At 31.0% G+C, this 144,179-nt stretch overlaps 9 protein-coding genes, 2 long non-coding RNA genes and 1 pseudogene across 13 annotated transcripts; 7 read left to right on the plus strand and 5 right to left on the minus strand.

The window, feature by feature from the left end:
- The first annotated feature begins 11,972 nt into the window (after positions 1-11,972).
- On the plus strand, positions 11,973-12,455 carry LOC148198679 (uncharacterized). The gene is made up of 2 exons (XR_015786744.1): positions 11,973-12,095; positions 12,246-12,455. It is a non-coding gene; the product is annotated as an uncharacterized LOC148198679 (long non-coding RNA).
- Positions 12,456-25,352: 12,897 nt separating this feature from the next.
- LOC148198680 (uncharacterized) lies at positions 25,353-25,759 on the plus strand. The gene is made up of 2 exons (XR_015786701.1): positions 25,353-25,465; positions 25,549-25,759. It is a non-coding gene; the product is annotated as an uncharacterized LOC148198680 (long non-coding RNA).
- Positions 25,760-37,167: 11,408 nt separating this feature from the next.
- Positions 37,168-38,777, plus strand: LOC124841280 (ammonium transporter 1 member 3-like). Its single transcript, XM_047317525.2, has one exon. The coding sequence runs from the start codon at positions 37,168-37,170 to the stop codon at positions 38,671-38,673; it is 1,506 nt and encodes a 501-aa protein (XP_047173481.2). The 3' UTR covers positions 38,674-38,777.
- Positions 38,778-39,332: 555 nt separating this feature from the next.
- On the minus strand, positions 39,333-41,862 carry LOC124841279 (RING/U-box superfamily protein). Of its 3 annotated transcripts, none has more exons than XM_088116120.1 (6): positions 41,710-41,841; positions 41,381-41,451; positions 41,058-41,208; positions 40,484-40,550; positions 40,089-40,320; positions 39,333-39,638 (listed from the first exon to the last, which is right to left on the minus strand). In XM_088116120.1, exons 3-6 carry the CDS (start codon positions 41,163-41,165, stop codon positions 39,428-39,430), a joined length of 618 nt encoding a protein of 205 aa, XP_087972246.1. In that variant the 5' UTR covers positions 41,166-41,208; positions 41,381-41,451; positions 41,710-41,841; the 3' UTR covers positions 39,333-39,427. The 3 variants fall into 3 exon arrangements, with proteins under 3 accessions (XP_087972246.1, XP_087972248.1, XP_047173480.2); XM_088116122.1 differs by having other exon boundaries at positions 41,356-41,451; XM_047317524.2 differs by lacking the exon at positions 41,381-41,451 and having other exon boundaries at positions 41,710-41,862.
- An 18,212-nt stretch (positions 41,863-60,074) lies between these two features.
- LOC124841273 (ABC transporter G family member 31-like) lies at positions 60,075-69,531 on the plus strand. The gene is made up of 23 exons (XM_047317518.2): positions 60,075-60,598; positions 60,773-60,893; positions 61,309-61,397; positions 61,728-61,812; positions 62,202-62,358; positions 62,444-62,520; positions 62,619-62,763; positions 63,163-63,464; positions 63,554-63,835; positions 64,821-65,137; positions 65,227-65,387; positions 65,469-65,572; positions 65,670-65,826; positions 65,973-66,148; positions 66,256-66,588; positions 66,678-66,968; positions 67,069-67,152; positions 67,363-67,496; positions 67,720-67,947; positions 68,051-68,222; positions 68,310-68,397; positions 68,642-68,808; positions 68,899-69,531. The coding sequence occupies exons 1-23, from the start codon at positions 60,261-60,263 to the stop codon at positions 69,178-69,180; spliced, it is 4,290 nt and encodes a 1,429-aa protein (XP_047173474.2). The 5' UTR covers positions 60,075-60,260; the 3' UTR covers positions 69,181-69,531.
- A 1,037-nt stretch (positions 69,532-70,568) lies between these two features.
- On the minus strand, positions 70,569-72,255 carry LOC124841275 (NAD(P)-binding Rossmann-fold superfamily protein). Its single transcript, XM_047317520.2, has one exon. The coding sequence runs from the start codon at positions 72,022-72,024 to the stop codon at positions 70,897-70,899; it is 1,128 nt and encodes a 375-aa protein (XP_047173476.1). The 5' UTR covers positions 72,025-72,255; the 3' UTR covers positions 70,569-70,896.
- Positions 72,256-75,600: 3,345 nt separating this feature from the next.
- Positions 75,601-78,803, minus strand: LOC124841274 (vacuolar cation/proton exchanger 3-like). Its single transcript, XM_047317519.2, has 11 exons — positions 78,454-78,803; positions 78,234-78,301; positions 78,087-78,115; positions 77,481-77,677; positions 77,151-77,366; positions 76,796-76,912; positions 76,569-76,685; positions 76,410-76,463; positions 76,189-76,305; positions 76,014-76,107; positions 75,601-75,900 (listed from the first exon to the last, which is right to left on the minus strand). Exons 1-11 carry the CDS (start codon positions 78,745-78,747, stop codon positions 75,890-75,892), a joined length of 1,314 nt encoding a protein of 437 aa, XP_047173475.2. The 5' UTR covers positions 78,748-78,803; the 3' UTR covers positions 75,601-75,889.
- A 4,024-nt stretch (positions 78,804-82,827) lies between these two features.
- On the plus strand, positions 82,828-88,090 carry LOC124841277 (HSP20-like chaperones superfamily protein). The gene is made up of 5 exons (XM_047317522.2): positions 82,828-83,008; positions 83,106-83,254; positions 83,359-83,407; positions 84,402-84,544; positions 87,762-88,090. The coding sequence occupies exons 1-5, from the start codon at positions 82,960-82,962 to the stop codon at positions 87,846-87,848; spliced, it is 477 nt and encodes a 158-aa protein (XP_047173478.1). The 5' UTR covers positions 82,828-82,959; the 3' UTR covers positions 87,849-88,090.
- A 3,395-nt stretch (positions 88,091-91,485) lies between these two features.
- Positions 91,486-98,706, plus strand: LOC124841272 (smr (Small MutS Related) domain-containing protein). The gene is given in 13 exon segments (XM_088116708.1): positions 91,486-92,270; positions 92,866-92,891; positions 93,856-93,978; positions 94,645-94,730; positions 95,523-95,752; positions 96,053-96,137; positions 96,139-96,161; positions 97,229-97,305; positions 97,396-97,452; positions 97,672-97,739; positions 97,845-97,951; positions 98,088-98,158; positions 98,331-98,706. Coding segments are annotated over 13 exon segments (1,665 nt in total). The 5' UTR covers positions 91,486-91,690; the 3' UTR covers positions 98,463-98,706.
- A 2,211-nt stretch (positions 98,707-100,917) lies between these two features.
- Positions 100,918-103,679, minus strand: ROC7 (rotamase CYP 7). Its single transcript, XM_047317521.2, has 7 exons — positions 103,524-103,679; positions 103,218-103,296; positions 102,279-102,326; positions 102,165-102,188; positions 101,577-101,759; positions 101,405-101,480; positions 100,918-101,166 (listed from the first exon to the last, which is right to left on the minus strand). The coding sequence occupies exons 1-7, from the start codon at positions 103,587-103,589 to the stop codon at positions 101,028-101,030; spliced, it is 615 nt and encodes a 204-aa protein (XP_047173477.1). The 5' UTR covers positions 103,590-103,679; the 3' UTR covers positions 100,918-101,027.
- Positions 103,680-122,184: 18,505 nt separating this feature from the next.
- Positions 122,185-125,990, plus strand: LOC124841281 (O-glucosyltransferase rumi-like protein (DUF821)). The gene is made up of 6 exons (XM_047317526.2): positions 122,185-122,768; positions 122,898-123,472; positions 124,203-124,392; positions 124,482-124,546; positions 124,805-125,015; positions 125,550-125,990. The coding sequence occupies exons 1-6, from the start codon at positions 122,667-122,669 to the stop codon at positions 125,799-125,801; spliced, it is 1,395 nt and encodes a 464-aa protein (XP_047173482.2). The 5' UTR covers positions 122,185-122,666; the 3' UTR covers positions 125,802-125,990.
- Positions 125,991-128,561: 2,571 nt separating this feature from the next.
- Positions 128,562-131,254, minus strand: LOC124841271 (putative serine/threonine-protein kinase-like protein CCR3 pseudogene; annotated as a pseudogene).
- Positions 131,255-144,179: the final 12,925 nt, after the last annotated feature.

A 144,179-nucleotide genomic window follows, 5' to 3' on the forward strand; every position in this document is an offset into this window, starting at 1 on the left:
TCGCGATACCCTCTTCTCTTCTCAAACTTTTCTCGAACGAAGTTTTACCGCAGTACATGTAATCTTTATTTCATTTGATACAAATGCATGTTAATTAATTATTTGATGTATGATTTTTGTTTGTTTTAACCGATTATTTTCGTGCTCTTGTCCTTCATAGGCGCATTCTGCTTTCTCTCTCACTGTGACGAAACTTTATTCCGACGAACCCACCTTTTGAAGGTTAGTTTTCGTTTTCGTTTTTAAGAACTTATTTGTTGAACTTGTTTGTTTTTTTTGTTGAACTTGTTTGTTGTTGTTGTTTAGTTGAACTTGTTTGTTGTTGTTATTTGATTGAACTTGTTTGTTGTTGGTTATTATTGTTTGTTGTTGATAAGAAAAACAAAAAAAAATTGATTAACGTCGAATATTGACAAAATTCGACGTTAAGTTAACGTCGTATATTAACAAAATTCGACGTAAATTTAATAGCTCCTGACATGATGTCATTCGTGAATTCGCCGTTAAAAACCCAAAATATTCGACGTTGTGTGACTTTCATATTGTTTACATATTAGGAGGAGTAATAATAATAACAATAAATGTTACTTGAAACAGTTTTTGATACATATACTAATTTTATTGGTTATAAGTGAAAACAAATGCACATATATTTACTTATTTATCTTAATAAAAAGAGTGAAATATTATCATATAATTTTTATATTAGAGATAGTCAATTGAGTTCCAAAAAATATTTACAAAACCTAAATGATAAAATATTAAAATGAATTATATTAATAACGAATAAAATTGGTGAATAATTGTTTATATTAAAACAATGGTTATAAAATTAATTTAAAAATATTTACAAAATTTAAAAGATAAAGTAAAATATAAAATATATTTATAAAGAGTAAAATGAATATATTGATATACATAGCCGTTACAAAAATGAATTCTCTACGAAACTTAAAATTTATGGGGAAATTGGAGAGTATAGTGTTTATTGTTGGTTTCAAAATTATGGGTATCGTGAAAAGCAACGATGCTTGAAGCAAAGGACCACCACCACATCTTACTCTCCACTACCCCTCTTGCCGCCTTTTATGAATGGTAAGATATGTTGTATTTTTTTCTTTTATTTATCTATTATTTTTATTATTATTATTTTAACATTTCTAATTTTATTTATTTGGAGATCTTTCATGGATAGCGTTGTCGGTTCCAGATCAGGTGACGTTGGATCTTTTTCCAATCCCTCCCGTTCCTGATAAAAGAGAGATTTATCCTCCCCTACAGTTCTAGGTGAAGGCTCCTTCCGTTGAGCTTTCTTTACGATTGCCTTCTGCCGAAGAATAGTCTCCTCGAGGAGACTACAATTGTCTTTATGTATTTCTATTACTATGGACTATAATCTTTAACGATCACTTGTGATCGACCTTTGAAAATCTTTATTATTATTATTATTATTAGTATTATTATATATTTATTTATAGACTTAAATCTAACGTAAACTAGCTAACCATCATTTTTTTAAACATGGTTTAAAGTTGATTCCTTGATTCACGGTAAAGTAACTTTGCGTCCTTACTGTCAGATCTGTCGATTTGTTTTTATCTAGGAGCATTAATTTGTTTATTTATTTTTTTTAAGTAGTGTAAGATAGATTTTATTTATCACAAGGATAAGACCATCTTCGGTGTAATGGTTAAGACATTTGGTTTTTCAATAACTCTACTCATATTGGTGTTTCTTCCTCAATAATTCTATAGATGTTTAATCTTCCTTCCTCGGTCTATACTAAGGTAAAATTGGACACTTGAAGAGTTGTGTTGATTTTGGATATTTACAAGACTCAAACCAGAAGTGAAATTTTCAAAGGCTTAGGAAGGAAAATCTATTATTGTAAATTTTTACTCTGATGATGAAATTAATTAAATCTTATGTTTTTCCTTGATTCATTCAGTTTAAACATATCCTACTTACCTGTATATATGTGTCTAGTCGGTTTAACGTGCAATGCTAGTTATTAATTAATTCACTTAATTGGTATGTACACTTATAATATTAAGATCTATTCTAATATAATTTAGTACACTATCCAGCAGTATAACTCCTAATCCTATCATGTATCCACACCATAAAAATTATAAATTCAACAAATCAATGACAAGTAATAGATGAGACTGCATCAAACATGTTTATAGAATTGAAGTTCACTCAAAACAACCATGAATCGCTACACTGATACCATAAAACAATGACAAGTAGTATTTGTTCATCATGTGAATTATGAAATCATGATCAGCCCTATACTAGACATAATGTATGTAAATTCCACATAGACTAATAACCAAAGATAATATCATGTGGAAATCAATAGCAAGAAATTGACTTCATTTACCTAATTAATTTATAATTCATTTCAATAAACAGTCAAGCATATACGCATCGTAATGCCAAAGTAATTAATTTCCACTTGCTCATTCGATACACCTACTAGAAACTAGATAAGCTCACTCCCCAAAGCCCTTGCCAAGCTGATAACGGTAATTCTTACCATTATCTGTGGTGCAATTTTCTTACCAAATCGACTCTCTTGAAGCTTGAAACATGCTTAATCCTCTCTTTTATCTAACTTTGTGAATAAGTTTAGCTTAGGCTATACATAGGATTTTTCATCACTAATTCCTCAAGTTGTAGGCAGTTTATGTGCTTTGGAGGAGCCTCTAAACTACCAAGAGTGGAGCCTAGGAAAAGCTACAAAAAGCAAGTGTTTTGAAGGATCATGGAAGATTTCTCACGCCAGGGCGGCCTAGAAGGGGGCTGAGCCCCATTTTCTGCGCAGACCTCGCGCCTGGGCGCCCTAGACAGGGGGTCGGGCGCCATTCTTCACGCAACTCCTGCGCAGACCTCGCGCTCGGGCGCCCAAGAGAAAGGGGGTTGGGCGCGAATTTTGCTGACATGGAACCCTAGACCTATTTAAGGCTTCCGTGCAATGAGGGTGGCATCTTCTTGGCGGCAAAAGCTCGAAACACCATTTTTGGACCTCTGGGAGCTGGCATATTAGAGGTTTCAAGTTTGGGTTGGGTGCGTGTCATTTCTCTGTTCACACAGAGAATTATTGTCATTATGATTCATAATGAGTTCGTGGGATAAATCCACAACTCTTAGGTCTTCATAAGGACGAACCGCTCTGATACCATTAATGTAACATCCCAAAATCTCACACTTGATAATTCATAATTTATGTATTGTAGCATTACATTTAAGGTAACATCCCATAATCTCTCACTTGATAATTCATAGTTGATATATATCTATATGTTTTAAACTTAGATTTCAACTACAAATTCATAAATATAACTTGAATTCTTCTACTTTATTCTTCTATCTCTTTCTTCATTAGCACTGGATCAGACCACATTCCTTCATCTGCTCCCGTATAACGAATTATACGATCATCGCACATACCCGAACACAAACAAGTAGGGTGAGCTAACATGCAACAAATCATTTATAAAACATGCATAATTACTTTGATGCACTCCACAATCATCATATAATAATTATGTCAAACACCCTCATACCAACATACAACGATCGTATCATAAATACTCATCCCACAATACCACAATTACTAATAGATACTCATCCCACAATACTTAATAGACACTCGTTCCACAATACTCAATAGACACTCATTCCACAATACCCAATAGACACTCATTTCCACAATACCCAATAGACACTAATTCCAATGATATGTTGATGAGCGGTCACGAGAGGTTCACTTGTGATGCCTTCTACTTCCTCTTACAAATACACTTCCAAAATACTCCATACCATCCAAAAGGTTAGTCCTCAACACTATGTCCAAAACCGACACATAGACCAGGACCTCCTGCCCCTCTCACCACATAATTCATCCTTCTCTACTTGAGACTGGATGATTATTAGGGTATCAGGATAACCTCAAACTACGGGACCCTCAACATCAACATATACACAAATACCATATCATTACTGAATCTCTCCACGAGACTCATACCATGCTCATATTCCTTAACTCACATTATACCCTTACGAAATCTCCCCATAATACTCATATTATGTTCAGACGCATAAATTCAAATCCAATATAATAAAATACAATCATCACAGAAATCATACAAAATGAATATATCACAAAATAAATTAACAATACTAAAATATCACCATAAATGGTCACAGGAGAAGAATCAAATGTTTGACGAATCAAACTCACCATAAACGCTAGTACATATGACTAGTCACAACTTACTAGATTTGACCAAGGCTGCTCTATGATCAGGGATGTACCAACTCCGGTTTTTAAGATTCCTCTATCCTACCATCACAATTGTAATTCATAATTCCATATCTACCACAATAACATGAATTCATCAGACATTTTCATTCCAACGAGATATATTGCATAATAATTTAAGAGTACATAATCTGTTCAACAAGATTTAAGTTAAAAACTTGTCGAGTAGATTTATCCACTATCAATATTTTTAAATTTTTTTCTAAATTTTTTTTTAAAACAAAAAGGTAGAAAAGAATTTGAACACATGTTCTTGAAATCACTACAATTTTCTACCAATTAAGCTACCAAAATTTCTTATTTAGCTTTCCACATTTTATTTTCTACATAAACTTATTATATTTTCCATTCACAAAAAAATTTATTATTACTAGTAATAAAATTGTTACTATTAAGGTAAATATTTTTCATGGGTCTTACAATTTATATTTATATTTATAATAATAATAATAATAATAATAATAATAATAATAATAATAATAATGATAAGTTCATTACTTTTTTAGTATGAATAAAATGAATACAACGTGCGCGCATGCGTTTTCACTGTTTCAAAAATAGTTTGAATGAGTTATGTTTTTTTCCATAATTTGTAATATGAAAATGTGAGGTTATTTTTTATTCTATTGTATAGTCTTATTTTTAATTTAATTATTATTTAAAAGATAATTAAATTATAATTAAATCTTGATAACAGAGGTTAAAATTAAAGATATATATAAGATAATCATAGAACAAAAATGTAACATATTTTAGGTTTTTAACGGCAAATTCGCGAACGACGTCATTTCAGGAGACTTTAAATTAACATCGAATTTTGTCAATATTCGACGTTAATTGATTTTTTTTGTTTTTTTTAATTAATTCTCATCCTTTTTTACAACTCTATGAAACTGAAAAGCAAAAAAACAACAAATTTCAGTGCTTGATATTTTATAAAGCATGAACTATGAACGTGTAGTATCAACAACAAACAAGTTCAATCAAACAACAACAAACAAGTTTAACCAAACAACAATAACAAACAAGTTCAAAAAAAAGAAAATAACAAACAAGTTCAACACGTAAGTTCTTCAAAACGAAAACGAACCTTCAAAAGGTGGGTTCATCGGAATAAAGTTTCGTCACCAGTGATAGATAAAGCAGAATGCGCCTATGAAGGAAAAAAGCACGAAAATAATCGGTTAAAACAAACAAAAATCATACATAAAGTAGTTAATTAACATGCATTTGTATCAAATGAAAGAAAGATTACATGTGATGCTCGCAAACTTCGTTCGATAAAAGTTTGAGAAGAGAAGAGGGTATCGCGCACTACGGTAAAGTGAATGAATTTTCAATCTCCTGCTCAATTTTTTATTGAATCCACTAACCTTTTGACGTCAAATTTAAAAGGCATTCGACGTTTTATATCTTTTTACGTCGAATTACAATTATAAACGACGTTTAATTATTGCATTTATTTACAAAAATGTCACCGCTCATTTTTAACGTTGGCTATTCAGTGGTTGAACGTTGAACGCGTGACGTTGTACGCTGGTTTTGTACTAGTGTGTGCTTCTATTCCTACATTAAGATAATCATAGAACAAAAATACATTTACTAGATAACTTGGAATAACCTCTTACGTGATAATCAAATTTAAAATCTATTCTTTAACACAACCGTCTTCAGAGAAAACATGCAGTATGCAACATGTCAAGATCTCTATTCTTTCACCAATTCATCATTCGACCAAGATCATCTAGCTCAAAGCCAAGATATGCATTTCAACAAATTTCATGAGCTAAAACAGAATTACAAGCCAGACAAAGTAGTTCACATATATATTACGGCAAAGCATTACAAGGTATTCATAGATTAGCTTCCCTACCTCAATTTCAGTAGTTCCAACTCCTCTGTAGAATCTAAGGGGTCTCCAAATATATCTAGATCTACCCTGATTTTGTCCAACCTCCTTGCTTACTTTTTTCTATCTCAAACCAATCTTCTTCCTTTCATTAGCTTCCAAATGAAATTTCCATAAAAGACCAAAATATCAATAGTAGACACTGCACATAAAAGTTATGAGAAAAGAATATATTCAAAAAAATTAAATAAGTTTAAGAAAATTTTTTTCACCAAAATCCTAAGGGGACAACTGAGATAATGGTGGGTCTATTTTTGTAGCTCTTTTTCACAGTAAAGTTCAATCATTTTAGATCAAAAGAGGGGAAAAGAATAACGGCTTATGCAGCACCTAACTTACTGTTATGGTAAGAAAATGTGCCTTGGATCTCATTGCCACCGTGTGGATCCTCATACACCCTCTTCACACTTGGTTTCCTAATATCCATGCACCAAAGTTGCAAATGAAGAATGCTACGCATACAGACAAATTTTTACAGAATTTCCTTTAACAAAAAACAAATAAACCCTTGACCTTTGTCTACGAATACATTGGATAGCATTTCTATCAAACAAAATCAATATCCAAGAAAATTTTATGGAAACCAGTTAACAATTTTTATTTAAAAGCCACAATTTCTGACACCATTTGTTTGAAAATTCTCAAAACATAATCAACAATTAGCACTTTGATGGGAGAGACTATATATCTATACATACAATTTTGTTACTTGCTTTGGTAAAAAAAGAAAACGAAATTCTCAGAAAAGGAAAAAAATGGAGGCTCCGGGCTAACCCGGCCCTAATTTAATCAGAACCCGTTTTATGGAGGCTTTTCGGGTCAGGGCTTTAGAAAAGCCCTTAAGATATAGGTAAAAAAAAATGGGCTGAATCATAGAAAAGGCAAGGCTTGTCTTGGGGCTAAAAATAAAATTGACAGCTCTAATATTATCTTTATAAATAATCCTGAGAGACACAACTCTGAAACTTGAAAAATTATTCTAAAAATCCCTTTAAAACACAGAGAAACAACAATGACAAAAGCTTCAGTGTTGTTACCATGCTTGATGGTTTTATGTCTCGTAATATTTGCAACAGGTACGTTTCACTCTCTTCTTTTATACATTTATCTATATTTCTTTAACCAATCATTTGACAAAGATGAACAAATTTTATAGGATTTGGCTGTAACAACCCCTGCCAAGATCGAACTCCTTGTTTTAAATTGCCCTGTCCTCCTGATTGCATAAGGCGATGCCGCCACCAGTGCTGCGATTGCTACTGTCCTGGAAAGGAAAAACTTGAAATAAAGATGTAACAATTCCACGCCTTTGTTGTGGAATTTATGAATAATAAGAGAAGTTGAAGTAATAACATGTTCATTCTTCTTTATCAATTGCATTTCATATACCTCTTTCTCACTCAAATTCCATCAATCTAAAACAAATATATTTCCCCTCTAATAATTTCATATTGTTTACATATTAAGAGTATTAATTAATAATAATAATAATAATAATAATAATAATAATAATAAGTGTTACTGAAACATTTTTTGATACATATATTAATTTTATTGGTTATAAGTGAAAACACATGCACATATATTTATTTATTTATCATAATAAAGAGAATAAAATATTATCATATAATTTTTATATTAGAAATAGTCAATTAAGTTTAAAAAAATATTTACAAAATTTAAATGATAAAATAATAAATGAATTATATTAATAACGAATAAAATTGGTGAATAATAGTAAAACAATGGTTATAAACTAATTTAAAAAATATTTAAAAAATTTAAAAGATAAAATAACATATGAAATATATTTATAAAGACTAAAATGAATATATTAGTATGCATCGGCCGTTACAAAAAATTATCTTAGAGATATCATGCATATTAATTTGAGTATTAATTATTTATTAATTTAAAAGCACATTATTAAATGTTGTAACGATAGAATTTAATATTTTTACATAATGAAATTTTTTATTTAGTCATAACTACCTTTAACTTCTTTAACCGGTCTTATACACACAAAAAAGCTCAAGTTTGTGGCTCGTGTTTAAGTCACATCAAGAAGTGAATTTTAAGTCTAACTCAACTTCATAAAAATGGTTTGTAAAGTGAGATTTGTACTCACTTATATACTTTAAATTGACATTATATTTAGTTGATGTAGGACTTCCAACAATGTCCATATGGTGTATTAGATTCCTAAACTCTTTCTTTGAGTTTTAATTGAGTAATAACACTAGACGATGCTACAATGGCGTATGTCGGTGTATTAGATTCCTAAACTCTTTCTTTAAGCTTTAATCTAGTAATTTAATATCAAAGAGTATCATATTAGTTCAATTCAAAAATCTCACCGAAACGCTCTAACCACAATCAAACCAACATTTTCATGCCTCTCACAAGTTCATAACTAATCCAAAATATGATATAATCATTCACTTCAGTCTATAATAAGTTTCATAAACACACTTCTCATTCCAAGTCCTAATATCAATTTTGACATAATCAAGAAAGACTCTATATTCCAAATTCAACCATTCATAATAATCAAACATTCATAAAAATCAAACATGCTAATTTATGACAATAAAAATTCTTATAGGTATAGACAATTAATCAACCAATTCAAACATGAAATATATAAAATTAGTTTCCTATTCACCTGGTTTGACACTCTAGATGCTCTAAGCACCAAAATGCCTTCCTCTATCTACACAAAAAAATATCATAAACAAGATCAACTCCTACAATTATGATCATTGGTTAATGAAAACTTACATTGATGACTTGGATGACATATGCAACAAAAAGATATTACATACAAGAAACATATTTGACCTACGAAAAAGATAGAAAAATGATTTACTCAAACACAGAAACCAATCGATTAAATAAGAAGAGCTTGTCGAAAGGATCATTGTCGAAAGGATCATTCATACTCTGTTAGATTTTGAAACATATGAACACAAAAAAAATTCTAGAAAAATAATTTAAAAAAAATTATGTGTTTCAAAATAATAATTATCCGTTTATTAAAATTATAATTATATTAAAGCATTTTTTTATAAAAATATAATAGTTTTCTTTTTATAACAACCATCACTTTTCTGAAAAGGTTTTCTAAATTCTCAAATACTATTTATATTTATATTTATTATAATAATAATAATTTTATTATTTTTTATTATAAATAAAACGAATACAACGTGCGCGCATGCGTTTTCACTATTTCAAAAATAGTTTGAATGAGTTATGGTTTTTTTCCATAATTTGTAATATGAAAATGTGAGGTTATTTTATATTCTATTGTATAGTCTTATTTTTAATTTAATTATTATTTAAAAGATAATTTAATTATAATTAAATCTTGATAAAAGAGATTAAAATTAAATATATATATATATATATATATATATATATATATATATACACTTTATATGTATAATATTTTTATTTTACAATTTAAATAGTTTGTAATCACTCCCAGAGAGGAGTTTCTAATCATTTCTGAAAAATAGTTTGGGATATGATGTCTTCCTTTATTTAAAAGGAAAATTTCATATTTTATTTTCCATATATAAACAGAAAACATATAAAAGTGAGAAAATATTAGGTAAAATCATAATATATCAAAAAAACTCCATTAAATTCAAAATCTCTATTTTAACATATTTTATAAATATTTAAATTAATTATGTAGTGATTAGTCAGATAAATGAATTTCACAATTATCAATAAAATACTTCAAGAATATATCACATTGAGTAATATTTACTCATCTAAATCTACAAAATCACTCTCCAACTATAATAATTAAATCTTTATTTACCATTGATTTTTCACAATAAATTTTAAAGTATTCTCATCATATTTATTTGTATAACACTCCAAATTAACAAAATAACATTGATAATTAAAAGATTACAAATTAAGTATTAAACGTAAACAATCATACAATATATTTTTTGTATTTGAACTCCTCTACGTAAATTAAAGACAATTGCAAAGATTTAAAATCTTTCAAAGGTTCAGAGTAAATCAGATGGGTCTCCCAATATCCAATATTTTGAGGAAAATTATCACGAGAGATTGAGGGAAGGTGGTTGGTGAGCAAGAAAGAGAAAATGAGAAAACTATTGAGGCAAAAGATGGTGAGTGCTAATTTTTTTTTATGAAATGTACATATTACCATTTATTTATAGTTTTTATAATTAGTTAATGTAACTAATTAGTATTCTTAACACGACTTCTACACAATAAAATTGTCTCAGCATATTACCATTTATTTATAATTATAGTTTTTAAAACTTGTATCATACCATTTTTCTTAAAAGAATCAATAGAAGTGAACTTTAATATTAATATTCCTAACTTAGTTAATGTAATTTTATAGATAGTGTATGTATTGATATAAGATGCTAGTAAATAAGGATTATTCTGATGCTCTCAATAACTTTCAATCTCAAGAAGAGAAGGATAGTTATGGGATGGAGCGTAGCAAGAGATTCTTAGTCTATTGGTTAATTGTTTGACCATAGATGCTTAAAAGGACTAACCTTGATTGTTGGTGAAGTAGTTGTTGTTGTTCTACCTCTGGGATAGGGCCTCTATAGTTCGATATCAATACATGTATATGGATAGCTAATCTAGAGTTAGATGATGAAATGTGTATAAATATTGTTAGTGATTTCTTTGATAATAATAACTTACCCTTTTTTGTGTTTGTTTATTTCTTAGGTATGCAATGATCATTTTTATGATGTGAGCAGATAAGGAACCTTCATTGGATTAGTTACTAGGCGGTAGAGATGGAGCAGAGGAGTAGATTTAGTTTATTTATCGTACTGATATTATATGTGTGTGTGTGTATATATATATATATATATAGTGCTGTCAAAATGGGTTGGAATCCGCGAGCCAACCCGGCCCATCACAGGTTCGGATTGGGTTGAAAAAAGAACTGAAATTTTGATATAGGTCAATTTTGAGCCCAACCCACTAAGAACCCGACTCACTTGGATTAAACTCGTGGTGAGCCGGGTTGACTCACCAATTCACCTAATTTTGCTTTTTGGGTTTGTTTTTGGATTATATTTAGAGTTTAAGATTATTTTGGATTATATTATATTTTTTTATTTTGAATTCTCTTTAGAGCTTAACATCATTTTGGATTTAAATTTATTTAGATTTAAAATTTGTTATTTGTATTCTGGAATTGAAAAACAAAACTTGTAATTAAGTGAGCTGATGAGCCAATCCGTTTAACGCACACCCCCGTGATGAGCCAGACCATGTTCAAATTTTTTTGGCTCGCTAATAGATGAGCTGGGTTGGGTTGACTCATTAAGTGGCTAACCCATAATGGATTAGGCCAACCCGTTTTGACAACACTAGTATATATTTTCTTTTGAAAACATTTGGCTAAACTTTAACTTTCAACTTAAAAAGTTTTTGTTGATGGGGATTTTATTTCTCCTTTCTAGTATATGTTATACTATTATAGTTACACCTGGATAACTTTAACAGATACTATGTTTTTTTTTTACTGTTCTAATTTTATTGATGTGTGATTAATGTATTGATATTATTAAAAATTTGGGATGTTACAATCTTTATTGTTGTTGTTATTAGTACACTTAATTTGAAAAGACAAAAGCTTTTATTCTGAAAAATTAATGCACTTAATTATTATTAATATGTTAAATAATTCCAAGAGACAGACACCTCCACAAGTGAGAAAAATTGAATATAAAAAAAAAAATCACCTTTCCAACAGAGACATACACAAAATGGCAAAAGCTTCACTGTTGTTTCATTGTTTGATGGTTTTGTTTCTCATAGCACTTGAAACAGGTATTTCCTCTTTGGTTTTCTTTGTTTGTATACAATTATGTTATCTGTATTAGGTTGCATACAGTGTAAGTTTTGTGAAATGAGTACGTGCTCTCATAAAACACCATTTTTTATGATGAAAGTTTTGACAAGGATAAAGAAATTTTGCAGGTTGTGTGAATGGTTGTCAATACAAGTGCAAATCCGTGAGTGCAAGTGATTGCAAAAGTTTACAATGCTTTCGGCCTGGTTGCAAAAAGTATTGCCTAAAAGGATGTTGCCTTTGCGGTTGTAATGGAAATGAAATGTTAGATCATGAATTAATGATAACGAAATAAAGTTGAGGTTTCATGGTTCAAATAAAGATTCTTCTGGAATTTATATCAGAGAACAAATAAGATCGTGCATCTTTCTTCATCAATAACATTCCAAAATCTTGAAATAAATTTTTGAACAATCAAAATATCTATATCATTATATAAAAAAGATTTTTCAATGTAAAAAAAAAACTAGTTTTCTAAATTAAATAATTGTTATTAATTGTATCTTTTAATTATTAATTTTATCTTTTAAATGATATTTTTAAATTTAATTGATTCTTTATAACTTCTTTTTTTTACTACTTAAAAATTCCCTTATTTATCTTCATTTTCAGATTTTGTTTTTCTTTTATTATGTCTTATGTTATTCTGAAATTCCGGCATGGAATAATTTCCTCATGCAATTTTTTCTTCTTAAAATATTATGTAAAGTAAAAGAAACATATATAATATAATATTTTAATAATTTAATAATTTTTATGTGAATTGAAAATAACAATAGATTAAAGACTTAGAAAATTATATTTTAAAATTGAAAGGAGGTTAAAAATAATAAGATTTTATTATTTTAATATGAAAAATATTTAGTATAAAAGAGTTTTATTGTTTTAAAATATTAATTTTTTAGAAATCACTTTTCTAAAATTGTTTGAATATTTGAGACTGCTAAAATGATCATCGCAGCAAGCTCTTCAATTTGGACCAATTAGTTTCTTTCGTATTAGTTAGAGGAGTTTTGGTATTCTTAGAGTTGTATGGGCTATCTTTTAAAGATGAGGGAAGCTAAATCTTTAATTTGATGATATGCTTGATTTGTGATTATTGTTGATTTAAGTTGAGAATAGTGAAATCTTGAGTTAGAATTTCTGCTTGGTGGGGTTTGTACTGAGTTTTACTTTTTGTTGCTTTGTGATATTGTGATAAATCATGTATGATAGAATTGAGAGTTGTGAAATCCTAAGTTAGATTTTTTGCTTGGTTGGGCTTGTACTTAGTTTTAGTTTCTCTCTGATTTTGTTATATTGTGATAAGTCATGTATGATATAATTGAACTGTGAAATTCTTGTTTTTTGTGTATTAAATTGTGATATGAAGGAAAGTTGTGAATTGATTTTGTTGGAAATTTCCTTTGTGAGATTTGATTTGGGTAATTTGATATTGGTTAAGCTAAGAACCACAAATTTAATTACCTTTGAAGTCTTTGATTATGAGAATTAGCTCAAACAATGTCAAATTACACAAATCAAACTCAAAGGAGATTTTCTAGGAACTAAGATGGCATTGAGTGCCACTAAGACAATGGCTTCTTGGTAGTGGTTTGTCACTGGGCGAGGGTTATTCTCGTTGGGACACCAAAGTCAAAGAGCTCACCGACTTAGTGCACTAGTGCCAATCAATACTGGCGGATGCCAACAAATCAAATTAAATCATGGGAGCTCTAGGGGTTTTCTCGTTGGGTGACAACTAGGCTAACTAGGCACCTAGACTGGCATTGGACGCCACTTAGTTGGTGTTCACTTAGTTGGTGTTGAGCATTACTCTTCTATGTACTTCTTTATTTGAGTTGTGTTAGGTGACAACGAGTGGTGCAGGGAAGTAGTTGGATGCCTTTCAATATGTTTTATAAACTTCATAATGGTTTAGTTTGAGGTATACATGTGTATAGATGTTTGTGTATTGATGTTATGAATGTGTGAAATATGTCAAAGTTGTGAATTGAAAGAATGAATGCATTTTTAAGGGGGAAAGTTTTTGTGAACGGTGTGTTTTTGTATATGAATATTGTTATAGGGTTAAATATGTTTTTAGTCCCTAAACTATTGGCCGTTTCTGGTTTTTGTCTCTGTTTCAAAGTAAGGTACAATTTGGTCCTCATTCTTTTCGAAACGTTCGTTTTAGTCATCGAAATCTAAACACTGTTTAAAAATTTGGTCCTCATTTAGCAACAAATGAGGACTAAAACCAAAATTCCGAGGACTAAAACGAACATTTCGAAAAGAATGAGGACCAAATTGTACCTTACTTTTAAAGAGGGACGAAAACCAGAAACGGCCAATAGTTTAGGGACTAAAAACATATTTAACCCTATTGTTATATGTCAAAATTATTTCTTAATGAGTATTTCTTTAATTAGATATAATTATTTGTTGTAGAACGTGTATTTTAATCCATGTTCAAGTTGCATAATTATTTTAAGAAACAAGTTACTTCATCGAAACTGATAATCATATAGATTTATATGTAAATAATTATATATGAATTTTTTTCGTAAATAATTATATTCAGATTTATTCGTAATAATTATATACAAATTTTTTCATGAATAATTTTGTAAGTAATTTTACACTAAATTTAACTTAAAATGTAAAATATAAATAATTTTATAGATAAATAAATATTAATAATATAAATTTCAAATGTGTATTAAGAAAATTTTCTTGACATGTTGTTTAATTGAATATCGATATTCATTCATAACAATCTTAAATACTATAAACATGATTTTTTCAAAACATAATAACTTCACTTAAAATATATTATTTATATAAACAAGTATTTTTGACTTTTTGAAATAAAAATCATGCTATAAAACATTTAAGGAAGTAAATTTAAATGTTTTTATTTTATTATATAAAATATTAATTTGATATTCATATATTATAAGTAGAATATATTATTTAATATACTAAATTTAAAAAATGTATCAGTTAATAGAAATTAAAAAAATATTATTAAAGAATAATTATTAATGTTATTATCATTTATTATTATTTAGTACAAATTTTTTGTTATTATTTATTATATTTATGTATATTATTTATTAATATTTATATTTATAATGATTTATTGTTATTTACATTTTTATATTTGTTGTCATTTATTATTCTTTATATTTCATATAAAGAATAATTGTTCCATTGGTTTAATTGTTCCATTGGTTTCAACCTGTAGATCAGGTTGATACAATATATTTCATTTTTAATCATGATAGAAGTTCAATGATAATAACATTGAAATACATATATTTATATACTCAGTGATAATCATTAATTACTACCACCTTCATTTGTAGTAATTACAGTAATATGGACTATAAGTGTCTCTTCCATTTCAATTAACTATCTAAAGTTGAATGGTCAAGATTATACATCAAATATATATTTTTCAAAAATAAGCTTTTAATTTTTTTTTGTATTAAATTAAACTATTTTTTTCTTTATGCCAAAACATCTATTTCATAATTATAGTTCTTGATGATTGAAAAACATTTTTCTACATCATTACTTTCTTTACAAATAAGAACATGTAATAAAAATGAAACACAACCAGAGTTATCCTTGCTTTTGCATGACAAAAGTTAAAGTAAGATCATATAATATTGTGTAGTAAATATATATATATTTGAAATAATTATAAATAAATATATATATATATATATATATATATATATATATAAGTAAATAATTTTATAAGAATTATTTTTTATTATTAAATATTAAATTTAAAAAATATCCATACACGGGTCCAAAGACTAGTTTAAACGAAGAAGAAATACTGTATAATACATAAATTATGTATATTTATGTAGTTATTTATCTTAATACCAATTATAAAATATTTTAATTAGTAGAGTAATTATAATAATGCCGAATGTTAAAGCAAAGGGTGTAAACAATTAAAACTTTATAAATAATCTTGAAAGCTCCAACCTCGACTTTAACGTCGTCTACTAGAAATTCAAAACACTTAATTTTTTCCATATTGTAACTATTGTTATGATTATTATTTTATTATTAATTTCATTATAAATAATCCTGAGAGACAGAACTCTGAAACTTGAAAAATCATTCTAAAAATCCCTTTAAACAGAGAGAAACAGCAATGGCAAAAGCTTCAGTGTTGTTTCCATGCATGATGGTTTTATGTCTCGTAATATTTGCAACAGGTATGTTCCACTCTCTTCTTTGATATATTTATCTATATTTCTTTAACTTATGATTTGACGAAGATGAACAAATAATTTTGTAGGTATTGTGGATGGTTGTAACTACCCTTGTCATGGGCCAAATGGTTGTGGTAATCTGCACTGTGATCTTAAAGGTTGCGTAAAGAAATGCGTTAGTTCTTGCTGCCTTTGTGATTGCAGTGGAAATGAAAAACCTCAAATAAACATGTAATAGTCTTTGTTGTGGAATTTATCAGTAATAAGAGAAGTTGAAGTAATAATATGTTCATTCTTCTTCATCAATTGCATTCCTTATACTCATTCTCAGATTGCATCAAACTCAAACAAATATATCTCCTAATAATTTCATATTGTTTACCTATTAACAGTGATTAACAATAATAATGATACATAGTAAAATAATAACGATAAATATGTTACTTACATTTATTTTTTATACATATATTACTTTTATTGGTTATTAGTGGAAACACATGAGCTTTTGTGTAAGTATATTCGCTTTGTTTATCATGATAAAAATAAGTAAAAGGTTATCATATGATTTTTACATTAAAAATAATTAATTGAGTCTAAAAAAATATATTAATAAAACGCTTATAAAAGTAAATTAAGAAAATATTTACAATTTTAAAGCAAAATAATAAAACAAAATATATTAATAAAAGGTAAAATGGACATAAGAAATCAGTGGTTATAAAACTGAATATCTTTATAGATAAATATAATTATTGAGGTGTTTTTTTAAAATAAATTATTAAAAATGTTATTGAATATTATAAAAGCATATATTTTACGAGATGGGACTTTGTAATTTAATCCTTTTGAAATGCTAACGACATCTCTCTATATTAACATGATATAAATTTAAAATTTTGATTATACATAAAAATAATTGTATTTTAACATGTACTATCAAATAAAATAAAATAGTAGAATAAAAACTATAACCTGATTTTAAAAATAATTTAACATATAAATCTGACATATTATATGTCAGATTATTTTTAGGATCAGTTATAATATTTATTTATTATTTTATTTAACTGTTGACGTTGTGAAAATACAATTTTTTATTTTGTTTTTATGTATGTAATTAAAATTGGTCAGTCAAACATAGCACGCAACTTTCATTAAATTTAGAGATATTATGCATATTAAATTAAATTTAGAGATATCGATCGTGCATATTAAATTAAATTTAGAGATATCATGCATATTAAATTTAGAGTATTGACTGTTGAATAATTTAAAAACAGTATTAAATGTTGAAACTTTAGAATTTAATCTTTTAATTATACATAACTTCTTTAACTGTGTTTTTTTAAGTATACTTAATATATACAAATAGTTTGAATGAATTATGTTTTTCCGTTATTTATAATATGAAAATGTAACGTTCTTTTCATTTAGTAATATAGTCTGATTTTTAATTTAATTATTATTTAAAAAATAACTAAATTATAATTAAACGATGATAAAAGAGAACAAAAAGATTTCAAATTACCGATGGAAATATATTCGTCAATAAATTTGAATTATTGATAAATTTTATCAACGGATTTAGAAATTTTTTACCCATAAAATCATTACTGAAGGAAAAATCTATTGAAAAATCTGTTGATAATGTATATTTCATTTATCGACAGATATTTTTGTCGATAAAATTCGTTAATAATGCACTTGTCGGTAAAAAAATGAGGATTTTTCCGCAATTTTTTTACTAGTCGACAAATTTTTCTGTCGATAACGCATATTTCACTTACTGATGGATTTTTTCGCTGGTAAGAGCGAAAATTTTCCCGCCAACTTTTTTACTTATCGATGAAAAAATTTGTCGATAAAATCCGTTGGTAAATGAAATATAAATTACCGACAAAAAATCCATCGGTAAATACGCCGGTAAAACATTTTTCTTCTCTTTGTGCAAGACAAGGTTATTTATTCTCTTTCTTTGCACATCTTCTTCATTTTGTGCAACGCAACAACTTCCTTCTTCTCTTACAAATCAGCAACCAACAAAAATCAACAATACACTTCATCCCGAAACACGACGCACCATCGCGAGCACCGTCGCCATTGTTTGGCCAGCCGTTGTGACGCTTCGCACTCAAGCTTGCCAGATTTGAACGTGCTTCCACGTCGCAGGTTTCTTCAAAAGAGAAAATTTTGCGATCCCCACCGTTATGAGGACGCCCTCGAATAGAGATCTTCATACTGTTGAGGTATCACTCCGAAGCCAACCTCTCCTCCTTGCAAACCACCCAAAACAGAGGGAAGAAGGAGTGACACCTCCCTTTCTCGCATAGAAAGCCAAAGAAATAGAAGAGAAAGGGAGAGGATGAGGGTTTCGTACTAAATCGAACCTTCAACTTAAAAGAGAAAGAATGCCCTTTGCACGAGTAGGACCCCAAATGTTGGGGTTTATGGTTCGAGAAAAAGAAACAAGGATCTGGACCTTGGATAACAATAAAAGAAAAAAGAAGAGAAAGAGCGAAAAAGAAGATGAACCAGATAACGTTTTTACCAACGACATTTTCGATGAATTCTTTTGTCAATAACTATTGACAAATTTTTTTGTTTATAATTACCATCGCATTCTTCCATTAATAACAAATTACATATTTCTCTATTGATAGTTACCAACGGATCAAAAAAATCCATCGGTAAAATTTATAGACAACGCTTTTATCAATCGATATTCGATTGTTAGTAAGTCATCGATAATTTTAATTTACCGACGAATTTATAATATTAAATTTTTTTAGTCATATATATATATATATATATATATTATAATTTAGATCTTTGAAATACTTACATAAAATTTTATTTATTACTATTATTCTGTTTACAAATATTCTTTCTGATTTATATTGTAGGGTGGAAACTATTAATTAAAGGATTGATAGGTATGTTAGGAGTATATAGGAAGTTATCATTTGGTCATTTTCAATGAAAAGGTAGAAAAAATCGTCATTGAATATGTCACATTAAGTATTAATTATATTTGATTCCAATTGCTTCTAGTAGGTACTGTTGTAATCATTTCCAAAAAAAAAAATATTTGGGATATTTAACGCATCTATTTAATTAAAGTAAAATTTTCAATTTTTTCATATATAAAAAAATAGAAAAGTAAAAAACAAATATGACATAAAATCATAATATATCAAAATAAATAAGATACAATCTTTTTTTAATATCCACACACTTTATTTTAGTAGATTTTATAAAAAATTAAATTAATTTTGTAGCGGTTAGTCAAGGTTAATAAAAATAAATGAGTTTCATCTATAGTTAACAAAGTATCCCAATAACATATTATATTAAGAAATATTTACTCATTTAAATTCATAATGTCAAATCTTCAACTATGATAATCAAATCTTTATATTCCATAATAATGATGATTAAATATTTTGTGTCTCTATAATTGTTATTTAATAATTTTCTTCTAATGATAATATGATTTTTAATTTAATTATTATTTAAATAATAATTAAATCTTAATAAAAGAGATATAATTATATATATATATATATATATATATATATATATATATATATATATATATATATATATACACACTTTAAGAGGTCTTTGTGAATTTTTTTTTTCAAGTTTGGAGCATGATCTAAAAAGTGGTTTAGTTGTTTTCCAAACTCTTTTAGGAGATGTTGGTTCTCAATATGTGTTCCTTGTTTCAAGAGTTGAGTTATTAGTTGTGCATTGAGTATGATTTAAGCTAAAAGCTAAGGGCAAATGTTATGTGAACCAGAGGTGTCTTACAAATGCAAGTGAAGAAGAGAAGACAATATCTTTATTGAAGAAGATTCAAATTGTTGGTTTAAAAAGGATATAGTAAGAGTTAGTGGAAAAGTATGAAGATTGGGGTCTGAAGTGAAGTTGTAAGGAGGTTTCATTAGTATAATATTCAACTATAACTAGTGAGTTTCTCAAAGTAGTAGAGAAGAGACAGATCAGCCAATCCTAAATTTAGATGTATCATAAAGTTGTTAGGTTTGATTCAGCTAGTAATGTCAAGTTAAGAAGGATGCAGTTCTAAAGATGGTTACAAACGAATGGGTCAAGAAGTGTAGATGAAGTATCAATTTTGGTTTTGTCGTTGCAACAAGTTAAGGATCCTACTTTGAAAATGGGATAACATTATTGTGGACTTTATTACTCACTTGCCAAGATCAATAAAGGAAGCATGAAGTAATTAGACTAGTTTTGAATAAAAGTAATCAAAGGGGTTAACGTTTTGTAGTAGATGAAAAATGTATGTGATCAAGTCATTTGTGTGGTGCTACAAAGAGGGAATAGGATGATATGAAATGTTATCTATTATGTATTAGTTTGAAATCAAGGCTAGCTTAAGATTTGGAAGGAACTTACAAGAAGTAGTGTAAGACATATGGAAGGTGAGTTCAGCATAGCAGATAGAATTTTGGTGGGTCAAATGTAAAGGATCTTTCAAGCTTTAAGTTTGAGGTTAAGAAGTTGCTTAGGGAAATGATGGTTAGACAAATCTACACTATTGAACATAAGAGAATTTAACATAGAGGTAAAGTTTTTAGTTAGTTAAGGTGTTAAAGATTATAACTCGATCAAGTTTAGGTTTTTGTGATAAGAGAGAATGAAGAAAACATCATTTTCTTTCTACCTTATGAGTGAATTTTCGATGAGGAAAATTTTTCTTGTTGGGGAGAATGTAAAACCCCAGAAAATGGAATTTTAAAAGTGGTATTAGTTTAAAAATAGTGAGACTTAATTATTTTAATATTAAAAGGTTTTAATATAAATAGTTTCATTATGAACGAGTTTCATTATTTTAAAATACAACATCTCCCTAAAAATCATTTTTCTAGAGTTCTCTAACTTATTCATAGGGGTTCTCATCCTCTATTCGTCTTGTTGAAGAACTGAGACCGTAGGGCTGATCATGATGACGAGCTCTTCAATTTAGATTGATCAGTTTATCATATAAAGTAAGTTAGTTTTTTGCTTATCTTTTTGGTCTGCTTTGTCTTCCTTTGCATGCGAGTCTACTGTAGATCTCATGTGACGTTTGAGTCTTTTATAAGATTCTTTGCTGACCAATGGTCCTAACGGTGTACCCCTGATCGTGTTTCTGTTGTTCGTAGGAGTAGATAACACTTCTTGTGCTTGTGGAGTTGTGTTAGGCTTTAGAACGATTTGGTTTTCTGTCAGATAAGGGAAGTTAATTACCTGATTTTAGTTTTATAGAATGTTTGAGAATGTTAAATTTCATGTCTAATTAGTCTGTAATTTGTGGTTGAAGTATTGTGAAATCTGACGGGTTAAAATGGTTATGCTTTGCTTGAATTTGTTTGGTTGTTGTTGAGTTGAGAAACTAAGGAATCTTTCCATTTGATATGTTATTGTATTGGTTTTCTGTATTGTATTTTTGATTTGGTCAGAATTGGTCATTTTGGTATGTTGAGTTGTTGTGTTTGTTGTATGAATTATGCTTGTTTTGGTTGAAAGTGATGTTGAATCGGAGAATTAAGAATTTGGTCATTTGATCAAATTAGTATTCAATCAGACGCTTAAACTTGTTTTAGAACCCTTCACTAAGTCATGAATACCAAATTGGTCATTTGAATAGATTCATGGTTCACTAATTCATAATGTGCAGTTTTTGTTTTTCTGGTATGGCATTGAACGACCCTGATGTGGCACTAAGCGCAAGCGTTGCAGTGAAGATGTGAAAGCATTTCAGTTACCGACAACTGAGTGCCACCCTCTCACCGTTGAGCACTCCTTGCTTTGAAATTTATGTGCTTATTTTTCATGGTTTCATGATTATGGTATGGTTTGGATTTGGTTTGTATATAGTCCTTATATATCTATTTGGAATTGTTGATGCTTTATGGATTTTAAACATAATTGTAAGTATGGTTAAAGAGATGTTATGAAAGGAATTTCCAATGGGAAGTTCTTGTTGTTGTTCAGTAGTGTGATGTATTGATATAAGGGCTTCGTATTAATCTTAACACTCTTAATAACCATCTAGTCTCAGGTAGAGAAAGGTGAGGTATGTCATGAAGGGTAGTAGGAAGTCCTTCGTCTAATGGTTGTTTCTTGGCCATAGATGTTTAACAGATCAACCTTGGTGTGTGGTAGCTTGATGTGAGCAGTTTATTACACCACACTTAGGTGCAGAACCTGCCAGAGTCTAATATCAATACATTTATCCGGATAGTTGTAAGACCTATGAAAAATATTTACCTTAATAGTAACAATTTTATTACTAGTAGTAATAAATTTTTCTTTATGAATGGAAAATATAGTTAATAAGTTTATGTAAAAATAAAATGTGGAAAGCTAAATAAGAAATTTTGGTAGCTTAAATGGTAGAAAATTGTAGTGATTTCAAGAACATGGGTTCAAACTCTTTTCTACATTTTTGTTAAAAAAAAGAAAAGAAAAAGAAAACAAATGGACAAAGAAACTTTCGATGATTGAAATAACAAAACACCAAAACATCTTTCGGCGATTGAAATGATAAATAAATAAATATATATATATATATATATATATATATATAATAATTAAAAAAAACACCAAATAGAAGAATTTAGAGTAAGAAGGATTTTAGGGTGGAGATTCTAGAAGTTTTCTGGGAACAATCTCTGGTCAAGAAACTAAGTCTGAAATAGAGGTAAGGGAGCTAACCTTTCTAAGCTTTTATATTATAATTTAGTATTGTTTTATTACTATTCATGTCTTGAAATTCTGTGTGAATACTGTTAATGAAAAACATATGTGCTTGTTATATATCTATCTATATTGAATTTCTGTGTTAATATTATATGTTGTTGTTTTGAATCTGTAAATAAGAAATTTGTTAGAAACTAGTCGAGGAACACTTTGGCTAAGGAAAGACTTGGTACTTAAGTTGTCCATTGTGACGCACTTCTCTTTCCTGAAAGTCTACTCGACAAGTTTTTAACTTAAATCTTATTGAACAGATTATGTATTGTTAAATTATTGTGCAATATATCTTGTTGGAATGAAAATTTCTGATGAATTCATGTTATTGTGGTGGATATGGAATTATGAATTTGAGCATGGTATGAGTTGATGAATATGAACATGATATGAGTCTCGTGGAGAGATTCTGTAATGATATGGTATTAGTGTATATGTTGATGTTGAGGGTCCTGTTGTTGGAGGTTATTCCGATACTCAAATAATCATCCAGTCTCAAGTAGAGAAGGATGAATTATGTAGTGAGAGGGGCAGGAGGTCTTGGTCTATGTGCCGGTTTTGGACATAGTGTTGAGGACTAACCTTGTGGATGGTATAAATTATTTTGGAAGTGTATTTGTAAGAAGAAGTAGAAGTCATCATAAGTGCATAACCTCCCGTGACCGCTCATCAACGTATCATCCGAATGAGTGTCTATTGGGTATTGTGGAATGAGTGTCTATTGCGTATTGTGGAATGAGTGTCTATTGGATATTGTGGAATGAGTGTCTATTGGGTATTGTGGAATGAGTGTCTATTGGGTATTGTGGGATGAATGTCTATTAGGGATTGTGGTATGATGGGATGAGTGTCTATGGTGCGATTGTTGTATGATGGTATGAGGGTTCTCACATAATTATTATATAATGTTTGTTGAGTGTATCAAAGTAATTATGCATGTTTTATAAATGATTTGTTGCATGTTAGCTCACCCTACTTGTTTGTGTTTGTGTATGTGCGATGATCGTATAATTCGTTATACGGGAGCAGATGATAGAATGTCGTCTGATTCAGTGCCAATGAAGAAAGAGATAGAAGAATAAATTAGAAGAATTCGAGTTATATTTATGAGTTTGTAGTTGAAATCTGAGTTTAAAACATATATATATATATATATATATATATATATATATATATATATATATATATATATATATATATATATATATCAACTATGAATGATCAAGTGTGAGATTATGTGATTTTACCTTATATGCTGCTATGCTTAGGATAATTAGCTTGCCCTTCTATTTATGTTTGTTGGTTAGTTTCTTTTTTTTTTTGCAATGATCACCTTAATTGTTTTTTTTTTTTTTACAATGATCACCTTAATGTGTAAGTAGAAAAGGATGTTTCCGTTGAATAGATGCTCGAGGTGGATGATACTAATGTATAGGCTATATGAGTAATTTATATGTATAGTTGACATTTTGTAAAACTCTAGTTAAACCTTTAGTTTATGTATAGAAACTCTTAAAATTAAAATGTCATTATATATAAAGTTTTTGCTGTTATGGATATAATCGTATAACTGTATATTTTATATGTTTCCTGTTAAGTTAATTGTTTCCTAAATATTAATCATGTGAGGATTTCTATTAATAGTCTTTATTATTAATTTGGATGTTACACTTTGAAATTAATATTCTTTTGGATTGACCATTTCCACCACAAAAAATATTGTGATATTTTTGTCAAATTCAAACACACTCTATGTGTTCAATTTTGACTGACCGTTTTCTAAAACCTTAGTAACAATTTATGACTAATATTTATTATTTCAGTATTTTGTCTCCCTTTTCAGTAAATAAATTGTTGAATTTAGTATATCATGATATTGGAGTAAATTGATAAATTCCATGTTTTTTTAAACTGAATTGATTTTTCAGTTAAATTTGTAATAAGGTGTGCCTTCACCATACACAAGTGTCAATTTTTATCTTAAAATTCTTTCAATCCAACTTGCTACTTTTGGATCAGTTCTTCAAAAATTGAATTTTCACATGAAATTACTTATATAAATAAAACGCTGAATGTGGTACCTAGTAATAAAAACAAAGACTTCAAATCTCAACTTCAACTTTAAATATATCTTTGTCTCTTATAATTTAATGCACTTCATGAATATTATTCTTACCATTATTGTAACTATTGTTATCGTTATTATTTTATTATTATTATGATTATAAATAATACCTAAGAGACAGAACTCTGAAACTTGAAAAATTATTCTAAAAATCCCTTTAAACAGAGAGAAACAGCAATGGCAAAAACTGCAGTATTGTTTCCATGCTTGATGGTTTTATGTCTCGTAATATTTGCAACAGGTACGTTTCACTCTCTTCTTTTATACATTTTTCTATATTTCTTTAACTTATTATCATTTGACGAAGATGAAGAAATTTTATAGGGTTTGTGAATGGTTGTAACTACCCCTGCCATGACCCAAGTGCTTGTGTTAAAATGCCCTGTGAAGTTCCTAATTGCATAAAGCGATGCCACAGCCAGTGCTGCGTTTGCCAGTGTCTTGGAAATGAGAAACCTGAAATAAATATGTAACAATTCCACGCCTTTGTTGTGGAATTTATGAGTAATAATAATAACATGTTCATTCTTCTTCATCAATTGCATTTCATATATCTCTTTCTCAAATTCCATCAAACTAAAACTAATATATCTCTCAACAATTTCATATTTCTTTACCTATTAATAGTAATAATAATGATAAATATGTTACTTAAAACTTTTTTTTTCTACATATATTAATTTTATTGGTTATTAGCGGAAATACATGAGCTTTTGTGTAAGTATATTCACTTTGTTTATCATGATAAAAATAAATAAAAAAATTATCATATGATTTTTACATTATAAATAATTAATTGAATCTAAAAAATATATTAATAGAACACTTATAAAAGTAAATTAAAAAAAAATCTTTACAAATTTAAAACATAAAATAATAAAATAAAATTTATTAATAAAAGGTAAAATGTAACATCCCAATATCTCACATTGGATAATTCATAATTTATATATTGTAACATTACATTTACGGTAACATCCCGTAATTTCACACTTAAAAATTCACAGTTGATATATTTTAAACTCAGATTTCAACTATAAACTCCTAAATATAACTTGAATTCTTCTAACTTATTCTTCGATCTCTTTCTTCCTTGGTATTGTTTCAGACGACATTCCTTCATCTGCTCCCGTATAACGAATTATACGATCATCGCACATACCCAAACAAAACAAACACAAACAAGTAGGGTGAGCTAACATGCAACAAATCATTTATAAAACATATATAATTACCTTGATATAAACATCATATAATAATTATGTTCGACACTCTCATACCACAATTCCTATTAGACACTCGTCTCACAATACCCAATAGACACCACAATACCCAATAGACACTCATCCGGATGATAAGTTGATGAGCGGTCACGGGAGGTTATGCACTTGTAATGACTTCTACTTCTTCTTTTTTTTTTCTTTCTCTCTTTTTTTTTTATATACAAATACACTTTCAAAATACTTCATACCATTCACAAGGTTAATCCCCTCACTATGTCCAAAACCGGCACATAGACCAGGACCTCCTGCTCCTCTCACCACATAATTCATCCCTCTCTACTTGAGAATAGATGATTATTAGAGTATCAGGATAACCTCCAACTACGGGACCCTCAACATCAACATATACACAAATACCATAACATTTACTTAATCTCTCCACAAGACTCATACCATACTAATATTCCTCAACTCACATTATACCCCTACAAAATCTCCCCATACTACTCATAACATGTTCAGATGCATAAATTCAAATGCAGTATAATAAAATACAATTATCGCATAAATCACAATTATAATTCATAATTTCATATCTACCACAATAACATGAATTAATCAAACATTTTCATTCCAACAACATATATTGCATAATAATTTAACAGTACAAAATCTGTTCAATAGGATTTAAGTTAAAAACTTGTCGAGTAGACTTCCAGGAAAGAGAGGTGCGTCACAATGGACAACTTAAGTACCAAATCTTTCCTTAGCCAAAGCGTTCCTCAACTAGTTTTTAACAAATTTCTTATTTACAGATTTAAAACAACAGCATATAATATTAACACCGAAATTTAATATAGATATCAAAAAATAGAAATTAAGCAATATTAAGATCCCTGAGAAGATACGAAATTAATATCTCTAAATCTGTAACTCCGATTTCAAATCTGATTGGTCACAATAATTCACTATTTGTTATAAACTACATATTAAAATTTCAGGTTGATCCAACGGTTAACTAGATAGATATTGAGGTTTTACCGAGGTAACTCAAGTGCAGAATTTTAAGTGGTTTTCGGTTATACTCAAAATGCGAAACTAATTTCCCTAATCACAGACATTTAATTACAAATCTGAACGGTCAAAATGACTTAATATGTCTTATGAATTACATACTAAAGTTTGGGCTCAATCTAACGGTAGATGAAATATATATGAAATTTGTACCATGATAGCTTAAGAACAACAATACAGTGTTCATCCGATTGTTTCACACTTTCGAAATTTCTTTCTCTAAACATAGACCTTCAATTACAAATCCGATCGGTCAAATTGTATTAATATGTCCTAAGAATCATATATCAAATTTTGAGGTTGATCTAACGGTTAAATAGGTCAAAATCTATATTTTTACCGAGACAACTTAGTAACAGAACTACAGGGTGACTAATTTACTCAAACTTGCAGTATTTATTTCTCCAAGTACAGACTTCTATTTTCAAATCCGAACGGTCAAAGTTTAGTAATAGGTCTTAGGATTCACATACTAAAATTTTAGCTAAATCCAACGGTGAAAACAATTAATAGAAAATTTTCACAACAGTAACTCGAAAATAAGAAATTATAATAATGAAAACTAAATTTATATAAGTGAATAGATAACTACCATTACCAAAATTTTAACATACTCATAACTCATATTCATTATCATAACATGGATAAAAAAAAAAATCATAAACAAGAAGGATTAGCTCCCCTACCTCTATTCTAGACTTAATCTCCTGCTCCGAATTTGTTTCCCCGAAACCCTTCAGAACCTCTACTCTTCTTGCAACTAAAAATTTCTTCCTAACTCTTTCTTCTCTATTTCTCAAGCTCTCACTTGATTCCTCTTTTCTTGGTGCAAAATACCCTTCCCTCCCATGGCTATTTATAGTAAAAAAAATTTACTATTCATTAATATTTTAATATTATTTATTATTTTAATATTATTTAAAAATAATATTTCAATCATTTTCTCACCAAATCTGATCCTAATTTCTACCTACTACTTTCTTCCATGCTAAGGAATCTTAAATGCTGAAAATTTATTTTTACTATTTACTTTTTACTATTTACTATTTACTTTTTACTATTCCATTTAAAAAATTTTACTAAATAAGTTACCAAAAATTTGAACCTCTCCTTCTAAAATTACTATAATTTTATATCCAAAATTTACAATTTTCTATCCATTAAAATTATTATTACTAATAAAATACTAAAATTTACTACTATAAATATATATATATATATATATATATAATTTTTTTTTTATGGGTCTTACATTCTCCCCAACACAAAAAAATTTTCGTCCTCGAAAATTCAAAAATTGGACATAAAAATAAAGTTATGATTATTCCACCTTATCTCCTAGTTTCCTTGTAAATTCATTTACTCTACTTATTTTGTGCATCAAATTTCTAGCACGTCAAATTTGAAATATATTCATGAAAAATTAAAATCATAAACCTTCAAAACACCTTTACTTGACACTTTTAGCCCTATGAAAACCACCATTAAACATACCTCAATTATAATGTGTTTCCCGAGATCAAAACCATATCCCAAGGATATTTAGTGTTAACCAAATCTCAAATTTTTATCTTATGCGAACTAAAAGTAAGTATAAACAAGTTCACTCACACACATCACTGGATAGAGATCAAGGTGCGACATATAAATCTTTACCTATCCTTTACATCGCCATTGAGGTTTGAATACTACCATATAACTATACCTGATGAAATTGCTCCAATCACAATCTACAACTTCTTAATTATTCCGAATTCCCTAATCACATTAGTATTGCAACCCTCCTTTTTATCCATTTCCAAACTCTTCTTCTTCCTTATCTTGCCATGTTCATAATAATGTCAATTCAACCTACACTACCTCCACTAACTATAATAAATTTTACAACCATAAATCATGACATTTTAATCCTATTAAAATACCAAATATTTGTATAAGTCGAAAGCCAAAATTTTCGTACCTGGATTTTCTCCACTACTCCTCATACCAAAATCATATATTCTCAAATCTTATCTCTAATACATTTACTAAAAAAAAAATCTAACCATCTCCTTTTAATAATCTATTTAGCTTAGAATCCTTCCAATACTTCATTCTTCTCTAAAGACCTCGTGTTCTCTTAACTTATAGATTTCTCCTCCTATTAAACTTTCTCATCTACTCTTCTTTGTCTAATATTTGATTTATTCTTAATCTACTTCAGTATTCCTATCCCTTTTTATTTTAAACTTTATCTTTAATTCTTCCACCATTTTCTTTCTTCAGATTCCAATCATCACTAATACATCAATCCATGTTACCAATCTCACACAATGCCACTCTGTTTCTCATCAATACTTCCTTCTCTTCTGACTTCTAACGTTACTGATATACTAAACCAAACTGATTTCTCAAATCTTGCCACATTCATGCTTATCCAAAGCTTTTCTTAATCTAGCCTTTGAACTCAACTCCTTTTTGTGAAACGTAAGATATCTCATCTATTAATTTTGTTCTAGAAACTTCTAAAAATTTACTTCTAAACACCAACATCTTCACTCATCCTTTGAAACTTAAACTCTAGTATTATATCTCCCTATCAAGGCTTTAACTAATTCTAATATATTTCCTCAAACCCTCAGAATTAAGAAAGGAAAATCATCTATGGTAAAAGTCATGGTAGTTAGACACAATACTCTACTATCTAGTTTAGAGGAAATGGTAAATTATACCATTTAGACTCAATTCTTCACAGAGAAGACACGGAAGACCCACAACACAGAGGTCATCCTAAGGACGAACTGCTCTGATACCATTAATATGTAACATCCCAATATCTCACATTGGATAATTCATAATTTATATATTGTAACATTACATTTACGGTAACATCCCGTAATTTCACACTTAAAAATTCACAGTTGATATATTTTAAACTCAGATTTCAACTATAAACTCCTAAATATAACTTGAATTCTTCTAACTTATTCTTCGATCTCTTTCTTCCTTGGTATTGTTTCAGACGACATTCCTTCATCTGCTCCCGTATAACGAATTATACGATCATCGCACATACCCAAACAAAACAAACACAAACAAGTAGGGTGAGCTAACATGCAACAAATCATTTATAAAACATATATAATTACCTTGATATAAACATCATATAATAATTATGTTCGACACTCTCATACCACAATTCCTATTAGACACTCGTCTCACAATACCCAATAGACACCACAATACCCAATAGACACTCATCCGGATGATAAGTTGATGAGCGGTCACGGGAGGTTATGCACTTGTAATGACTTCTACTTCTTCTTTTTTTTTTCTTTCTCTCTTTTTTTTTTATATACAAATACACTTTCAAAATACTTCATACCATTCACAAGGTTAATCCCCTCACTATGTCCAAAACCGGCACATAGACCAGGACCTCCTGCTCCTCTCACCACATAATTCATCCCTCTCTACTTGAGAATAGATGATTATTAGAGTATCAGGATAACCTCCAACTACGGGACCCTCAACATCAACATATACACAAATACCATAACATTTACTTAATCTCTCCACAAGACTCATACCATACTAATATTCCTCAACTCACATTATACCCCTACAAAATCTCCCCATACTACTCATAACATGTTCAGATGCATAAATTCAAATGCAGTATAATAAAATACAATTATCGCATAAATCACAATTATAATTCATAATTTCATATCTACCACAATAACATGAATTAATCAAACATTTTCATTCCAACAACATATATTGCATAATAATTTAACAGTACAAAATCTGTTCAATAGGATTTAAGTTAAAAACTTGTCGAGTAGACTTCCAGGAAAGAGAGGTGCGTCACAATGGACAACTTAAGTACCAAATCTTTCCTTAGCCAAAGCGTTCCTCAACTAGTTTTTAACAAATTTCTTATTTACAGATTTAAAACAACAGCATATAATATTAACACCGAAATTTAATATAGATATCAAAAAATAGAAATTAAGCAATATTAAGATCCCTGAGAAGATACGAAATTAATATCTCTAAATCTGTAACTCCGATTTCAAATCTGATTGGTCACAATAATTCACTATTTGTTATAAACTACATATTAAAATTTCAGGTTGATCCAACGGTTAACTAGATAGATATTGAGGTTTTACCGAGGTAACTCAAGTGCAGAATTTTAAGTGGTTTTCGGTTATACTCAAAATGCGAAACTAATTTCCCTAATCACAGACATTTAATTACAAATCTGAACGGTCAAAATGACTTAATATGTCTTATGAATTACATACTAAAGTTTGGGCTCAATCTAACGGTAGATGAAATATATATGAAATTTGTACCATGATAGCTTAAGAACAACAATACAGTGTTCATCCGATTGTTTCACACTTTCGAAATTTCTTTCTCTAAACATAGACCTTCAATTACAAATCCGATCGGTCAAATTGTATTAATATGTCCTAAGAATCATATATCAAATTTTGAGGTTGATCTAACGGTTAAATAGGTCAAAATCTATATTTTTACCGAGACAACTTAGTAACAGAACTACAGGGTGACTAATTTACTCAAACTTGCAGTATTTATTTCTCCAAGTACAGACTTCTATTTTCAAATCCGAACGGTCAAAGTTTAGTAATAGGTCTTAGGATTCACATACTAAAATTTTAGCTAAATCCAACGGTGAAAACAATTAATAGAAAATTTTCACAACAGTAACTCGAAAATAAGAAATTATAATAATGAAAACTAAATTTATATAAGTGAATAGATAACTACCATTACCAAAATTTTAACATACTCATAACTCATATTCATTATCATAACATGGATAAAAAAAAAAATCATAAACAAGAAGGATTAGCTCCCCTACCTCTATTCTAGACTTAATCTCCTGCTCCGAATTTGTTTCCCCGAAACCCTTCAGAACCTCTACTCTTCTTGCAACTAAAAATTTCTTCCTAACTCTTTCTTCTCTATTTCTCAAGCTCTCACTTGATTCCTCTTTTCTTGGTGCAAAATACCCTTCCCTCCCATGGCTATTTATAGTAAAAAAAATTTACTATTCATTAATATTTTAATATTATTTATTATTTTAATATTATTTAAAAATAATATTTCAATCATTTTCTCACCAAATCTGATCCTAATTTCTACCTACTACTTTCTTCCATGCTAAGGAATCTTAAATGCTGAAAATTTATTTTTACTATTTACTTTTTACTATTTACTATTTACTTTTTACTATTCCATTTAAAAAATTTTACTAAATAAGTTACCAAAAATTTGAACCTCTCCTTCTAAAATTACTATAATTTTATATCCAAAATTTACAATTTTCTATCCATTAAAATTATTATTACTAATAAAATACTAAAATTTACTACTATAAATATATATATATATATATATATAATTTTTTTTTTATGGGTCTTACATAAAATGGACGTAGAACTGTGTATCCCAAACCAGCAAATCAGTGGTTATGACACTGAATATCTTTATAGATAATTATACATAAATATAAGGATTCTTTTTAAATAAATTATTAAAAGTGTTATTTAATAATATAAAAGCATATCATTTACATGTTGGAACTTCGTAATTCAATCCTTTTGAAATGCGCTGAACACATCTCTCTATATTAACATGATATAATTATATGTTAACAACGTTAACAATTAAATAAAATAATAAAATAAAAATATGTTAAAAATAATCTCACATATTAAATTCATAAAATATTTAGATGAGATTATTTTTAAGATATGTTATAACTTTTTTCTTTCTATTTTATTCAATTATTAACGTCGTCAAAGTACACATTTTCTTTTTTATTTTTATACATAAAATAAAAATGGATCAGGAAAACATAGCGTACAACCTTCATTATATTTAGAGATATGATGCATATTCAATTTAAAGTATTAATTGTTGAATAATTTGGAAACAGTATTAAATATTGAAACTGTAGAATTTAATCTTTTAGTTATACATAACTTCTTTAACAGTGTTTTTTAAGGATATTTAATATATTCAAACAGTTAGAATGAGTTATCTTTTTTCCGTTATTTATAACATGAAAATGTGACGCTATTTCCATTCAGTAGTCTGATTTTTAATTTAATTAGTTTAAAAAACAACTAAATTATAATTAAATAATGATAAAAGAGATATAAACTCACACACACACACAACTTTTTATTTTATATTTTAGATCTTTATAATACTTACATAAAATGAAGAATTTTATTTTTTAACGTTCTTCTTTTTACTAATATTATTCCTCCTTATTTTTATTTTAGTGCATATAGAAAGTTATCACGTTTTCAATGTAAGGGTAGAAAAAGGTTGTCCCTTAATATTGCACATAATTATTAATCATATTATTTATTCCAATTCATCTTGTACAGACTTTTGTAATTATTCTAAAAAAAATTATTTGGGATATTTGAGGCATATATTTAATTAAAGTAAAATTTTTAATTTTATCTTTCAAATACAAACAAAAAAAAAGATTGAAAAAAATATCACACAAAATCATAACATATCAAAATAAAATTAAAAAAACTTTTTAAAATTCATAAACTCTATTTTAATATATTTTATAAAAATTTGAATTCATTGTATATAAATTAGTAAAGATAAATGAGTTTCAAGAAGTGGACTTTAAGACTAACTCAAACCCACAAAACTGGTTTGTAGGGTAATATTTGCACTCACTTGTATATTATAAATTGGTCTTATCTCTGGTCGATCTGGGACTTTCAACACACCCTCCCCCCCCCACACCGAGCTATAAACATCATCTTCAGCGTGAGACTAGACATTAATGAGTGGTCTGATAACGGGTGGAACAACATGTCCACCAAACAACAAATATCGTCTCGGCTAGGCGACCACCATGTCATCAACGACGCCTTCATCGGAGCTCCTACGTGCTCTCAACACCTTTGAAGTTATGGATTTGCTCCATTTTTCATTGTGCATGGTGGCATATCTAGTAGTAATTCAGAGCGTCGAGGTCGTTCGTTTTTCATTTTCAGGTTCATCGTGTGTTGTTTCACGTCCCGTCAGGTAGCTATTCAGAACATTGAGGTTGCTCTTTTCCTTTTTCAGGTGTCTTGATTGAAGAATTTTGAATTTTTTATGCTTGGCTTCTTCTGCGGGTGTCTCTTTTGACCTCATTTTTTTGTCACCATTGCGTTTGACTCATCCATATATGTTTTTTTTCATGGAAAAGAGGGTTATTGTTAGTTTATTTATAGTCGTGGTGGCTCTCCAACAATTGCATCTTTATCCACTAGTGGCATTTCTCAATGACGATTTGAGGGAAGAGATTTACATGGAGCAACCTCCCAAATTTGTTGCTCAGGGAGAGTCTGTTGGCTTGGTAGTTCGTCTTCTATGTCGTCTTTCAAATCATTAGCAATTTGGTGTCACTCGAGTGCAGCTCACTAAGTCTTTATGGATTATATCAGTAACAAGCTTATACATAAAATTTGCATGCACCAGCTTAAGGGGAGTGTTAGATATATTATCTTTATTTTATATTTATCTTTTATCTTTATCTTTTATTTTATATTTATCTTTTATCTTTAGTTAGTTTTTTATTATTTGTATTTTAAACTTAACCCATTTTTTTATTATAAATAGAGGACCCTATATATATATATATATTTAGCACAAGGGAGATTAATCATATGCATACTTTTTCAATATATTCAACATAATTAATAAAATACCTCAAGAAGTAAACATTGAATACCCTAATGAGGGGTGGAAGTTGAAACCTGACCTGTTAAATGCCTTACCAAAGTTCAATGGGTTATCAAGGGAGAATCCACACAAGCACTTGAGACAATTTCACATGTTGTGTGAAAATTTTAGATCTCCCAGGATCACAATAGAGAGCCTTAAAATGAGAGTTTTTCCATTTACTCTTTAAGGAGTAGCTCAAGATTGGTGGTATTATCTCTCTACACGTATTACAAATTGGGAAACTATTGAAAGACTCTTTCTTAAGAAGTATTTTCCTGCATCTAGATTATCAGCTATCTGCAGAGAAATTCAAGATATAAGATAGAGAGATAAAGAGAATCTTAGTGAGTATTGGAAAAGATTCAAGAAACTATGTTCTTCATGCCCTCAACTCCAAATGGAAGATTTTATTCTAAACTTTTATAAAGGCTTAAGTCCTACTGATAGATCATGGACAGATGCTACAAGCGAAGGATTTTTCTTAGACAGGTCACCAGAAGATGATATAGATCTAATAGAACGGAAGGCAGTAGACAATCAACAGTATGACAAAGAGAAAATTCAATGACTTTGTTGAAGGGAGTGCATGAATTGATAATGGTGCAGTTGATGAAAAGAGGATAGATGAAAGATTGAATAAGTTAGAAAGCAAACTCAACAAGATTTCAAGTTTGTTTGAAACCTCAACTCCACAAATTGCTAAGAAGTGAGAAATTTACATTTCAACTAATTTATGACATTTATTTATTCCATATAAAAAAGAGAAGTAAATATCCATCAGTGACTTTAAATATTGTTTCTCCTGTAGTGTTATATGTTTAACGATTAATCCTTGATTTTGATTTGTTTTGTCCCATTATAAAAATCAATGAACTTACACGCTTAATCGGTATTTCTTTTTAATTGTAGTTGCCCTGTAATAATACTACACAAATATAAGTATCTCATATAAGTTCACTTCAACATTAATATTCCTAACTTGGGTAGTTAATGTAATTTTATAAACCTTACCATTAATCCGTGCTCAAATGCTTAAATATTTTTTTTTCCATTAAAAATTTTCTTTTACAACAATTTTTAAAGTACGTACTAGGTACATATATAAATAATGGTGTTTCTATAAACAAACCTACATTTGCTCGGACAAAATATGTTAAGCAATATATATTTATTATTTAACTTGAAATACAACTTTCATAAATTCTGAAAAACATACACTTTACCCTTATTATTATTATTATTATTAGTGCACTTAATTTGAAACGACAAAAGCTTTTATTGTGAAAAATTAATTCACTTAATTATTATTAATATTATAAATAATTCCAAGAGACACACACCTCCACAACTGAGAAAAAAATTATTAATGATTGCAAAAAGTGTGTGTGTGTGTGTGTATATATATATATATATATATATATATATATATATATATATATATATATATGATATTTAATTTATGGTGTTCACATCTATTTTTGAAATTTATTTTTTAAATAAAAGTTTTTTTTAAAATTAAAATAATTATTTTATCAATTTTACATTTTCTTTAAATTTAACCCTTTTTAATTTGACATTTTAAATTTTAAATTTGACATTTTATAATTATAATAACAACAATAATAATACTTTTATTATTATCATAGAAAAATAAATACTGCGCATGAATGTATTTTTTTTATTATATATAAATATGTACCTTTTTTTTAGTTTCATATTTTAAATTAAGTAAACTGTTTATTTAAATTAAAATGACCTTGTTTAGGGTAGATATTTTTAACCGTTAATGGTTGAAAAGAAAACGTAAACGAAGTTAGGTGTATAACTAAATTTTTAATTGGCATTTGGAGGTATATCTTGTCCCTTAGAAGGGTTGAGCAGAATGCAGAACACTTACCAACTAGAAGAGTTAGGTAGCTATATAACTACCATTCAAAGTTTACACATATCTCTATTAATATACCAATTCCACCATTTCTTAATGATTCACTTCACAGTCACTAGAATGGGGGTTTCATGGGAAGAAAGTGTGACTTATTCCATCAACGCAATCTACCTTCTGTTCTCAGCGTACCTTGTCTTCGTGATGCAAATTGGGTTTGCCATGATATGTGCAGGTTCAGTGCGTGCAAAAAATGCAATGAACATAATGCTCACAAACGTCGTTGATGCAGTCGTCGGTAGCATCTCCTTCTACCTCTTCGGCTTTGCATTTGCATATGGCACTTCTAACCCTTTCATTGGCACTCATCTGTTTGCTCTATCCCACATTCCAAACGCAACTTACGACTATGCTTTCTTCCTTTACCAATGGGCTTTTGCTATAGCTGTAACAGGCATCACGAGTGGATCCATAGCTGAGAGAACTCAATTCAGTGCCTATCTTGTTTTCTCATTTTTCCTCAGTGGCTTTGTGTACCCAGTTGTTGCTCATTGGCTCTGGTCATCCAGTGGTTGGCTCAGTCCAAATTCAACTCACTTGTTCTTGGGTTCAGGAGCCATTGACTTTGCTGGGAGTGGAGTGGTGCATTTGGTTGGCGCAGTTGCTGGTCTTTGGGGGTCCATCATAGAAGGTCCACGGACCGGAAGATTTGATTCTTTAGGCAGGCCCATGCCTCTAAGAGGCCACAGCGCAACACTTGTTGTGCTTGGGACCTTTTTGTTATGGTTTGGATGGTTTGGATTTAATCCAGGATCCTTTGACAAGATCCTTGTGGCTTATCCCGGCACGTCGGACCAAGGTAATTGGACCTCGGTGGGTCGGACTGCCGTGACAACCATATTAGCTGGTTCGACGGCCGGAATAGTTACTTTGTTTGGCCGAAGATTGTTAGTCGGCCACTGGGATGCAATGGATGCGTGCAATGGCTTGCTTGGTGGGTTTGTTGCCATCACGTCCGGATGCTCTGTTGTTGAGCCATGGGCCGCCATTATTTGTGGGTTTGTGTCGGCTTGGGTTTTAATTGGGCTGAACATTGTGGCTCTAAAGTTGAACTATGATGATCCACTGGAGGCAGCCCAATTGCATGGAGGGTGTGGCACTTGGGGTTTGTTGTTTACTGGGTTGTTTGCCAAAGAGGAGTTTGTTATTCAAGTGTATAATTGTGGTGAGATTGGGGTTTCAAGACCCTATGGTGTACTGCTTGGAGGTGGTTGGGGATTGTTTGGAGCCCAAGTGATTGAGATTTTGACAATCTTTGGATGGGTGAGTGTAACAATGGGCCCTATATTCTATGCCTTGCAGAAGCTTGAGATATTGAGAATTCCTGTGAATGAGGAAGTTACTGGGCTTGACATTTCTTGCCATGGAGGGTATGCTTATGCTCAAGAAAACTATCATCTCAGACTTTATGGAGATTACGTGCCTATTCAACATGCCCTATCTTAGTTTCATTTTTGTGTGACATGTCTGTTACTTTTTCTTGGGTTATGTTGTGGATTAGCATTGTTTAAGGATTGGAATAATTTTAGATTATTGAATAATATTCATTAAACTCTGTCAAGATAAATTTTCTTTTTCAGTAAGTTTTTAGTAAGCTAAATATAATTTTGTCCCATGCCAAAATTTATGATTTTTTTTAAAGATAATCCTATTCGAACTATGGTAAACTGGATTAACCCACAAATTTTAACACGTTGTAATTGCCTTGGTTCAGTCGTTTTGGATGAGAGTTTTCATCAGGGAACACAAACAAAAGGGCATTAGCTGAGAGGGACAAGTTGAGTAGGGTCCGTGTTATGCTTCAAAATATCATGAATGAAAGGAATCTTGTCAAGTGAGTGGATCCCACTTATTGGATAGACATTATTCTGTCACTTTCACGTCCTTTTCAATAGTCATTTGCTGCATCCTTATAGTAATGACTATCATTGAATTTGGATAAAAAATATTTGTATCATTGACTAATTGGCCTAACCGTGTTAAGGACAGTTTATGGTTCAATCAAATTTTGGTTTACCTAAAACCTGGAACATTATTATACTATAACGAGCGAATCACCAAATCATTAAGATAAGGGACAACAGAATACTGGAACTTGAAGCAGGTTGGAAGAAAGCCAATTAAATATATACAACTAAATTATGGTCTAAAATGGATGTACAAGTAAAGTGAACAAACTGTTTTCCAAAATCTCAGAAACTCATCTCAGAAATGGATCATAGAACACGTATCTGGGATCTGGAACAATTAAAGGCAACTTCTCTATGTAAAGAAACAGCCTCTTGCAATTCTCTTTGGAAATTGTCCCAATATCAACAACATCATTCATGTCTGTGTAAATCCAAAGGTCCCCGGAATCGATTCTCTTCAGGCTATTCCGGCAAAAGGGGCAAGACTGAGATCTCTCACACCTGAATCAACGACCACAATAAGTAAACTAATTTTGGTTGGTGGGGTGAGGTGGGTAAAAAGGAGGATGACATTGATGAAATCAAGGATTTTCCTTTTTTATGAAGTAAAAGCAATGTCAGAACAATTTATGAACTTATGAGAAATTCTCAACCTTTTAGTCAACAATTATTCTGTCTTCAAAAAAGTCGGTGAAGAATTAATGCTCCTCACCTAAACTGAACTTATCGTACCCTATTTTTACACACAAGATGTTCTCATTGATACAGAAACATCTGCACCACATGATTCACATCAAATAGTAGACAGACATCCTCTCCTTTTAATGTGACATGTTTCACTCATATGTTGAAAAGACTTGATTTTACTTCAAGAATATGATCAGCAGCAAAACATAAAATATAACTATAAAGAATATATTATGTAATGGAATCAGAATCAAAGAAATTTACCAATCTCTGTAGCACTGCAAACACATGTGGTGGCAGCAATCTGGCAACACAACTTTAGCTGTCACTTCCAAGCAGACTCCACATTCCTCTTCTCTTTCAATGTCAATATCAGATAGTTTTCCCTCCGTTAAGCCACTCTTTCCTTTGTACCTAAGAGCCACTTCTTTCTGTTTCCTTTCCTCCAAATCCGTGATGCCTTTCTCAAGTTGCAACAGAGCAGGAAATATAACAGCTGTTTATAGTCAAAAGAGAGAAACAGAAGAAAAAAAAAAACATGTTACTTTTATGCTAATCATCAAGAACATAAACACGTAGCTAGCTGCTCCTAGAGAGAGCAACAAGCACAAAGCTATACAAGTAGCCAAACATACATTTTCTTCACAGCATAGACTTACTGTAAAATTGTCTGATGCTTGCTTTCCTTTCATATATTGACATGGTATTATTCCCATTTCCATAAGTCTGCACACATGTTAAAGGAAAATTAAGTCTGCAAACAGATTATGACAATTTTAGAACAAGGAATGGAAAACTAGGAAGGAAGCATGAACATCAGGTTAGTGTTAAAACAGGGAAAGTGTTTTAAATTTATCATAGGATATTGTAAATTGCTTCTAATGATCAGAGTATCTCAGGTTATACTTTGGGATTAGTTTTCTATCTTACAATATCTTATAGGATTAGCTCTCATATTTCTGAGTAGCTACCATGATTAGTTTTCTTACTTAAGATGAAATTGGAGTCTAATAATTAATATGAATAAGGGTTAGCGACTCAGTCTTTTGCACAAGATCATTGCAAATCATCATATTCTAAAACAGCAAACAAGTCGTTGTGGATGGAAAAAGAGACTTCAGTGAAAGTAATTAGTCAAGTTTTTCAACAAACATTAGATATCGACAAAGCCGCCACCAACAACATGGTAACTGAAAAAAATGAAAGCATTTAGAACATTTAGAACATACATACCACATAAACTAGAACTCTCAGCAAACCCAGAGCACCAGCCAAACGGTAATCAGCCCACTGAACAAGAAATAGAAAAATAGGAGCTGCTGGACTGTAAGATATTCTCATCTGAAAGCATCCTCCATCTCTTTCCCTTGGATGGTCCAATGCCCTAACAAAGAGGGGAAAAAGAAAAAGCACATTAAGCACAGACTCACATCAGAAAAGGGCCATACTCTGCTAAGAGAATCTCTGTGACTGATCCAAGTACAAGCATGTCAATGCTATCAAGTTCCAACAAGGAAATTGAGTTTCATACAAATTTAGAGGTGCAGATCATGAACCTTTTCTTTAAAAAATTTCCCAGCTTCAAGGTCCCACTTTACCATCTCAAGAAAAACTCAGTAGCATTCAGCTTCAAATGACAAAAGGCACAATATTTACATGGATTACAGAAAAGGTATAAAAGTGGTAGACAAAACAATCAATTCTTAAAGATTAAAGAAAAAAGTGCTGAACTTCAGTGATTAGCATGACAGACCCTCAATTAGAAAAAAAGATCAAATTTTGATCTGGGAATAGGAAGGAGTATGCATAAGAGCTTTTGAAGATTAACTTCTCAATCAATCAATTGCCCCAAAAGAGAAAGATAATATAGAAAAAGAGAACATACAGAGTATTAGCATACTGAATATCAGCTTCCAGAGCCTTCAGAGAGTCCTTGAAGGAACACTTTCCCATAGATGTTTTCCAGAGAAATATTCTGCATGCAACCAAGGATTATCCCACAAAGACGATGGTATTAACTATACCAAGATATGTGATATGATATGACCTGCTTATGACACTATCAAAATGACACTGTTACCCTTTCTAACTGATAAAGGTCAATTCAGTTGGTAAAATATACAAGTTCATATTTTTAAGAATGTAAAGTTTACTTCTTTAACATATTAGAATTGATTTAATTGATAAAACATCACAAATTCATATTTTTTAAATATATGGTCGGCTTTTTCGGATTTGACAAATTTACTGGTAACTACTTCTTTACGTGTTTTTTTATTTGGTTTTAAGGTCTGTTTTAATTTTAGGTAAAATTTCAAAACCTAACTCTCTTTTTTAAATGTCCTTTTTTGTGTTAATTACTTATGTTTTAGTTTATGATACTTTTTTCATTCCAAAGAAGTTTAAGAACTTTGTTAATGAATACATTATTCTGGAATCTTAAACTGACCAATTCACTTAAAAAAGCAATTTTTTTACACTTTAACTACCTTTTTGGTTAATAAAAGTTACCCAGATGAGAGAATTTTGTTACCAAGAATGCCATCTTATTTAATGTTAACAGCTCAACTAGATAAACCTTTTTTAACAAAAAAAATAAAACACTAAATTTCTTTTTGAACTACTATTGTTTTAGCTAACTGCATTTATTTTTAAAAGACGTAACAAGTTAAACCTTAATTACTTCTTCTAACGACCCAACTTGCATAAATAGTTTTCCAGAAAATAATAATAATACCTTCAATTCTATGTACTGTTTATGGCCAGTGGTATTGAAAAGTGGGTTACCATGTTGGAGATAGCACATTGCATATTTCAATGAAGAAGAAGACGATTTTGCCCCTTTATATTTTTTTTAAGAAAAAGAGAAGTCCTTTTGATGAGCTTTGGTATAAAGATTTGATATTTAAAAGTGGGATTGTCTGAAGAGGACCCACATTGAATGAATCTTCTTAGGATAAGATTGTACAAAAGTTATAAGTACAAATGAAAGATATCAAAACAGATATTTCTTTTATGTGAGTTTTTTTGTTTCAGGATTAAAACGGAGGGAAAACCTAGCATTTATGGGAAAGGATAAGGTTTGGTGGTTTTTTTAATATAAAGTAACTAGAAACTTCTCTCTCTAGATAATATATATTAATAGCCATCATCTATATTATTCCAGAGAATAAACTCAAGATACACTGCATTAATATTTTTAATAAGGAAGATTTTCTCAAAAAAATATTTTTTTATCAGTTATTTGTTTCTGAGTCAAATTATTCTAAGAGGTTTTCTTAACTTTTAAATTTTGTTATCTTTATTTATATTAAAATAAATTTATATTTAAATTAAGTTTTCATATTAAAACAAAGTTATAATATTTTTTGGAATATATCAATAATAAAATAATATTACACAATCTTATATACACATTTTTAAAATAGAAATATAAACAATTTACAGAAATAATAGTTATCGGTTGGTATCTATATATATATATATATATATATATATATATATATATATATATATATATCAGAATCCCATATTTTAGGTAACATAATCAATTTAAGGTAATTTGAATATAAGAAACTTATAAATATATTAAATCATAGTATATAGAAGATGTATTTCTCTTTATTCATTTATATATTTATTATAATGTTTAAAAAAAATATTTTAAACTTTTACTTAAACATTAAAATATTTTTTACATGTGAAGTCCTTTTAGTTTAACTACTCTAAAATATCAACTTGGCTTTTGATAACTCATTCTTTTGACTTCAAAGTGACAATGTTTTACAAGGTAAGAACAACTCATTGAAATTCTATTTTTAACAACTTTATTTTATTATTGATATTAATTTTTAATAAAATTAACTTTTTAGAAAGTAATCAATAATAGAATTAAATCATGTTAATTAATTTCTGTAAAAAAATAATTATATATATATATATATATATATATATATATATATATATATATATATATATATATATATATATATATACTACATAACTAAGAAAACAAATTACCAGAAAATTTATTCATGGAAGCATGTTACTGGATTTTTTTTCTTTTCCTTGATCAATCCTTGTGTATTATGTTTTTGTTTGTTTTTTTTTTCATCTTTAACACCAACACTATGTATGGATTCGATTTAATGGACAATACGTGAAAGTTAAAAGTTGGTTTTTGATAAATCTATGTTATAACAAAGTTCAAGGGTTATTTCGTATTATATGTTTTTATAAGATCATCACCAACTAAGCAAATATCTTTGATGACCCGATTCCAAAGGTTTATAGATAAAGACATGGAATGATACAAATAAGATGATTTTATGATTTTTAGTTATAACATTTGAATTATGGTTAAACACTAATTGAGCTAGGGTTTGTGCATTTGTGATTGTCTATGATAAAATTTTGTATTTGATAATGCAATATTATCGTTTTTTTGGTGAAAATTTATCAAATTTTTTAGGGGCTGTTATGGTTTTCAAGTTGTTTTATATTTAGTCATTACCATGTTATTATATTTCCTTTTATTTAGTACATTCTTATATTTGTGATGAATTGATTTTTATTTTGAATTGGATTTGAACATTCTAACATTTTAAGCTCGGACTTTGATTGAGCGAGGACAATACTATGCGTATGTTCAATTGAATGAATGAAGAGGTAACTATTGAAGTGACTTTTTCAGGCTTACTTCCTACATAGGTAAATATTTTAAAATTCTTATTTGTTCTTGAAATGTGATCATTGTCTCATTTAGCATGTGTATTGCTTACATAAATCTCCATTTATGTATATATTTTATTTTATGTATTTTGGTTCTTAGTTTTTATTATATCGTTGGATTATGATTGATCTAGATATTTGCTTTCATGGTATAAAATGTATATATTTTACTTTGTAACTTCGATTAAGTAATAATTGAGGTAGATATTGTGCTGGTAAGATGTTTTTATTTAACTATATAATATTTTTCATGTTAAGTCTATGATAAGATTTAGTCATTACCATTATTTCATTGGATTTGAACACACGAGTGCAGAGAGGGTTTTAGACGTTTGTTATTTTTATTTTGGGCTTTTAACGTCTGATAGTTGTCCGACGTGTATATGGGTGACGTTAATGAGACGTCGAACCCTATAGGTCGTACATCTATATAGACGTTCAATCCATACAAGTCAGACGTCTAAAACGTTGTCGTATTTGATTGAATCTTTTTCCGCTTGAAGCCTCTCGGGTTGCTCCTGGCTCATGGTGATTCGAGTTTACAACTTTATATTTTAATTGAACAGAATGTATTGTACATTTTTTTTGTATTGGATGGTTCTAAAAATGTAGTGGAGGGAATTGGAGGAGTGCAAAACGTAAGAAATCGCCGCCCAAGAATGTCGCCCAAGGACATGAGCAAAACTATACCAAAACCCAACGAAAACACCTTTTAATCGGTTCAAATGAAAGATAATGCATCAAAGAGTGATGTAATCGGAGTAAAATTAATTTTAAACGGTGCAAAAGTGAGAAAACGAACCTAAAAAACGTAGCCCGTGGAGAGAAAATGCGAGGAAGATGATGAAAAGTGAGTGTGCATAACTGCTGCCTCGTGTTAGCGGTGTTTTAGTGCAGCCATATAGAAGTCGGTTCCCCTCACATTAGACGTCTAAAGGTCTTTAGAAGTCGGATTGGCAGGATCAAACGTCTAAATGGAGTTAAAAAGTGACTTTTTAGATTTCAAAAATGAGTATATAGAAGTCGGTTCCCCTCAGACGTCTAAAGGTCTTTAGAAGTCGGATTGGCGGGATCGGACGTCTAAATGGAGTTAAAAAGTGACTTTTTAGATTTCAAAAATGATTATATAAAAGTCAGTTCCCCCACATCAGACGCCTAAAGGTCTTTAGAAGTCGGATTGGCGGGATCGGACGTCTAAATGGAGTTAAAAAGTGACTTTTTAGATTTCAAAAATGAGTATATAGAAGTTGGTTCCCCCCACATCAGACGTCTAAAGGTCTTTAGAAGTCGGATTGACGTGATCGGACGTATAAATGGAATTAAAAAGTGACTTTTTAGATTTCAAAAATGAGTATATGGAAGTCGGTTCCCTCACATCAGACGTCTAAAGGTCTTTAGAAGCCGGATTGGCGGGATCAGACGTCTAAATGGAGTTAAAAAGTGACTTTTTAGATTTCAAAAATAAGTATATAGAAGTCGGTTCCCCCCACATCAGACGTCTAAAGGTGTTTAGAAGTCGGATTGGCGGGATAGGACGTCTAAATGGAGTTAAAAAGTGACTTTTTAAATTTCAAAAATGAGTATATAGAAGTCGTTTCCCCCCACATCAGACGTCTAAAGGTGTTTAGAAGTCGGATATGCGGGATCGGACGTCTAAATGGAGTTAAAAAGTGACTTTTAAGATTTCAAAAATGAGTATATAGAAGTCGGTTCCTCCCACATCAGACGTCTAAAGGTCTTTAGAAGTCGAATTGACGGGATCGGACGTCTAAATGGAGTTAAAAAGTGACTTTTTAGATTTCAAAAATAAGTATATAGAAGTCGGTTCCCCCCACATCAGACGTCTAAAGGTCTTTAGAAGTCGGATTGGCAGGATCGAACGTCTAAATGGAGTTAAAAATTAACTTTTTAGATTTAAAAAATGTGTATATAGAAGTCTATTTCCCCACATCAGACGTCTATATGTCTTTAGAAGTTTGTTCCCTCCAGAACAGACGTTTATATGGTTGTTTTATTTACGAAAAATGTCACCGGTCATTTTTTGAGTTGGATATTCGAGAGTCGGACGTTTAAAGGGTGACGTTAAATGTCTTTTCTACACTAGTTACATTCTAACATTTTAAGTTTGGATTTTGATTGAACAAAAACGAGGGCAATATTATATGCATGTTCAACCGAATGAATGAAGATATAACTATTGAAGTAATTTTTTCTTGCTCTACTTCCTACCTAAATATTAGGTAGATGTATATACTTTTAAGTTCTTATTTATTCTTGGAATGTGATCATTGTCTCATTTAGTCATTGTACTACTTACGTAAATTTCTATGAATGTAAATATTTTATTTTTTGTATTTTGGTTCTTAGTTTTTATTACATCGTTGGATTTTGATTGAACTGAATATTTGCTTCCATGGTATAAAATTATATATTTATTTTATTTAGTGATTACAATTAAGATAGATATTGTGTTTTTGTGATTGTCTTTTATAAGATGTTTTTATTTGACTATATAATATTATTGTTTTTAGGTGATAAACTTCGAAATGTTTTTTTTTGTTATTTAGGTTCTTAAACTATTTTAGTTGTTATTATTTCCCTTTTCCCTTATATATTATTATATTTTTACTAATCTAATGATATTTTTGAACTAGAGACTATAACATTTTAGGTTTAAACTTTGATAGAGAAATAATAATGACAATATTAGGTGTGTGATCAATTGAACGAAGAGGTAACTATTGAAATGTCTTTTATATGCTCTAATATATATATATATATATATATATATATATATATATATATATATATATATATATATTTTAAGTTTTTATTTATTTTTGGATTGTGGTTATATTGAGTAATAGTTGGTGTGCTGCCTACATAAATTTTCATTTATGTATGCATTTTATTATCTATATTTTTTTTATTATTATATTAGTGGATTGTGGTTGATATGGATATTTGCCTCCATGGCTTGAAGGTTTGGACTTTGGTGGAATAAAAACAAGGACAATATTATTAAGTGTGTCTTCAACTTAATGAAGAGATAAATATTGAAATATCTTTTATGTAGTCTACTTCTTACGTAAATATTAGGTATGTATATATCCTTTCAAATTCTTATTTACTCGTGTATTGTGGTTATTGCTCATTTAGTTGGTGTAGCTTCTACAAAAATGTAAATATATGTACGTTTTTTTTTTCAGTATTGTGGTTCTTGATTTTTATTATATCATTAGATTGTGATTGAGCTTGATATTTTCTTCTATGGTTTAAAATTATATACATATTTTATTTTCTGGCTTTGGTTGAGCATTAATCGGAGTAAAGTTTGCGTGTTTGTGTGCAAAATGTTTGTATTTAACAATGCAATATTATGGCTTATGGGAAACACTCTAAAATGTTTTTTAGTATTATTTGGGTTCTTAAATTGTTTTAGTGTAGTCATTACTCTTTTGTATATTCTTATGTGTTCCAATCTTTTTGTAATTATGAAATTTGGTTATAGTGCTTATTGTAGCGTGCTATAATAAGAGGCGTATTTCCAAAATATTCAAATGAATCAAAAGGTAAGACTTTTGGATTTATGACAATATTGATCTATAAATGATTTTCACAAAATAATTATATTCATTTGTTTTGTTTAGTTATATTATTTGGTAATAACTTGGTTTGATATTTGTTTCAGAAAATAGTTATATGGTGAGACTGAGTCAAAATCCAAGAAATTAATTATGTTATCTCAGTGCAATGAACATGAAAGGTTTATGTTTAAAGTTGTTGCCAAAAATATTTATGAGATTATAACCATATAAAAGAGGCCTGTTTGTTGTAACTATCATTTTATATATCAAATTTGAAATTATGCATATTATTTTAACAATGTACTATAATTGATTATAGAAAGTTCGTTGTGTAACAGTTAGGATTTTAATTCAATTTAATTAAAGGAAGGGTTGTAAATACTTGGTTTGCAACTACTGTAAATGATATTAGTATTTTTCAAGTGCAACAAATGTGATAAATATAATGAGAAAGCTACTATGAAGTTATTATATTGTATATCTTATATTTTTAATTTTTAAGATACATTACAATTTTAGATTTTAATAGTGCTACTCTACAAGTTTAACATCCCAATTTAATAATATAAAACTATTAAAATGAGCATTGCATGGATAATGATATAACAAGCACTACAGATTTATTATGAATAAAATTTTTCACATGAAGAATTAAAGTACAACCTAAACTGCAAGTTTCACTCCCAACCTCCCGCTGAGTCAACTGAAAGATTGTATTCCTAAGCTCACACCATTAAGGTGATCATCGCAATAGAGAAACATCAAACAAAGACACATCAAAAAAAGGCAAGGGTAAGCTAGATACAAAACAATACATCATATAAGTTTAAAGCATTTCACATAAGAATCATATCTAATTTAACCCAATCCAAACATCTTAATATGCAGAGACCTAAATCGACTGTCCGGACTTAGAATAATTGTCGAGTTATGGCGGGTTGTGCACTTGTGGTGGCCTCTACTACTTTGCAAAGTCATAGCCAACGGGTTTCACCCTACCACACTCACAAGGTTAGTATGTTCTGGGCCTTGAGGCATACTAGAAACCCCCAAGACTAAGACCTTCTGCTACTCCTCACGACATGGCTCAATCCTCTCTACTTGATAATGAAAGACCATTGGAGTTTAAGGATAATCCCCAAGACTGAGCTCTTGCATTCATTCTAAACAAACTTGAATCTCACCAAGAGATTCCACATTGAAACTTACCCATCACTTTGAGATCATACTTTATTCCCATTTGAATCATAACTCAAATCTTTAATACTTATATAATTCAATATACATTCATACATAATCCAAGATAAATCACCACATCATTCAAATCAAACAAGAACACATAAGAAAAGTGTAAACAAAAATCTGGACCAGTCGCTAAGCGCATACCCTCGAATAAAACAGTGGATTAGACCCTCAAATCACTCGCTTAGCGCATAACATTCACTAAGCGAATAAAACTGATAGTGCTCCCAGACCTCAATAATTCGCTCAACGCATACCATTCGTTAAGCGAATAAAAATGACAGTGCTCCCAAACCTCAACAATTCGCTCAGCGCATACCATTCGCTTAGCGAAAGTCCTTAGACAGACAACCCAGCTCTCTCACTACTCGTTGAGCGAATCCACTCGCTCAACAAGTTTGCATAATTTTGCAGCACCAAATCTGCAGAATTACGCAACCTACACCAAGTTTACCAATTCTAACTATTTTCCCAACTTCTAACTCTCCTAGATTGTGTTATACACTCAATTAGACTTGAACACGTGTTTCTAAACCTCACTACCAACATTATAAAGTGATTACTAACCAATTCCCCCTTCAAAACACCAAATTTCTCAACCTAGGGACCCAAATCTCATTCTACTGCTTTTGTTACATTTTTAAGCAATTTAGTGACTCAAACAAGTCACATTTGACTTACTCAAGCTGTCCCAACAGACCAATTGAGCATCTAACCTCAAATTCTCATTTTCACTACCTCACTTCCTCTCATTGAGTTCTAAACCAAATAGAACTTTACCTTATCCCTACAATACACTCACAACTCAGATTTCTACTATTTTAGATGCTAGAACATGATACAACTCAACTCATACTCCATCTCAACTATACAGACACAATTCACCAACCATTCTTACCATTTCCTTCCTTAAAAACTCAGTTCTAGACCAAAATACTCTATAATTAAGTTACCCTTTTCTTTCAACAATTTCAATCAACACAAAATCACTTCAACAATGCAAATCCAACATCTCATACACACATACAACCAAAGTCATTATTCATCTCAACTACTCATCATCATAAAATTCATCAATTCCACCACAATACTTAAATTATCACAAAACAGTAATTAACATTCACATTTAACCAGTTCAGTATTCAAATACCATCAATTTATACAACATACACTCAATTAACAGCAATTAACTAGCTTCCCTTATCTCTAGAATTTCGCACAACTCAAGAAATACCCATATCGAGACTTGCACCACAAGGAATTTCTAGAAAACCTACAATTCACCGATTAGTGGTGAGAAATTAACTTTAGAACCTAAATTGAGCTAAGAATCAAGAAAGAAGAACTCTATTCACATGCAAAAACAGATTATTTTGCATGCTCACAAATTTAGGGAGAAATTTAAGGAAAGGGAACAAAATTTACTTGCTCTGATCAACAATCTGATCGGGCAGATAGGTAGACCTTGACGCCGTGATCGTCTAGGCACCTCTTGGTCGTCAAATAGATGACTTGAGATCAAGAACTCTTAAATAGAAGGTAGAGAACTCTAGAAAAGTGATTTCTAGAGAGATGATACGTTTTCAAATAATGAAACTCGTTCATAACAAAACTATTTATAATAAAATTGTTTAATATTAAAATAATAGAGTCTCACTATTTTTAGACTACAATCACTTCTAAAATGTCATTTTTAGGGGTTTTACAACAAGTTGGAAGTTTACATTTTTAATCACAACAATTTTAGTAGCTTTATTTTGTAAGATCGTGATAAAAGAAAAGAACATTTTACAAAATAAAAAAATGTACAATGAGCTCTAATTTGTGAATCAATAATATCATCACCAACTTAAACAGCATAAGGCGTACTATAAAATTAATACCTTGCTCCATAAAGAGATGGTACATATAGATTTCACGAAAAATTATTCAATTGCACAATATCATTTTATCTTACAAGCCAAATATATTTATCGAATGTTGATATATAAAACAAATGTATTAATCCAAAAATATTAGTCTTTTTTGTTTTTAATTTTATCCTCGTTTCTATAATGTATGTTCAAATCTTTTAAAAAGTGTGTATATTTTTTTAAGAAGAAAAATAAATAATATATTAATTGAAGGATATTTAGTATACATATATCTTAATCTTCATACTCATATTTAAAATCTATCATTTGTTCCTCACTATCATCTATAAGATCTTTTATTTATCTAATGTTTTGTCCACATATATAATTTGAACATATATACAATCATTGCAAATGGACACCAAATATCACAAAAAAAAAATGAAGGGTAAGCTTATTTATATCATAAATTTGTATAAAAATTTAAATGATTTGTGTACTAGTTATTCAAGATAATTGAGTTTCATCAGTCAATATATCATATTGTTTCAATCATACAGTCATAAACATGATAAAGACTCAATTTCAGGAATACTCATGCATTTTGTTGAATACTCATGCATTTGTCATGAATTTTCTCTACATTAAATTTAACATCAACAAAAACATTCCCCTCACCATTCTTATCTTGCACCACCTAAATCTTATTATCTACATGAGTATGATAGTTTAGTAGAATCGTGATGATTTCTCTCTCTGAATTCAAACTCAATGTAGTCATACCTTAATGAATATCACACTTCTCCTCAAGAGTGATCATATTAATAAAATTCTCATAATCATAATATATTCGTATCACATGATCTCATAGGCTTTTGGTATTTAAGCCTAAATTCTATTTATTCGCACACACATCCTCACTCTAAGAATTATCATACCATTCATTAAGTCATAAAAAGTCATCATAGAAAAATTCATATTATTATAATAAAATATTAATCATTCAACTCATTATTTAACATTAGACCCATATAAACCTATAAGACCCTAATTTTAGAGACATATGCATATAATGTTGATGTTCTTATCTCAAAACCACCATCCTTATAACTAAAAACCATCATGACAGGGTTAGTTCCCTTCCATACTTTTAGTCATATGTACTATTTCATACCAATCCTTAAGACTATGAACCTTCTTCCACCTCACCACTTAAACCTCATTCTTTTTCTTTTTATGAGTGTATGAGAATTTATTAGAGTTAGGATGACTTCACGCCAGAACATCATATACCAATATATACATTACACTTCATAATATGGTAATTTTTCTCCATAGAAATAAAAAAATCATATTCATACAATTCATCCAATATATATTAATACAATAATTTCATGTATTTCTCAGTCACACAACACGTTTTAATTTTAAAGCAGTTACCCCTTTTACCTAACAAATTTTGGATTTCTAAAATATGCATTCTTAAAGCTAAAACTATTTTTTCGTTTTGATTTAAAATTATTATCATCATGTACGCCGTGTTGTTGTGTCTTATCCCTCTGAAGGACGACTACAGGAAATAGACTTAAAACCATCACATTGATTTTGAAGGTTTCATATTTTTCGAGTGAATACTGCTTTTATAGATGAACACCATTTATTTTGTGTTAAGGTACTTCATACATAAAAATGAGATGAAATGATGTTATTAATACCTTACTGAACAAAATTAATTCCAATAATAAAGATGAATAAATAACAATGAAGTTAAGAACCCATCACCTATAAAAATAAGCATAAATATAAATAAATGAAAATGAGATTATGAACATCTCACTGAATAAATAAAATAATAACAATAAATAAATGAAAATAAATAAAATAATAATAATAAATAAATGAAAATGTTGTTATAAAAATTCTACTAATAAAATAATAACAATAAATAAATAAAAATAATATTATAAACATCTCACTAATAAAATAAAAAATAATAACAATAAATAAATAAAAATAAAATTATAAACACCAAGTAACAATAAATAAATAAATTAAATGAGGCTATAAACACCTTACTAATAAAATAAAATAATCACTAAATAAATAAAAATGAAGTCATCAACCCTTCCTAATAAAATAATAAAATAAATAAAAATGAGATTATAGCACTCAGTAATAAAAATAATAATAACAATAAATAAATAAAAAATAAATAAAAATAGGTTATCAACCACTAACTAATAAAATAATAATAATAAATAAACACAATTATAAACCGTAATAAAATAAAAATAATAATAAAATAATAAATAAAATATTAAAATAAATTTAGAACTTATAAAAATAAATAGACTTTCCTTATCTAAAAGTAAAGCTCTATTTTTGAATAGATTGAATCATTTCTTTAAATTACTTTAAAATCTTAATCAATAAAAAAAATAAAAATAGAAAAATATAAAAAAGAAAGACCGGTGGATCTAACTACCAAAACTCTTTTATTTCACTTGTTCTCTTAACATTATATAGAAAATTTATATTATTATTTTAATATTATTTTTCTTATATATTTATAAAATTTAATAATAAAACCATAATTAATTATTTAAATATTATAATAATATTTCACATTTGATAATTTATGGTAATGAGTAGATGAATTGGATTGACCTTTTAGAAAAATTGTTTCTTACCTCAACTACCAAAATAATATTTATTATTATAAACTTCTAAATAAAAAATGAAAAATATTATTTTAAAAAGATGCTGTAAAATTTTGAGCTTAATCCAATAATTAATCCAAAATTATACAATCCATAACTATTGAAATGTTACTTTTTTTTGTTCCAAAGTATTATTAAACATATTTTAAAATAAAAAACTTATAAAGTTCACATATCCTTTAACAATCCGTGCGTACGCCAAGGCTCTGAAACTGGTTTATGTTAAAATGCTGGTTTCTATCATACTGCGGTATTAGAGAGCGGCGCCCCCAAATTTCGCGAGTTGGGTCCAAAATGGTATAATGTGAAAAGACAATACTATCCAAACAGCTACTTCATTTGTGCCGGCAAATTCACCAAACAAATCATTAGTTTATTATTTAATAATTTAAATTAAAATTTTAAATTTAAGCCGCTGTAATATTAAAGAATATATATATATATATATATATATATATATATATATATATATATATATATATATAGATATTATAAAATATATTGTTTTGATTTTTTTTTTCAGTGATCGTCACCATTTGTTGCTGGTCTTTCACTCTAAATTTCACAATCCACAATTTAATTTTCTTGTAATTTCTAAGAGCTTTTTATGCATTTAAAATATCTTGTTGATTAATCGGTATAAAATTGGTGACATGTGGTTTAATTCTTGCCGTTATAGATAAAGATTTCTTGTGAAAGGTTTTACTAAAGAGATAAATCATCAAATTAATCAATGTCATATTGAAAACTTATATCAATTTACTTTCCGTTAGTTCTTTACTTTAATACATAATTGTCTTCTTTCACTTATTATTATTTCCTTATCATTTAACTCTTTCATTGGAAAACATGAAATATATAGTAAATAAAACTCTTGATAAATATAAATTTTGTTTAGCTGAAAACAATTTGTATAACAGAAAAACATGATTTTATGATAGTTGAGATCCAACTGTTATAAAAAAAACAGGGAATAATTTTGTAATTAATAATAAAACATATTATGATAAGTTTTAATCCATATAATAAAAAGTAGTACCCTAATACTTTTGTAATTAATTACAAAATATATTGTAACGATTCTAAATCCAACCATAATAAAAAATAATGACATTTTTATAATTAATTATAAAATATACTATAATGATTCTAAATTTAATTACTTGTTTGTAATTAATTATTACAAAATGAAAATTTTAAATTTAATTGTTATAGAAAGTGATGCAATTATATTGTTTTATTCTAAATATTTTTCATTCAGCAGACTTATATTTCTTTCGTTCTGTTTTCTTCATTGACTATGGGTTAGAGAGCTGGAGCAATGACGTCTTACTTAGTAGAGGTGGAGCTCATCATCATCTTGCACTACCCATACTTCGTCTTTCTAGACAGGTTAATTAATCTTCCTTACTCTTAAGAAAAAATCATAACCTAAGCCTATCGCTGTCATTTCTCCATTCTTCAATGTGTAAAAAATGTTAAAACACCTTGGAGAATGAGAGTTATTACAGTCTGAGATGGGGTGATCTTTGTCTACTTTTGAGGTTTGTTATTCTTGTTTATAAACGTGTGTTACCGGATATTTTTTCGTGCTTTTACATTTTAGATTCCTTTTTCTAGTACTCTTATATATTCCACATTCCATTTATATAATGTTTTACCCATTTCTTCTATTGAATGCATTTATTCAAAAATCTCTTTGGATGACAATTGTGTTTATTTTAGAGGAGCTTTGTTAGGAAAAAAATTTATAATTGTTTCTAAAATACACTTTCTATGATGAGTCTTTTGAACCGTCACACAAAATCTAGATTTTTTATGTCATTTACAATATGTCACTTGTTTAATCTTCATAAAAAAAGTTTATTTTAATCATTATGAAATATTTTTTGCAATAATAGCATGAAGTTAGCTTCTTAAACATATCTTTTGTATAAAAAAAATATGTTTAGGGTGTAGAGTCGATGATTTCCACAAAACACTCCTTTTCTCCATGCTAGCTTAGATTATCTTGAATATTCTTAGTTAAAATTTTTCTTTATCCAAGTTTCAAATTGTCTGGATGTACCTGTCAAGAGACCTCGACGTTCAAGTCAATGACGCTTGCAAAATCACATACCTTCTTACCTTTGACTTGTATTTATAGGTTTCGAGATAAACAACATTTACCAGTGAGTCCTTTCAATGATCATGGACCTTCTCCACACTCATACGCTCACATGGTCATATAGTACAAAACACATTTTTGAAATAGCGAAAAAGATCACAACTTTTGTTTTTAGCTCTTGAAACATATGGTCCTTTCTTAATGATGCATTTCTTTCAAGAGATACATGCTCTATCAATTAAGGGGAAATATTGATTTTAAGTTGAATAAATCTTAATGGATTTGACTAGCATGTATTTGTATGTTATTTTGCCATCGTTTCATATGTTGTGTTCCTTTATATATAAGATGATTTTAAAAAATTAATGTTAATAAATCTCTGATGACTTTATTTGGATTAACAAAAAGAAAGTAAAAATGAGTTAAAAAAATTTAGTCACTATACTAAATTTTATTTTGTATATTAATATTTTAAAAAGTAATTTTTAAAATAGGGTTAAATATGTTTATAGTCTCTTAACTATAAAACGTTTTTGGGTTTAGTTTATCTTTCAAAGTTTGCTCCATTTTCATCATTCTCCTTAATGAAACAATAATTTTTAGTCTTTCATGACTAACGACGTTAACTTTTTTCTAATGTGGCTAACGGTGTACCACGTGGAAGGCCGATTCTAATTTTATTTATGACTATAATTAAAATAAAAAGAAAAAACATTAAATTGGAGGGTCAAAATTGGAATTCATTTTCTTCTTTGTTCAAGGGTTTTTCTTCTGCAGACATTCTTTTCTTCTCCTTCTTCAACCAGCCATGATGTCAAATGTGCAACGTTTAACCTCTTTGGCAAACAAAGAAGAATTGAAGGAAACTACTTTGTGCGAGCGAATAAGTGAAAAGAGGAAATTAAAAGAGAGAGAGAGAGATGAATTGTATGCAGAGAAGATGAACCTGAATTTGAACCTGAAAAATTATGTGCAATCACTCTCCCTTTTTATTGCTACAACAGTAGGATAAATTTTCCAAGAACTGGCACTTTCAGTCGTAGATTCATGAAGATTGCCAATGCTTGATATAGGCTCCTCAAGGGAAAGGCGGGATCTGAAGAAACTAAAGACAGATAAGTTCGTAGTCCTTCACCTCCTTGTGACTACTGTCATGGAGGGTGCATGATTTTGCAGCAAATGCATCAGTTTTTGTTAAAACCTGGTGACCATACCCAACAAAAAATATTTAGTTTCTAAGTAGCTACACCTATTCTTATTTACAGTTAAAGGAACTTGAAAAAATCATAGTCTGCCAAACAATTCATCTTCTTCAGCTTCATCTTCTCTACACACAATTAATCTCTTTCTTTCTCTTTTAATTTCCTCTTTTCACTAATTCGTTCGCACAACGTAGTTTTCTTAATTCTTCTTTGTTTTCCAAACAGGTGACGCCATGACTGGTTGAAGGCGGAGAAGAAAAGAGTGCTCATAGAAGATAAACCCTTGAAGGAAGAAGAAAAGGGATTCCAATTTTGACCCTCCAATTTAATGTTTTTTCTTTTGATTTTAATTATAGTAAAAAAAAACTAAAATAGGCCTTACACGTGGCATACTGTTAGCCATTTCAGAAAAAAATTAACGCCTTTGGTGATGGAGGACTAAAATAGGAGAAGAATGAAAATGAAGCAAACTTTGGAAGAGAGACTAAACCAAACACGGTTGATAGTTGAGGAACTAAAAACATATGTAACCCTTTAAAATAATTTGTTAAAAATAATGCAGAAATCAGTTTTCCAAAATATAAATTGAAGTTAAAATAAATTTTAAATTAAAATAAAATCATTATTATAAAATACTAAGTGTGAGGATTTTGAGGTTTAGTATGAGTTTTTTAAGACTCATGTGAGAACTCTTGTAACTTTTAACGAGTGATTTTAAATCTAAGTTATGCATTTAATTTGAACTATTTGTGTAGTGGAGTTTTATACTTAAAATTTGAAAAAAAAATTGCCTTGTGCTTATATGACTCTTCAATCTATTCTTAAAATAGATCCATTGGTAGTACATATTAAAATAGGATCGATCGGTAGGACACATTAAAACCATCAATCCAGATCTAATATGTTTAACTAGGTAAAGCATGTTTATGGATTCTAGAACAATAATTAGATTAATTCTAATTAAAATTTCACTTATATAAATATAAAAGTAAAGTAAAAAAAAATTGTATTTATTACGAAATTAAATCTTTACTTTAACAACTCATCAAATTTTTTAATTGACTTGTAAACGTGTTTGACAAATACACCTCCATTTGGCTTGAGAACTAAAAGGAAGAAAATTGATAATAATTGTAACAAAAATGGAAAACCATGTCTAAGAGATTAGAAGAAAAAAAATATGAAGGAGAAGTTATTGGTCCCACTGTACGAAACACTTTCTCATTATTCTTTTTCAACGTTTCATTCATAAGTAGTATGTAGCAATTGGATTAAACTCATTCGTAAGTATCCCAAATTTTTCAATATTTTCGTAACTTTTTGACAAATAACGACTCCTTTAATAAGACTTCTCTTCTTCTACTTCTTTCACATCTATCGCTTTTAGAAAACTCACCAACTCTGGAGCAGTCATGATTGATAAGCCTTCAATTTCTTCTTAGCCACAATAGTATACAAACTGTTCAATCAAAAGAATAAGAATTTTATCAACAATTTCGTATAGGAAAAATGTTTCTTTAACAACTCTTTCATAACAATTTTTTTATAACGGTGACAGATTGTGATTCATTCGTTTTAAATACTTTTCTAAAAATAAATTCAAATATATTAATAAAATAATGACACGTGGCCATTGTCAACAAATTATTAAAAATAATTATTAAAATATCATGATCCTTTTATATATTCATTAGACTTTATTGGGTTTATCAGTTTACACTTTATTCGATTTATCAATTCAGACAATATTATACTATTAATTCAAGCTTTCTTTTATTTTCAAAATCTATCGTAGAATATTATTCGCAAAATTTTATTTTTGTAGTATAAAATAGTCACAATTTTCTCCAAATAAAAAAAAAAATAGACCTTTCTAAATATTGTGATATTGGATGTTGTTTGTGCAAATTATTTTTCAACTCTCTTTTTTATGGCAATGGATACAAACCCAATACAAAAAAAAAAAAAGCTTAATTCATTCATCTAAAGCATAATTCAACATTTACCTGATCCAGTCGTCCACGGTGTGGGTTCTTAAAGTCCACAAACATCATGGCCATCCATGTCATCATATAATCTTAGAGAAAAAAAAAGGCAAAACGTATTAAAGAAAAGCAATCATATCCTCCTTAATTCAAATATTATTAGTATATATTTTTTGAAAACTGAATTTCATATTAACTTAGCGTAGATTTTCTGTAAACTTGTTTTAGATGTAAAAGTTACGTGTTTGTAACTGATTTTGTTATATTTTTTTTTCTCTTTTACAGAATCATTTATATATTCTGTTTATAATACATTTAATTAATATGATAAGATGAAATTTATTACACATATTTTATTAATAAAAAAACATTCTTATATATCACTTTTAAATGTTAACATCTGTAATTTTTTTGAAAAGAAAAAAGTTGCACACACTTTCTCCACTTTTATATGTTTCAACCACATATAATAACTTAAAAATGACAAAAAGGAAATATGTCATTTATATTATATAAAGTGAGTTTAATTAATCCTTCTATGAAGACTATAGTATGTATTTATTTTAGGACATTTAAAAACTGCATATTGTTATCCTCCTCAAATCCTAGGCAATAAGTGCGAGGAAAGGTTTTTTACAAAATTTCATTACAATTGTACAAGCATTATTTGTATCCACGAAAGGACAATGATACGCTAAATTTGTCGTGGAAACAAAAACCGTTGCATGCATGAGACTCGGTCCCTCCTCTTCTCATGCATATCTTGCATATAAATACCTAATCTCGAAACTTTTGTCTTTGCATTCGTTTTCTCCATCAAAACTCTTCCTTAGTTTTTTAACTTTTCTCTTTTTTCCTCTCTTTTGATATGTATTTTCTTTAGTAGATAAAGAAATCAATAGGAAACGGTTATCTTCCTCCTCTTTTCGGAGGTTCTTTCTTTAAAGAGAAAGAAATCTGGAAAAAAAAGAGGAGGAAACGTTCTTACGAAAAAAGAGAAAAGCAAAATATGGCCATAGCAGGTTTTAGTTTCGAGATGTCCTCGGAAGCGGGGAAGGAGTCGTTTGCTAAGGCTTCAAATGCAGAATGGGTGGAGGAGGACGAGGAGGAGCTTCAAATGGCGGCGCTGCTGAGGTTGCCGACGCAGAAGCGTGTCAACACGGCGTTGATAAGGAAAGCATCTTCGAAAATTAACGATGAAGGGGAGAAAAGAGGCAAGGTTTTGGAGCAGATTGATGTGAGGACGCTGGATCGGTTCAACCGTGAACGCGTCGTCAAGGATGCTTTGGCTACCAATGAACAAGACAATTACAAGCTTCTTTCTGCCATCAAGGAACGCTTCAACAAGTAAAACACTTTGTCATCTTCTATGTTAGATCAAATAGTTATAAGATTAACAAGTACACTTTTTCTTCTGAAATAAATGAGACCTGTATATTGATGATAATCATAATGCATGTATCTGACACTCTCAAAAACTTATTTTTTAACATTATTATACACATTCTTGAAATGCAAAAGGGTTGGATTGGATGTGCCAAGCATCGAGGTGAGATACAGAAACTTGACTATCGGAGCTGATGTTCAGATAGGTTCAAGAGCTCTGCCAACTTTGATCAATCACACACGAGATGTCTTTGAGGTTAATACCTTTTACTCACTCTCATAACAAATTATTACTTTTTTAAGAAAATACTGATTATGTTCTATGCTTAATAACATTAGTTCAATCATATAACTCTTTAGAATCAGTCTAGTAATACAAGAATTTAAACAGAATGCATAAGATCATAACTTCGAACAGCAGTGTTTCTTTATAAGTACTTGTGCATAAAGAATGTTATGAAGAAAAATGAAATAAGCTTATATTCTGAAAACTGTGAAACTCTATTATCATATTACGTATATTCAAAAGTTATTTTAATGTATAGATAACTTGCTTTAAGTTTATAATAAGATGAATTTTTTTTTTCTTCTTGTTCTATCCATGATTGTTAGTCATTAGTGAAAAAACTTACAGTCCAAACTGATTCGTATTGGTGATGATGGCAATCCAGGGTATGCTAGCCGGCATAGGGATAGGTCGACCTCAGAGACATTCCTTGACCATCTTGAATAACATCAGTGGTCTTATCAAGCCTGGAAGGTAATGTCACACTATACTTACGTATTTTCTTCATGGAAATATATATATATATATATATATATATATATATATATATATATATATATATATATATATACACACTAATCTAGCTTTAGCTCATTGTGTAGAAATGAAAAAACAAAGTACTTAAATTTAGCCAAAAAATTTGCAGTGGGCTGGTGAATTGAATCGATTAGTATAATAATGTATGAAGCATATACGGTTTTTATGAGAAGTGTTTTATAATATATTTTTAGATGGAGAAATTCCAGTTTCATATATGTTTGCATTGTGATGAAAATGAAGCTTAATGTTATGTGCTGTTTGTAGGATGACGTTGCTGTTAGGACCTCCTGGATCGGGCAAAACTACCTTACTTTTGGCTCTTGCTGGAAAGCTTGATAGCAATCTCAAGGTAGTGCAAATTCTGCACACACACACACACAGACATATATATATATGTAGAGCAACCTAACTTGTTCAAAAGTGTGGATCTTTGAAATAAAAATAGTACTAAACTACTATGTAGAGCAACCTAACTTGCTCAACTTTTTTTTATATATAGGAATTCTGCAAAAACTAGTGTCTATAGTAACCATTTTGTCTGTGTACTCCAATTATTGTACAGCAAAATGAAAGTATGAAACCAATTTGTTATAATCATTATACCATTGGTTCGGTTTGTATAGCCTTTATCTAACTGGAATGAGCCAGATTCTGAATTTTGACACGTTAAATCATTTTCAAAATATCATTCACATCTTAGAAATATATTACAACTTTGATTTTGTAATACCTTTGCAGAAAAGTGGTAGTATCACATACAATGGCCATGAGCAAAGCGAGTTTTGCATTCAAAGGGCTTCTGCATACACTGGCCAAACTGATAATCACATTGCAGAACTGACGGTGAGAGAAACTTTTGATTTTGCTAACAGATGTCAAGGTTCAAGTGATGCAGGTACGTGTGTGATATACTAATTTATTATTTTTATTTTCCCTTTCAGAGTTCTAATACTAATTTCCTTGTCTAATATCACAAACAGAAATTGTGAAAAATCTGGAACGCTTGGAGAAGGAAAAGAACATTATGCCAAGTCCAGAAATTGATGCTTTCATGAAGGTCATCTCATCTTAAATAATATGTGAAAAATCATGCTTATACTCAAGTTCGTGGATGTTCTCTAATTTGTGTCTTTTGAAACTGATTTTACTCAACAGGCATCACTTGTTGGTGGGAAAAGGCACAATGTAATGACAGATTATGTTTTGAAAGTGCTTGGTCTTGATGTATGTTCAGATACTGTTGTGGGAAATGAAATGTTAAGGGGTGTCTCTGGAGGCCAAAAAAGGAGAGTTACAACAGGTGATCTCTTGGAACTTATTGCAATTTTCTTTGAATTTGACTCTTTTGGTTATATATCCTTATGTTAAATCTAACTGGATTAGCTTTTTGATGTTACATACAAAAAGGATCCAATTTCAGTCCCTATATTTTTTGGATGAAGTTTTCTTTCCACTTGTATTGTGAAATATAGCTTTGACTGAAGGAGTTTTCAATTGTAATTTTTCTTTTTATTCATAAGATAGGACACTGCAATATAATAGAATAGAGAAACTAACACAATTCAGGAATTTAAATCCATGTTAGTTTTGACTGTAGTATATACATACCAGAAGATTAAGACATTACCAAAGGCAGTAATTGAAGCTGAAATTTGTAGCTAGCAATGACAAACTTTTGCATTTCAAATTTTTCCTTCAGGAGAAATGATTGTTGGACCTCGAAAGGCTCTATTTATGGACGAAATATCAACTGGACTTGATAGCTCTACAACATTCCAGATTGTTAAATGCATAAGAAATTTTGTTCATCAAATGGAAGCTACTGTACTCATGGCTCTACTTCAGCCTGCACCAGAAACATTTGAGCTCTTTGATGATCTTTTGCTTCTGTCAGATGGGTATGTGGTATATCAAGGTCCTAGAGAAGATGTGCTGGAGTTTTTTGAATCATTGGGTTTTAAACTTCCACCCCGCAAGGGAGTTGCAGATTTTCTTCAGGAGGTATTTGTAAATTTTTTGGTTTTTAACTTTCAAACTCAAATGCTTTAAGAAGTTATTATTGCTTAAAACTTGGTATTTTCCTATTCCAGGTGACCTCCAAAAAAGATCAAGCTCAATACTGGGCTGATCCTTCAAAGCCCTATAAATTTATCTCAGTGCCAGAGATTGCAGAAGCCTTTAACAACTCTAGATTTGGAAAGGCTGTGGAATCCATGGTTACCGCACCCTTTGATAAATCAAAGAGTCATCCTTCAGCTTTACCCGCAACTAGATTTGCTGTGCCAAAATGGGAGCTCTTTAAGGCCTGTTTATCCCGAGAATTGACCTTGCTCAACGGCCACAAGTTTCTTTATATTTTCAGGACCTGTCAGGTATATACAATCTCAATTAAATTGTGATGCACTCCTTCTATTAATAATTTTTTCAATTCTTAATTTTGTATAAGTCAGAAAGTTTCCAACTTCCAACCATTAATTTCTTACAAATTATAAGTATAGTTCTTCTTTAAATGCCTATTATAGATTATCTCCTACACATTTAATGTTAGAAAGTGAACTTTAAGTTTAACTCAACCTTATAAAATCGATTCGTAAAATGAAGTTTATATTCACTTATATACTGAAAATTGGTCTTATCTCTAGTCAATATGAGACTTTCAACACACTCTTTCACACCGAGGTATATACATCTATGGGACTAGGCATTAATGAGTGCTCCGATAGTGAATGGAATAATAGATCCAACTAGCATCAAATTTTGCTAGAATAAGCTTTAACTCATGACATTGATACCATGTTAAAAAGCAGACTTTAAATCTAACTGAACATGAAGAAGAAAAGGAGATGATAAAGACCATAAGACTCACATCCGATGACAATTTTCTATCTCAAACTCTGGTCCTGTAAACAAACAAAATCTTTGGTAAAAAAAATAACACAATCAAGAATACAAGTTAGACGACTAATGAATAATGAGTTAAAAGGAGACCCAGAGACATAAAGAATATTATCAATGGATAAAACAAAGAAAAAGATTAACATTATCTCCAACGCATTTCCGGTTAAAAAAATGAACTTTAAGTCTAACTCAATCCTACAAAATTAGTTTGGAAGATAAGATTTGCACCCACTTATATATTGTAAATTGATTTTATCATTAGTTGATGTGAGACTTCCAACATTTTCAATCAAGCAATTCAACATGGAAAACATATAAACAAGTTGATCATGAGTTCAGAGTTCAAAGCACACTATACACACAGAACCATCAATAGAACACTCAATTTCTACAATTTCTTAATCATTGTTTGAAGGGGACTTATAATTCTAAATTTGACAAATTCTCTTGCTGTAAAAGGTCACATTTGTTGGACTTGTCACATGCACAATGTTCATACAAACAAGGTTTCATGAAAAGGATGAGACTTATGGCAATCTCTATCAGTCCGCGCTATTTTTTGGACTGGTGCACATGATGTTTAATGGATATTCTGAGTTGTCACTCATGATAGCTCGGCTACCAGTCTTCTACAAACAAAGAGGCAATTTATTTTATCCTGGATGGGCATGGTCTTTGGCAACTTGGATTCTTGGGGTACCATATTCCCTTGTTGAAGCTGTTGTTTGGACTTGTGTTGTGTACTACTCTGTTGGATTTGCCCCCGCTCCTGGAAGGTAATTATCTTTACATCCTTGGTTGGGAATTTTTTTCATTTAGAAAATATTCAAGACTAATACTCATTGCATTCTGATTACTATTTCAGGTTTTTCCGCTACATGCTTCTCCTACTTATGCTTCACCAAATGGCACTAGGTCTCTTCCGGTTCATGGCTGCTCTTGCACGCGACATGGTCATTGCTAATACATTTGGATCAGCTGCATTGATGATCATCTTCTTGCTGGGAGGATTTATTATCCCAAAAGGTAAGCTGCAGCCAGAACCATTGAATAAAAGGCAGATATAAGGCAGTTTTGTTGTTAATGATTTCATTGTTACTCTTTCAGCTATGATTAAGCCATGGTGGATTTGGGGTTACTGGTTGTCACCTCTTACCTATGGACAAAGAGCAATTTCAGTCAATGAATTTACTGCCACTAGATGGATGCAGGTATTTCATACATGCTGATTAAGTTTATTCTTGCTTTGCCATCTTTATTGCTAGTGGTTTATAGAAGATTTATGTAACTATGAAAACTGTGTTCTAGCATTCTGCTTTTGGGGGAGATACAGTTGGTCACAATATTCTCAACGGATACAGCTTACCATCTGATGATTACTGGTATTGGATTGGTTTTGGAGTCTTAACACTCTACACAGTTATTTTCAACTGCTTGATCACGTGGGGCTTGAGCTATCTCAATCGTAAGTTTAGAACAATTTTTCTCATCTTTCTATTCTCATTTTCATCAATGGAGTTTCTTTTGGTATGCAACGGTTGATCTCCAAAGACTATCATTTTCTCCAGTCAAAGACCAGTTTGGTAATCTTGTTGCTTTTCCTTGCCACAGCAATCCAAAAAGCACGATCTATTCTTCTAACTGATGAAGAGGACTCACAAAAGAGTTCTGATAAAAATGGATCCAAATCTAGTGGTGATGAAGGAAAAGCCTCGGGAATGATTCTTCCTTTTGAACCTATGACAATGACATTCCATGGTGTCAATTATTACGTTGATATGCCACAGGTGGGGGCATTGTAGTTTCCGTTTCCTGAATGCAGTTTTTTCAAAGACAAAAACAAGTAGAAGTTGTTTCATGATTAACTTTTTCTGAATAAACTTGCGTTCACCAGGAGATTGCAAAACAAGGCGTTGGAGAAACTAGGCTGAAGCTCCTGTCAAACGTGAGCGGCGTTTTTGCACCTGGCGTCCTTACAGCTTTGATGGGATCAAGTGGAGCTGGAAAGACCACTTTGATGGATGTTCTTGCTGGAAGGAAAACAGGAGGATATATTGAGGGTGAAATTAAAATATCTGGCTATCCCAAAGTGCAACAAACGTTTGCCAGAATTTCAGGATATGTTGAACAAAATGACATACATTCTCCTCAGCTTACAGTTGAGGAGTCCCTGTGGTTTTCTGCCTCATTAAGGCTTCCAAAGGAAGTGAGCTTGGAGAAAAAGCTTGTAAGTTCCTTACTGAACCAGTGACAATAATGAATAACTTAGCATACCTAATTATGATCAGATCATTGACATGGTGATCTCTTCTGCAGGAATTTGTTGAACAAGTAATGAAACTGGTGGAGCTTGACAGTTTAAGGAATGCTTTGGTTGGAATGCCTGGCAGTTCTGGCTTATCAACAGAGCAGAGAAAGAGGCTGACAATTGCAGTGGAGCTTGTAGCAAACCCTTCCATAATTTTCATGGATGAACCTACATCTGGACTTGATGCACGTGCAGCAGCCATTGTTATGAGAACTGTTCGCAATACAGTTGATACTGGTAGAACAGTGGTGTGCACCATCCATCAGCCAAGTATTGATATATTTGAAGCATTTGATGAGGTTAGTTGTTCAATTACTATCTCCATTCAATTTACCATTGTTATAACTAATGATTAGGTAGCTTATCTCAGAGGTCTAAACTGTGATTCTTCATTCTCAGTTACTTCTAATGAAACGTGGAGGACGAGTCATCTATGGAGGAAAGATTGGAAAGCAATCAGATGTCATGATAAAATATTTCCAGGTAACACTCTCTTCAATCATTTCTTATATATTTTCACATTCCACTCCTTAGTAGTGTGAGAATCAGAATGCTTGAAGTAGAAATTTAGTTCATGGAATTTAAGCAAGCATCTTTTAGTTCACGGTTTTAAGCCACACAAGTAAGAACATGCTTCTGAAGAACATAGAAGAGCTGTGAGCAGATTAAACTCCATTCCTATTTGTTCTGCAGTCTCTTGAAGGAATCACACCAATCCCCAGTGGCTACAATCCAGCTACATGGATGCTTGAGGTTACCACACCAGCTGTTGAACAGAAACTTGGTGTAGACTTTGCGGAAGTTTACGAAAATTCCGAACAATTCAGGTTCTGATTTATTTTCTTGTGTGCTACTGGCATGGTCTCCCTTAGATTTTTTCTATTTGAGGAACAGATAAGGTCTATGAATATGATCAACAATAGCAATAATAACACTTTTAATAACAAAAGCTCATCAGTTTTGAGAAATATAGAAATCATTAGGTAATCTTTCGCATAGAAAGATTGTTTTCCATGTGGGATTAATGATTCTGTCACGTCTTTACCTCAGGGGGGTGTTATCTTCTATTAAGGAACATGGTCAACCTCCTGCTGGCTCAAAACCTTTGAAGTTTGACACAGTATACTCACAAAACACAATGGCACAATTTCTCAAGTGTTTATGGAAGCAGAATATAGTATACTGGAGGAGTCCACCCTATAATGCAATGAGAATATTCTTTACAATAATATGCGCCCTGATATTTGGTACCGTATTTTGGAACATCGGCACAAAGAGGTATGCATTCTTCATAATCTCATCTGCCATCAGAAAAAGTATCTTATCAATGAAAACAAAAGCAAAGGTATTTATGATAACCATGTCACTGAATGTTCTGCAGGGGAACAACACATGAAGTGTATGTAATTATGGGTGCACTCTTTTCTGCATGCCTTTTCCTTGGAGTAAACAATGCATCTTCTGTACAACCTGTTGTTTCAATAGAAAGGACAGTGTTTTACAGGGAGAAAGCAGCTGGAATGTACTCTCCAATCTCATATGCAATGGCTCAGGTAGGTGCCATTTTACCAGGAACGATTTTCAAGGCTATGTTTCGTTTTCAGATTGCATATTTCACGGTTACTTTATCTTATTAACAGGGACTGGTGGAGATCCCATACGTTGCTGTTCAGACAATAGTATTTGGTGTGATCACATACTACATGGTCAATTTTGAAAGGGATGCTGGTAAGATCTCATCCACCTTTACATCATAGAAAGAAGGACTTCTCACTCTAGCTCCATTAGTCATAACTCATTTAGTTTTACAAGATAGTAGTTGAAGATGTTCAACATGAATAAAATCTGTGGTCCCAGCTGCCAAATCTGAGAAATTTTCTACCTACATATTTATATTTTCTCATGTTGGATTCCTAAATTTGTCCTCAGACAAACCCTAACACAAGACTACGGTTTTTGTTCTCGAATGCAGGAAAGTTTTTGCTCTATCTTGTGTTCTTGTTCCTTACTTTCATGTACTTCACCTTCTACGGTATGATGGCTGTTGGAATTACACCTACCCAACACTTTGCAGCAGTTATTTCTTCTGCATTTTACTCTCTATGGAATCTTGTATCCGGGTTTCTTATTCCAAAATCTGTGAGTAAAACAGCTTATGTTTGTACATTAGATGTGTCTTAACATTTTTTTTATCTTGGCCTAATATGAACGAGTCTTGCAATGTTCCAGCATATTCCTGTATGGTGGATTTGGTTCCATTATCTCTGCCCAGTTTCATGGACACTTCGTGGCATTATCACATCTCAGCTTGGCGATGTGGAAGAAATGATTCAGGGTCCTGGATTCCAAGGCACTGTCAAAGAGTATATTTCCGTTACTCTTGGATATGACCAAAGCATTAATGGAATGTCATCAGTGTTGCTGTCAGTCATTGTGCTTATCTGCTTCAACATCCTCTTCTTTGGTTCCTTTGCCGTGTCAGTTAAAGTCTTGAACTTCCAAAAGAGGTGATTCAAGAATTTAGAGTTCAAGATCAGAGAAGACAATGCTAAACATCCATGATTGATGACTTCTACATTATTGGACAATCTTCAAATAAAGTCATCAGGAACTAAAACATATGGAATTATGGACGGAGGGAGCATCACATGAAGTTCAGTCTATTATGGTGATCAAATCTTGCCATCTACCCTTTTCTTGTTTAGCTTGGCTCCTTTCTAAAATCAACTCTTGTAGAAGCTCCAATTTCTGTTCTTATTCTACCAATTTTTTATCCTTGTAAGCCAGCAATTAGGAAGAGTTTTCTTTACAAACGAATGCCAAATCTTTTCTGAAGGTATTCTTACCTGATTATCAGTTAAATTTCAGCTATGTACATGAAGTTATTGGTTATAAATATACATCATGTTGAGCTGAGTTTTTTTTCTTTTACTGTCAATTTAATACTGCATAATATAGTCAGAAGAAGACTAATATATGATATAAAAGTGTTCACCTAAATTATATAAATATTCATAATACAAAATCAGAATACGTGCAATGTTTAATTGATTTATCCAAGAGATATCAAGGACTCTTAATAGAACACATGGTTGTTGGCCTTCTAGCACTGTCAGAAGGAAAAAGGAAAGAATGAAAATTTTGGGGAAGAATCAGTCTTCGCCATTATTTTAATAGCTAAAATGAACAGTGCATTTAATTGAAAAAATAAAGAGGACATTTCGATCACTTCCATTGCAATATTAGCTACTACTGAAACATTAATTATTATAACTTTGCACTTCTCTTCAAAAATTAAAATTACATTTCTAGATTCGAAGAATATAACTGTTCTTTAATATCCACGACTCCTGACCTATTGAGATACATCATAGGAGCATTTGGTTTTTGATGAAATTTATATGTCTATGTTTGGTGTTAATGGCCACTGGCCTCTTTGACTTGGAAGCTAATCTTCTCATAGTATTCTCTTATAGATATCTTCCTTCTCACTACATGTAAAAGATTTGAATGCTTTTTAAACTTGTGATGTTTAGAGAAATATTTATAGGAAAAACTAAAAAGGAAAAATGAGTTAGATTCTTTTGATGATGTAAAATCAAATGTTATAGAAAAAAAAAACCTTTTTCATTTAACTACTCTTAAAACTAAGACACTAAATTAATCTCACATTGTGAAACAGTTTCACACCTTTTTATCTTTTTTTTCCTTAAAATGTTAATTAAATGTTTTTTTCTAAAACAAAGCATAAATACACGATTTTACAGTTAATACTTATAAAACATTACGAGGATTAACAGACAAATAATCAAGTACTCAAGTTAACATGGTCTCAAATATAAGCAGAAGAAAGAATTCAAAAAAAGAACTACCTGAACATTTGATAAACTGATCTGAGAGCTTATATTAAAATTTTCTGCGGAAAGTGATTACAGAGACTAAAACGAAAGATAGGGTCAGTTATTGCCAATGGATGAAGACAAAGCAACCCCTCCACCTGTATCCATACATAAATGACACAGAGGGACATTGATGTAGAAAATAAGTTATATACATTATTAAATTGGATGCTTCCATCTGTATATAAACTAGTAAACTATGCAGCAATAAAGGGTCTGGTCAACCAGCACATGCAAAGCACAACCTGCCACTAAACTCCATATTCTGGTGTTCCATAAACTTCTGCTACCAAAAACTTCAAAGTTGAAGTCAAAGCCACCAAGAAGCCTAGGGAATCAGCTTCTCATCTCTCATGCAATCAATCCAATACATTATTGAATTCAATGTCTTGTACCGTTCACCAAAACCAAGTCCATCAACTTTATCTCGGCTCCCCAAGAGTTTGAAAGGTAAACGAAACAAGGCATCTAAAAACTCCCAGTTGGCCATATTTTCCACAGTTGTATGAACCAACCCGTTTTCTTCCACAATCTCTTCCCAAACTTTCTGCTTCCCAGCCATGGCTTTTGAAAACCAAAAGTTTTCCACAAGCATGTCTTGCGGAACCTGCACCCCCAATTTCTTTCCAACAATTGGCCAAACCTCTTTCCAAGTGAAAGTTGGGCCATTGATTGAGTTGAAGGCTTGTCCATTGGTGGAAATTATGTCACTGTTTGTTGCTGCCCAAATGTGCTGATCAGCTACAAGCCTAGCATCTGATCCATCGATATAAGCCTCCTCCCAGCATTTTCTTGTCCCCCCAAACACAAAAGGTAGCCTTAAATGTTTACAAATAGCCCCATAAACACACAAGCTCCCCATGAAGTTATAAGTTGATCTGACAGAACTACCCAACAATAAACCAGGCCTATGCACAGACCAATTACCACTGAGTTTCTCAATGAGCAAATCTTCGAGGGCATAGTAGAAATTAAGGGATCTGCTCATTCTGGGGAACTCTTCATGGTAGCAGTAACGATGGAGCTTCTCTTCATCATAGGGGGGATGCAGTGACACATAGTGCTTAGTTCCTGTCTGAAGGGAAACATGCTTCAGACTCTTGGCTATTGAGAGCATAGAGTTCAAAGCATTGGACATCATGGCCTTGTTCTGGTCCCAACTTTCCTGAGTCTCTAATTGGAACTGGCTAGCCCATGTGACCCAGAACACATGAGTCACATCTTGTAAAGCAGACAGCTTCTTCTGGGTCTCCAAAGGGTTCAGCAAATTGCAAGAGATGAAATGGTAACAAGGGCTTATAAGGGTTGGTGGTGTTTCAGGCTTTCTAGCTATACCATAAACCTTCCAAGAAGGTTCCAAGAGTAGCAACCTCCTAGCCAACTCTCTCCCAACAAGTCCAGTGACCCCAAAGATGATAGCAACATGGTTTGTCTCCTCTGTGGTCGCCATTGCCATACGGGGGACTCTAGATGCTGACCCTTCTTCCCAAATTGAAACCGTTTTATACTAATGAATGTGATGCCTCATTTTGTGTATTTGGAACTTGGGTTGCAATAATGTGGACTTTCTAACCGCCCTAACACCCATCAACTTGTTTATAATGCTCTTCTTTTGAGGAGTGTTTCTGGGCTGGCATAGTTGTGACTTGTAAGGTAGAGAGGTTTGAGTTTAAAATTCCAAGTAAGATAGATGCTGGTTGTTGCCAACATAAGAGACATCAATGTCTTATTTTATAGAGCTCTTCAAATATGGCTACAAATACGTACTTTATCATCAACAACCACATTATTATATTATACTATAGTTAATGCCATTGCTTCAAACTACTTGTAGCTTCTGATAATGTTTGGTATAAAATTTGTTAGACAAAAAAATAATATCAAGTATGTACTTCATGATTGAATAAAATTTGACCAAAGCCACTTGCTAATTGAAAATAGGTGGAGAAATCAAGAGTGCTGAGTTCCGAACCCAACCGGCAGGTTATGCCAATGGCCGTTGCAACGTTGCTTTGCGGTCCCAAGCAAGTTATATAAACTCATTGACGTTATTATTTATATTCATCTCAACTAAACTCATTACATCAATAATTTATTAATATCCAAAATTAGAATTTGTCTTAATCTTAATATATTTTAGTCTATAAATTTTAAAAATAAATTAATATATTCATTTTAATTTAATTATATTTTTTTAATAATTAAACGTGTATTTCAAATTAACATTTAAATTATTTACATTATTTAATATATTTTCAAACTTTAAAAATAAATTAATATAATCATATAAAATTTGTAACAATGCAAAAACTAACATAAAACATGTTTAATATAATTAAATTAAAATAAATATATTTATTCAATTTCAAAGTTAGTATAAAATCTAAAAATTAAAAATATATTTAACCATTTCTTAATTGGTTACGTATTAAAATAGTGAGATTGTGCTATCAAAATCAAACAAAATTATCGGTAATGTAAAACTGCACGTGACTTCTATTCATGTTTGATAACAATCAAGGTACTTTTGCCGCGGTTACTTGTAATGTAGGTGACACTTGTTATTTAACATGCTTTTAATAAAAATAAATTGTCAATATCCTTTTATATTATCTACATACATCTCACGTATTAAAGAGACAATAAACAAAATAACAATATAACAATAAAGTCACTTAATTAAAAAAATTAAATAACATATATTCAATGGAACAATATAAAAATAATAACAATTGAAATTTAATTAAAAATACTAAAATTTAATGAGAAACTTAAAACTTAATTAATTCTAACAATATATATATATATATAGACACACACACACTTTTTTAAAAGTTCTAAACTGAAAATTCCTTAAAAGAAATAAACTAGTTTGGTTTATAAGTACATAAAAGAATATAGACGAGAGGATTTAAAAAACAAAATATGCAAATTGGTTTTAATATGAAACCTTTAATTAGTATATTTTTTAGTTATTTTTATACATATTTATTTAAAAATTATTTATCTTTAGTTAGCCCTACCACTATGTAGTGCACCTTAAAGAAATATGTTTGAATATACAGGGTTTATGATTCCAAGGGTGAATCATTATTATTTTTTTCTTTTTTTTAATTTGGAGGAAACCGTGTTCCCTCATTCTGTCGGAATAATAGTAATAATATGTAATAGTGGTGGGTCTTGAGTTCCACGTTTCAAAATTATATACACAAGTTAAAATTATTAATACCATATACCCTTTTTACTAAATAAAATAAAATAACTATGACAAATTAATAATCAGTAAACAAAATACTAATGAGTAATAAGTGATATCTTCACTTATGAATCCATTATTTTTAAAGTATTTTTATTATTAATTTTCTTTTTTGTAACTTATAAAAATTGATAGTGATTTCACTCATTTTGTATCTTTAAATTAGGTACTGTATTTGAAATTATTTACTTGAAATAAATAATCATATTATGAAAAAGTTATTGATTGATTTAAAAATTGTAAGAAAATAATATTTTAATTATTAGAAAGGCAATACTTAATCAGCTTGTTGCCCACACCAAAAACTTATTACATAAAATTGAAAACACCAAACCCAATTTTTTGAACAATTTAAAAATAAGAATTTTTACTATAACATTACTGTAAAGTATATGTTATTTTTGCTGATGTTTATGAAATAAAATTCTACCATCATTTAAAATCAACGGCATATTAATAATTAATATTTTAAATAAAAGAGTACATTATTGTTTTATAGATGGTTTAACTTAATAGGAGTGCTTATTTTAGCAAGGAAAAAACAATAGGTTAGTAGAACCATTATAATATAGTTGAGTTAGTTGAGGATTAGTTAAATCCGCTATTATAGTTAGATGCACATGTGATTAATTATTTTCTTAGTCTTTTCTTTTCTTTTCTTTTGTAATTAATTTTTCTAAGTCTATTAAGTTAAAACGTTAATTGTATTAATTTTATTTGGGATAATGTGATTAATAGGAAAAAAAAGTTAATGCTAATAATTACTGGATGCTTGCATAATAATGTTACTTTTTTAGTCCATTAAACACTTATATTCATTAAATTAAATTCATGATTTTCGGAGGAAACTTTTTTCCTTGAACTTTTTTGTGTTCTATATTCGAAAATTGAGAATTTTTTATTTCCAACAGCCTAAGAGTGGAATCTCGTCTCTTTGAAAAAAAACACATTAAAAAAGGTTAAAAAATTAAATATAAATATGAGTTATGATTTATAAAAAACATTTTAAAAAAATTGCGCATAATGTTCTATAATAAGTTTAATTTTACGTGATACTTATATATTTTTTCTACATTATATATCAATAATAAACCACATAAGTGTGACTTTTATATCATAAGTTGCTTGAGTGATGGTTCCACTATGTATATTTGCCCTTTATTAGTTAAAAGTTTACTAAATATTTTATTATTTAACTTTCATTTTACAAATTTTATCAATCAATATTTTTACTATCATATTTTAATTTTTGCTTAATAATATTAATGTATTAAATTTATAATAGTTTTATTTTTCGCCTATCACAATTTTAATTTCCGCTTATTATATTAAATGTATAATAATGTTATCACTCAGTTTTACTATCATATTTAACTCATATTTTATTACGATACAAAAAAATTCTAAGATTTTTTGGAAAAAAAAGAAGTCATTACGATATCATTTTATTATTGTTTTTTAATATTGTTCATGACACGTTAACATGTCGTTAGGTATTTATGTATTAATTGATAAAACTGGAATTGATTTATAGATCCATAAATGGTGATAATTATTTTAAAAATGAAATAAATTATATTGGGGAGAATAAATGTTAAAAAAAATTATAATTTAATTATATATGTATATATATGTGTGTGACAAAATGTACACACACAAAACTAAATAATAAATGTGTGATTAAATTTAAATAAAAATAATCATGATTGTTTCTGTTAATAAAAAAAATAGTAATGAGAAAGCTTGAAAAGAGAGTTTCTCTATAAAGGCAAGAAATAAGGAAAAACATGATACTTTATTCCGTGAGTATCTATTTTCTACATTGAGTGAAGAAAGATGTGATTATGGAGTAAGCGGGAAACATGGAAAAGGTGAAGAAAAGAGAAAAGGGGTTTCAAATTATCACCCTAAATGTCACACTGTTATGTGTATATACCTTATTATAGGGAAACATCAAAGCTATGTTCTATGGTTCTCTGACATTCTGGTGGACCTCCAAGCTTTAGTTTCAAAGACACAACCATCCACCTAAAATTTATGGTCTACCTTAGAATTTCACCCTACTCTATGCTTCATCTGTAACACAGATAATTAACACAGTCAAATCCACCATCATTTCATGTCAAAACTAATAAAGATGAACATAGTAATGTAGCTTCATGCATTGGAATAGACAGATTTATACTTACTGATTAGTGGAGTTTTGAGAACAAAAAAGCATGCAGCAATGATCATGTAACACAGGAAAAGAACCACTCCTTTCATGTAGTGTGAAGTTCCATCCTATATCAGATGCAATAAGATCATGTTACAAAAAAGAAAGAAAATACGTATGCAGAATGTGTTATGTTATGCATAGTTTACCTGCAAAGTGAATGCTGTAACTATGATTGTAAAAGCAAGGCAGCCAGTTTCAAGGAGATTGAAATCCAAGTCCATTTCTATACCCATTATCCATGCAACAACCACACTTAATGGAATCTGTCATTCATGATTAGTTTATCAAAATTTGGTGTCATTACATTATATATTTTCCACATTCACACCTTGCATTATACACAATATTAACAATAGTTTAGCCTCACCACAAACATAGAAATTTGAGTTGCAGATCCCATAGCAACACCTAATGATATGTCCTGCATTATAAATATATTTTTTAAGTTAAACACATTTGACAAGCTTAACCTTATATGCAAAATTGAGAATTATGCTTGGTAAAATAATTGATGTGGAAGCCATACCAACTTGTTCTTGAAAGCGAAAATGATTGAGCCTGCATGCTCTGCAGCGTTTCCCACAATTGGTAACAAAATTATGCTAATGAAACTAACAGAAATGCCCCAAGAATCTGAAGCAGCCTAGTTGAGCATGAAAGGATGATAACTCATTAATCTAAGTTCAAGCCTTTGAAATTTCTGAACATATGCACTTCAAGAATAATATAGGGAAAACACGTATTCATATGTACCTCAATGGTTGCAACAACATATTCAGAAAGCAGAGATATGACAAGTGTCATGCCAACCAACCAAGTAAATGCACTCCAAAATCCTATCACAGCCTTCTCTTCTTCGTTTTCATCTTCCTGTGATCGAGTCACATGTTTAATTATCACTGTATCCAAAACTTACTATTATGTCAAAACACAAGAGTTTTTAACTAGGCCAACTTATTCTATAAAATATAAAGTGTCAAAGCTTGTTTTACATCCTCAATAAATCAAAGTTAGTGTCATATATTGAAGAGGAAATGTTATTTCTTTAGCAAAATTGTTGGAGTAAAGCTTATGAAATGTGCTGAAACAAGGGCAAAACATCAATCACCTCTTGTGCATCAAAAAATTGTCGATGTGTTTTTAATTGGAAGAAGATGTATCCGGCATATGCTAGAAGCATAACAATGCTGCTTGCTCTGGATAATTGTAGATTGCTAGTGGCTATTGAATGATAGTCTCCTGCTAAGGCATATCTGAACATTAATGGCAGCAAATGGCACAGCAACCCCAGCAACAAAACCAGTGAGTTTACATCTGCTTGTTTCTGCTCATTTGATCACCAAATAACAAAACAAATTAAGGGTCAGAAGCAAGAACATTAAACAGTGAGAAAATTTTCAAACTGAAACAGCATGGTAAGAAGCATTGTGTATTGTACTCTGTCATATATTTGCTCCTTCCTTAGGTTGGCTAAGCCTCCAAAAAGGAGGGAACTTCCAAGAACTAATAGCAGGTTTGAAAGAATGGAACCCAGCAGAGAGAGCTTCACAACATTTACTTTGTTTTGGTGAAGTGCTAGCAAAGATATGATCATCTCAGTTGCATTACCACAGGTTGCATTTAGAAGCCCTCCAACTGAAAAATATTCAATCACTTTTCACAATGTTGTTTAGAAAAATTTACTGCTGCCTTTTTTCTTCAATTTGAAAAAATTAAGGATTTTTATTGAACCAATCCAATCCAAACATGTTAGATTGAAATCCTTTTAATTTGAAACTCAAAACTCGATGTAATCTCACATAATTTCTCACATGTTAGGTGATTGGCTTTTGTAAGAAAAATTCTTTGTAAATATAGAGAACTTGAGTTAAAAATAAAGATTATTCTAATCTTCATTTCATCTTAATTAACCTTTAGAGAATCAAAGTTAAAAAAAGCACATTAACCTTTTAGTTATTATTATCCTGTACTTATTACCTAACTCACTGTTTAATTTTCAATTGCATGTAGATGACGAGAGATAACATGGTTTATAAACTTTTACCTGTGGGGCCAGTGTAATACGCAATTTGCCTTCAATTTTGAACGAAAAATCAAACAGATTCAGAGAATTAGAAACATGAACATCAAGATAATTTATTTGCAGTGACTACTACATAATCTTCAGATAGGAAGTCACATGCAAACTCACTCAGTAAGGAAGCTGACACGTTCAGCTAGAGGGGTGAGTCCAAGCAGGCTCAGAGCAAAAATCCAAGGCTACAGATGGTAGAAAATTAATCAAACACTTCATGCCACAACATTTTCATGTTAAAGAACCATTCTTATGTAGACTAATTAACATTATGGTATATATGGAAGAAGTAATAACTTGAAAATGATGAAACATTTTGTTTCATATATACACTTACCCTTCCAAGGCCATAAAAATCTGCAACAACAGCTAAAGGGACAGCAGGAAAAAGCACTGCAAGCTTAGTGCCGAAAACAACCTCTTTCAAATTTGCTGTGAAACTCCTAAGCCTTTGGCAGTGAAGTTTGGTGACCAGAAATGGACACTTCTTTGTCAAAGTTGAAGATGTGAGGTTGTTCTGTTCCTGTGGTGGTGGTGCTGCTGTCTTTGCACATGTTGCATTGCTGTTGTTACAAGGCTCGGTGTTCATCTCCAAGATGTTGAAGTCCTCCTCCATGGTGTGGTGTGCCATTTTGGTGGAACCAAACCAAGACTTTTGTCAATTCTCTGTAGTGATACGTGAATTGAATCAAGTAAAATATGTATATATCCTCTACTATTGGTTATAGTGAGAAATCTAGTGTGCAGACCCCTATTATTTACACGTACAATGTAGCTTCCATTCTCTTGCAATGAGAAGCCGTATGTAACCATGTACAATGAAGCTCTTTTGAAGAACTTTGAAGTTTCGAGGAATTTTCAGCTCTTGCTAGCTAGCTTGAATGTTTCACTATTGGATGTTAGTAGTGAATAATATGAAGTGCTTAACTTTTGTAGTATGAATGATTATTACTAATGGTACCATTACTGTTACCATTACGGTTAATATTGATAATAACAGTGACAATAATTATAATATTTGAAAGGAACAATGCATTTTGATTCCATTTTTAACTAGCACTGATATATGTTTTTCCAGTGACGTAAATTAAGCACCAAAATCCGTAAGTAAAATTGTGGTAATTATTCAGAGAAACAACGAATAGGAACGTTGGTCTATGTAGCAGTTAGCTTCTTCTTAAAGACTGGCTAAAAGGACGAAGTTTCCTTCTATATAGTACTCTATATACTTATAGGCTACGTACCTTGATAAAAAAAATTATTGACAATAATTTGGATTGTTTAGATTTAAATTTAACATGGTAAATCATGTAATTGAAATTCAATCACGTTTCTGTTACAAAAATAATATTTGCTGCAAAAAGAAATTAGAAAACAAAAACAGTTTCTAATTTGAATATACGGTACAATAAAAAAATATTTAAAGATTGTCCAAGTAGGAAACTTACAGTTAAGATAGATTTAAACTAATTAATAATTAAAATGCCTAATTTGAAGTAATTATGAGATGGGTGAACTGTGGCAACATTTCTTCAAAAATAATTCTATGAAAGAAATTTGTTAGTTTAGCATTTATTTTCATAACTTATTTGTTTGAGAGATTCTTTATTATTTCTCAGATATATAATGTAAAGTTTTGGGCCGACGGCTGCTATTTTTATTTTTTTCTTTTTATGTCTTTTTTTTATTTATATTTTTCTCTTGCTTGCCTCTTCTTTCTTTTTTTCTCTCTTTAACTATCATTTTGTTTTTCATCTGTTTCAATGTAAAGTACGAGATAACTAATTACAGGACATTTTTTCAATCAGAATTAAATTTAAAATAAGTTTAATATTACTTTTAAAAAATCACTTTTAATTGTTTAGTTTTATTTGTAAGTGTCTTGATGTTTTATTGTTCTGTGAATTGAGAGATAATATTCTCTCAACTATTTCATTTTTATATTTGAGTTGTAGTTGTTTTTTTATGATTGTTATCAGATCTCTAGCTATTTTGGTGCAGTTTCTACTCCCTTTTATCTAACACTTGAAACAAAAACAATTATCGAGTAATGGGAAAATTGAATTAGAAGTGATTTGTTGATTCTAAGTGATTGAGTGTATTACCGCTGAAATTGTATTTTATATTTTTTGTATGGAATTGGTTAATATGGTGCTTCAAGTGGTTTTGAAGTTACTTTTAAATGAGTTAGAAAGTCAAAATAAAATATTATAGTTATGATAAAAAAGGTTGCTATTGCGGAAGTTCTCATAACATTTTTTTTTCACTAACCAAATTTTTCATTACTCGTATTTATCTTCTAAGCCTGATTCGTCCTCTATCAAATAGTGATGCTTACAAAAGATTATTGTATGTTCAAGAGATTCTAATTAAATTTGAATTAATACAAAAGAGAAGTGAAAATATGCTTAAAATAATATTTATAAACATGTTTTGCTGATCATAAATTCTCATATGAACGAACTATAGTTATAGGTCTTTTGGCTTAAACGTCCAATAATCAAACTACTTGTGGGAAACTGCACATATTTTTGGCTAATTATCCAACATGAGAATGTCTTCGACAAACATAAGGAGGTACCGATAGACGGTATCGTGACTCAAAAGAACGTGGTTATCAAAGGGTGGATGCGGACTTTGATGTGGGAAACATGGTAACCAGTATTCGGTACCCATTAATGATCGTTGAACTTACCCCTCAGTAGAACAATCCTTGGTATCTGGTTAAATAATATCCGATAAATAATATCTTGTTATTGTCGTAAGTAACTCATTCAAAGGCTATTGTTGATAGAGCTAAGAGATCTTCCACCACATTAAGTGCAAAATTGTTATTAGATGAGTTAGAATTACATTTCAAACTCGTTACATCAGTTAGAATATGAAAAACTAGAATTTAAAACATGTTTAAAAAATTTAGTCAAATTATTATTTTGTATAACTCGTTCAAATGTTAAGGTCTATCAAATTGTTTTCAGATAATTATTATTAATATTTGAACATCTCAATATATGATTAAGCAAGTTAAGACTTAAAATATGAGTATGAGAAATGTCATAACAATTTTTTCTCTATTAGAATTTTTATTACTCAAGCAGAATTGAACATTACTGAATAGGGTAAGGTTTGGAAAATATTATTATAAATAACATATGGTGTATCTTTAAAGTAATATCGTCATCGCTTAAGTAGTATTTATAATAAATTAAACTCGACTCCCTTGTAATTCAAATGAGGACAAAAGTAAAGCAATTTTCTCTCCTCCAACAATATATCACTTAAGGGTCATTATAATGTTAAAGTAACGTGACATTTGTTAGGTAGAAACAAAATCACACATCACATAAAATAAGAGATGGACATGTGTTTATATACACATAAGATACCTTCATTAATAAGAAGTCTTTTAGAGTGATACCAAAAACAAATTCGTGAGAGGCTTAGTCCAATTTGAATAATTATAAGTTTACCAGATATTAAATAATATCATGTTAAAAATCATACATCATTTTTTTTATATATACTTTTACTTTTTAGGTTTAATACATCATTTGGTCCTTACTTTTATCGTGACATCTCATAAGCACGTGGCACACGTTAATAAGTGCACTTAAATGATTTTTTAATTTAAAATAAAAAGTCTCTGCCACGTCATCATCACCATATCCAGACAAATCCTGATTTCTCTCCAAGAAACCCTAGCCGCCGCACCATCCAGCGTCGTCACCGCCATCCTCGCCGGCAGCCGTCCTCTCCAACGCATCACACGCCACCACCAAAGCTACGCGACGAGAACGCGAGAAACCCTAGGTCTCCACGGTTTGCTTGCTGGTTTGATTGTGGTTGCAGGTGGAGGCAAGCAGCGGCACGATTAGTGGTGGAGAAGAATGGCGATTCGCGATCTGTAGCAGCTGGCGATTTGGCCGGTGGTTAGTGGTGGACGATTATGTGGTGGAGATTAGACGGCAATGCTGCTGGCGCGACGATGATTTGGCTGGTGCGAGGATGAAAATGGTGAAGATTGGTGGTCGCGACATAGCAAGGGATCGCGTTGGGTGGTGGCGCGAGAATGAAGGTGAGATGCGAAGGTGATGGAGGTGCAACATAAGGGAGAAGACGCTTTGGTGGTGGCGCGTGATGTGTTGGAGAGAACGGCTGCCGGCGAGGATGGCAGTGATGGTGTTGGATGGTGCAACGGCTAAGATTTCTTGGAGAGAAATTAGGGTTTGTCTGGAGATGGTGATAATGACGTGACATTTGCACCGTTATGGAGTCTTGGTAGGATTACTTTAAACCAAACTCTTAAAAGTAAGAATCAAATGATGTATTAAATCTACTTTTTAAGTGAATCTAACATGACTACGATATTACCAGGCATATTAAAATTATGGAAACTTGTAAAATACAAATACCAAAATTATAATTGTGTAAATGCTAATTTAATTCAGAATAATAACTAATGGAAACATGTAAATAAAAAAACAAAGTTTAAGAAATTGGTAAATGAACTATTTTCTCTCAGCTTTTCTTTAAACATAATACACTCAAATACATTAATAAAGATGTTGTCATAATTTTAAGATAAAATTATAGATAAATATAGCAGTTATAAAAATATATTTATTATTTTTGTGTTGATAAAATATTTGATTTTAGATTTTAAGAATTTAAGAAAATACATAAATAATGTATCTCTTTGATCAGAGATTATAAACTGCAGATTTTACAGTTCCCAAAAATAATAGCAAAGGAAACAGGGCGAACAAAGGAGAAAGCAGAATAACTGAATAAGAATCAGAAGAAAGAAGAAAAAGAAAGAGTGTAGAAAACCCTAGAACGTCAAATGGCGGAAAAATTAGCCCCCGAAAAACGTCACAGCTTTATCCACAACGGTACTTTTTAATTTCTCCATGTTTGTTCTATTCTGTTGTGATTTTTCGTCAATTGAATCCGAATTAAACAAGTCTGTGTGTGCGCCTGTGATTCCAGGTGAAAAGGTGTTCGAGTGGGATCAAACCCTCGACGAGGTCAATATTTACATAAATCTTCCTCCCAACGTCCATTCCAAGCAATTCTACTGTAAGATTCAGTCCAAGCACCTCGAACTTGGCATCAAAGGCAATCCCCCCTATCTCAACGTAAGTATAATTCTCCTCCTCTTCATATCCTTTCTCAATTTTGTTGTTACTTTTTTATTTTATTTTATTTTTTCCCCCTTATTTATCTGTGTGTTATTTCTCAGCATGATCTCCCTTGCCCGGTGAAGACAGATTCTTCTTTTTGGACCCTAGGTAAAGGTTTAATCAATCCCTAATTTTTTCCCCTTCGCCCCAAATTGATTTGTATATATATATATTTTTGTTTAATCATACATGCACTTACGGTGTAAAAGTCAGTGTTGTTTATTGTGATCTAATCAGAAATACGATGAAGCCCAGATACTTAGTATGACATGGGTACAATACCACACGGAATACGACATGATATGTTAAAAAATTATAAAATATTTTATATAGATGTAGAATAATGATAGTTAAAGAGACATTGATCCTTTTTTATTAATTCAGAACTATGATGATCACAATTTACTAAAATACATCTGTCATAGTAACGAAAAAGTATAGCTTTTTCTATACCATAGCTAAGTGGATGAACAAAAACATCTATTGTAGAACTAAAGGTAAATATCGACTCTACACAATAGCTTACAATTCAGAAGCATTGCTAAATTTAAATTTCTATCTAATGTTAATTGTATGATTCATCTCTCCTCTGTTTATATCATCGAGAAAAGGCATAACTTTTAGGCCAATTTCTCTTATAACATGACGAAGGATACGATTGTTCAAGAAGCTTTAGACAAACTTTTTCCAATACTATTGGGAATTATCCAAATCATAATCTTAAAAGAATCAAATGAAAAGGAATTGGATACTTTTTGGATAATACACCTAAAAGTATCCCAGAAGTGTCTTAGAAAAGAATTATAAAATTAAATAAAAAAGTTGGATACTTTTTGTATACTTATTTGGAAGCATCTGAGGAGTATAAGTCTTTGACATGTGCTACACGATACACTCCCGTCTCTGAAGTATCGAGTCTCCATAGAAGAAATAGATATCTCTTATAAATTTATTGATTTTCATAATAATCTTTTAAGTTCTTGAAATAAGTGTTTGGCTTTGGAATGCAACTAGGAAGATTTTTTCTTTCAAAATCAGTGATGAAATAAGTGTAATTTGGTTAAGTTTGTTGGTGATGCTGATTTTGGAGTTCGACTTGCAGAGGATGATATAATGCATATAACACTGCAGAAGAGAGATAAAGGCCAGACATGGGCTTCTCCAATATTAGGTCAGGGTCAGTTGGACCCTTACTCTACTGATCTTGAACAGAAGCGTCTCATGCTTCAGAGATTTCAAGAGGAGGTAAGTTTTGCTTTCATCACAATCCTTTTCCAGGTGTTTCAATTTGGAATTCATTTGCATCAATCCCATGACGTGTAGCATGTGCTTCTCAGTGTCCTTTGTTGTGAATGAATGTTTTCACTCTAATAAACAGGAAGAAGCTCAACAGACACTTTGAAATAAGGTATGATAAACCGCCGTTCCCCAAATATATTTATCTATATATTCCATATCATCTACAAGCTAAAAAATCTAAAATCTATACAAGCATATGAGTTGGAAAAATTCTCAAAAGAAACGCAACTTTTCAAAATGTTTTTATTGTTTCATCCTCACTGTTAACAAAAAGTCGTGTTTCTTTTGAGGATCTTTTTTTTGTAAATTTGAGGAACATAATAAAGATGATGATGATATTGAAATTGAAAATTTTGCTAGATTGTACATATTACTTGGATTAGCCAAGTTTTATTTTTCTACTCATATGCTTATATAGGTTTTAAATTTTTTAAGCTTGTAGATAGTTTAAAAGATATGGATAATTGGGGTATGACGATTTATCATACCTTATTTCAAAGTATATGTCGAGCTTCTTTTGGTTTATTAAAGCAAAAAAATTCATTATTAAAGCGAAAAAATTCATCTTGTGGCACCTTCGGTTAAATTGACATTAACCTTATTTGGAAGGTGTCACATCATCATGTCAATTTCATTTAAAAAAATAGGAGACCGTATTGAATCTTTTTTAAAAAGTAAGGATTGAGTGAAAAAATATAGGGAATAAAACGAAACAAAGACCTAATTACAGGGATCTAGTTACTAAATAAGCCTATTGATTATTATTGGCATATAAGCCTTATTCCTGAGTATTTAACCCTTTCCATTCCAACCTTTATCCATACCATTTTAAGATAAAAAAAAAACTACTTAATACTATTTTTAATATAGTTGTGTTGCCCTCAAGTTTTGGTACTGTTCACGTATCAAAGCACCAAAACTTCAATCATTGTCAAAGTTTATTGTTTCTCTGTATTGGATACATAGAGTATTACTTTTATACAATAGCTAATTGCCTAACTACTAATATTAAGAAGCAATCATCAACATGGATTCTAGGATATTAATTCTAATTATTTGATGTCACTTGTATACTTAAAAATCTTGTGTATTCTACTACTCTTTAAAAAAATAATGAATTTTATTATGTTTGTTTCTTTTCCTACTAGTTAATGGGCTATTATTATTGCCTTCATATTCATCTATTGGGTTTACCCATCTAGCTGTTAGGTTGGGTTCCACTATTTCCAAAGTGTGTTCTTTGGTTGATACTTTTTTTGGCCTAAGTAGTGTATAACATTGAGAAGAGGATCTGATAATTAGCAGGTATTATTCATTTCTGCGTACTAATTTGTGGGTATCTAATGTGGATAAAATTGATGTTAAGATGAAAATTGTAGTTTTTAAGATTGCTGACTACCAACACTTGATACTTTATTTCTAGATGATAAGCTCCCATTTTAGTGTTTGTTTATCCTCTCCAACAAATGTCAATGAGTTCACCTATAAATAAACATACATTAGACTTTTTCAACGATATTCTTGAACTTGGAAGATAATTTCATTTTTTGGTGCATCTGCTTAGATCTCGTGCGTACATGATATTTAAGATATTTTGAAGTTTCTTGCTAGAGTGTATCCAGAACTTTGAATCAAGATTTTACCTTTTTTTTGGCCAACATGGATTATTCTGGTCTGAATTGATTGTGTTGAATTTTGACACTCCCCCTAAACAAAAATGGAAATAAGTATAATGAATTAAAGTTCAATCAACTTGTGCACTTCAAGTTTTATAGAAGTTCTCTCATCTAATGTTGCATAAAATTGTTGCACATAAGCTGATTTTAATTTTTTGAAGAAGTTTGATTTATTTTACATTTCTATTTTCTAAGTGCTTCCCAAAGTCATGGCTTCTAGCTAGTGCTAGTAGCTTCATTACTCTATCCTTCCAACCCCATCCCTCCTCCTTTAATAGATGTTATTGCCATAACTTATGTAGAATACTACCCTGTCATCAGATGCATATTATCCTATCATAACGGAATACATCTTTTCCCTCTGTACGAATGTTCAAAAATCTGAATCAAACTGAATTGTTTGAAAACTGAACCAAACTGGAAAACCAGTTTAATTAAACTGAAATATTAAATAGTTTGCGCAAATGAAATTCAATGTTTTAACTGTTTTCTCAAATTTGAACTGTTTTTATGGTTCGGTTATGTTCAGTGTAATTATAAATTCAGTTAATTTCAGTTTCTTTATTAAAAAACAGTTCAGTTTTTAAATTTTAGTTGGGTTTGGTTCTTATTAGAAGGTGTGTTTAAGCCTAACTCAACCCCACAAAACCGGCTTGTAAGGTGAGGTTTGCACCTCACTTATATATTATATTTTGGCCTTATCTCTAGTCGATGTGGGACTTGCAACACATCCCCTTCACGCCGAGGTATAGACATCTCGTACGTGATAGTAGAAATTGAATGGTCCAATAACAGCCCGATAGCGGGTGGAATAGAAGAATAGAATGCCCACTTAGAACTCGTTAGGATAGGCTCTAACCATGGCTCTGATACCATATTAGAAGGTGGGTTTAAGCCTAACTCAACTCCACAAAACCGGCTTGTAAGGTGAGGTTTGCACCTCACTTATATATTATATTTTGGCCTTATCTCTAGTCGATGTGGGACTTTCAACAGTTCTTAACAGTCTGTTTTTTTTTTTCTGAAACCGCTTCCTGGCTTAGTAGAACTCAGACATTTTCTATATAAATACAATAGAATTCGCAGAATTCATCGACATAGTCAATAAGATAAGGTTTTTCCACTTATTCTGAAATATCTCGTAGTGCCTGTGGCAGTTAGTCCATTGCTGATTCCTGAATTTCTGCATCTTGGACAGACATAAAGTGATTTAAAAATTAACTTGATGATTATTAAATTGCCATTTGGTAAGGTTCAAGAACTGTCTGTTGCACCAGTTAAAGGATTGTGTTACACTATTGTAGCCTTAGCCATTAATAACATTATTTGATTTAGTTTATAGTGGAACAATCTTTCTGCTCAAAGCACCGTTCCTTATGGTTTAATGTTGTTGTTTGTGTGGAACCCAGATTTTAATAGTTCAGATTATGATGATCTTATTGCCTTATTCAAACCACTACTCATGATTCTGTTGTGCCCTCCTGCAGAATCCAGGTTTTGATTTTTCACAAGCTCAATTTTCTGGAAACTGCCCTGATCCAAGGACCTTCATGGGTGGAATCCGATCAGATTGATGATCTTAGATGCTGTTATGTGTATTTGTCTGCTCTAATATGATGATCAGATGGTAATAATATGTGATATTTGTCTCCTCATTTGATGTCTTGCAATTGAGGCAGTCTTGATTGACTTCCTCTAATGAATGATGACTAAACTGTATTGAGTCGTGGTGACTCTTGGGCATATAAGCATGTATATAAAACATGGAGCAATTCTATAACTGAAGGTATTTTAAAGTCTTCTGTGGATCACCAAACCATTGAGGAAGAGTTGGTAGCCATATAAAGTATCAACTTTTAGATTCGATAATACACAAAATTGATTCTACCTTACAAAAATCATATAGATTCTACGAAATAATTATTTGTTGGTTTCACTTTTACTGTTAAATGAGGTGAAAAATAACTGAGAACAAATTCATTTTGTTTGAACAATGAATGAGATTTTTTTGCTGTTTTAGGAGTTTGAACAATAAGGTGTCTATCATTTTTACGCTTCCGTCTTTGTTGCCCCAACCCTTTAAACCATTATCATGAAAAACATTGCAGTTTGAAGCATGTTTATGGAGTAATAGACTATTTGAGATGTTTTAACCTTTTTAAATGTATCTCTATATTTGCAAGTTTGGTCTCTTACCAAAACTTTGAATATTAACCTTTTTCATCTCTTACAACTAAAACATTTTCCTTTACATAAGAAGTTTTATAAGATAATCCTTTTACAAAATCAACATTCAAAACATCCTAACTCAAGATTAATATAACATTTATTCATTAGAAATCTTTACACTATTCTCATTCATACAATTAACTATAACATTTTATTTAAAATTCATCCATTATTCATAAAACAACAACGTATATACATAAAATAAAACATGAAAACATATAAATCCAGCACAGAGAGAAGATGGACGTCCAATAGAAATAGCAAAGTGACATTTAACACTCGGGATCACTTGAACTCATTCCGTACAATGGTAGTTGTGTCTAATGTCTTGCACAACTAGAACTTAATGACTTGGGTCTTGTGAGTGATGTTCAACGATTATATGGTACTGTCTAGCACTGTATAAGAGTCTTAGCTTTTAGTTTGACTGCAATAGGCTATAAATTTTGGCTATTTATGTAATTCTTGCTCTCTTTTTTAGTTTATAATACCTTGTTTTAGTTCAAAATAATTCTAGATAAAACAAATTGGAAAGTTTTAATCAAATTAAATCAGTTCTAGAAACTAATACTAATTCATTTCCAAAAACAACTGTCCAAGCAATAAAATTACAATTCAGTTCTATTACTATTCTCAATTTAACTACAAACCAAAATTCTCAAATAGCTCTAACTATAGAGAAAAAAGAGTTTTCATTAATTATTTGAATACACCTTCATGATCACAAAAATAAAGAATGAGCTAGAACTATCTTAATCCACATAAAAACCTCTTAAAGGTCACATGTAATAGAATTTAGAATTGACTCTAGAAAAAAAAAAGCAAAAATATAACTTATTTTATAAGCAAATCTTATCGGAGATATTTGTTACTTTTGACCTTAGACGTCTTAAGATAGACTCAAATCAAAATATTTTCAAAACATAGATGCTTTTATTAAATGAATCATGCTTAAATGAATTTTATTTATAATTTTAACTTTTTAATAATAAAATATGAGTATCATTTATAAAAATCTTTTCTATTAGGTTTTATAAGACTTCACATCAATCCTTAAACAAACACTTTATTAAAAATACAAGAAACACATCTACTATTTTATTAAAAATAATAAAAAAAGGTGAATCTCCTTTAAAATTTAGAAAAGTATAAATATTATTTGACTAATTTTAGAGAAAGTATATAATAGATTCCTCCTTTTTATATACCTATATATAAACGGATTCCTTTTTAGGTGTCCCACATCTATTTTTCAATTTTACCTCTTAAATAAAAGTTCTTTTAAATTAAAATGACTGTTTTATCAATTTTACTCCTTTAGTAACCGGTTCTTTACATTTGATCGATTTTTTTAATTATATTTTTTTAAACTTAATTAGTTTTTTAATTATAAAACCACCAACAATATAATATATATATATATATATATATATATATATATATATATATATATATATATATATATATATATATATATATATATAAACTATTTACGGTAAAGTTATAAAAAAATTATATTTAATATTATAATTATAACAATATATAATAATAATAATAATAATTTTATTACTTATTATTACTTTTTATTATCATAAAAAGAAAGAGAATATGCGTTTTTACTAATTTTCTCTAATATATTTTTAAAAATATATAATTTATTAAAAGAGCGAATGAGATTATATATAATATTTTTTCAATAGAAATCAAAACTTTTTCGGCTGATTGTTTAATATGTTAAAATTTGATAAATGAACTTCATTTGAAAAGGAAAAGGACAAAATAAAACTGTTACTTATTTCTGTCCTTCTTATTTTTTTCCCTTTTACTTGGTTTATCAGTTTTCTAATACGTTGAATGAAAAATATTGTTTTAATCAAAATTTAGATATACTAAACATTAAATCCATTAATCTTATTTAGTATTTTATTACTTGTGCTAAACCAAACATTTGTTACCAAATTAGGGATAACTCTAGTTTTTTTTTCTTTTTTTATTTATAATTTTACACTCATTCATTTTAAAAATATTATTTCATAATTTTCTAACAGTATATATACATACACTCTATTAACTTTTGAAACACTACACTTACACCTGTAATAAATAAAGAGCACCATCGTGTGTTTAAAAATAAATAAATAAATGTAAATATCATTTAAGGAAATATCAATTTAATTTACCCTAAAAAATTACTATAATTGTGTGCTATTGTAATACAAAATAGAATAATATAATATTTTTTACCAATATTATAAAAGTTATCAAACAGTAACAAAAACTAATATTTACTGATATTGAATTGAGTCAGTCCTCTATCGTAAATATTACAATTAACCGTACCAAATTAGTTAACCGTACGATTATTATGATTGTAAATTATTAATATAATATTAATTAGATGACAAAAATAACGTCTTTGTCGGCATCTAGCATTTAGGCAGGTAATGGTGGATTTTAATATTCACTATATTGATGTTAATATCATCATATTTATCTATATATATATAGGTATTTATCGTGTTAAAAAATTAAAATTAAAATTTAATTTATATTTTATTAAATTAAATTAAATTAATTTTATTTTTTATTTTATATATTTTTTCAAAATTATTTAAAAAATTTATAAAATATATTTTTTAAATATTTATCGATATCTATTAATATTCACAATTTTAAACTATCCATATTATAATTTATATTATCATAAAAAAATAACCAAGTCATATATCAATCGGGTGAGAATATTCTACCTGTATAAACTGTCGATTCTTATCAAAATCATATCATTAAGAAGAAAAAGATTGTTATCAAATAAAAAATGACATTGATTTGACTGATGTTGTTAAAAACTTTACACAATTTGACCTAAAAGAAGGAAACTAAACCCATTCTATCTTTTATTTATCTGCAGTAGAAGAAAGTTAATTTATATCTTATCATCCATTTAATAATATATAAATACTATTACTTATTATTTTTCTTGCCATAAAAAGAATATTGTTTTTCTCATGCCATTGGTTTTCTTCCCAAACTGTGAGATTCTGCCATGCCGTTCCGCCTTCTACACCCATCAACCATTCCCTCTTCAAAATCTCTCTTTTCACCCTCCCAAGCAATCTTCGACCCCGTTTTCGTCTGAAATTCCGTTTCTTCGTTAGGACCTAGATCCGTTTCTACCTGTTCGGATATGAAGAGCCCAAGGAAGAAGAAGAGACCGAAGCCCCCGAAGAAGGCTGAGGAGAAAAAAGGAGCAGAAGGGGTTGTGGAGGGAGAAGAAGAGGAGAGAAAGAAAAGGGTTTTGGAGGCATTGGTGGACGCTTTCTCGTTGTCTTCAATAAGGGAAGCTTCCATAGCGTATGACATTGCAGGGTCTGATCTCCACAGGGCTTCAGAGATCCTGAGGAAGGGGTTGTCGGAGGATTCGTTTTCATGTTGCTCTTCTTCATGCAGTGGTGGAAGCAGTGGCGGTGGAACTTCTTCTTCTTCGGGGATGGAATTGGGGTCGAAGGAGGAGGCGGAACAGAATTGTGGGGAGGGGTTTGTTGTGGGCGGTTTCAAAGGGGGGAAGCAGAAGAAAAAGGTGGTTGCTTCAACTGGAACTGTTTCAACGGTTTTGGGGAAGGAATATGTGAGGAGGAACAAGGGAAGTAACAAAGGGTTTAGTGCTAATGATGAAGCTTTTGACATGGAGAAAGCAGAGCAGTTCCTCTGCTCTATGCTTGGGGAGGATTGTGATCTTAACTTGGCTGTTGTTAGAGACGTTCTTTGTAAGTAAATTGCCCTTTTTGATGTTTTTTGCTTTTCAATTTTAGATTTTGTATATTGAAACTTGATGAGGAATTCAGCATGGATGCGGGATTTGTTGGCTGTGAAAATAAATGACTAAATGTCACTTTTTTTTTTGAAGTTTTGGTTTCAATTCTGTAATAGATCTAAGTGTCTATACCTGCATACATTATTTAGTATATAAGTGCTAAAGCTAGTTTAGAAAAGTATGCATAGCAATTAAAGTAAATAATTTATTGTGTAGAGACTAAATAAAAAGTAAAGATTGTATTAAACCTAAATCTTATTAAAGATTCAACCATTTGATGTGATTCTAAAAGGAAGCTTAGATGTTCTTCTGAGTTTAAAAAGAAGTAAATTATTCCTCTTCCATAAAGTGATTTGATGTTGCTTTTAGACCTTTTGTCTTTTCTTGTGCGTTATAGCAAGCAAGAATTTGTCTTTGCATAGTTATTTAAAGTTAGCAAGCAATCTTATTGAAGACATTGTATACTTGTTTCTATGAGGCGGTTTTGATATTTTGTTTAGTAGACTAGTTTCTTATTTATGGCCTGACTTTGGAATTTGTGTTTGCAGGTCAGTGCGGATATGATATTGAAAGGGTATGATTGCATTTTGAGATTGTAAAATTTTGTCCTTAGCACTTGATGTTCTATTTTTATTTTTTATGGCACTTATTACTTTTAGTCAGTTAATGGTTATATCTGTACTAAAAAAAGTTGTTTTTTGTTTGTTTATTCTCTTTTTGTTGGTTTTGTGGTGGATATATTTAAAGCAGATGGTGATATCCTCAGACTCAGCTAGTCAGCTGTGTTTCTGGGGATCTCTTATGGGTGCAGGTTGATTGGAAAGTTTTTTTTGTCTTAAGTCTTTTTGCTTTTGAGTTTACTTGATATGTACATATCTGAACTGAACCAAATTTGGGAAATAGGAAACAGAGTAAAAACAAAGTTACATTTTTGTAGACATAATCTGTTGTTTTTGTTATTTGGTATAAGTACACACTTTCAAAATGCTAGCAATGGCGTGTCATAACTGTGTGGTGTATGTATCCATGTTGGACATTGCATCATAGATATTTTAAATACTTTTAGTTGCACCTTTATAATTTTTTTACTTTTATTTTTTAAATTTTATTCCAATACACGTTAATACCAAAATAATCAGATAGATTTTAGCAATTCAATTATGTATATATAAAGACTTATGCTTTCTCTTGTGGTTTAATTTTTTAATATCAATTTTATGTATTATCATAGCGGTATTAATTTATGATTTTTATACTGAGGTATTCCCATGCCTTATTGTGTTATGTGTGCATACAATGTTGTATCCATGTCTCTTTGGTTTATTTGGCACCATTTTTTTGTTTTCGAGTTTGTTGGCCACTATTTGGGGCTATTATAGTTGTATTTCCTTTTAATTCTGTGGACATTTTTCTGTGAATGGATAGTATTGGTGTTGCAGTATCTACTTTCATATCTCTACAAGAGTTTTAGGGAGCCACACAGATCAAATAAAGTTATGCTAGTTATATGATATGATTAGCTTTGAATGATTTTCCAGGCCTCAAATGTATTGCTTGATTTAGCTGGATCTACAGTTGAGAAATCCAGTACTGGTAGACACCCTAACTACAGAGTAGACAACGTAGATGATGGGAGAGTCTTTGTTGACCCCAATGACAGTGTAAGTGGTAGAATTGAATTGTGTTTTATACTGATTCAAATTTGCGCTTGTTTTATTTTTGAATTGGTTTGTGTTCTCAAAAACTCAGTAATGTGCCTATTTCTTAAGCTATTGCAATTGCACTACGTGATATAGTTTTTATATTATTTTTCTATTCAACTCTACAGAGTTGTAAGACTGAAGACTGTTGATTTTGGAAGTATTTTTAACTTCAGTATCCGCACCCTTGTACATGTATGATGCATGTATAAGATACGTGTATTAGATACGACACATATCTAATATACCAATACGTTTATTTTGAAAATGATAGGATACAATATATTATATATGTATATTGAAAAATTTTCAAAAATTCTTGAAAACATGATAATATATGGTTGCTATTATGTGAATCAAAATGAAAAGAAAATGTATTAAACGTTGTCAAAATAAAAAGTTGTAAATTGTTGTCAAAATAAAAAATTGTAAATTATTGTCATCATAAAAAATATTACTGCTTTGTAGATTAGATACTTCATTGATAAGTATCAATAAAGTATCAGATACGGATAAGTAACACAAATTGAAGTATGGTATCATAGCTGTACATAGTATTAATTTGTAGTTTTCTGTAACAGTTGATAGATAGTTGTACATAGTGTTAATTGCAGTTTTTTGTAACAGTTGATAGAGAGGAGATCAGAGTCCACATCTATTTCTTCAGATGGTGATATGTCAGATAATATATGGTCTGTTGGATCCTTTGGAAGGTAAATTATATCAATGTATTATGCTGCTACTTCATGGTATAGACTCAATAAATTATAGCTTTCTCTTTCTGTTTCTATCCCATGATGCCCCTCCTTCCAAAAAACAAATGAAACTCAAGAAACATCTTTTTACCTGTTTCATCAAATCATTATATTTAGCTATAGAAGTAATCTGGTAAGTAAAATCATTGTCGGTAGTTGGCAATTGAATTTCCGATAGATATCTCTTGATGCATAGTATTGCAATTGTATCTTTACATATACATTTTTGCTCTTTTAAGTATTGAAGTTTATAGAATTACTCAAGGTACATTCATTTTGATGAAATTCTGCTACATCCACTAGGATTGTAATTATGCTAAGCAGGCCAAATATTATCATTCTCAACTCATTGCATTAAACTGAAGTAAATTCAATCTTGAATCTGAGCTATAATGTTGGCTGAATTCCTCAGAGTCAGGCATTTAGATAAAAATATACATTTACACGTGCCACTTTTGTACTGATTGAATTAGTGATATAATATTGGGCTGGAGAAGAAGACAGCTGCTGTAGTTTGCATGTAGTCACAGGTTCAACACTCTCAAGACAAGTATAGTACCAAATTACATAAGAACGCTGTGGAACTTATTATTTTTAATTTTGATTTGCCTGTTACTTTAATCTCGTATTCTAGCATTTATGATTAGCCCTTGCACCTTCTTGCATTCAAATCTCAACATCCTCTTAAACAATGATCTTGGTATTCGGAACCTACCTAACTCCACTAGCTTAGTTTTTTCTTCGTTTTAGGAAATATGCGGAGGTCCTCTCTAATTCTATGGTTGATTCTGGTATTAGCTCAGAATGTACGAAGTCTGACATTCCTCAGAAAGTGTTGGAATCTTTGTTTAACTTTCCTAAAAGCGCTGAACATGACAAAGATAGCATGAATTGGAGAAATGTAGTAAAGAAAATTCAGTCTTTGGGACCTGGGTTCAATGTTTCCCCACTTGTTGCAGAATCTCAGCAACGTACATATGGTACATAATGGCAATTTTGAAATACTTGCAACTGCTGGCTTATCTTGAACAGTATTTGTCGATTACTGCTTTTGTGGTTCCATTTTACTATTCTAAAGTAGTTGGCTGATCTTCAGTAATTGCAAATACTTTTATGATCTGTTGCCTGCTCATTTCTCCTTGTCTTTTACTTTTTATTATGATTTTTGAAATGGGTCTTTGTTGGTTGTTTTATTGAGTATGTTGGATTGAAATTCACTCAGTTCAAGGATTAATGAAATTAATATGGTTGAGTTACCTATCTCTATGTGGTGTGGCCAGGTGGCTTGGGTGCCTGCCATCCTAGGCAACCTGAGTCAGAGCAAGGAGGATACATCATGCATTTTTGGCAAGATTACCTCTGCTACATTGGTACAATTTGTTAGAAAAGGTTGGATCTTGTTGAATATTGTCAGAAAATGTGAATTGGGGTTCTTCTCAAACACATTCCTTGGTCTTGATCTCGTTCAATTGGTAGAAGCAGCACAAGCATTCAAGCAATGCTTGTGGTATGTTGTCTTCAATGATTTTCTTCAGAAAAAATTAGGAATTAATATAGGGTAAAACAGAAAATAAATTTATTCTTAAAAGATATAAAATGTTAAAAGAATTGGAGGAAAGTTGGGTGATATATTATTGGTAAATGGAAATGAAATCACAATGATAAATTAGGAAACAAATATAGTTAGGCTTGCACTTTTGGTTTCTTAGGTTTTATAATTATACAATTTTGTCCACCTTTAGTTTTAATTGTGCAAATTGAGTCCTACGGACAAGTATCTCAATTGTGCGATTTTGGTCCCTCAATTGACACTGTTAAGTATTTAGCTTTGTTGATGTGTCACTGGATGATGGCATGGCAACTGATGTGTTGCCTGACATATACGCTGACATGACATATATTTAACCAAAGGTGTAATCTAGCCATGATAACATATGTATGAGGCAACATGTTAGCTGTCACCTTATAATCCAATGTCACATAAACAAAATTTGTTAAATATTTAACTGAAGACTCACAGGGGACCAAAGTTGCGCAATTGTAATACATACCAAAAGGACCTAATCATGCCATTGGAATCTGATATACCAAAATCACACAATTGCCATCTAAGGAACAAAATGTGCAATTAAACCAAATAGTCATATATAAGAAAGTAATATATGTTTTGTTAAAATTAATTAACCGAATAATTTTTAAAATTGTTCTAACAATCTCTACTTGTCTAAAATGCCAGCCTTTGGTAGCCTATCCAATAAGAACACTTTCTTATTGTAAAAATAAAAGGAGGAAAAGAGAACCGAAAAGCTATCCAACTATAAAAGTTCAAAATCTTATTGTGTATTTAGTCATTTTGATTGTCTTAATTTTGTATGCTTCACTTTGATGGTTTTCTTGATGGTGTTGAATTTGAAACATGGTAGTTCATTTGATTCTTTTGCTTTTGTCATTTGTAGCTAAGGGAGATGAATATCATGTGTTTAGGGAAGATTCAAACCAGCAGTGGGATTCAGTGAAATCTTATTATAAGAAAGTAGGGATTATTTCATCGTGATCTTTAAGCCAGTTTGCTATTGAGCTCAAATGTCAGTTGGTAACATACAAGGGTGATATTATTTTGCAGGCTGCAACAGCGTACAGCAAAGGGGATCGAGCTTATGCTGCTTATCTTTCTGATCAGGTCTATTCTTCTTTGAAAAGAACAGCAGAATTTGTGTGGAAAACATATGACTCTTATCTTTCTTCGAGACGTATATTTATAATAATCTGTGATATTTTATCTTTGCACCATTTGAATCTCAATTCATTAACCTTTACATTAACTGTATTTTGTCCGAACCTTTCCTTTACTATGGGTTGCTTTGTTGTATGATGTTTAACTATTTCTGTGTCTGGCTAGGGTAAAGAACAAAGTAAACTAGCTCAGAAAGCAGACACTAGGGCCAGCCATGACATATTTATAGCTAGGTTCGTGGATTTCTTTAAAATCTAAAGCCAGAGAACTTCCTTTTCAACAATCGCCTCATGTAATTACTATTGCTACTATTAAGCTACTGTTTGTGACATATGCAGAAACAAGGGAATAGAAAACGTGATAACTATTGATTTACATGGGCAACACGTGAAACAAGCAATGAAAATGCTGAAACTCCACCTTCTGTTTGGATCATATGTTCCCTGTAAGCATTTCTGAGGACCTAGGTTCTCACATGTTCTCAAGACTTTTTGACTAAACCAACATTGCGTTATTGAATTGCATTTGTATTTACATCTGTCTATTTATCTGATTGCCTTTATTTCATATCTCTGCTTCAGCTGTGCAGAGACTAAGGGTTATCACAGGATGTGGATCACATGGTTTTGGAAAGTCTAAGCTGAAACAATCAGTATGGTCTAATTCACCCTCTTCCATCCTATCTTATGTCCTCTTACATCTAGTGTGAAACAGTTTTCAATGTATTTACATGTTGGTCAACATTTTGGAACTTGGTTATTAAAAGGGTAATTGAATTGTTTGTAAATGGTGGTTTATTTTTCTTGTGATTTTTGTCATCACAGGTGATAGACCTTTTGGAGAGAGAAGCAATTGTATGGAGGGAAGAGAACCAAGGAACTGTGTTGATTAAGCTCAGCGGATGGAGAGAGTATAGCTTTCTGGACACCAACAGTGACAGTGATAACACTGATTGATTAAACATGATGTATAAGTTATGTGCATCAGATTGTTGTACCATATTAGATCATTATCCTGGCCAAAATAAATAAATTAGAGATGTTACATTCACATGTACATTATATGTTAGCCAAGCTAGATCTTGGGACGTTTTGGTGTATCATTGTATGAGTCAGAATTGCATTTCCAGAGTAGGCTAATTATTCAGCGGTGTGAATATGTAATCATATTTAATTTAATTTTCAGGGATTTTACATTCAACTTTGCCCTTTTGAGCTGGTAAACTCAAGAGTTAACAATTCCAAGTGTATAAGCTCAATTGCTATTTGCGCTGATTTACATCGTTTTTTGATGAAGTCTGGTAAATTTGAGTGGTAGTGCTCAAAATAGTGAGTTTATAATCGAATTGGCAAGTCAACTTTAACATCCAATGTAGAACTAAATGACATTGATTTGTGTCGGTCTCTTGCAAGATATCATAAGAAAATCATATACAAAACTGGATAATAACTTTTTATCTCTTTTTGTAATTAAATTAAATTGGTCTAAAATTTAAATTTTGAGATTGTATCAAATCCTGTAATAGAGGTTGTTAGACTTGTTGAATTTAATGCATTATGGACCGAAAATTTAGAAATGTTCAAAATTTTAGATTAACTAGTAATATGATGAAAATGATGTATATAAGGGAATAATGTGGAGGTTGGACTAAATTGAATCTAAATCCATATTTTTAAGAAGTTTTTGCATGTTTCCTAAAGTAATAGTGCTATTTTTATATGTTTATATAATCATTATATTATGTATCTATAAGATGTCATTCATTCGAAGATCGTAATGTCTTAATGTGTGACTCAATGTACAACTACTCGTTATATTATTATTATTATTATTATTATTATTATTATTATTGAAAACACATACACACATATATTTACTTTTTTTATAAGAAAAAAATAATGAAATTATAATTTAAAAATAAAAATAAATAATTTTTATAATTTAGTTATAGATAATTTTATTTATTTTGTAAATGATTTTTTTTAATTTAGTAGATAATTTTTTATTTATTTAATTTTTAAAAATAGTTAAAATTTAAAAATTAATTAAACTTAAAAAGTCAGTTAAATTTAAATAAAACGATAATTTAAAAGATAAAAGTAAAAAATAAAGTGAACACCAAAAAGAGAAATCTCTTTATATATAAATATAAATTATAGTAATTTTCTGTATGTAATAATGTTAAATTATAGTTTTATTGAGAGTATTGTGTCTATAGGTGTTCTAGTATATTTTTGTATATTAGTAAAATTTACTAATTATGAGTTGATATTAATAATCAAGTAATGATTTTAACAATTATTCATATATACATTTATATACTTTTATGGTACCCTTGTATTGATTCTTATTTCACATCAGGAATGGTATATATACTATTTGCTGGCTTACAGAGAAATCATGTTTACTGAAAGTCTTGTGGAAATGAACAGCGAGTCTTGAGGACATCGATATTCATAAACTTATAAAAAAGAAGATTTAGAAGAAGATAATCTGTTCCTTTAATGGTTTTGGTAAGAAACAAGAGTGGTTGATTGAGATTTTACATGAACGATAATTTAGAAAAAATATAACATGCATTTCAATTAAAACAATTTCACAAATATACTTTAACCATGTTTAGTTTTCAAAAGAAGTTAAAACTTTGCCTTGAGTAGAAAATTAGGAGCAATTAAAAAAAGGAAACTACTTTTCTCACCAAATACAGAACAAGCTCTGGCTCCACCAATTTTTAGGATCAAAACAACTTACTAGCACTCCATCTCATTTGTAAAAAACAATCTTAATTACAGTTATACTTATTCAATTTTTTTTCTTAACTCCAAATTTATCTGTCTACCATAATTGTATATTTAAAATTAAATATTAAATTATTTTTAGTAAATTTAAATATAAACAAACTTCAAATCTAATGCTCATATTTTAAAAGTTAATCTTATACATCTCCACTAAATATGATTCAAGATAATTTAAAACTTTTACTTTATTTCAAGAACATTAAACGAATTTAACACTGTAAAATTAAGTATTTATAAACAAAACTACCTAATTTACATTCATTAAATATATTAGTTCGATTCATTTAATATTTCTGAGTTCATACCATCGATTTCATCCCATGTAGAGATATGTTTTAAATTATGGAGTACCCTTAATTATATTTATCGAAGATGATGTTTAAGTTTAAACATAATTTTTAAATAATAACATTGATTAGGATTGAGTTAGATGGAATGAATTGTTAATGACCAGATCAAGAGTAGGAAAAGTTAAGATTCTCCGAATTATGAAATGCTATTTATCTTGGACAGTCATGTTCACATACTTTTCTCCATAAATTTCACTTCAAAAATTCTATTTCCCGTTTTATAGTTTAGGAGAAAACTTCATGTACTAAGTTCCACACAGAAATAACCATAAACCTATTAGCAGATGCTTATGAAAAGTTAAGTGGTCCGTACAGAGAATAAAAAACTGGAAACAGCTTCAACAAGTCCTGGTTGAGAATTGACGTGTACATTTTATAGAGGAAGTTCACCGCTGTCAGCAACCACAACCTTGCTCTTGGGAGTGCCACTTTGCCTACCTTCAGCTTCAACCTTGTAAACAACATCCATTCCAGAAAGAACTTTACCAAAAACAACATGCCTTCCGTCCAACCTGTCAAATACATAATACATTAATAGTTAGTAAAAACCAAAAAAGAGTTGGTTTATATATCTTAAGTAACACTACACAATCTGCACAAATGGTTACACCAAATACAGCCTTCTTCACAGATTGATGGATAAAATCACAGCAGAATCAAATCATTATGCACAATACAAATATGAAATATGCAACATAAGATTTTGATATTTGTGTTCTTCTAGGAACTTTTTGATCTGGATTAAATTACCAGCTTGTTGTCACAGTTGTGATGAAAAATTGTGAACCGTTGGTATCAGGACCTGCGTTTGCCATTGACAGAATACCTGTTCATACATCAAATAACAAAAAGGCTTTAATCCCATCATAGGTTCGTTTGAATTTATGTTTAAGAAACAACTATAACAATACAAGAATATTACCTGGTCCAGTATGCTTTAACTTGAAGTTCTCATCAGCAAACTTCTCTCCGTAAATTGATTCTCCGCCCATTCCATTGCCATGTGTAAAATCACCTCCTTGGATCATAAAGCTAGGAATAATTCTGTGGAATGTGCTACCTTTGTAATGGAGAGGCTTTCCATTTTTACCAATTCCCTTTTCCCCTAATAATTTGGAAAAAATGTAAATTTAATATAGAATGTATTTTAATTTGTAAGACTAACATGTGCACATTATAAATCCAAGCAGTGATATCATCATGTAATATTATTAAGGGAAGAGGAAATGATATTAAACTCATATATCAGTGAAAAGAACCACGAGAATAAAGAACAATCCACCTTCACTCTAAGAACTTAACTATGTCTTCCTATTAAAGCTGTCCTCAATTTGTTCTAATGAGTAGAGCAGTCTAATTACAGCTGGATTTTTACTCATCGTTTCTTACATTGAATGAATCTATTTATTCTAACACGACTGAATTTGAAACTCAATAAAAGGATGGAAACAAGTTCTCTAACTATTATATGATAAACATCAATACATATAAGCAGCAGACACAAGCTCACCTGTGCAAAGAGCTCGGAAGTTTTCTGCAGAAACGGAAATAAAAACAAGGCTTCAGTTAACATTAAAAATGATAATTGATAAGAATAAAAATGCAGAGAATTTAGAAACCCAACCTGCAGTTTTTGGAACTGCCTTCCCGTAAAGACCGATTACAATACGACCTGGAAAGTCAATCATCATAGCATAATACAAACGGTCAAAATTTCATACTCAAAATTATGGGAAAAAGGAATGATATAACATCAACTCAGCGTTATCAATGATAGATAGTGGAAGGACAAAATCGCACCATATAAAATAATATTATTTTGCTGACATAGCGTGCCTCCCTTTACATACTATGGCAGTTGGCAAAAAATCTGCCATGACAGCCATGGTGTATCTAACAACAGTGGAATCACTTATCTATATCAACTATAGTACAAGTGGATTGTGACCCCGGGTGAATTCTACTTGTAAAATGAGTTGCCATTCCGGGGAGGATATTACTTAAACCGGCTAATTTTACAGCTTTAGCTATGAGTATACCTGATCAAGGACAAAAAAAATATAACACTAAAAACAACCAAGTTCTCCCTAGACTCTAGCTTTGTGCTAAAACACTCACGGATTTGCTTTTGCATTTGCTTTTGGTATTACTTCAAAAGGCTTCTTACTAAGGGATGTATTCATATCCGACGTGAAACTTTGTTTGTAGCTAACAGTATAAGGATTCATTATCAAGCAAAAATTCGACACACCCTCCCAGTTTCACTTACATTACCAAAACATCCAAAATCACTTCCACAACCCAAATATTAATCGAACTTATTTAACCAATATTTTACCTATCATGAATCACTATTCCTTCATTATAGCTAGATCGTTGGTAAAATAAGTTTGTTTAATATTTGCTCATGGGAAATGATCTGTGTTAAAGTGTGTGTGACATTACTCAATTATAATTTTAGAAGGTATCTTTAGTCATCTATCATCTCATTTCACTTCGAATCAAATCACAGACACAACAAACAGAGTTAATAAAAGGCATAAAAAGAAGGAAGCTTAGAGACCTGCAGCTTTTCCATCGATCTCAACATCAAAGAAAACCTTGTTCGTCACTTCCTTCAATTCCTCCTTTGATTTCTTCGCCTGTGACCCACACATTGACCAATAAATTCAAAATAAAAAATAAAGTATGCAGAATTGAAGTTGGCGTCAAACTCAATTGCAGTTCAAACATTTCTATGGCCCGGGATTTCATTTTAGATTGAGATGATATACAGATTGACTTCCCCCTAATAAAATAGAGTCTCGATCTCAAGCTCCACAGTTAAATAAGAAAATTGAATAAGAAAATTGAATAAGAAAATTGAGACCTGGGTGAGAGCCAGGGTTCCGAAGAGGAGCAGCGTACAGAGCAACAACAACGTCGTTTTCGCCATTTCTGATCTCAGTTTCGCCGCTACTACTACGACAGTGAAAGAGTAACCATGATGTTGGGGATTGTAGCTTTATATGGGAATTCCATTAGTTATTTGTCATCTCAGTCAATCGGAATTTGACACGTAAGCTTTTATTCGAAGTTGTTTGATCCAATCAGCTATATATCTGGGTCTTCGTTACTTTGGGCCATCATTTGTACTCCGCACCTCATTACAGGCTATTGCTTCCTGCACTTCACATTACTATTTGTACTCCATCGGACACTTTTCATTATTGCAACACACAATTGTCGTTACTTCTATCATCAACGCTGCTGTAGAGGAAGAAGGAAAGAAGTAGAACAATCCAAGGAAGAAGAGAGAAAATGAGAAAAAAACTTGTTTTGGAACGCATTTCATATGTTTTGAAAAATTCTTCCCATAACACATTTTATGTAGGGATGTACCGAAAAATTAATTTCACACATTATATACATTTCACAAATCGTATTTCAAAAAACCTGTTTCAAAGCACATCTCCTTTTGGAAATTTTGTTCTAAAATTTCATTTTAAAATCCTATTCTAAAAATTCCGAAAAACATGTTCCTAACCATAATCCCCAAATCATTTTTATGAAAAATAAAATATCATTTTTAAAATTTGGAAGTGTGTTAAGAAATGGTAGAGGTGCAGGAAGTAAAAGCTCTCATCACCCCAAACTCAGTTTTGATTAACTATTTTTTTCCTAACTACTATTTTAGTTTTTATTTAAAAGTTTTCCTATCTTACAAGTAACACATAACCAAACTTTAAATTATTTTTGTATAACAAATAAAATGTTGCATCATCCTCCGATGTCTAGACATGTCTAAATTTATATTTTCATTTTTTATGTTAATGAAATTTATCAGATTTATGTTCTCTTTCTATCACATAACGAAGGGTAGCACCTTAAACAAAAATAATACTTTGACACGAGAATTCATTCTTACATTTAAATGACATAGTTTGATCTCATATTTTTAATATTTACTAAGGATAATTTTAGAAGGAAAAATGAATTTTTTTTTAAAAACATTGAGTTTTTTTTCCGCCTATGATCCTTAAAATTTTACCCGATATCCTTTCTCTCTCGTGGTGACATTGTATGCGCGAAATCCCTCTCTGATATCCCTTTGTCTCCTCCATTGAGCCAAAAATCATCGTGTTCTTATGAAAATAGAGTATTATGCAACAAAGTTTTGTTTATATGCTTATGATTTAGTATTGTGACTTGTTTTGAACCCCTTTTTTTATCTCACAATATATTTTTTATTTTTGTTTATGGGTTTTGCAAATTATGGTTCTTGGATTGTGGGTGTTGTGTTCTTGCAACATTGTTGTGTTGTGTTTAGGTTAGGGTTTTTACAACAATGAAAAAGAGTGTTGAAGATTATGGTTGTTGGTTGGATTGGGGATGTTGGATTTTCATTATTTGATTGAGTGTGTTGGTCATTTTTTTTTATTGTGAGTTTTGTAATTTTTGTTAGATTGTGCCTGTTTTTATGGTTCTTTTGTGTTGGTTTTGGGAGAGAATTTTGTACTTCCATTTTCTAATTGTTATGTCACTGTGATTCTTGTTTTCGTGATGTTGTGACGTGATATGTGTGTGAATGTGCTCGTCTACTTGATCATGTTTGCTTTATTTAAAAAACATTAACTCTAAGTATATGAATATTTTATTTCTCAAAATTGTTATATTTGACATTTAAGAAACCAAAAAGTACTGATATTGAATATTTATAATATCATGTTTTTTATGGCATATATTTTTTTTTATAAAAGTTAATTAATTAATATTAAATAATAATAAAATAGTATAAATATGATATATTCAATAAAAATAGTAATAAAGAAATTAATTTTTTATTTTAAAATAAAAAAAATTAAACTCGTGTAATCATCTCTATTTTTAAAATTTCAAATTCTCTCATGCAAGGCAGATAATATAAGGAAGAGAGGCTCACTCCTTAATTTTTTTAGAAAATTTCAAATTGTAATATATATATATATATATATATATATATATATATATATATATGAAAAATAAATTATATAATTTTTTAAAGCATAACATTTAATATTAGTAAATAATGAAACATAAAATTAAATATAATAAAAAATAAATTTATTTTATTGAAATAATATTTATTTTCTTTTTATTGTCTTATTTTCATTATTTTTTATAAATATAGAAAAAAGAAATAAAGTATTTTATATTTTTTATAACTGATTTTTAATTGTAGCTTGATTATCATATTTTTTTAGTATTTATGTCTCTAAAATTTGGATTAATTTATGATAAATTATTTTTTCGTATTATTATTTTTTTTAAAATAGGTATTACGAAATAAAATGAAAAATAATTTTTTTTATTGATAATATGATTATTTTCATTGAAAAAAAGTGAAATTTTAATTTAAAAGTCTAAAAAAACTAAAAATAATCCTTCATACATGTGATATATTATTTTTATTATATTAATAACAATAATTAAATATATAAATTTTGAATATATTGAATTCCTCACTCTTGTCAGGGCCTGGAAAATTATAAGGCCATATGGGGCAGACAGACCCATCAGACTAAGGCCAACCTAACCTTAGAAAGGGCTTCTCAGAATTTTCATTTCTCCTGAGCTCTTTTCTCTCTCTCTAAGACTCTTTGCCCTAAACTCTTCTCTACCTTCTCTCTAAATTTCCAGCTCTCTGAACCGTTCAATCTTGGGTTGGGAGGTGCTTAGGCGTTTACCACACCAAAGGCTTCCTTTTGAACCGATCGTATTTTCAATTGGACCGGTAAGTCATTTTTCCCTTCTCTTTCACTATCTTTGAACCTAGGGCATGCAACGTTACTGGTTGCATGTTACTAATGGGGTTTCATTTTCATATTTTTTGCCAAATCAAGCTCTAAGAGCTGTTGTTGTCCCCACTTTGGTGGTTTGTAGGGTGTGGTTGAGTTCTCGTTTTGTGAGATACTGTAAAGGGACGTTATTGTGAGCGTGGTAGTTCAACTCTGAGGTAAGGGGAGCTAGTTATTTATCTTTGAATGGAATGCTTGAATCTGTTTGATAAATGTAGGTATGTTGTACTCTGGAATGTTGTACTGCTTTTAACTGTGTGTTTAATTTTTAAGTTGATTGGATGGCATGAACTGAAATGTGCAATTGGTGAGATTGAAATGTGGAATTTATGAATGTGACTGGTGGGAATTAGTTGCTGTATATTTAACGTATGGGAAGTGGTTGGGGGTGAGGCTCTATTGTAGTATTAATAAGATAAATGGTTTAACAATTTGGTAGCCTTTAAGGGTCAATTTAAGGGAAGTGACATAGTGATTTTGAGTAACAGAGGTCTAGGATGAGTTTACAGTGTTGGAACAGTTTTGAGGGATCAATTGTGACTTGTTGAGAGCAATTTGTTGGTAGGATAGAAGAATCTTAAAAACCTGAGTTGGCACATCCTTGATCATAGAGCAGCCCTGGCCTGGTCCAATCAATTGTGACTAGTCATATGTGCTGGTGTCGAAGATGAGACTGATGCGTTCAGACATCTGATTCTTCTCCGATGACCAATTGGGTTAGGGAGATGTGGTTGAGGTGGAAATCCTGTGTTAGTTATGTTAGATGAGTAAAAGGTTAAGAAAGTATTGTTTTTAGTCCTTTGAGAGGAACTGAGGTAGGGAATTTGAGCATAGGTGGTCTTGAGTGCAACTGGACAATGTGGCTAGCTTGTATGAGTCAATTAGAACAAGTTAGGATCATAAAACTGAGTAAAGTCATGTTCAACATGGTAGAATTGAAATTGGGTTCTTGGATTAATAAAAAATGGGAGTTTAAGTTAAAACTTGGGTATTGATCACTTTAAAATCATGTTAGTAATGCTTGATAATAATCTAAACAAGTTTAATTAGGTACAAAATATGAATTAGAAGTCTTAAAAGTTGGAAGAAAGGCCTAGAAGTGGTAAGGAGTGGGTGAGTGGGTAATTCTGCAAAATTTGCGAGTTATGCAGATTATGCAGACTCGCTAAGCGAAGGTTTTCGCATAGCGAGTCCTCACAGAGAAGTGTTCTCTGTTTGAGCATTCGCACAGCGAGTCGGTGCGCTGTGCGAAAGACTAGAGAGGGTTGCTATCTGTTTGGTAAGTCGCGTAGCGAATGTAGTCGCTTTGCGACTATTGCTAGCATGGAAAATTAGCCAAATTAATTCGAATAGCGAATTTGGGGCTCTATGCGAATTTTAGTTGTTCCCCTGTTAGGAAAATTCGCTCAGCGCATCAAGGGTGGTGCACTATGCGAATTTTAGCTGAAAAACACTCCCCTCGTCAGGAAAATTCGCTCAGCGCACCAAGGGTGGTGCGCTGTGCGAATTTTTGCTGTCTTGTCTTGCATCTTGGTGCGTTGTGAGACCTGGTTCAGTGAGTTTCATACTTTTCCACATCTGTTTGAGCTGTTTGAGGTTGTTTGACTGCCAGGATGTATGTATGGTGTTGTTGAGTGGTTGCAAAGCATATGAATGTGAACTACAATGATGTAATTGAGTATGAAGTGGACATCTCAGGGTGAGATGATTGAAAGTGATGTGTGGGGTGTTATTGTTGTTCTGTATAACTGTATGGAGCTTTGAACTGGTATGTCTATCCCTACACTCAAAGCACTGTTCATGCTCAAATAGAGAAGAACAATGTGAGTGGTGAGAGTAGAGGGAGGTCCTCGTCTATAGTCTTAGAGTTTAGACATAGACAGATGGGGGATTTACCTTGCATAGTGTTGGGGAGTGCCAACTGAACTACGCAAGTGCATAGACGACCAATAGTTCGACAATTATACCAATCCGGATGAGTCGTGTGAGTGTTTGAGTCATGGTTTAAAGTGGTATGCCTTGATTGTTCTTTATATGTAGCTAAGCACGATGATAATTATTGATTGAACTATATGATTATTGCTTGTTTATCTAGTTCACCCTTGCTTCTTTGTTGTGTGTTGCTTTTGTATGTTTTCTTTTGCGATGATCATCCATGAGAGCAGAAATTGTTGAGGAGATACCTTTGGAGCAAGAATTAGAGAACACTGATGCTGCAGTGCAGTCTACTTAGGAATTTCCTACTTGAACGCTTAAAGTGTTGAATACTCTAAACTGTTTAAGTTTAAAATTCTGTCTTCTTATTTGGATGACTGTAATTCCGTACTTAATTGCAAGTCATACTCTAATTATTCTCTTTATTTGGATGTTGACGCCTATATTATATGATTGTTGTTATTATATATTTGGATGTCACAGCTCTCGTATTGTACTAAAAGAACTACCAGAGGTCGGAGCACAACCATTACATTCTCCATTTCAAAATTTCATTACCTTTGGATGAATTTGATTTTGTAAAGAAGGCATACTCATCGTACAAAAGCAAACTTCCAATTAAACGATGTACTTTTAACAACACAAAATGTCCAATGTTCTCTCATGAAAAAATTGTTTCACACATTCATGTTGCACAATGAGTATGTAAGTTTTATTTTTAATAGGTACAAAAGTAAATAAACTTTGGTCAAACATTATTTTCAGCAATTAAAAAATCACTAATTAAAATTAACACTATTTTATGGCGTGAATAAAGCGGATTCCATTTCATTTAATTGGACCCGGTTATATTCAAATGCTGCAATGAAATAGGTGCAAAAGTAAAAGATCATGAGCGATTATCAAAAAAAGGAAAAAGTAAAAGATGAGATGCAATTACTTTTGTTTCCTTTTTCTTTTCAAACGGAGTCTAATTCATTCATTAAGGGACAGATTTCTTTGAACAAAATTTTATTAATAAAATTTGCTTGAGGAAATCAATCATATATCTTCAAAATGTTATGTGAAAGAGTTAAATCTAGTATTTCTATCACTTTTTATTCTAACTTTTACTAATAAACCAGTTTTATAGGTTTAGAAATGCTTTAATACTTATTTTTGTTAATTTTATTTAAAATAATTCTCAATTTTTTAACATTTAAAATAATTCTAATTTTTATAATTTTTGTTTAATTTAATTTTTTTTATAACGTATAAATTGAAGTGCTTACATAAAAATGTTTATTTTATATTAAACATTAAAAAAATTAAATTGAATAAAATTTACAAAAATTAGAATTATATTAAACATTTGAAAAAGTCGAATTTCACATAAAAAAATAGATAAAAAAAAAAGCTTGTATTATAAAGAGGAAACCAACCATGAGAGCTTCGTTCAGATGATGATATCAAAGGTCTTATCAAACACAAGTTCATCAATGGCTGCTTATATTCTCAGCTTCTTCATTCTTCTCTCTCCATTATCTACATGGACTCTATTCTCTACTTCTCATAAGTTTCCACTTTACTTATCAGTTGACATTAATGAAAATGTTAAGAAAAAAAATCCCAAATATTAACATATTAAAATAGTCTTTGATTAATCACAACATAAATAATTATGTTCCACATCAATTAAAAACAATATTGGTTATCCTTAGTGATGGAGAGTTTTACAAATATATCAGCTAAAAAAAATCTTGACAAACTTTGATAAAAAAAATAACATATCAATCAAGATAGACTATAAAAAATAAATAATTTTGATATTTTGATTTTTCAAAATTTAAATAGTTTTTTATATTTAGTAGTAATTGAAATATTTTATTCAAACAAAATAATTAAAATTAATTAAATTTCAATGTTTTAACATAAACAAAATATTTGAAAAAATAACATAATTTAAAATAATATCAATTCAAATTTAAGTATTTGATCGTATTTGTGAAATTCTGTATCTAAACACAAGATAAAAAAATGTGAGCATTCCATTTTCTTCCCAATAGTAAAGAAAGAAAAGTTTAAAAGTAGTTTTCTTCCCTTTTTCTACTACAACTTATTTTCATTGTATACTCTTTTATAGTCATAAAATAAGTTACAAGTTTTTTTTATCGTCAAATTTTAATTATTAATATTTTGTTAATAAAAAAAATTGAATCTATAATCTTTTTTATTCTCTCATTTAAATCTTTTAAATCAATCTTAAAAATTGAATCATTCAGTTTCATGTTTTACTACTAAATCAATATTGTAACTTGAGACAAATTGCAAGTATGCTATTACTTTTATGATTGATGATAATAAAAGTTTCAACCTCAGCATTATGATAACATTCATTACTTTTACGTTTTGCTTTGCTTTCACTTTATAAAGCATGATAGCGTTGATTAGGAGTTATTATGGTCGTCACTTTTGATTCTTAAATGTTATATTCTTGAGTCTGCCCAATAGACTCAAATTCAGTGACTTCAATCTTTATTTTCAAAATTTATGTAAATACATTAAAATATATTATGTAAATCTTTCATTTTGGAGATTCTGACGTTGTCTGTACAGTTTCAGAATCATTTTGTTCTCCATCACAGCATTTTCTTAGTTTGGATGTTGAAATTGAAATGATATTCACATTTTTTTTTTCGGTTGGAAGTCTCGTGTCGACGGTAAATAAGGTCAATTTATAATATATAAGTGAGGTGCAAACTTTACCTTACAAACCGGTTATAGGTCAGCTTAAAAACTCATTTTCATTTTTTAATATAGTATCGGTAATATATAAATGAAGTATAAATCTCATCTTATAAGCCGATTTTGTGGCATTAAATTAGGTTTAAAAACCCATTTTTTAACATGTTCAGAAGATATTGCGAGATTGCATTCTAAGTTACGCCTGCACAATGAGATTCCGTTCTTGTTATAATTTCAAAAGGTTGAATGTAATCTCAACACGCAACATGTCCATTTTCTTTGCTTCCACATCTTACACACTAATCTTTTTCTAATTAGAATAATTACTATATTCATAACACCTAATTTTTTAATTAAGATTATTAGTAGGTTGTATCTTGCAACATCAGGCAAAGATGGACTAATCCGATTATCTAAAGTGTTTTCTGAATATGAGAATAACATGAAATGGGTTTTTCATAACTTACAATATTCATTTTGAGAACGTCTTTTTTATATTATGATTTCTGAGACTAATGTGGAATCATAAAATTAAACACAAATAAAGAGTATTATTGGAATGTAAAAATCTTTTGAAAAAATTAAATACAAATAAAGTTCCACTTCTTTTATGAGTTTTTCTTTTCATACATAAACTTAATTTTTGTAAAATGACACTAATAACTGTCCCAAAGTTTATTTACATAGACTTGCTTAATGTTCACGTATCGTTTGATTTCTGCAAAGCCAAATTCAAATTTGTAAACAGTGGTTTTCGCTGATAAAGATAAAATACTTTTTTATATGTCACAATCCAACTTTCACCTGTAAATAAGTTTGGAATGATTTATTTGTGTAGCTTTAAAAGAAAATTCCATGTACTTGGAATAAAAAAAGTATTTTGTGATTGACACATAGTCTATTACTATGAGTTTTTGCCTAAATTTAATAACTTTTTGTACTGAAACTTATTTTAAAATATAAAGTCAAATACTTGAGTAATTTCAGTCAGAAAAAAATAATGAAAATGAAGTGAATAACATAATGATTACAATGTTGTATGCAAAGAAGCACTATAATAGATTTAAAATCTTACTTTGTAAATTTTATCAAATTAAATTAGATTAAAATTCACTTTTTAATTTAATATTAACATCTTAAGTTACTTATAAATATTTAATTTTATGGAGATGTATTAGAGATTCTATTTATTAGAGATGATTTTGTAAAATTAAATTTAGATATTAAAGTCCATTATTTTATAATAATTGAAGAAGTTTTTCTTTTCATCATCTTTTGAGAAAAAGAAAACAGAAAGAAAATAAATATAATGAAGATAGTTATTTTGTTATATACAAGGAAAAGAAGGAAGAAAAAGAAGGGGCAAACAGAATATAAAGAAATGAGTATGATTCTTAAACTTATTCTAATGAAGAAAGGAAAACATGTGCAAATAATACACCATTGAGAAGGGTAATCATTATTTAATATTTGTTATTATTAATTAAATAAAAGAATAAGTTTCATCTAAGTTTCAACTCTTACAACATCTGTCTACACAACTAGCAGTCACATGAAAAGAGAAAAAAATAAAAAAACTGAGACTTGTGGTTGTTGACACCACTAGTACAATAAAGAGTAAAGCACCGATTGTAAATGTTTATAGGCCTTGATTCTACAATCGAAACATACATGGGCAAGGTAAAAAGGTTAAGATTTATGCTTCGATTATGAACCGAGATAAAACGAAACAGAAATATGTCTGAGTTCTTAGATAACCGAGGCAATAGCGTGTGTTTTTTTTTCGGTTCATTCATGCCAACTAAACTCAAAATTTCCCAATTTCAGCTCAAGAATCTAACACAACCAAGAAAACCGTAACAGGAATCAAACAAAACACAGTATTACAACAATCAATAATCAATGTCAAAAATCTGTCTACAGAAGCAGCAAACATCATGAACTCACCAATGTCCAAATTACAACCCACAAATTACAACAACTAATGAGAAGAAACTCAGATACAGAAACTCAGAAGCAGAGATGAAGATGGACTTAAGCTGAAGCGTTTTAGATCAAATTTCTTCCCCTTCGCACATGGGTTTCTCTGTTCTTCCCCCAACAAAAGCATCTCCAACCACCACCATCTCCCCCACGAAGGTTGCAGCATCCACCATCATTGACTTCCTCTGCTCCCCCTCCGCCGTCCCCACCCTCCTCGCCACCGTCACTGACTTCCTCTACTCCCCCTCCGTCGTCCCCACGAAGCTTGCCAGCATATCCTCCACCGTCCCGACCCTCCTCGCCACCGTCACTGACTTCCTCTGCTCCCCCTCCTTCCACGAATCCTCCGTCCTCGGGTGGTTCTCCGCTCGTCACAGATCTGCCCTCCGCCCCTCCATGCGCGCAAATCTGCTCTCCGCCCCTCCATGTGCCCAGATCTGCCCTCCGCCCTTCCATGCGCCTAGATCTGCCCTCCGTCACCTCCCTCCGTCACCGCTGCGTCCTCGTCGTCGTGTCCTCGCTGCCGCTGCGTCCTCGCCGCCGCTGCGTCCTCGTCGCTGTTGCGTCCTCGTCGCTGTGTCCTCGCCGTTGCGTCCTCGCTGCCGTCGCGTCCATTGTCGTCGCACATCACACATCGTAGGAGGAGAATATTGCGAGGCAGAGAAGAGGAGAGGTGCTTTGGGGAAATGATCAGGGTTCTCTCGATTGAAAGCCCAATATGCCTCAGGTCCATGCCAACCGAGGCCGGTTTAGAGCCCAATATGCCTCGGGTCTATGCCAACCGAGGCCGTATCTTTGCTACGTGAGGGTTATGCCTCGGTTCACTCCGATAACCGAACCAGTATTATTTTTAGACACCGGTTGTTTAACAACCAAGGCATATAATGCTTTTAAAATTACGAGACTATCACCGTGTTTTGATATGCTTCGGTTTAGTAAAAATCGAGTCATAATATACGAGTTACTAGTGCACACATATATAAAACCTAAGCTTATGAACCTTAGAGAATACATTTTGCAAGTACAATGAATTCATTAGAATCGCTTCATAATGTTGAGAGAGACGTTTTCTATAAGCAATTATCATTCCATGCTTTCATGTTTCCCAAAAGAAGAGATGTTCAGATAACGATATATTTCATTATTATTATTCTTCGGTTTATCATCTAACTTTTGAATCATTCATGAGCTGATTCTCATGCTTTCTGCACCTTCTTCTTCTTGTTATTCCATCTTCCTCCATTTCTCCACCAAAGCAGAGACCATGAAGGAGCAAACAATGGCATCCAACAAAACCAGCTACAAGTTTATTGCATCAGTGTTTCATTCATCACTTTGGCTGCTTGGTTAGTTCATGATCAACTTCTTCTGCAGAACCTCCACAATGGATTATGACCTTGTTTTAAGTTTTCAGTTAATTCAAACACTGGGAATGGTCATGTCTTCCATTTTTTTCCTCCTTCTTTAGTTTAAAGAGAAGTAATTTTTCCAAGTTTATTTTCAAAGAAAAATTTGCCTTATATTTCTACGTTATGTACTCCTTTTATTGTGTTGTTGTTCTATATTTAATCTTATATTTCTATGTTCCTAATGCTCCATCTCATGCGCTGCAGGAATACTGAACAAAGATTCCCAGTAAGATGTCTTTTACAGTTTTAGGTCTCTATTATAGCATCTTTGTTCCTCGTAATTGTCAAAGGTGCCTTCTACTTTCTTTCTTTCTGTATATCTCACACAACTTAAAGTTCATTGTAGTTCTAATCTAGAGAGAAAGTCTAACTATAATAACTTTGTACAGGTAACAACTTTCCTATTTTAAATAATCGTTCAATAAGAATATATATTATTATTGTATTTCAAAATTTTATTTATATTTACTTTTATTATCTGAATATAACATTTTATTATTTAAAGAAGTTGTCAACTGATTTAAAAAAAAATAATGTCAAACAATAATTTTTCAATAATTCTATATACTTTTCTAAATAATTAACTACTAAAAGTTTTCCTTATTGTTTAAGATCTTATATTGTTTAACAAGCATTATTTCTAAATATAATATTTTATCTTTAATAGAAAAGTTGTGAAGCAGTTGTTTGAAAAAAAGTTATTTGTAAATAATCATTTTACAGTACTTTTATTTTATATATTAGGAAAGTTTGTCTTAAGGTTTTACAACTTCTAGTTCTAGAATACTTCTTTTCACTTCTAGTTATGGAATATTTTAATATCTTTCTTTGAAAATCTGACTAGCCTATTTCTCCACAACTAATTTAGGGTTGGTTCCTTTAAATTTGATTAAATATATATTACTAACTAATCTTATAAAACATGAAAAAAATATAAGACTTATTGAATGAAAAAAATGACTCATTATTAATGTAACATTGTATTGAAATAATTTAAAAAAAAATTAAAGTATAAACTAAAAAATACGATTATCAATAGACAAAATTCCTCAAATAAACAAAATATTTTGATAATACTAACATTTTATCAATAGATCAAAATTATCGCTTGAAAAATAATTACTAAAAATTCATCCGTAAAATATTTATTGGTAAATTTTATTAACAGTTAAAAAAATTAATTGTAATTATTGAGCATTAAAATTCGTTAGTAATTATCTACGACAATATTATGTTGATAATTATCTATCGATAAATATTCATTTGTAATTATCACTTAATAATTATTTATTAGCAAATATTGTAATTTGGTTATTGTTTTTCTCCTCTCCTCTTCTTCTTTTCCCTCTTCTTTATCTTTTTTTTTCTTTTTATTTTTCTTCTTCCTTATTTTCTCCTTCTTTCTTTTCACCTCTTTTTTCTCTTCTCCTTCTCTTACTTATCTTGCTCCACCACTATCTCCTTTGTTGCTTTCAACTCTACCGCTATCGTCACCGCCTCCTCTATTGTTGTCATCTCGATCACTACTAATAATTAAGAATTAATCTTGTTGACTTTAGAGGACAAGGTGTTAATATGTAAGTGGATTAAGAAAATCTCAAGAAAATTCACACTAGACATTAAGATAACAATGATACCTACATATGAAAATTCACTTCATAAAGACTCCAAAGAAAGAAGAGATGATGGATTCAAATTAACAAAAGAAAGGACACAACAAGTAAAGATAACAAGCTAGAAAATGAAGTAAGAGATGAAAAGAGAAGGGGATGGAAGAATAGGGCGAGGAAGCAGCCACTTTGGGGATGAACTAACCCAAAAATGAGTGATGGTGTCACCACTTGAACCTTGATTCAAGATGAGACTGAAGTTCAAGAACACTCAAAGAAATACTCTCAAAACTCTCACAAATGGTTGAAATATTTTTCTAGTTCAATGTTCAACTATTTACAAGAGGAGATGAGGTCCTCTTACATGCAAAGATGGGACTACCTAGCAAAATCACAATATCTTCTAGAAATCCTAATGATGATGTAAAGGGGAAATATATTCTTCATTTATTGCAAAATTATCAAAAAGTGCATTCTCTCTCCTCCAAAAGTATATTTCTCCCAACATGTGATCTCCTCTCTAAAGATACTATCCTTTTCCACTTCCAAAGGATCTCCTTAGCAAAACTAGAGGCGTGGTGAGTATGCTCCTTTGGATTAAGCTTCTCCCAAGTCCTTCATTTTCTAGAAAGATGACAAACTCAAAAGGGGAGGAGCTAAAGTTGACAAACCTACAAAATAACAAACACACAAGATTAAATGCTAAACACAAAGAAAAATGATAAACAAATTCAAAGAAGGTAGGAAGATGTCTCCCTTTTAGTCATGCTTCTAATTATCCTCCTAAGAAGAGCCTCTCTAGCTTCATGAGAAGTCATGGACTCATCAACTGTTGTCATTGGCTCCACTTTTTCCTTCTTCTTCTCTTTTTTCTTCTTTTCTTCTTTCCATCCATCTCTAATTAATTTATAAGACATATGACGTCGTATTTGGTAGAAACTTTGGCCTCATTTTATTAACAAATTAAAAAAAATCAATTACTAATGATTTTTTAAAAAATTAAAAAAATCAATTATTAATATATTTTACTATGAAATTGTCAAAGTCTAAAACTAGAATTTGACACCCATTTTACTAATAGATATTTTCATCTCTAATAAAAATTCTAAATTATTAAATTGTGTGACAAAAATATTCATCAATTTTAAAAATTATAATTTACCAACAAGTCGACAAAAATATTCATACATAATAAAAATTCTAAAATTTGTTAATAAAATCTATTTTATCAAACTTTTTTTTCAATATTTACCTAATTTTTGTGTAGTAATATAAATTAATGAAATGTCAAAATATAACAAGCGATCCTTAATTTATAAACTACTTTTATATTTTATATAATTATGTTTTGGAATTCATCTTTGAATTATTACAAACTTTACGTCCAAAGAAGGAGTCACAAAATTATTCAACTTTCTTAATTTTGTAATCACCAACAATCTAAAGATTGACTTTTGTTGAGATTACTTTTTACATTTGATTTCCAAATGTTTGGTGAAGAAAAATTTAATGTAAATTTATCATATGCACGATTAATGGTGTTAAGGAAAGTGAACTTAATACCTTAAAACATATAATATAATATAGTATATATGTGTTCAAATGAGCCATATTCATCATAAAAAAAACTAAAAATGTTCATTATAAAATAATTAAAAATATATATTATAAAATCGAAAATACTTTTGATAAAGTACATATGTTTATGATACTATATATTATATCATAAATCTATATATTTTGTTAAATAATTATCAATACAATCTTTCAAGTGTTAGTGAATATAAACTCTAATAAAGCAAATATATCATATCATTTGAAACATGTAAGAATTAATTATCTTCACATTTGTTTGTAATTTACTTTGAAGCTTTAATGGAATTGATTCTTTTCTCCCATGCATAGGCATTTTTCAGTATTCTTTGCTTGTGGACGCCACACATTCACTTATATTTATTTTACATTTGACGTCAAAATATTGTCAACAAATAATAACGATTAAATAACAATTTGAATGGTCCTTTTAGTTATCCACGATTAAATAATCTGAATGGTATAATTATATTTTATTTATTGTTTCATTTAATATTGGAGTGACCGAATTCTTTCTTATTTAAGCATTATGCTATTTTTTGAAGATATTGTTTGAACGATTGTGGATCGAACGAAGACGACATTAAATCAAATAAAACAAAGGATTTACAAGTGAAGAGAAAGGAGGAAGTTGTAAATTGAACCACTTTGAAGTTATTAGTACTCAACCGGTCTTGTAAAAACATTTTTGCATCCACAGTGGGATTGATAGAGCACTTATAAACTCACACGTTAACCACAAGGAATATGACGAACAACGTTGTGTTAGAAGAAGCTTCGAATAACCAATTAGACCTGAGGAACCTTTAGAAACGGATGGATGAAATGCAAATCAGATATGAGGAAGAGTTAAAAGCCTTACATGCAGAGAACACAACCATGTGACATAGTTAGAGTGTTAAGAATTTCATGTCTTCCACCTCGGAACTACTTGGATCGATCAAACAACTACATGATGAACTTGACGATACGATTTAGGAGAAGAATAGAGCCAACAAGGATAGTAATCCATCTATTGTGATAATAAATACAATCGGGATGCTCCTATTCATTGTAGGATGCCAATTTTTGAATGGTATGATGGCTTCACCGACCTAGACTTCACATCCTATGTCAGCTGACAACACGCGACACAAGGTGTCAACTCTTTGACCAATGATAACTTTTTGAAAATACATCCGATTAGAGGTCAATATCAAGTGATACTACCAAATTACTTCCATAGAGCATTCATCACATCACAACCAATCATCGGTCCCTCAAGCTTTGAGGGCCTGTGTATAATATGAGCCCAATCGGTTGGTCAGATTAATCTTGACATAGGATTATCAAACCGATCCAACAAAATAATTGGTAAGACAAATAAAATCGCACCATTTTCTTAAAGAATCTGATCGGTCATTTGAGTTATTTATCGGATGTACGCTTGGCGTGATTAAGAACATTTATAGAGATTAACACAAATCAGCCTAGTAATTGTTATTAAGAAGTGATTGAGCCATAATTACAAACAACGTATAATGTCACGCATTCAATGTCCAACCACTTAATAACCAACGTTAAAAATGACTGATGACATTTTTGTAAATAAATGCAATTATTAGACGTCGTTTAGAATTGTAATTCGACGTCGAATATTGAGAAGTCCAACATCCTATTGGATAAATTTTGCGAAAATGCTTGGCGCGAAGATGAAATGTATTTACGTTTGACTTCAAATGCCCTAGAATTACCGGTCAAAATGATATAAAACGTCGAATGTCCTAGCATTAGACGTTAAAAGGTTAGTGAATTCAATAAAAGTAAGAGCGGGATATTGAAAATTCATTCATTTTATCTTAGCGCGTGAGACCATCTTCTATTCTTAAACTTTTCCGAAACGAAGTTTGATGACCATCACACGTAATCTTTCTTTCATTTGATACAAATGCATGTTAATTAACTACTTTAGGTATGATTTTAGTTTGTTTTGACCAATTATTTTCGTGTTCTTGTCCTTCATAGGCGAATTTTGCTTTCTTTCTCACTGGTGGGAAAACTTTATTCCGACGAATCCACCTTTCGAAGGTTATTTTTCGTTTTCATTTTCAAGAACTTATTTGTTGTTTTTTTTAACTTATTGTTTGGTTGAACTTGTTTGTTGTTCTTGTTTGATTGAACTTGTTTGTTGTTTATTATTGTTGTTTGTTGTTGATATACTACACTACAAGTTTATAGTTCATGCTTTATAAAATATCAAAATCTGAAATTTGTTATTTTTATGATTTTTAAGGTATCATAGAGTTGTAAAAAAAGATCACAATTAGTTAACAAAACAAAAAAAAGTTGATTAACGTCGTACGTATATTGACAAAATTCAACGTTAATTTGCTTTACGTCGAATTTTTAAAATTCGACATCAATTTAACGTCGACCTCAAATTCGACGTGAAAGAGCGAAAAACACCGACGTCATACAATCTTTTTGTACCAGTGTTAGGCCGATGATAAGTAAAACACCCTTTTAATTTGTATTAATAATTAAGGAGTACATGTGAAGTCCTGAGTAGGCCATAATACTCAACCAATTCAACATAAACACAAATTAGATATTTAAGAAACGTGCTTTTCAATAATAATTACGATAATCAAATTCGTAGCTATAATTCAAAATCTATAATTAGATAGATATTTACAATAATTATTCATGTTATATTTTATTTGATTGTAGTTTTGTTGTTTATATTTAGTAACGAGTATTTCTGTTTCTATCTTAGACTTTTCTCCACCTGAACAAAGTACATCATAATCATTTTTTATTTTTATAATATAATCAAAACTTCAATATTATCATTATATTTCTTTCCATAATGCTAAAATTACGTGTACATATGTTAAGTTGAACAAATCTTTGTAGCTAATAAATTTTATCTTTCAAAAAATCTATGAATTTTATTTTGTCATTGATATATCTGAGTTTCCATTAACATACATTAAATAGTAATCTATTATGTAAAATAAAATATATTTTATTTACTAGTAAAATAAAATGTACGGTATAATTAAATAGTAATCTACTAGTAAAATAAAATATATTGTATGTGTTAGTAAAATAAAATGTACGGTATAATCGTCTTGACAGTCATAAATCGAATAACCAACTGTCAAGAAGATATACAAGTAAATCATCTCCATGATCGGACAATCAAGAGAGTCTGACCGTCCGGTCATGGTCGAGGTAATTAATTCTAATACTAAACAACTTAAAGATAAGGTATGATTACTAATAATTTGGTCATAATTAGGTCATCGCTAATCACAAGCCCACGCGAGAATCAGAAATATAGTTTGAGGTAGGAAGGTTCTCATAATCTATAAATATAGGTTTGAAGTAGAAAGGTAAATGATTGGATTTACTGCGACATTAATATATGAATGGTCAAACATTGAGTTGACTTTGATATTAATTAGTGTCTTGCACAACTACCCCTTAACAATTTGGACAAACTACTACAAAAAGACTTGAAACAATAGATAATTTTTGGATCCCTCAAATGCTCTTCTAGACGTTGAATGTTAACCTTGATCCTATATTCCGAAACAAATTTTTTTTTTAATTTATGATAGAAAGGGTATTAAGATTAATCTTGAGTTTAACACTTACAATTGCCTTTTATGGAATTATTGAAGAAGATTGCACATGTCCCAAATGGCAAAGGAAATTCAAGAAAGTTAAATAAATTCCACGGTTTAATTAGACGTGTGGAAACCGTATCATACAAAATCACATTAATACAAATAAGAACTTTAGTTTAATTTAACTTCTCATACACATTATATGAAAGAATTAAAAACAAAATTCTCCTCATTCTAAAAGTCACATTTTTCCCCCGTAACGGATACATATGATAATAATAACCGGTGTAAGATAATAGATTATTTTGATAATTTTTTTCGGCTTTGATTTTGTTTGCTATTTTTACGTATGAGAAACGAATTTGACCATATTTATAGATAACCATATATTCATTTCCAAGCCTTGACCAAATTCAAGCTCAACGTAACAAAATATAATCTAAAAACTTTTACATTTTAAAAAATATTTAAATAATTTTAAAGAATTAAGTGGTTGATTCTTCTTAAAGCATGTATTTTAAAGTTAAAAACTATTGCATGTTATTTTGACTTTATTTTAACCATACTTGTCAAACTCAGACTTTTTTTTATATTTAATTTGATTTTAAATTATAAAAATTACAACAAAAATTAAAATTTATTCATATATATTGGATCATTGAAAATAAACTCTTGACACGGAAAAAGTTTAATACATTTTGATATAGTACTACTGAGACGAAATTTTAACTGTGATAAGTAAACCTTTTTAAACTTAAAATTTAGAATACATGACATGTTTCATATTTGAATTCTTTTGAAGATGCGTCCAAGGTAGTAAAATTTGAGGAAAGGTCCAAACATACTTCAAGCGATGATCTGTGTTTGGTGCGGCATTCCTTGTCTACGAAAGTTTGAAGAAGCGTCCAAATGTAATAACTCCATACAGTGATAACTAGAGTTTCGGTGCGGCATAACTTGTCCACCATGTGTTTGTAAGAATTAAAACGAGAGTGTCTCCAAATTTTCTCTGTCATGCAATCATGCATCACCAGACAAAATATCTCATTTCACCCACGTGTCCTCTTCACCTGACTTCTGTGGCATTTCATGCTAATGGGCAGAGGGACCCTTCATCACCACGAGAAAAAAGATAAACAAAAACTAACCAAAAAGACATAAGAGCTTCTCAAAATAGGACCCCGCCTTTTCCACAACTAATTGCATGCACCACTCAACACCTCAACAAACAATGCACCAAAACTACTTTCTTTCTTCTTCTTCTTCTACTTCTACTTCTTTCTTATTGTGCTTCTTCTTCGCCATTCTCAATTTTTTCTTCTTATAACATGGTACTCCCTTCCAAACACAACCCTCGTTCCCCCGCGTACTTACTTCCCTGTGTTCTTGCTCTCTCCCTTTTCTCCCTCACCGGCCTTCTCCTCTACAAGGTCCTCAATTTCATCAACCCCATTTTTTCTCTTCCTTGCCCACTTCCCATTTTCCTTTCCTTATTTGCTTTGTAACTTTTTTTCACGCTTTTAGTCATTCTGCCTTCTCTGGGTGATTTCGTTGGACAGGTTGACGACGTCGTTTCAAGGACCGGAACGGTGGTGGGTCACAACCTAGAACCGACGCCGTGGCACGTTTTCCCTCACAAGCCCTTTGACGAGGACACTCGCCAGCAGCGTGCGTACAAAATCCTACAGTGCTCCTATTTGACGTGCCGTTATGCGGCCGGAGAGAGCGGTGAAGAACGGCGGAAGTTCCCCGGCGGCGGGGGGGAGTGTCCGGACTTTTTCGGGGCGATCCGGAGGGACCTGGAGCCGTGGATGGAGAGCCGGATCACGAAGGGGCACGTGGCGGGGGCGCAGCGGCTCGCGGCGTTCAGAGTGGTGATTGTTGACGGGAAGATGTTTGTGGATTGGTACTATGCGTGTGTGCAGAGTAGGGCGATGTTCACTCTGTGGGGTTTGTTGCAGCTTCTGAAGAGATACCCTGGAAAGGTGCCTGATGTGGATATGATGTTTGATTGCATGGATAAGCCAACCGTTCACAGGGTTGAATACCAAGGAATGCCCGTGCCTCTCTTTCGGTATTGCACCACAAAGGAACACTTTGACATCCCTTTTCCGGATTGGTCTTTCTGGGGTTGGTAAGATTTTCAACGGGGTTGTGCCAAAATGCCACCTTTTTCTTATTGCTTTGTGTGGGTCATTCAATTCAACGCCTTCGATTTTTAATCCACTTGGTTGTTGTGTAAGGGGTATTTTTAAAGATATTATATTCATCTTTACCTTCAAGACTGTGTTATGGTTGATAAATAATTGTATCTCTTAAGTTTCTCCCAATTTTGTGTTGGAATGAAATAATATCTATTGAAAAGTAGAAATTTCTTAAATGGATCTGGGTATCTCCCCCCCAAAAAAAAAATCATCTTTTAGATGAATGTACATTGCACTTTTTGGTTCTTAAATTTAATGACATGTGCATTGTTATTTGCGTGTGTTTGCAGACAAACCCTGGAAAGCAATGCTTTGTTTCAAGAAATTGGGATGGGACTAGGGCTAATTTGAATTAAACTATGTTTCTCTTGTTTTTTTCTGTGTAATTCCTGCTGTTGTCTATTATAATATGAGTGTTACCATAATCGTCCATAACTTTAATGCATATTATTATTTTGATTTAGAAAATTTTATTAGTTAATACATCTTATGTGTGTATTAGTTAATACATCTAAAAAAGAAACAGAGCATACCATAGGATTAACGTAAATTAACTATGTTGATGTTCTATGGTCTAGTGAGAAGGTGCAACATAGCTTGATCATTTTGGTGTGTTTGTTTTGACTTGAACCATGAATCTGTTGAACATTTGTTGCTCAGGTCAGAGATAAACATACGACCCTGGAGTGAAGAGTTCCCAGATATCAAGAGAGGTTCTCAGGCGGTTAGTTGGAGAAATAAGATACCACGGGCATACTGGAAAGGAAACCCAGATGTTTCATCTCCTATTCGTGTTGAGTTACTAAACTGTAATCATTCTAGGAAATGGGGAGCACAAATTATGCGTCAGGTTCGATTAAATTGATTTATATAACGAGGACCTTAATTGTGTTTTGTAATTTCAATTTTCCATGCTTACCATTTTTATCTGCATTGCAGGATTGGGATGAAGCAGCTAAGGCAGGCTTTAAGGAGTCAAGACTTTCTGATCAGTGTAATCATCGGTGAGTATTACATGGGTCACAACGGACACCAAACAAAATATGGATTCTTTTGAACAGTTAATGGTGCACATTGTAGAAGAGCTTGTAGTGGATTCTTCATTTGAGCAAGAACATAAAAAATAAAAAGTTGCACAAAATTTGGATGTCTTTTGGTTATATGTATATCATATTCTGAAAAGTAACATATTTCCCAGGGCTTTTTCATATTGTGTTGCCCAATTTTCTCTTTTCGTCACCTTGTATGCCTTTTTCCTACAGGTATAAGATCTATGCTGAAGGGTATGCATGGTCTGTGAGTTTGAAATATATTCTGTCTTGCGATTCTGTTGCATTACTTATAGCACCCCAGTATGAAGATTTTTTCAGCCGTGGCCTTGTTCCAGAGCATAACTTTTGGCCTGTTGATCCCCTAAAGCTATGTCCATCTATAAAGTATGCTGTAGAATGGGGAAATCAACACTTAGAGGAGGTATTTATTTATTCATTGTTCATTATTTCTGCCATTTAAGTTTTTTGAAAAGAATTATTTTTCCCTCCCATGTATTTTGTGTTCACTGTAAAATTTCAGCCTCTGCGTTATGATTGTTCTTTTTATGTAGTTAAATTTTCAAATTCAAATGGTTGGAAATTGGAATGAATGTTCAATTTAACTGCTCAAAATGAATGTGATAACTATTCTTTTTTCGTCTGAAAATCACAAGACCATGATTATCAGGAAAGAGGATTGTCTCATACCAGTAAAGAACATGATATTATCGTGTTATAAATTAATAGACCCTACACAAATAATGAAAGGCCCAACCATAATTATCTAGTGTCTTTTTCTCTGATAACGTGATATTGTCATGCTACTTACCAACATGAAATGATTCAAAAGTATTTTGGTACAAAATTTACCCGTGAGTTTTGGGATACCTTAATTATTGAACTTGTAAAATGTTGTGTGAGAAACTGTACCCAAATGAACTTGATCATTCACATGGTTGCTTTTGTATTGTTGCAGGCAGAGGCTATAGGGAAAAGAGGACAGGAATTTATGGAAAGCTTGACCATTGATCGAATTTATGAATACATGTTCCACCTAATTTCTGAGTACTCAAAACTTCAAGACTTCAAGCCTACTCCACCACCAACTTCCTTGGAAGTTTGTGAAGAATCTCTGCTTTGCTATGCTGATGACAAGCAGAGGGCGTTTCTCCGTAAATCAACTGCATCCCATGCGCCAACCCCTCCCTGCAATCTCAAACCTCTATAGAGTTATCTCATCTATAGTTTACCATCACAAAAATACTAAGGATGTGCAATATCCAACAACAGGGAATCACGGTTCCTGACATCAAAACAAATTGCACATTTTTAATTTTTGTAAAAATATAGTGCCTTGTAGTTATAATTTACAAAATTTAGCTTTAGAAATAGATCATCCTTTCATTCTTTTGTTGCACTTTGTTTTGTTTCTTTTTGTAAATTTCTTAATCACAACCAAAATAAGATGAATCAGTCCGATGCAACATACATTGTAAATTTAGTAAAATTTCAGCTAGTATTGATTCGCTGTGAATGTTTTCGTGATGTGACTGCTAACTTTTCGTCATAAAAAAATTGTCACAGGTTCAAGAGTTCACGAATAACACTGATATCTATGAGAGATAGGTATAATTTTTATTAAATATTATATATTTCAATAATTCTACATAAAAAAATAATTTTGTTAATCAAATATTAAATTATGATTTCGTATTATAATAATTATTGATGTCAAATTGTATTAAAACTGAATAACAATGCACATTAATAGCAGTAATGATAGTAACAATAGGAATATGTTTCTTATTAAAAAAAATTACTATCCCATGTTTACTTTAATTAAATCCTTATTTTTTATTATAATATTTAAAATCCCAGTTATCCTGCATTTCGCATTCTTGTTCTGACATTTTCTGTTATGTTATGTACCACTGTTTGACATTGATAAGTAAAGTTTGGATGAGACATTTAATAATCAACAAGCTTTACATTGGATTTTTTTTTGTTTGCATCATCTCACAACACTTGCACACAAGATGGTTTAAATGGGTTCGCCACTGTTAAAGGAGGAGAACGTGGTATCATGCAGTGGATGAATGTTGAGTTTCTGTGAACTTCAAAATTCTTGAAACATGGTGACTCTAGTGAATTTCCGTGTAGAATTTTCTTAGAAGGCACTCAAGTTTTTTATAGCGTAGTGGATTCATGCCACTATAAACAACACGATTTAAGTACCAAAATGATGAAAACTTCTAAAAATATCATATATTGAGTTGTAGCAGCATCTCCTAATCTAACAAGTAATGCATCAAGAAAAGAAATGAGCTAAAAATTAAAAACGTTTGGGCCATTAACCATAACGGGGAAGTTTCCAAGACCAAGCAATGCCACAAACACTTTTTTAGTCCATAGAAACCCAACAACAACGTCACTCAAAATTTAACAATTTAATATTATATTAATCATGCCAGTGTTAATATGCTAATGACTATAAATATAATAATAATTTTTTAATCAAATAATCATTGTACTAATAATCAATTAAAACCAGTCAACTCGTGTCACACACTTGACAGCTATCTGAGTCTGAGGTCAAAATTCTGAATCAAATAAACTATTAGTGGTCAAAATCGATCTTGACCTGAATTTCCTAATTAATTGGGAAAGTTCCCAGGCACGTTTTGGATAATACATATCATGACTTCCAGTTATTTATCCAAAAGCACATTCATAGATTAGTTATAACTCCATGATGTGAATCAAACACAACTGCAAAGAAACTCTAGATTGATTTTAGATCACGATGACAATGAAATCGAACACGCTGCAGAGCCTGAAAAACAATGAATTAAACCAATTTATAGAATTGAATTTTATCATGGTTAGACAAAATTCAAATAAGGAAAACGTATCAGATTTTGCATCAGAGTTACTTCTTCGTATCATCTTCTCAAGTCAATGGTCTTAATCTTCTCAGCAATAACCCACCACAGAGAAAAGGCTTAAACACAACCCGAATGGCCTAAATGAGATGAAAAAGAAAACGAAAAACTGCATTGGATTGGCACTTGCATCTTCTTCTCAGAATTGTGCCTAAAAATAATGCTTTTAATTTGGCAAGAAAATGAAATAGAGAAACAAATTCTATTAAAAATTAACCATATTTCAGAAAAGTGATTTTAGTTTCTCTACAAAATTGGTTATAACTTATGTAGAAGTTGTGCAAAAAAACTTATCCAGAAGAAATTTATTCTACTTTTCTTCTATAAACTCTTCAAAGAAACTTGTTTAAACAGCCCTAAATATTATTTTCAAGGCCATTGCTTACCTATAAGAAGAGCATAAATGGTGAACATTTAATATGAAACAAAGAATGCTTGAAAAAGAAATCCATATACAATTCATTGATCTAGGACAGATCACCATCTGTTGCGTGTAAGCATGAAGACCGCTGGTTGCGTTGAAAATGGGCTTAAAAATCAATGTGCCACCAACGTGGTTTTGATCTCAAATTTGGCAGCATTTGACTTACCTTAGCACTAATTAATTCTGCATGTCCCATGCCTCCATGGCCAGCAATTAAACTAAGCAAAAGATGATGACAGAACCATTCATTAATTAATTAAATCTATTCAAAATTGTTACCTTCTGAATGGCTAGTGCTTTTGGGTGGTTTCTGAAGAACCAAATAAGCTGGCCTCACTCAGTAAGTCCAACAACTCCCAAGTAACACCTACCTCTTTATTTCATACACAACACTCAAGACTACACAGTTATACCAAAATCATGTAATCAATTGCTAACTACTCACTTTGCAGTTGCTTAACTAATTATCTTACAAAGTTTTAACCTATTATTTTAATTGTGGTGGCTGTTTCGTTATATCTGATCTTGTGAAAAGTTATATTATAAACAAATACAATAGTTAATTGTGATACTATGCAGTCATGAAAACTGAAAAGTCGAGCAAAATGGTTGAGGATGAAAATTGATCATCAATATTGATGCTTTTGTTTTGTTTTCTCTATATCTCAGATCAGAAATTCTTGTTATGCTTTCCCCTACAAAGTTCATTGGTGTACAATCCAAAGAATAATTCTGTAAAAGGTAAAGAAAAAATAAATAAAAGAATTTCATGAATGAATGAGAGGATGAGGTTTCATTCAAGAGGGGCAGAGAAGGAAGCAAGGGAAATGCTGGTAGGGCTGCCTTCAATGAAAGCCAATGCCCTCTCCAAGTTAGCAACTATGTCAGTCATTTCTGGCCTCTCTTTTCCCTCCATGTTCACACAGTGCATAGCAGTGTAAGCCATGATCTCAAGGGACTCAACCTCATTTACTTCTGGCTGTCCAACTCTGTAATCCAACACACTCCAAAGCTCTCCTGATGCTATCTTTGGCCCTGTGTGTTCCACTACCCCTATAGGGCTTGACCCATCTTCAGTTTTGAACACTGCTCTCTTTCCTGTGAGAAGCTCCAGCATCACCACTCCTAAACCATACACATCACTCTTTGTGGTTAGCACATTCAGCACATAGTACTCAGGGTCTATGTAGCCAACAGTTCCAACTGCCTTGGTGGACATCAACTCTTGCTCACTCTCGAGCCAAATTAGTGACAATCCAAAATCAGATACTCTGGCATTCCAGTTTGAGTCCAAAAGTATGTTTGATGACTTGATATCCCTGTGAATAATGGGTGGCACAGCATAGTTGTGAATGTATTCAATTCCCCTAGCAGCACCCAAAGCAACCTTGATCCGCATCTTCCAAGAATTTAAAATGCTGCTACTCTTCTCTGTATTGTTTTTGTCGTGCAAATGGTCATAAAGTGAGCCATTGCTCATGTACTCATAGACCAAAAGCCTCTCATCGTTCTCCTCGCAGAACCCAATTAGCCTCACCAAATGCTTGTGGTGAAGCCGGGACAGCATGGCCAATTCAGAATCAAAAGCAATTTCTTTCTCCTGAAATTTCTTCTTCACAGTACTAGTATCTCCTCTTTTAATGGCCACTTCACGACCATCTCCTAGAATGCCTTTGTAAACACTGCCGAAGCTACCAGCACCTATCTTATTATACAATGAGAAATTGTCAGTGGCTGTAGCCAGTTCACGCAATGAGAAACTCTCGGTCCTGTCCACATGCTTCGATGATGAACCACTCCTATGCCTCCTCAATCTTCTTGACCCATGGCTTTTGCTAGAAAAAGTTCTGAAGGTTGTTCCATTGGAACCAACATTAGGCATTGGGATTATATCCACATAGGCATCACTCTCCGAGCTTGTAGGCTTCACAGAACTATTACTTACTTCTCTCCTCACCAAAACCCTCTTTGCACTAAACCAAAGGAAATAAACAATAGTACATAGACCCGCAAAAGCCCCAACTGATCCAACAACCAGAAACACCAAAAACTCCTTCAAGTTTCTTCCTTCATGTGAAGAAGGCACTTGTGATGATGGTGGTGGAAACAATGGCACAGCCAGTGGAACCTCAGTTTGGCAATCATAACAAATACTCCCAGACCCATGACAAAGAGCATCAGAATCAGGATATGTACTACAAGAGCTACCACATCCACCCTCCACACAAGGAGCCGGGAGAATCTCTCCCAATGGAATCTCATTAGCCACATCAAACCCACCCTTACCACCCCAACAAACTACAGACAAATTCCCAGTCATCAACCCACAAACATAATCCAAACCAGCAACAAGAGACTCAAAAGAAACACCCTTCACCACATCACTATCAAAACCACCACCCCAACACACAACAATCCCATTCCTCCGCCTAATACCACACGTGAAACCCTCTCCCAAAGCAAGAGCCGAAAAATCCAAAGAACTTAAAAAAGCACTGTTTCCAAGTTGACCTGAACGATTGTTCCCTCCACAAACCAAAGCCCCGTGAAGAGTCAAACCACATGCATGAGACACCCCAGCAATCAAACTCGACATAGAAAAATTCTCAAACTTTCTTTGAATCTCACCACTGATATATGCACCCTCATCACCACCACCACCACCCCAACACACAACCCTCCCGCTCTCTCTCAATATCCCACATGAAAAACCACGACCACATGTGACACTCCGAAACCTTAAGCTCTCAGAGGGAGAAGAAAATTCGACCCTCTTGTTTCCTCTCCAGCACCTCACCACACCGGATTGCACCTCCCTCGCGCACACCTGGGAATCACCAACTGCCACGTCGGCCAGCTGCACCACGTCGCTGTGGAAGACCCTCTTGGGGCAGAGCGAACCGTCTGCGGCGGCAGTGTCCCAGCAGTGGAGGCTCCGGCCGCCGGAGCGCAGGCCGCAGAAGAAGCTCCTGCCGCCAGAGATGGCATCGAAGGAGGAGTTGGGGAGTGTGAGAGGGACGCGCCTTCCGTCCCTGGAGCACTGAATGCGGTGGTGGAGCTCCCCGGCGACGATACCGCAGACGGTGGCGGTGCCGTATGTGACGGCGACGGTGGCGGCGGAGCCGAGGCCGTGCACGGCGGTTATAGAGAAAACGGCGAAGAGGGAGAGGGAGAGAGTGAAGGGTGGTGTCATTGGGAAGGTGTGAACTTCTTCTTCTTCATTTGAGAGGGAAAATATTGTGACGAGTTTGAAGGTGACGCCATTCGCGAGAGAGAATTGAAGCAAAATAGAGAAAGTGTCTCAGAAAATAAATGCAAACGGTAAACATTAACTGTTGTATTAATATTATTTTATATTTACTCGTTGAAAAATATAATTTTAAATTAATATGGTTGTTCTTTTGCTAATAAACTAATAACATTGTTTATTTCACCCTTTTGAGGACGAGGAAATATTATTATTTAATCACTTTTAAATAATTTGAAAGAATATAATGTATTAAAAAGAATGAGGTGATCACTTCATTTGTTCAGGTAAAAGTTAAATTGTATAGAAATAACTTAAATCTCTAGTGAATTTAATAACAGCTAAATAACTTTCTAAATTGTGAGATAAAGATGGCATAATGATAACATAAATTATTTAATCACTTTTTAAAGGATGGACTAATTTGACATTTTCGAACGAAACTAGGGACAAAATAGGGTATTAAGCCTAATAGTAATAATATTAGCTTAGTTATGTCCTTTTTTTATAAAGAATATTAATTAAAAATAAAAAAATATTTAAAATACAATATTTAAGGTTATTAATATATGTTTAGATTAAATATTTTTTTACTTTATATGATCTCTATTTTTATAAGTGAGAATGCAAAAAAAAATATATGAAAATCCTCATAAATACATATAGAAACTAAAACATAACTAATATTTTTATTAAAATTATTTTATATCTACTTATAACTTTATCATTAAAATTTTTTAAAGTAATTAAAATTTCGAAATATATACAAATATGATAGAAAAAGAGTGTTTAAGTATTTATCGTTTCTTCAAAGATGTATAAGGAAACTTTATCCCAAAATAAATTTATTATTACGTGAGGTAGTATTACTAATATTAATAGTAATTTTGAATGTGAAAATATTTTATATCAACATAGTGTACCTTTTTTTCTATAATTTCAAATTTTTAAATCAACAGTTATTTTAATTTTTTTTCTCAATATTGTTACTCAAATCTAATCATTAATATTATTTTATTTTATTTTGTCTTATATTTAAATAATTTCTTGCTTTCATTAAAATATTTTTTTCCATGTCTTTTATCTATCTTATTTATTACTTAAATTTTTTTAATATTTTTGTTTCTTACTTTGACAAACTTATAATTAAAAATGATAATTAATATTATTTTGAAAGAGCATGCATTCAAACAAAACGTTTCTTTGACTGAATATAAGGTCTCTCCATATATTTTTTTACTAAATTTAAACCGTTATATATTTTAAAAATTGTGTAGATTTCTTTCATAAATCTATTTTTCATTTTATATATTCGTTACTATTATTCTTGTGTTTATTACACGATTGAATGCATTGCAGTTAAGGACGGTGTGAGACCCTCAAAATATTGGAAAACTCGTGGATGTCGTAATGGTAATAAATGTTTGCGTTCCTCGCAATTGTTCTTTTGAGAAAAAATATATAAAAAACCCTAATTAAGGAATTGGATTTCTTATCTTTATTTTTTCTTTTTTATTCTCTTGTTTCTTCAAATAAAAGTTGTATAAATTAGATTCAGGAACTCATCAAAATCAGGTAAGAACTTTAAACTTTATAAATTAGATATTTATGATTATTCTCTGTTTTTTAACTGATATATTTGAGAAAGATTTTTATTTTATTTTTATGTTATTTTTAATTTTTAAAAATACTTTTTATGTTTTTAATATTTTTATATTTCACCTATTTTTTGTTTAGTTTACATGTATATATTTGTTATAGTGTAAAAATGAAAATGATAAAATAGAAAATATTGTGAATATTTCATTAAAGTTTTAAAATATTATTACATCTATTTCTTCACAATAAATTACACTTGAAAAGATAAATGGAGAAAACCTTCATTGACAAAATATTTACATCATCAATAACCTTTTTTTTGTACAATAATTTGGTATTTTCCCTTTATAAGATACTTTCAATGCAAATTTTATTAGGATATTTAATTTAAGACTTAATCCTATAAAAGAAAACATCCGTTGGAGTATGTAATGGAGTATGATGAAAATGTGAATATTGTATAGAATCTTAAGTCTCTAGTATTAAAAACTACTTAATTATACAATTAAATTATTTTTTGAATTGTAGAAAATTATAAAAACATATTTCACGAGATTTCACTACTTAAACACAAACTTGCAAGAAATATTGAAAGTTATATGATATGATAAGATTCAGTCAAAGAAAAATAAGATGTTATTATATACTCGTGCATTAAAAATGTTTTAACAGTTTTTGTTGATTTCTTAGAATATTTATCAGAAAATTATTTTTTGAATAAAATCATTACTTCCAATTCTTAATAATTTTTTGGATTTAAAAGTATAACTACAATAGTCACGACATAATTCTTTATATCTAATAACATAACAGTTCAAAAGCCACAATTTATTTTTGTCATAAGAAATTTCCAACATTCAATAATTATTTTGTAACATCCTAACTTATGCATATATTATATGTTGAATTTGAAGTAAGATTGAATGCAAAATTGTGGTAAAATGTATGTTGAAAAAAGAAGGGGTTGTTGTACCATATTATAGTCCAAGTTAAGGGGTCTTGGTAGGCCAATTTTTAGAGTAATGAATGTAGAGTAGTATTGAAGTTTGATAAATGGTATAATGTCTTTTATAACTGGTATAAGTTTTTAGATGGTCAAAATGTGATGTCAAGTTGAGAGATAAAAATTGAGCTTAGATATGCTTGCTTTGGACTAAATTTAAGGGATTCTGATAAGTGAAATGTTGAGTTAAGGGATGAAAGGGAAAACTAGTAACTTTAGGTCACTTTCTCAGTCAATTAGAACTTGTTTGGACACTTTATTGGTCAAAATGTGTTGAGAAATGAATGAAATAGGATTTTTAGCTTTTAAGGAGTAATTTAGAGATGAGATAAGTATGAATTCATGTTAAGTATTAAAATAGAGGTTAAGTATAGTTAGAAAAAAGTTGGTAAACTTAATTAAAGGTTTAGAAATGGTAAAAAGTAGTTATAGGCACTTAGGAAGGTTTATGAGTTACAAGATGTGAGAGTGAATGGTGCAAATCTTGCATAATGGTGCAAATCTTGCAGGATTGGTGTTTTGCAGGATTCTACATAATAGATAAGCGAGCTAGTAGCTCGCTGAGCGAGTAGATATGAGTTTGGCAGTAAGTTTTAGGGGTTGGGTGAGCTTTCTCGCTAGGTTGGAGAAGCTCCATGTTTGGGCTCTCACCTAACGAATGGATTGTGTTCGCTAGGGGAGCTTCGTTGGGTGCCATAATTTTGGCATTGGGCGAGTGGGTTTGAGTTGTCTTGGTTGTTTTATTTTCACTTTTGTGGTTGAATCACTACAAAAAAAGAAGGGCATTACCGAAGGCCAGAAGCCCTCGGAAACAACCCAAAACCGTCGGTAAAAGGTAATTACCGAAGGCTTATCGACGGTCAAAGAGCCCTCGGTAAATCTCTTGTCGCTAACATTTACCGAGGGCTTTCGCCCTTCGGTAATTACCGAGGGCCAAAAGCCTTCGGTAATTACCGAAGGGCAAAAGCCTTCGGTAATTTCCGAAGGGCAAAAAAAAAAACAGGGCGCTGGGCTGCTGCAGAATGTGAGACTCTCTATAAAGTTGCGCCCGGCGCCCCCTTTGTCGCACCTGGGCGTGAGACTCTCTGTAAAATGTGTGCACTGGTATATAAAAAAAAACACAGGTAACAGTAAATTTTCTTCATACAACATACTCACACTACAACCAAGTTTATCATACTTTGATTAGCATGTCAAAAGTGAGAAATAGAGCATCATTCTCGGTTCCTCCAATATTCCACTATATTTCCAGAAATCATATATTTTCAATCATACATAACAACCACAAATTCTATCCTAGCATCAATTCACACATAATGACTTTTCAAGAATCTCGAAACCATTCATAAAACTACAACAACCAGGGAATATGCAACGCTATAATCATTTCCCTACATCATATTTCATCCAACATATTCAAGTATATATTAATTCCGCATCAACATTATGTTGTTTAAAGATGATCCTTATATAAGTTTTCCAAACACCTAAGCACATCCAGTCACGGTCTAAACATCATAAAACCCAGTGCACTAATATATATATATATATATATATATATATATATACCAACCAGAAAAATACACATAATAAACCATAAATTTCTAGTTCTTAATTTATAAACCCAAAATCAGAACTCAATATGTACACTTCCTACATAATTTTTCTGATATTATGTACAACTGGTATGAACAAATCAACAAACACTTGGCGAGTATTTTTCAGTATAATGCTTGCATCATCTGAAGGAAAAGGGATTAACTAACCATGGATTTATTAGAAAAGCGACATTGGGGACGAGTGGTCCAGGAGCAACAAAGGTGGGTCACGGGAGAATAACAAGCTCAACAGAAAACAAAAAAAAAACATAACTCGGAAAGTGCTAGTATTCAGGAAATGGTAAGGCATACATATGATATCATGCTTAAGATTTAGACGTGAAGTTTCCTGTGACCAGATCAGGGGGATTAAACCATGATTCTGGACCATAGAGCATATTTGGACTGGAAGACCTTCAAGAACATAAAATGAAGAACTTTCTATTCTTTCCAAATGTTAGAGTCCACAATATCACACAGAAGCAATATATCCTAACACCATGAAATACAACAGAGCAGGGGACGACATTACTGAACTGAAACATGATAATAATGAGATTATAACAGCACTGCTACACACCTCACAAATATCTCTCTAAGTTCTAAAACATATCAGAATTTCGAGGAAGTAGCCATTATTAACTCTAAAATACAATTAATGACATATTCAAAGACACAAGCATGCATACATTAAGTTATAGAATCATTCAAGCATACATTAATCAAATTTTTAAAACAAGCTCAACATTTTTTCCTCCAATCAAACCAGTTGCTTCTAGATTGAGTAATTAGAACCAAAAAAATAAAAATTACCTCCAACAAAGACCATTGATGCAACCTTCACTTTCTTGTCAACATTCCAAATCTTCACTTTCTTGTCAGCACTGGTACTTGCAATTATATTCCTATGCAATAAGAATAAATGCCAATGAAGAGAGTTAAAAGAAATTACTACATGAAAACTTTATGATGTAGAAAACACTCAACAGAAAAGAAATAACAGTAAAACACAATTTGAAATGTAATAAAGTTGTACTCTTTGTTCCATGCAAGACCAAGTACTGAGTCACTGTGGTCATCATTTTTGTATTTGGTTTATTTCTACCACAACAATTTTGAGAATAAAAATAACAAGTTCATATAAAATACTTAAAACAAACTTTAATTGAAAGAAATGGTTAACATACACATAATATGAAAGCAATAAACAAAATATTTTAGAAACATAGAGGTGATAGTGTAATTCCAAATGGACAGAAATTGACACCAAGTAAAGCAAACCTATTTTCCTTTCTTTTTATCATCTCCAGTTCTACCCAACACCATACATGGCTTTCCCTTTCCATACCTTGTAATTTCAATATTATACAAAGGCATCAAGTGCGTATCAAGTAAAACAAGTTGCAAGTGATGGCAGTTATTTAAGCTCATAGTTACAACTGAAATAGTAGACTGTTATCAATTATGAACTGCAGAAAATGGAAAAGGCCAATAATGCACTACACAGTGGATAAAATCACAGGTATATACCAAGGGTCACATTATAGTTCAAAGATGTTGTATAAAAAAGAAAAGAGGAGACAAAGATATACACTTAGATTTTGAGAATTGACACTCTCTTTTGCCTAAACCTTCCACTACAACCAGATTTTGATGACTGACTAAACTTCGGGAGATCAACTAATAAATAAAAGGTATAAGCTTGAACTTTACTTTGCTTGCATAGTTTGTGTAACTCTGGCCAATAGTCTATGATGTTTTATTTAACATATAAAACACAATGCACAATTTCAGAACCTAACAGAGTCATTAAAACAGTAACTAAATCAACAAAACTTTGCTTGTTTATGACTTAAAGTAGAGGACCCTTCTTTTCTCCTCAACATGGAAAAAGTAGGAGCTGTGAACAAACCAAATAATGAGCACTTTCTTCTGGTCACAAACACATTGTTGCCATTGGCATTGGTCTTCACCATCTTCTGTGTTGTAGAGACTGCAAGGCAAAATGATATACTCGCTCTTACCCAATTTCGCCTCCAAACCGACACCCACGGCAACCTTCTCTCCAACTGGACCAAAGTCGACGCCTGTCCTCCGCGTGGCTCGGCGCCGAGTGCTCCCCAAACGGCAGAGTGGTGGGCCTATCCTCCCTTTCCTCCACCTTCGTGGTCCAATTGATTCTCTCTCCCACTAGTGTACCTTCGCTTCCTCGATCCCACACAAAAACCTCCGCCTCCTTCTCCGCCTTGACATCTCCGACAACAACATCTGCGGCCCAATCCCAAACCAATTCACCAAACCAACACCACTTCACTTCAACACCCTCGACACGCCAACCCCCAACAACCCTCACCCCTGTCGCAACACTCACAAGGACCAAAACCCGAACCCTAGCCGCAAACCAGCCACCAACGAACCGCCGTCAGCGTCCGCAACAACAACCGCTTCAAACCGCCATAGGACGACAACCTCACGCTTTAAACCAAAAAACTGCTTCGAATAGAGAGTATGGAATGGAAGAGCGCCACCCAACAACGTACCTCCGTCAGCGTCCACACCACCAAACTCGCGCCATCAAACCACAACATCGAACCGGCTGACCGCCACCAAAGTCGCAACCCTAAGTCAAGGAGTGAGTTCGACAAAAGGGAGGGAGACTGTTCTACTTTTGGGAAATTTGAAGAAAAAATGCTCAAATTTTGAAGTTAAAGCATCAGAGACATTACCGAAGAGCAAAAGCCTTCGGTATTTAATTTCACCAATACATTACCGAAGGCCCGAAGGCCGTCGGTAATTAACCTTCGGTAATACGTGCTTTTATTGTAGTGAATTTAAATGGTGTGATGTTATATTTAATACTCAATGATATGATTTGAAAGATACGATGGTATGAAAATTGTCATGGAATTCAATAATAGTTTGGAAAGAATTTCTATGGTGAAATTATTAGTGGTGGTTTCAAGTAAGTGATGTATTGATGTAGGGACTCAACATTGGAAATTATCCAAACGCTTCAATAATCGTGTCATCTCAGATAGAGAAGGGGATTATGTAGTGAAGAGTAGTAGGATGTCCTCGTCTAAGGTCTGATGTTCTTTCCTCCATAGGTCGTAGACAGATTAACCTTGTGTGGTAGCTTGGAGAATAGCTATTTCACCAAAACAAATGCAAAACTTATCGTAGTCTAACATCAATCTATCTATCCGGATGGTTTTATCTTGGTCAATGACATGACTAGAATGATTGATTTGATTTGATTGGAATAAAATGTATAATGAAATCTTAACATGTGATTACTTGTTTTTTTTTTACATTAGTTTATCTTATTTTTGTGTGTTTTTGTGTTTGTCTATTGTTGTATGTTTGATTTTTATTACAAAGATTATTTGGTGGGTGTGAACATAGGGTGTTGATGTTCCGTTAAAGCAAGTTTTGTAGGGTAATGTTGCAAATATATAATTTTTTAGTATAGATATTTTGTATAGACACATTTTGAGTAAAACCTTACGTATTTAGTTCCTTCTCTTTTGGTATTGTAAATATATAACAGTCTTGTGGTGATTTTGGTTAACTGTGTAAATATTTTATATTTTCTTTAAATTTAACTGCTCTATTTTATTGGTCTATTAATGAGATGTTACAAATACTAATTTTAAATACAAAAGCTAATTTCAAGAGTAAAAAACAAAAGTTATTTAAAATTTTCAAAAGTTCTGCTACATTGAAAGAGTATGGTGACTATACATTTTGAATACTGTTGTAGAAGTACTCTGGAGAGTTTAAGTTTCACTCATTATTACCCTTTCCGAATTTATTTTATAGTTACTACTAATAAATGCGCATCTAACAATTTCACTGTGTCTATCTAACACAAGAAGCTCCCTTTATTATTGAACCAAAGTTAAAGATTTCTTTCTTTCTTCCATCTCTAATTTTAATATTTTATTATATTAAATAGTTTCAAATTACTGAATTGAAATAAAAATCATTTAAATATATATTTTTAAAACAAATTATTATTAGAAAATTCAAAACAAATAATACTTCATGTATACTAGTTGATCTTAATAACATTTTTTTTATCCAATCAGTTTCACACAAATGATCTGCATTTTTAAATTGATTTGGAACAAATTAATGAGTTCATGAAAGTGAACCTTAATCCATGATCACCCTTTAGAAACCAAACACCCCTTTTGATGCACACTGAACTCAGATGTCATCTTTGTTCAGCAATTGGAACATTCTATGTCATTTAAAATTTTGTAATCATACATTTCAAATGTTGTTTGTTTCAAGAAACATTATTTTATGGAGTAGCATCACATAAATACCTACCCTTTAAAACAATGTTTTGGAGCATAGAACAATCATGCAACGTTGACCTAAATCACATGAGTTAGTTGTTTATGTGACATGTGAACCTCTTCACATATATAATTTGAAAGAAGAGAGACTCTTGACTTTATGCATATATATGCTATATTTTGCAATTTGGTTTGGCAGGTTAAAAAATTAACTCTGCAACACACAAAAAGTGAGTTGTCATCAAACTTGTGAGAATATTAATTAATTTCACCTTCCCTTCACTTCAAGGAAAACAATACAAAACAATAGAATAATTTATCCACACACTACTCAGGATCCAAGTTGTGTCTCTCAACTAGGTAAACTGTTATAGCATTAATTATTAAGAGTTAAGTCTCAAGTTGACCTAATTTACATGCCATTATTTTTCAATTTCAAAACAGATTAATTAATAGTAGTATCAAAGTTAGAGGACACACCAAACCTATCTATTTCTCTACTGGGCTTTCTTCTACATCTTCCAAGTATCTTAGATCCTATATTAGTTTGACACAATTTCAAGTTGAAGGTATCAAATATGAGACTTAAGAGATCAATATCGACATGATAAATCTAAATCTTGAATAAAATAGATTTTTAATAGACCTAATATCATATTAATATAATTTAGTTTCCAGGGTGAAATGCATGATATATTTTTTTATTGGATTTTATCCATTAGTCTTTGAGATGAAAGGCATGATCTTTAAGGGTTGGAAAGTTAATCTACATTAACAACTAAGAAAATTTTAATTGAAAAAATTATCTAACGTTTAAATAAGTAACTATTGGTAAATAATATGAAAATAACAAATAATATTAAATATTGAGTAAGTATTACTTAAATATTTATACATCTTTTAAATCTATAAATATAGATGATCTATCAACAAATTTCATTAATATATTTAATAATAATTAAAAATATCATTACTAAAAGTTTTCACATTTCATAGTATTTTTCTTGTAAATTTGTTAAAATTTTGCAAGAAAATACTTTTTTCTCCATCGACGTAATTATTTCCGACAAAATTATAAAATTTGGAAGTATTTCCTATAAAGTTTTATGTGAAAATTTTGTGCAAATATTTTAAAAAAAATTAGTAACAATTTCTCATAACAAAATTTATAAGTATTAGTTTTCAAAGAAAATTGACAGATGCAATATTATTTTCTAATATTTCAGATAAAATTATAACAATAAATCTGTTAGTATTTTTTATCTATAAATGACATTGGACAGTATTAGATCGGGTGTGTACAAAATATATATATTAAATTGATATTTATTAATAGTGGACATGGGTGACCAACCTCTTAGTCAAATTAGTTACTTTTGGTTGTATATTCTGTAAGTGCCAAGTGTTTATTCAGTGAGTGTGGAAGATAATTGTTGTGTTGCTGAAAATGTTGTAAGCTCAGTATCTATATCCAACATCATTGCCCAACAACCGTGTGCAGCATTATTAAATTTTCTTTCTATGTTTGCTTCCAAATAAATGAAATTCCATTATCTCAAAATAAATAATAAAAAAAAACTGAACGTGATCACAACCAACATTATTAAATTTTATTTCTATGTTTACTGTAACATTATATTAAATAAACTACTAAACAAATTATTATAGATCTGATAGAATATAACATATAAATAAAATATTATAAATTTAATAGAATATAAATAAATAAATAAGAAAAACATGTAATTTATTGTTATAAAGTAATAACTATATTAATAAAAATATATTTATAAACTTTCAACGTAACATCACAAGGTAATCATTATACAAAAACATTTAAGTGTTTATATATATATATATATATATATATATATATATATATATATATATATATAAACTCTGTAAAACTTAACAATATTTTCTAACTTTATCAACGACAGACTATCACCTATAACATCTTTTGCTCACATCAAATGATGATAATTGTCAAAAAGATTATAGTACACATAAACAGAAAATACAAAAGTAAACTAGCATACAAAGAAATTATAATATATTATAGTTTAATATAAGAAATCATATATCAACATTCACAACAACCCATCAAGCACATGATCATATCGCAATTAAACCTCTCTACTCAATCATTTGGATCCAATGTTGGCATAGACTTTGCTGAAGGTCTGCACCTATGGTAGTATTTATATTCTACAAAATCATAAACGAGGATAACTTGACCTACTTCCCCATGGGATTAATCTTCCCTTACACGACCCAAAGAGCTAGGGTAAAAACCTCTTGTCATTCTCTCCACCACCTCATTCACTCGACATGAGTTGAATGGTTGGTAGAATATCAGGATACCTTCTCTCTAAAGTCTCACAATCAAACATTCACCACAACTTACTTGAACATAGAATCTCTCCTTGAGACTCTTCTCACATCACCCATCTTCCATTCTCACAACATACTTATATCATTACAAAAGCATCAACAATTATCAAAACATATGCATCGTAAACCAAACCACATAATAACATAGTTTTCTTCACAGCATTCAGCACACCCACTCGGCAGCGAAAACAACATTGAAACCCTCACCAACAGCTCGAGAAGGGTCCAAAACCCCAAAACGACCTAAAGAATGTCCAAAAATGATGTCCAGAACCCCACATTTGAAGTTTCCAACAACTTCGTTATTGTCAGACAACTCATACCAGACGATCTACCAGACGCTTACCACCAGACAACTCCTCATCAGATGACCTACCAGATGATTACCACCAGACAACTCCTTACCTGATGATCTACAGACACTTACCACCAGACGATCCATGAGACGCTTACCCCCAAATAACTCATTACCAGACGCTTTGTCAAACGCTTATGTCAAACGCTTATCACCAGACGACTCCTTACCAGACAACTCCTTACCACCAGATTTTTAGTACAATAAAGGCCAACTAAGTCCTAAATGATCCCAAGACAATTCCCAAATCTATAGACTTTCCTCAAAACCATGATCTTAGAATTTTACTGGTCAAAACCCTCATTTTATGCCAAAACTCACCCTTCTTCTAATTTATTCCAAATTGAAGTTCTTCCAAAATACATCAACTTAGATTCACTAAATCTACATTCACAAATTCATCAATAAATAACTTTTCACATCAACAAACTAACTACATACCAACATGCATAAGTTTTCAATTTAGTACACCACCCTTTTTAAGCACCCAACATACTAAATTTCACAATTTAATTAAAGTTCACAAATCAATCATCATATCATCATACAAACATCAAATATCACATGCATACCAAATTCAAACCAAATAAACAAGCTTCCCTTACCTAATTGACACTCTGCGATTCTAAGAACTTTAAAATTCCTCATACAACTCCAAGATCTCTGTTTGCTCTCTATAGCTGAAATCAATCGGCTAGAAATAAAAATCTTGCCTCAAGGAACCCTCAGGCAGTCTCTGATCTTTCAATAGATGAGTAGGAAGTCATAATTTCTAGATAGAAGAGAGAGGAAATTTTAAGGCTTAATAGCACTGATGGTCCCAATTTTTGTCAATTTTCTTCAAAATGACCTCATTTTTTTTAAATGTTCAATGTAGTCCTAAAGGTCGTAATTTGTGTTCAATTTAGTTCTTTTATGCAAACGCCGTTTAAATCATTAACGACCAAATGTCCAGTTGTGCAATCAATGACACATCACTCTTAACACATCATCATCATCTCCTATCTCTAGAAACCCTAATTCCCCCCTACACAGAAACCCTAGCCACCACCTAACTCTAATCGCCACCGTAACGCTCACGGTCAGCCACCATCTTTGCACCTCCATCATCAGACATTTCGAAACCCTAACCAGATGGTCGTGCCGTTGTTCGAAACGCTCCGTCAAAAGCATCGCGAAACCGAATCGCGAGTTCGTCACACCTTTGAGCAACGTCGTGAAGCTTCTTCATTCTCCATCAGCCACCACCAACATAAAACACAGAAGATCAAAACCCACAAAACCAAAAATCTCCTTCAAACCAGAAGCGCGATTCGCGCCACAATGGTGAAGAGCCACCAACATCATCATCAACCTTTCACGAGCAAAACCCAAATCGCAGAAACACAAACCCAAATAGCACCAGCGCCTCTCCACAAGCTTCTACATCGTGCCTTCTTCATTCACCTGCAGGATAAAAACCTAGAAGCAAACCAACTATCACGAAGTTCACCATAGTCGCCGTGAAGGAGAAACCCTATTCTCGCGTAACGACAGTGGAGCAAGCTTTTCCCTAATCTGCATATGCAAATCTGAAACCCTAATTTTTGAGTGAAAAAAGGGGTTGCCACATGTCAAGCTCTCATTGGCGTGACCATCCCCAGTCAATTCTGGTCTTAGTCACGTTAGCCAGTAAATGCCATGTAATTAACTGATTGGTGATATGTCGTAAACGATTTAAACGGCGTTTGCAAAAAC

The sequence above is a fragment of the Vigna umbellata genome, chromosome 5 (assembly GCF_029865625.1).
Source record: "Vigna umbellata cultivar VRB3 chromosome 5, Vumbellata_1.0, whole genome shotgun sequence".
Classification (NCBI taxonomy): domain Eukaryota; kingdom Viridiplantae; phylum Streptophyta; class Magnoliopsida; order Fabales; family Fabaceae; genus Vigna; species Vigna umbellata.

What these genes read in the sequence shown, in the direction of transcription:
- LOC124841280 (XM_047317525.2), top strand. Translation starts at nt 37,168, where the DNA reads ATGCAGAACACTTACCAACTAGAAGAGTTAGGTAGCTATATAACTACC.
- LOC124841279 (XM_047317524.2), bottom strand. Translation starts at nt 41,777, where the DNA reads ATGGGAAAGTGTTCCTTCAAGGACTCTCTGAAGGCTCTGGAAGCTGAT. An exon ending in TGAGAGTTCTAGTTTATGTG is followed by an intron (nt 40,551 to 41,057) that starts GTATGTATGTTC and finishes ACATGTGTGCAG; the next exon opens with ACTTATGGAAATGGGAATAA. An exon ending in TTGCAGTGCTACAGAGATTG is followed by an intron (nt 39,639 to 40,088) that starts GTAAATTTCTTT and finishes TCGTTGATTCAG; the next exon opens with GTGTGAGAGATCTCAGTCTT.
- LOC124841273 (XM_047317518.2), top strand. Translation starts at nt 60,261, where the DNA reads ATGGCCATAGCAGGTTTTAGTTTCGAGATGTCCTCGGAAGCGGGGAAG. An exon ending in ATCAAGGAACGCTTCAACAA is followed by an intron (nt 60,599 to 60,772) that starts GTAAAACACTTT and finishes GAAATGCAAAAG; the next exon opens with GGTTGGATTGGATGTGCCAA. An exon ending in ATATTTTCAGGACCTGTCAG is followed by an intron (nt 63,836 to 64,820) that starts GTATATACAATC and finishes TTGCTGTAAAAG; the next exon opens with GTCACATTTGTTGGACTTGT.
- LOC124841275 (XM_047317520.2), bottom strand. Translation starts at nt 72,024, where the DNA reads ATGGCAATGGCGACCACAGAGGAGACAAACCATGTTGCTATCATCTTT.
- LOC124841274 (XM_047317519.2), bottom strand. Translation starts at nt 78,747, where the DNA reads ATGGCACACCACACCATGGAGGAGGACTTCAACATCTTGGAGATGAAC. An exon ending in GTATTACACTGGCCCCACAG is followed by an intron (nt 77,678 to 78,086) that starts GTAAAAGTTTAT and finishes AATATTTTTCAG; the next exon opens with TTGGAGGGCTTCTAAATGCA. An exon ending in TTACAGCATTCACTTTGCAG is followed by an intron (nt 76,108 to 76,188) that starts GTAAACTATGCA and finishes CATCTGATATAG; the next exon opens with GATGGAACTTCACACTACAT.
- LOC124841277 (XM_047317522.2), top strand. Translation starts at nt 82,960, where the DNA reads ATGGCGGAAAAATTAGCCCCCGAAAAACGTCACAGCTTTATCCACAAC. An exon ending in TCACAGCTTTATCCACAACG is followed by an intron (nt 83,009 to 83,105) that starts GTACTTTTTAAT and finishes CTGTGATTCCAG; the next exon opens with GTGAAAAGGTGTTCGAGTGG. An exon ending in GCAATCCCCCCTATCTCAAC is followed by an intron (nt 83,255 to 83,358) that starts GTAAGTATAATT and finishes GTTATTTCTCAG; the next exon opens with CATGATCTCCCTTGCCCGGT.
- ROC7 (XM_047317521.2), bottom strand. Translation starts at nt 103,589, where the DNA reads ATGGCGAAAACGACGTTGTTGTTGCTCTGTACGCTGCTCCTCTTCGGA. An exon ending in GAACCCTGGCTCTCACCCAG is followed by an intron (nt 103,297 to 103,523) that starts GTCTCAATTTTC and finishes TGTGGGTCACAG; the next exon opens with GCGAAGAAATCAAAGGAGGA. An exon ending in GTTAAAGCATACTGGACCAG is followed by an intron (nt 101,481 to 101,576) that starts GTAATATTCTTG and finishes ATGTATGAACAG; the next exon opens with GTATTCTGTCAATGGCAAAC.
- LOC124841281 (XM_047317526.2), top strand. Translation starts at nt 122,667, where the DNA reads ATGGTACTCCCTTCCAAACACAACCCTCGTTCCCCCGCGTACTTACTT. An exon ending in TCTGATCAGTGTAATCATCG is followed by an intron (nt 124,547 to 124,804) that starts GTGAGTATTACA and finishes TTTTTCCTACAG; the next exon opens with GTATAAGATCTATGCTGAAG. An exon ending in GAAATCAACACTTAGAGGAG is followed by an intron (nt 125,016 to 125,549) that starts GTATTTATTTAT and finishes GTATTGTTGCAG; the next exon opens with GCAGAGGCTATAGGGAAAAG.